General features: G+C 31.3%; 6 protein-coding genes across 6 annotated transcripts; 4 read left to right on the forward strand and 2 right to left on the reverse strand.

Annotated features, from left to right (window-relative positions):
* The first annotated feature begins 38,092 nt into the window (after positions 1 to 38,092).
* LOC148305526 (molybdenum cofactor sulfurase 3-like) lies at positions 38,093 to 43,903 on the forward strand. Its single transcript, XM_088266542.1, has 6 exons — positions 38,093 to 38,642; positions 40,089 to 40,941; positions 41,033 to 41,327; positions 41,984 to 42,569; positions 42,807 to 43,243; positions 43,522 to 43,903. Exons 1-6 carry the CDS (start codon positions 38,567 to 38,569, stop codon positions 43,711 to 43,713), a joined length of 2,439 nt encoding a protein of 812 aa, XP_088122668.1. The 5' UTR covers positions 38,093 to 38,566; the 3' UTR covers positions 43,714 to 43,903.
* A 1,285-nt stretch (positions 43,904 to 45,188) lies between these two features.
* Positions 45,189 to 47,202, reverse strand: LOC148305527 (migration and invasion enhancer 1-like). Its single transcript, XM_088266547.1, has 3 exons — positions 47,034 to 47,202; positions 46,676 to 46,773; positions 45,189 to 45,468 (listed from the first exon to the last, which is right to left on the reverse strand). The coding sequence occupies exons 1-3, from the start codon at positions 47,069 to 47,071 to the stop codon at positions 45,305 to 45,307; spliced, it is 300 nt and encodes a 99-aa protein (XP_088122673.1). The 5' UTR covers positions 47,072 to 47,202; the 3' UTR covers positions 45,189 to 45,304.
* A 290-nt stretch (positions 47,203 to 47,492) lies between these two features.
* On the forward strand, positions 47,493 to 51,434 carry LOC148305528 (uncharacterized). Its single transcript, XM_088266541.1, has 4 exons — positions 47,493 to 47,801; positions 47,886 to 48,055; positions 48,685 to 49,952; positions 50,849 to 51,434. Exons 1-4 carry the CDS (start codon positions 47,641 to 47,643, stop codon positions 51,221 to 51,223), a joined length of 1,974 nt encoding a protein of 657 aa, XP_088122667.1. The 5' UTR covers positions 47,493 to 47,640; the 3' UTR covers positions 51,224 to 51,434.
* A 1,316-nt stretch (positions 51,435 to 52,750) lies between these two features.
* LOC148305529 (ribulose-phosphate 3-epimerase-like) lies at positions 52,751 to 55,299 on the forward strand. Its single transcript, XM_088266537.1, has 4 exons — positions 52,751 to 53,057; positions 53,375 to 53,482; positions 54,020 to 54,241; positions 54,855 to 55,299. Exons 1-4 carry the CDS (start codon positions 52,821 to 52,823, stop codon positions 54,969 to 54,971), a joined length of 684 nt encoding a protein of 227 aa, XP_088122663.1. The 5' UTR covers positions 52,751 to 52,820; the 3' UTR covers positions 54,972 to 55,299.
* LOC148305530 (28S rRNA (uridine-N(3))-methyltransferase-like) lies at positions 55,288 to 59,020 on the reverse strand. The gene is made up of 3 exons (XM_088266536.1): positions 58,244 to 59,020; positions 56,688 to 56,960; positions 55,288 to 55,810 (listed from the first exon to the last, which is right to left on the reverse strand). The coding sequence occupies exons 1-3, from the start codon at positions 58,792 to 58,794 to the stop codon at positions 55,396 to 55,398; spliced, it is 1,239 nt and encodes a 412-aa protein (XP_088122662.1). The 5' UTR covers positions 58,795 to 59,020; the 3' UTR covers positions 55,288 to 55,395.
* An 803-nt stretch (positions 59,021 to 59,823) lies between these two features.
* LOC148305531 (bifunctional purine biosynthesis protein ATIC-like) lies at positions 59,824 to 71,817 on the forward strand. Its single transcript, XM_088266543.1, has 11 exons — positions 59,824 to 59,921; positions 60,527 to 60,625; positions 62,384 to 62,600; positions 63,924 to 64,199; positions 64,318 to 64,430; positions 65,117 to 65,340; positions 66,605 to 66,853; positions 67,631 to 67,852; positions 68,500 to 68,677; positions 69,140 to 69,300; positions 70,275 to 71,817. The coding sequence occupies exons 2-11, from the start codon at positions 60,613 to 60,615 to the stop codon at positions 70,392 to 70,394; spliced, it is 1,773 nt and encodes a 590-aa protein (XP_088122669.1). The 5' UTR covers positions 59,824 to 59,921; positions 60,527 to 60,612; the 3' UTR covers positions 70,395 to 71,817.
* Positions 71,818 to 144,179: the final 72,362 nt, after the last annotated feature.

The raw sequence follows: 144,179 nt of genomic DNA on the forward strand, positions 1-144,179 counted from the left end.
ATATTAATCATAGGATTAATAATAAGAGAGTAAATCTAAGAAGCAAAAAAATAGTAAAAAAAGTTCAATTAATGATCGAAATTTAGTTTAATATATAAATGTATTTAAATATATCGTAGTCAAACAGGAGAAAGTGACCAAGTGCATTTTTTTTACAAAAACGGGATCATTGACTATTTGATATCTTACTAGCTTAATATTTCCGTTGAAAATGTCCAAAGGATTTTAAACTTGGAATTATAATATATCAACTTGTTAAAAATTACTAGCTGCATTGATTTTTATTTTCTTACCAAGCTAAAGTGAATTAAATGACCCTCCTGAACATTTTACGTTTTGTTAGTTGGTCACTTTCTCCTGTACGACTACGATATATAAACGTACATATATCATTTTAATTCCAGCTTGACTATCTAGGGGGTGCAATTCTTTGTCAACCGTATTTTGTTTAAAACTTTTAAGTTTATATATCATTCCATAAAATAACAAAACAGAAGAAATAGGATATATGTATATAAAATTATTATAGGAATATTATTGTAGAATTTCGTAATTGGAACAGTATACGTACTTATTTTGTAATACTCGTAAATGTGTATACTTGATATTACTGTTCTGTTACACTCCCAAATAAAATACAAAATATAAATAAAAAAAATGAAAACAAAACTAGTACGTTTCGTGTAAAATTAAAATATACACCCTTATTACTCTCAGACCGCTAAATGAAATAAAATTCTTTTGAATTCTCAATTCCTTTATTTCTGAGCAAGATGTTTCTTCAGCCCTTTAAGGAAATGTCAACTTGTTTGCCTTTACACGGATTGTTTGCTTTTCCTCAAAACATTCTTGTAAAAAGCTCTTTCAGGGTAGGCCGGGTGAATGGTGATACGGCGTCACTTGTCGAGCTATGATTTCGCTATTCTGTAATTCCGAAGTACGTTCTTTAAAGCTCTAAGAACCTTTTTACCGCTCGTGATTTTGGTTATTACATATTATGGTACCTTTCATCTCCTCCATACCCTTCTGTGATCCGTGTAAGGGTACTACCATTCTCTTTGCATTATGCGACCTCATAGGTACTTACCATATGTATAATAAAAAACGTACCTACTACTGACGCATTCATTTTTTTTTATATTCATACCTATAACCTCTACACTGTGGTTTTTCCGCCTCCGTAGTGTAATGATCAGCACTCTCGGCTATCGTGCTGGATGTCCCGGGTTCGATTTCTAGAGGATCGGTCAAATAAATATAAGTGATTTTTTCACTCTAATATTAATTCAATATTACCCTGGACTAGTACCTGAAACACCTTTCCATCATATGTTTACGATCAAGATAAAACTGCGTTTATATGATGCAGTACCCTATGCAACATCGGGTACGAGGGTTTTAAGATACTGTGGTTAGTAACTTGGTGCATAGGACACTACAAAGTATTGACGCAATATTTTCCGACTTTAAGTATCAATCCAGGGTAATATTAAATAAATTTGACAGTAAAAAAAAAAGAGATATTATTTTTTAAATATTTTAAAAAGCAATGGAAAAAGTACTCAGTTGATTAACTTAAAGTTAGACAATTTTGTACAGTAAATAAGAAATATACGATTTCTTCAAAAAATGTTGTGTAACTTTTCAGTATTTGGTTTATAAAGTTTCGTGTTTTACGTTTTAGTCAAACAAATGGCATGTCGTAGAGATTTTGACGTAGTACATTTTATCATGTTCGCTTTTACATTCCCTCCATACGTTATATCCAATACTGTAATATTTTTATCAATTATACTACACACAATCGAAAAAATTGTTTATAGTGGAAATTTATGTAAGCTGAAATTATTATTTTTCATCTGTCATCCCTTACCATAACTCTTTGATGATGTCATTTAAGGTGAAATAAATAAATAATAAAAGTGATGGGCTTACTTTACATTTAATCATGACATTTAGTTCCACAAAAAATAATGCAAAAATCAAATAATAAAAAAATACAGATTCAAACATTTTATTGCCAAATTTTGTTGAATATTATATGTACTTTGAAAAATATCAAACTTTCATCTTGATATTTCACATGTTGAAATGGTATAACCAAACATTAAATAAAATAAAAATTATATGATTTAATGTATTTTAAAAATATTGAAAAAAAACACGTGAATGAAATTATTTTATAGAAAAGAATATATCGTAGTCGTACAAGAGAAAGTGACCAAATAACAAAATGAAAAATGTTCAGCAGGGCCATTTTAGTCACGTTTGCTTGGCAAGAAAATAAACATCAATGCAGTTAGTCATTTTTAACAAGTCAATATATTATACTTTCAAGCTTCAAATCGCTTTTCTATTTTTTCAGGGCAATATTAAGCTAGTAAGATATCAAATAGTCAATAATCACATTTTTGTAAAAAAAAATGCACTTGGTCACTTTCTAATGTATGACTACGATATGTTTCGATTAATACACATAATATACTACGTTTGAATGTATTTATGTAAGTAAAAATGTTTGGATGAAATTGCAAATAATTTCAACCCTTAAAAAAACATGTGTTGAAAAACCTTCTCTATTTGAAAACATTCCTCTCAATACAGTGCTTTATTTTTCCACAAAAAGTGTTTGTATTTTGTAACCTGTAGAATGTTGCATCTAAATTCAGTGTACGTTCCGAATGCAACAACCGAAGGGGGAAGACAAATTCTAGGGTAGTGGGAGATAAGGGTAGAAAGCTGTTACATCGAAGAAGATCATAAAGATGAACGGAATACGAAGTTTACCTGCTATGGCTTACTGAGCTGTAACGAATTGAACCATTGGGTGAATTAAGTTTCTTATTATTTTTCTTCTTGATGTAGATTTATTTTTAAGAGGAATTAGTCTCCTGCGATGTTGATTTTCTGATGTCAATCCAACTCTGTGTGGTCTGTCTAGGTGTCGTCTACCTTGGCGTTGACCGTACAGTGCTATGTAAGGAATCTGGATAGTTCCATTCTCCTCATATGCGCATACCGTTGTCTTCTTCGTTGTCTTCCCCACCTAATGACATCTTCGATCTCGCATATAAATTTTTATTAATTATTTTTCCAAAAAAATTGTTAAGAAGACGTTTATTCTATTTCGAGTGAAATTTTGATGTCCCTTGTACTTTGATATGTTTAATATAACTATAAAATCAAAGAATATGTGTTTTGTTCTTAAATGTTCCCAAAATTGCATCCAGATAGTGCATAGGGCACTGGACACGATCGATAAAATGTTAAGAAATTAGGTCTTTTTTTCGAGTGAAATTTTGGTGTCACTTATACGTACCTATACCTTGATATATTTAATATAACTAACCAATTACATACCATTCTCATATAAGTTAAAGGAAACAAAAAATACCTGTATTTTTCTTTAATGTCCTCGAATTCGCACCAATATGGTGCATAGGACACTGTTTATTATGATTATTACTTAATCATTAATTATATAATATGTAATCCAAGGATTATTCCTACGCTTTAAGTTCTTGGATTATAACGATGGCCTAAATAAAAGAACTAGTGGTAAATACATATTTTTTTGAAAAAATGCAGTAGCAGTTATACGTTGGAAAATAATAATAATAAAACACTTGTGTAACATGGATTCTGCACTGATTTTTTCAATCTCGCTCCAGATAATATTATTCGTTTCCGTTTATACAGTTTTATCCCTGTGAAAAGTAGATAAACTCGAATTAAAAATAGTTCGTAAAAAATCGTTTTCATCCTCCGTACTATGAAGTGAACACAAAATCGTATAATCAAATTATCAATATCACGGTTGACGGGTTTCTGGAAATATTTTATTCATGCACTCCTGGATACAGAGCACTGGATATCGCCATGATTATATTGTGAATGTGTGCGATGATGTTCGGAATAATGATATTATTATCAACTAGCGCCATCTCTCGGATGGATAGTGGAATTATAATTGGATCAGTGTACGTATAAAAGGGAAGAAGTACGTTCACTATGCAGATTGATTTAATAATATGGAAAAGGATTTCATACTCTAATGCACGACGAATTAATACCAAGTGACATCGAATTTCATCCCTCGGAAACTACAGGGTGGCCGGAAAATAATAAACCTTTTGAAATTTAAAAAACAAAAAATCCCGACACCATTAAAAAAATAAAATCCACAGAACCATAAATATTAATACAAAATATTTAGTGTAGATCTAGCAAATAAACACGTATCTATGAGAGAAAATGTGCTTGTGTGAAGTATGTAAGAAGGTGTGTGTGTGTGCGTGTGTGATGTTGATTCTTGTAGGAACATACATACAATGCAGAGAAGCATAGCTTTTAAAGATCCTGAGAGGACAATTTGCTCACCATTCGACTTTTCAACACAGATTTTCCGCAATTGAAAATGTCAACTTGGCCAAAACATGAGTTGTACTCACTAGCCATTCGAAACATAGGTGAACTCCGCGCGTAATTATTTCGAAGGACACGTACTCTGAATAAGGATTGTGACGTATGACGGGTACGGTAGCCAGGTACATTATATGTTATTTCGGAAGTCAAAACCGGACTATCGCTTGCCTGGAAACCGATCAAAATTATATTAAGTAATTATAAAATATAAGTTAAGTGGTTTTGTAATGAGGTTCACAGTGTATGTAGATTTAGTTTAAAATATGAAAAAAGATTTCACACACACAATGTTAGATGATTTAATAACAAGTGACACCAAATTTTACACTAGAAAACTACAGGATACCCGGAAAATATCAAACTTTTTTAAAAAAATTAAATGAAACTTTGTTTTAAAATCCCTTTATTTTTTGAGTTCGGAATAAAATAAAATATATTTTATAAATTCATCAAAATGTTGGGGCCTTTTCGTCGTTAACAAGATTTCTACGTTTTTTTTAAACTAGTCAACAAGAAAAAACAACTTGAGAGATATTAAACGAGCTTATGAACTTAATTATTTCCGTATAACTAATTGCAACCTGAATTAACGAATTTTAAAAGCTAAACGAATTTCCCCATAAAAAATAATGTAATATGGATAATCCACTATCGGCTCCAAGAAAATGATTTTTGTAACAGTATTTCACGATAAATTCCTTTGTTTAGTAAGGAATTTATTACAATAAAAACAAAAGTAATAACAACTATCAATTAAAACAAAATAGTTAATACAAAAATATTTTTCACTACTTTTTATACCTTCACTCGTTTTCTAAAGTAGGCATAGCAAATAAAACGCCACACCGATCTTTATTTAAAACAATCTTCGCCTCTTCCTCGTTCATGCATACTTATGATATATGGTATTATGAAAATAAAATAAATACAGTTAAGAATTCACATCGCAATTTTTCAAACACTAAAGAGTGACAAATATTTGAATTTAAAAAGTTTACATTCGAGATTCTTAAATGATATTTCAACTCCAAAATGCAATACTAAAGCAATTTCAACAAAACTTCAAATATTTGGGAATTCAATATTTCAATAAACTCCTTAAAGAAATAAAAAAATAGAAGATATAAAAATTCTTAAGAAAAAAATTAATGCCCATTGCATATAAATCTTGAAAAAATATTTTTTAAAAGACTATTATACCATTAATTATAAAAAACAATAAACCATGAGTGTAAGTCCCTCTCCAAGCACAAGAGCTCAGTCTCTTTTTTGGAGAGGCACAGCGAATCTAAAACTAAAAGTTTGCCATATGTATAAATGTTTTAAAAATGTATTATATTGTACTTAAAATGTAACTATATCAAATAAATAAAAGTAAAAAAATGAATAAAAGTCTGCGTAAGGATGAAGAAAGATACTTAATAGCCCTTAAGGCAAATCGGTTTAGAGTTTCATTAACATTATTTACAAACATTTTTTATTTATCCGCTATCGGAATTATGTTCTCCAAAATCGTAGCCTTGGGGTGTACAATCTATTGATGTTTTTTTCCCAAATGAAACGGTTTAAAAACCGGGGGAAAAATCAACGCACTTAATATCTTGCAATGAATTTGCAAAGCGTTTTTATTATTTATTTTTTCTTTCATTCAAAATAATCGAATTATTTTGAATGAAAGAAATACATTCGAATTTAATTCAAATGTATTTCAAACAAAAACAAAAAATAAACATTTATGTTATTATAAACGTGCTTAAAATCTAACTCACAGTTGCGAAGCCATTTAATTTTGTTTCTAACCTATTATTTTGTTAAATAAAATACTGGTTTTGATTGTGACGATTATTTTATGAGTATTTGTATTTTTAATATGAGAAAAATCCAAATATTTACATAAAGTTTAAAATCAGACTAAAGTTTTGTCGTCTCAGAAAAAATACATATTTTAAATATCCAACACATCACAATTTTTACATTTTTACATCTCAACATAGATACAGAAGAGTATGGAATTCTGGGTATTTACAGGGCTAACGATCTGTCATAGGCTGGCTAAGCAACAACCACACTACGCAATTTTTGAAAACTCGTACATATGTTACATATATCATAAATTTTATGACGCTTTATGTTTAAAGAGTTTACGGGATTCATCTTTGTTAGGTTTGAGAAAACTTTTTTTAGCAGAGACACTTTTATTTTAATGAATTGATTCGGCAGTCACTTTATGGCAAAATTTATCCATGTTTTATTTAAGTTTTTCTTAGTTAATACCACTTTTGTTTACAAGAGACCATTTTATTTAGAAGTAAGCAAGATCCTTACCGGATTATTTTACATATTAAGAAACGCCTGAAAACATGATTTTGCAGCTTATAATTTGATCAGATTTAATCGTTTTTCTTTGGTTTATTATGTATAACCTATTTTCATAGTTTTTATTTAAAAAAAGAACTAATTTTGTTATATAACTAGTTAAAGGTCGATAAGGACATCGAGGTCACATAAGGACATCATGTAGTTTCGTCGATGGTTAATCAATATAAACAGAATTTGACCTGTATAGGATAGAATTACGCTTGTTATTAGTTAGTATCTCGAGTTGCTGTGAAGCCAATCAATTACAGTACACCGTATGTTTCTTGACCTCGAAACACGTCAAAATTATTACATGATCTAATTTATCAGTTTATTAATAAAAAAATTAAATTAAAGTAATTCATGCACAAATATTAAAATATACAAGACACAATTTGAAGCAATTAATTACCTAATTTCACTTCAACCCCTTTAGTAAATTTAAGATTCAAATTTTAATCAATTGCGTTTGCATTTTTTTGCCGTGTTACGTCTTTACATATCGCTCACTCCTTTCAAGAACGTCATAAATCAAAAATCGTCGATTTTCAGTTGTGCACGTTTTCAGAATGCCCAGAAAATGTACTATATCCCAGCAAAAGAGATTTTTAACTTAATATTTACCCGCTGCATTGCAGAAAGTGTTGTTTTTGCATTTTGAAGAAAGGGTATTGTTTAAATATTTTTTTTTAAATATACTAAATATTTTTAAAATGGAAAAAAACCTTCAGGTTTTACCTAAAAAGTTCTGTCGAACAGTAAAAAGTTCAGTAACTAACTTGATATTTATTTTTAATACATTGTATTATATTTTTAAACTTTAAAAACGTTCTCCTGAAAAATCAGGTATTTTGATTTATGACGTTCTTGAAAGGAGTGAGCGATATGTCCTGTGTTGTATAACGTAAATATACAAATTGTAGAAACACACATCTTTTGGTAACAACTGATCGTTCTCACTCTGTTCACTTCAAACCAAACATCTCTTATCCGACTTGGATAAGAGTTAAAAGAAGAAGACGCTACTTACAAATTTACTCGCAAATAATACTGTTCCAGTATGCGAGTTCCTTGACTGAATTACAACCCACTTTATTTACAAGTACATCTACAAAAGCAGCCGAAAATACATCTTTATTTATCTGAAATATACCCCACCCCATCTTGATTAACTTACCAATATTCATGACCCTGAAACTTAACAAGGCAAAGGGTGTTAAATATTAATTTGTTAAATTAATTATTATTTCCATTACGAAACTCGAAGGTATAGCCAATATTTCGCTTTTCTAATAAAGGGAATACTAACTGTCTAACAAAATTCTAAGTAATATATTTTTTTCACTTTATCTCTAACCCCTTATCCGCACCCCAATGGTGCATAGGGCACTGCATCATATAAACGCAGTGTTATCTTGATCGTAAACACATGAAGGAAAGGTGATCAGCCCTCCGCTTCAGGTACCAGTCAAGGGTAATGTTGAATAAATATTAAAGTGAAAAAATCACTAATATTTATTTGACCCCCCTGGGAATCGAACCCAGGACCTCCAGAACGGTAGCCGAGCGTGCTGACCATTACACAACGGAGGTTTTCACTTTAAGACAATGATTTATTATTAATAAAAAGATTATCTTTGTGTGTACAAAAGTAACAACGGGAAAATGTCAAATAATGTATTATATAATAAATAAAGTATAAAATTAATGTCAAAACGGTACAAAAAATAATCCATATAATAATTGATAATTGATAAACAAAAAACATATTTATGATCATGAAAATGATTCCGTAATAAATTTTTATTAATACTTAAATTTATATTACTTTGACACATTAATACCTATTATTGTATAAAAAAATATTATGGTATTTATATTATTTTTTGACATCTCATCAAAGATGAAGAAGAATATGGAAGTCTGGGCATTTACGGGGCTGACGACCTTCATCGGCTGGTTTAAGTGATCACTTTACACACGTGTAACATTCACCAATTCTACCCATTATTGACAACCACAGTACTCAAATTCTTGGAAGTTCTTTATATATGAACCAATTTAGAAACCTTGTTCTTGAATCACTAGAATTTCACTAGAGACATCTATTGGTGAGATGTAAAGAAGCTTTTTATTAATCAGAAACTCTTATATTAGTATGTGAGGACCAAATCCTGGATTATAATCACACACATACTAATATAAGAGTTTCTGCTTAGTAAAAAGCTTCTTTACATCTCACCAATAGATGTCTCTAGTGAAGTTCTAGTGATTCAAGAACAAGGTTTCTAAATTGGTTCATATATAAAGAACTTCCAAGAATTTGAGTAGTGTGGTTGTCAATAATGGGTAGAATTGGTGAATGTTACACGTGTGTAAAGTGATCACTTAAACCAGCCGATGACGGTCGTCAGCCCCGTAAATGCCTAGACTTCCATATTCTTCTTCATCTTTGATGAGATGTCAAAAAATAATATGAAAATAACTCCTGTAATTGGAGATAATTCAGATTTTGTCAACAAGTATTTGGACACACTCAAAATGTTATACTATTTAATTACATCAAGTTGATAGTAGTTTATAATTAGTAGTAATATAAGTATACCTTTGTTTCGATATTAGTTATGTACCTTAGCTAAACTGTATTTTATATAGTAATAGAAAAATTACAAAGTTTTTTATTTTTATTTATTTTTGTTTGCCTCCATAGTGTCGTGGTTAGCATATTAAACTGGAGGTCCTGCGTTCGATTTCCAGGAGGGTTCAAATAAATATAATTGTTTTTTTCTCTAATATTTGTTTAATTTAACCCTGGATTGATACCTGAAGCGCAGGTCACCTTGCCTTCATAAAGCAAATGAGCAAATTAACATTGCGTCAATTTGATGCAGTACCCTATGCACCATTGGGTGCGTATAAGGGTCAGTATTAGTAGTATATTTTATTTTATATCATCAGACTAATGATGAAACCATATTACTAGTCAAACAAAAAAATGAAAAAAACTATTATTTTGTTGTTTTTTATATACAGTGTATGAAAACACAATCAATAAAGTTTACCACAGTTTAACCGAAATGTGGTAATGTTTATCGACTTGGGCTTATCTGAATTTAGTTTTTTCACGATTTTCAGAATAATTCGTTTAAATCAGAGGTTCCCAAACTCTTTTATCTCGTAGACCCCTTGCCTTACCTGATATTGATTTTCGTCAAATTCATTAACTTCAAATGTATTTTGAAAGCCGGTATATGTAGTGTTACTTACTTTGAACCACACATGTTAGGTTTTATACATTTATATTTTAAATTCAAATTAAAACATAGACTCCTTGCAAGTTGTCATAGACCCCTGGGGGTCGATATAGACCACTTTGGGAATCACTGGTTTAAACGAACAAAAAAAGTGGAGTGATTTATTTATAGATGCAAAGCCTTATTGAAAATAGTTTAGAATCCGGGTCACGTATTTCAAAATGTCTAAATGATGTAATGCTCGCTTCCTACCAGTAGTGTCTATTCCGCTACTAACTTCACATTGCTGACTCCTGAAACCGGCCGACGCTCAGCCGGAACAGCCTATATCAAGTGGATATACCTTCCATTATTAATTAGGAAAGCGGTAAAGATCGGTTTTCTAAAATTTAAACCGATTTTGAATTTCGAATGAACATTCTCGAAAGAGTTAATGGTAGTCGAGTCAATATCTACTTTCCGGGGGAAATTCATCCAATGAACTTTCTTCAAAGAGTTAATTGTAGTGGAATCAATATCTATTTTTTTATTATAATTTCCTCCAATGAATTATGATCTTTCTCCATAGAATTAATGGTAGTCAAATTAATTTCTACTTTGTTTGGAAATTTAATCCAATAAATAATAAAGTTTCTTCACAGAGTTAATAATAGTAGAATCAATATCTAGTTTTTGTTATAGTTTCATCCAATGAATTAAGAACTTTCTCCGTAGAATTAATGTTAGTCAAATCGTTTATTTGTGATTTCAACCCCATCATTTATTCATTTGACCTAAACATGATAAAAATGGATTTATAAGTGTGAATTTATGTTACTCTAAATGGTGCTTCAGAAAAAAATCTTTTTTTAAAATTATTTTACATGCCAAGAGACGACTAAAAATATCATTTTCAATTTGTGTGGAACTTATTTTAAAACAAGGTTTTTTTCAACATATTTCAGTTGTTTCCAAATTTGTAAACAAAAATTAAGACACTAAAAATATTTTTTTTGTAAATTTAACAACAAAAATATCATCGATTATAATTACTTTCCAGATTACCTTTTTTTTATACACCATGATTTTGATGGATACATTTGAATACTTCCTATTCTTTATTTATTTATGTTTGTGTCATAATAATGTAATAACATAATCCTAGGGCGTTGAAGCATGGTATTACAAATGTTTGTTTAGGATCGGAAAATATTTGTTTGCCCAAATTCTACAAACTTACCCATCGGACCATCCTTTTTTCAGAAATGTGGACAATGGAGGTACCTATGGTCCACAATAAAATATCATATCCTTGTAAACCTTTTATTTTACGTGAAATAAAATAATGGAAGCTGTTGTTGTAAGGCTTATCAATTATATGTTGTTTAGTAATAAAACTCGCTAATCCTCTATTACGGACCTTGTTAGCAAATATGCGAAAGGGACAACAACAAAATATTGCAATTTAAAACCACCTTTCGGTATTAGGGAAATTACCATATTTTATTTGAAATAAAGGCATTCTACATGCATATATTGTTTTTGGCGTAAATTAAAATTTTACGTTTCTTTTACTTTGTAGAATATGCAATTTTTCATCAGATCCGTTATTCTGTAAAAAAATTTCATTAATTTTTTAATACAATGAATTAAACAGTTTATAAATAGGGTTGATATTGATTCAACTTTATAAAATTAAAGAACTTTGTTTTAACTACTTTTTTATTATAAGTACACTTTGACCTACCGGTTTCGACAAGAACCTTGTCATCATCGGGGTTTATTAAATTCTAAAACATAAGATAGTAAAAATAACATTTAGGATTTTTTACGGAGTTTTTGGTAAGGAAATGTAATTTATTATTACTGTTTTAATGTTTTTAATGTTTTAGAATTTAATGAACCCTGGTGGTGACAAGGTTCTTGTCGGTACGTTAAAGTGTATTTATAATAAAAAAAAGTGGTTAAAACAAAGTTCTTTAATTTTATAAAGTTTATAAAATATGCCACAAAGTATCTGCTAAAAATATTTATGAAATTGATATTGATTACTTAAAATTGTTAAGCATATATTTTTTTTATAAGATTCTCTAATATATGTTTTGTAAAATTTAAATTATTTAATTATCAATTATTTGTTTTTTCTATCAGTGTGGATAAATGTGTTGAGCTTGTTGTGTCCTTCTCCATAGTTTAATGGTCAGCACGCTCAGCCGTTCTGGAGGTCCCGGATTAGATTCCCAGGGGGGGATAAAATAAATATAGGAGATTTTTTCACTTAAATATTTATTCAATATTACCCTGAACTGGTACCTGAAGCGGAGGGCTGATCACCTTTCCTTCATGTGTTAACGATCAAGATAACACTGCGTTTATATGATGCAGTGCTCTATGCACCATTTGGATGTGGAAAAGGGTTTGATTTGATTTTCGTTTGTGTCTTTCAATGCGATACTATTTTAGGGAGAAAGAAATCGACGGTTTTTGCCAAATAAATGTAGTAGTGAAAACAGTTGTCCAAACAATGTTTCCATAAGTCGCTCACTCCTTTCAAGAACGTCATAAATCAAAATACTTGATTTTTCAGGAGAACGTTTTTAAAGTTTAAAAATATAATACAATGTATTAAAAATTAATATCAAGACACTTATTGAACTTTTTACCGTGCAACAGATCTTTTTAGGTAAAACCTGAAGGTTTTTTCTCCATTTGAAAAATATTTATTATATTTCAAAAAAAAATAAACAATACCTTTTCTTCATAATGCAAAAACAACACTTTCTGCCCTGTAGCGGGTAAATATTAAGTTAAAAATATGCCACTTTTGCTGGGATATAGTACATTTTCTGGGCATTCCGAAAATATGCACAACTGAAAATTGACGAATTTTGATTTATGACGTTCTTGAAAGGAGTGAGCGAAGTGTGCTCTTCTGACGAGTATTTGCAGCAGATGTTAGTTGGGTAGTGATAAATTTACATGTGTTTACGAGAAAATCATAAATTTATTCCATTTCCAAGGCTTCTGAGGTGAAATACTGAATACATTTACAGAGGAATGTCGCCTCGTGAAAGCCATTAACTATTCACAATTTAGGAACATTAATAACGTAGATGTATTGATTTTCAATAAATATCGAAATTACAATCTTTCTTTCTTTAGGAAAAAATTCATTGAACAAATATCTTTTCAATGAAATGAAAGTTCCTATCATCATTAATTTTAAACATTCATCTCTAAGTTTAATATTTAAACGAAAGGTTTTGAAAAGAATCCCATTAAAATATATCATCCCATTTTTTTTAATGAAAAATAATATTGTTAGATCTTTTAATATTTCATATGACTAACAGTTATTTTCTATGAATATACATATACATATTTAAATATATATGTTTATATATATATATATATATATATATATATATATATATATATATATATATATATATATATATATATATATATATATATATATATATATATATATATATAAATATATATAAACATATATTTATATATATAAATAAATATATTTAATAAAAAAGCTTGTTTTCATCTCAACAACAGATGTCTCTAGTGAAGTTCTAATGATTCAAGAACAACGTTTCGAAATTGGTTCATATATATAGAACTTCCAAGAATTTGAATAGTGTGGTTGTCAATAATGGGTAGAATTGTTGAATGTTACACGTGTGTAAAGTGATCACTTAAACCAGTATATGACGGTCGTCAGCTCCGTAAATGCCCAGACTTCCATATTCAGCTTCATCTTTGATGAGATGTCCAAAATAATATAACTATTCCAATAGTAAAGTTTTCAAAGATTTCCCTCTGTGGAAACCAAACTATTTGAAATTTATATATGGCTAAGCGATATATCAAATCTTAAACAATATGCTGTCATTTATCTCCGATCAACTCGATATCTGACGGAATCGTTCATTTGACAACACTGTATCAATTACCGACGTCCCAAATGTCCAAAATTCCTCTCACGGTTCTCGATGTTCAAATAGCCTCCCTCCCGAACCCTGCTGATATACATAGGTAGAGGGTATTATTCCATACGCTCTGACAACCCCTCAACTCTCAATACACCCTAGGGTAGGACTGCAATTAGGATGACTTTGAATTTTAATTCCGTAAAAAAAGGAAAATAATTGTATTATTTTCCAATGATTTATCTTTATAATCAAGATTGAAAGCAATGTGATTTTTTATTTCATAACTTGAAATGCAAAAATTAATTTACCAAATTACTTATTATTTGATAGAATTATCGATTGATTTAAAAATTAGCATATTTCGCATAAGTTTATATTAAGTTATAAAAGTTTATATAAATAAAAGCATTTTTCTTTAAAATGGTTACAAATTGCAATGATAAGATTAATAGTTTTTTCAATTAATTATTCACAACCAAATACCTATTTTTTTAGTATTAAAGCACTTCTTTAAGTATTTTTTTCTATAAGTTTTACTATCAATCATTGGCTAGTTTAATTTATCACTTTTTACTGTGTAACACAGTGAAAGCCTTATTACTCAAATGTCCACAAAGGTTTTTTTATCATTCTCTCCTTTTATCATGTTGTTCTATAACTCTTCTTTTTCTATTCAGCTTATTATTTCCATCCTCCTCCAACACTACACTGAAATGAATACATCCACACACAAATATATGTATATATACTTAGTCGAGTAAACATATACATACATACATACATATCGCTCACTCCTTTCAATAACGTCATATATCAAAAATCGTAAGTTTTCATTTGTGCATGTTTTCAGAATGCCCAGAAAATGCACTATATCCCATCAAAAGCGACATATTTTAAACTTGATATTTATCCGCTACAGGGCAGAAAGTGTTGTTTTTGCATTTTGAAGAAAAAGTATTGTTTAATTATTTTTTTAAATATACCAAATATTTTTCAAATGGAAAAAAAACCTTCAGGTTTTACCTAAAAAGATCTGTTGCACAGTAAAAAGTTCAATAAGTGGCTTGATATTTATTTTTAATATTTTACATTATATATTTTTAAAACTTTAAAAACGATATCCTGAAAAATCTAGTTTTTTTATATATCGCTCACTCCTTTCAAGAACGTCATAAATCAAAAATTGTAAATATTCAGTTGTGCATGTTTTCGGAATGCCCAGAAAATGTACTATATCCCAGCAAAAGCGGCATATTTTTAACTTAACATTTAACCGCTACAGGGCAGAAAGTGTTGTTTTTGCATTTTGAAGAAAAGGCATTGTTTAATAATTTTTTTCAAAAAACTAAATATTTTCAAATGAGGAAAAAAACTTCAGATTTTACCTAAAAAGATCTGTTGCACAGTAAAAAGTTCAGTAAGTGGTTTGATATTTATTTTTAATACATTGTATTATTTTCTTATTATAAACTTTATTAATTCTGTATTATAAACTTTAAAAACGTTCTCCTGAAAAATCAAGTATTTTGATTTATGACGTTCTTGAAAGGAGTGAGCGATATGACGTTGAAAGGAGTGAGCGATATATGTACAAAGGCTAGAATAAATTTAAAAACATGAACAATCCAGTATTTTGTGTCAACGATAAAATATTGCGAAAAATATTGAACAAATATTTAACTTGCGATATTCAAACCAAACTTTGAAAAAAATGTTTATCCTACGCAAAATTTATTAAAATACATTTCAAAATGCCACAAGCATTTCAGGCATTCACTATTAACCCCGCACTTCAAATAAACCCCGTCGTATCGTGATTAATAATTTACAAATAAAATTAAATTAAAAAAGGACGTCAATCGTCTCACTGAATGAATAAATTTAGTACCTACGTTCGTTAGTTTCGGAGCTTATTTCAAGTAAACTGTTGACTGAAACATTATGTCACTAGCGCGGCGAGCTGTCATGGTCCAGTCAAAGGTATTACAACTGGTTGAAACAATCCTTTTCACGTCATGATATATATCGAGGATTCTACTACACGCCCCACTGACAAAACCTCCTGTCTACGTTATTTACAACATTTTGAGAGTGTCCAAATGCTTGTTCACAAATCTGGATTATCTCCACTTAGGAGTTATTTTTTACATTTTTGACATCTCAACATGGATGATGAAAAATATGGAAGTCTAAGTATTTACAGGGCTTACGTTATAGGGCAGGTTAAGTGATCATTTTAAACACGTGTAACATTTACCAATTCTACCCATGATTGATAACTCTGAAATAAGAAAAATCTGCGATGTTGAAGATGTTGTGCGATGGGGAAGAGAAAGAAGACGTTTCTGGAGAAATCATGTGGGAAGAGCGAGTTCGGATCGAGTGGTGAGGATAGCAGCGGACAGCAGCATAAGCAGGATCAGACCTCCAGGAAGACCACCTAAACGATGGAGGGATAGCTGGTCTTCCACCTTCCAGGAGCGGACCGGAGAATGACAGGACTAAAAAAAGAAAAAGAAGAAGATTGACAACCACACTACTAATTATTTTTTCACTGATTCTACATTTAATAGACATACATTCCTGATGAGACACAAGTTTACACTTAACTTACTGGAGTAACTGCGATATACATATCGACTTCACTTAGAAATTGAAGTTACCTTCACAAGAACTATGTTAAGAAAAAAAATCAAAGCATACACTTTTGTAGAAAAAATGGCAAGTTAAAAACCCTATGCGAAATCTAAGGGCCACACAACTCAAATTTTTGAACTCCTAGTTATATTGATCAAACTCGTAACTCAGTACATATAAGTGCACAATAGTTGGAATAGGGAAAACTTTTATTAAGCAAAGACCCTTTTTATTTGCATGCAAGGTCCGAATCTTGGATTAAATTCACACACTTGAGACCCGCCCGAAAAGTTTAATCAATATATCTAGGAAATTTAAAAAAATTGAGCAGTGTGGTTGTCAATCATGGGTTAAATTAGGGAATGTTACACGTGTATAAAGTGATCACTTAAATAATCCTATGATGATCGTAAACTCTGCAAATGCACCGACTTCTATATTCTTCTTCATCTATATAGAGATGTCAAAAATATCTTTGTTAACACTCTCCTTATCATTTATCGTTCACTTTGTGTAATACCACTTGAAAATACTAATTCGTGATAACCGGTTTCGGAATACTCATTCCATCATCAGGTGATCGTTATCAAAAATCACTTTGAGATGATGTCAAATCAGTTTCATGTCAGTTTTACTTAATAAATGCAACTATTTCTTTAATTCTATTTTAGACATGTTTCGATGCATCAAATAATATTGAATTCACCGAAATACTTCTCAAAATAGTTTTTTTTTAATATATATTGGAAAATCCTTTGCAGTAAATTACGATTACAAGTAAGTAAATCTTTAAAATACACAACTATGAACGATCTATATTCACAACCTGTCACTTCTTTTAACCTCTAACTTAAATTATATACCTTCCTGATTACTCCAGTAAAGTGGTAGCACGTTCAGCTTATATGCATAAGATAAGCGCCCAAACTATGGAAAGAATTACCTCTTTATATGGAAAACGCACCATCTCTTCAAGAAACCTTCAAGAACCGCCTGAACTTAACTTTTGAATTTAAAACCTAAATATTTTTTCAAAATTTATAAACAGGAGCTTTCTTATGTGCTGTCAGAAACTTTACCTACTAAACCATACAATTAGTTTAGTACGGTGGATATAACGTAAGTCCAAATACAATGAGATAGTAAAATGATTTCATTTACTCATAATTATATGTTTAATATGTTAAATGAAGATGTGTTCGCCTCCGTGGTGTAATGGTTAGAAAGTTTGGCTACCATGCTGGAGGTTCCGGGTTCGATTCCCGGGAGGGGGTAATGTTTATTTAATATTACCCTGGACTGGTCCCTGTAGCGCAGAAGTTATCACCTTGCCTTCAAGTAAGGAACGATCAACATAATAATAATAATAATAATAATAATAATAAGAACTCTTTATTCCAGCTTGACTAAGTGGTGGGTGCAATACTTAGTCAGCCATATATGTTTTACAAAAAAATTTTATACAACGAAATTAAAAATAATAAACAAATAAGAAAGTGAAAAAAAAATAATGATACTTAATAATAAATTTGGAGAGATGTATATAAAAATTAGCTCGCTGGCAAACGCAGCACTGTGCTCCAGTGCCGCCACATGTCCAGCCCCCATCTGTGCTCCACAAGCCGCTTTAATGAGGTTGGAGCTCTTCATCAGCCTCTCCCGGAAGCCTGCCACTCGGTGCCTTAACAGGCCATCCCAATGTGGTAGGCGTGCGTAATACTGCGTCATACTGCGTCAAAACGATGCAGTGCCCTATTCACTATTGGGTGAGGATAAGGGTTAGAAGAAGAAGAAGAAATACACACATGTACGTACCATTACATATTATGCGAGTTTAGACAAAAGTAAAGGCATTTTTAATCGTTCATGGAAACTCGAAAGCATTTGAAAAAATGCCAATAAAACATTTGCGTGTTAAGTGTTAATAATGAAAGAATTTAATTAGATGACGGAATAGTTCTTTTATTTTTATCAAGCGTTAAATAAGACAAACTGCCTTTGAGCTGAAAGCGATAATAAATACAAAGATCCTTCTCTCCTGATTAAATAAAACAATTCAACATGGAAAATCCATCTCCGTTACGATACAATGTCACTGAATACACATTTCCTCTACTTTTCCGAACGTAAAAAGTTCTCCCAACAACTCAAAATGAAAAAAGAAGTTAAATTCACAGGAAAACGTTAAAGATAGACGGATGGAGAGTGATAGCTCTCCCTTTAGAAACTGTACCAAGACTCTGTAACATGATACGCTCGCAGTAACTACGTATAAACTATACAATACTAGATGGGAATATAAAATATCCTTCATAAAAAGCGTTGGATAATCGCGGTGATTGATACAATTCTTTCATTCGACAAATGTAACCCTTTTTCCTTTTTCATCTAGGCTTTAAGAATAAGTTGACATGGTCTAGATGAGCCTTAGGGGTTCATCATTCTGCTATTCTGCAACACAAAGGGTAGATATTACAAGGAGTAGTTAACGTATGACACGCGCTCATTTCACTGAATAAACTACAACTCGGCCACGTATCTTAGACTTCAAATATGCAATCTTAATAAATCTCAATCCATTAATATGGAGCAAGAAAATAATTCCCTTAGCAATTTTTATATCTGATAATGAAAAAAACCACCTAACCATTAAACAATCACGCCGCTTCTCCGCAAGGAATAGAAAATTCGATGTGAGTGATGAATACAAAATATCACATATCGGTAGTGTAAGGCAGGGGTATATCTGTCTCAGACCAAATTTTACAGGAGAGCAAAAACTAACTTGCAAAATTAAATAACTCATTTGTTTGATGCATTTTTATTTGTACATATCTTACTAAAACTAAATAAGTATTGCAACTACAGCTATATCCTTTTGCTAGATAATGAAATGCACTATTTTAGACATTTTGTGAAACAGACTTAGAAAATGAAAATTTTGGCAGATATACCCCTTTGCCATTACACCACCGATATAATTATTCATAGTTGAGTGTGTATGAAGTCAAAACATAATGAATGTACAAAGAAACAAAAAAATTAATTTAAATGTAATTACTAGTAAAGTGACGTTCTATCTTCTTTGTCCATCCCTGCAAAGAATTAGTGTGATGGTTATTTATTTCCTTTTTTTAATTTGTACTTGTCCTTATCATATCGCTCACTCCTTTCAACAGCATCATATATCAAATACTTGATTTTTCAGGAGATCGTTTTTTAAGTTTAAAAATATAATAAAATGTATTAAAAATAAATATCAAGCCACTTATTAAACTTTTTACTGCGCAAAAGATCTTTTCAGGCAAAACCTGAATGTTTTTTCTCCATTTTAAAAATATTAAAAAAAAAAATTGAACCATACGTTTCCTTCAAAATGCAAAAACATCACTTTCTGTCCTGTAGCGTGTAAATATTAAGTAAAAAATATGCCGCTTTATGCCGGGATGTAGTACATTTTCTAGGCATTCCGAAAACATGCACAACTGAAAATTATCGATTTTTATATATGACGTCGTTGAAAGGAGTGAGTGATATATTTATACAATCATTTCAATTCGAAACTATTTTCATGTAAATGAATCGAATGTGTATGAAAACGTTTTATCTTATGCGCCATCAATTTATAAGATGTGACAAAAAAATCGAGAACTAAACAAATAGAAATATTAGTTATCATTCGCATTTTTTTTAAATACACATTTTATGTACACAATACATATGACTATTAACAGAGCTAAGAAACATAACTGATATGTGAGAAAAGAAATGGAAGAGAAAAAGTTAGTACCATTAATTAAGAAGTGAATAAAGAAAATATCAGGAATGAACAAAGTACACTCATACTCTCACATCCCTGTATATGTTGCATAAACTTCTACTAATACAAAATAGATACGAATCTTCTAAGATATGTTGATTCCAAATTCGTAACATGTTGACATTTTTATGAAAAAATATCAACTTACGTATTTTGTTCACAATATTTTGAGTGTGTCCAAACACTTAGTAATTATTCTCAATATTATTAATATTTCCTTAATTTATTACTTATTCTTTTAATTAACAACCAAATAAATTTTACTTTTAGTACATTATTTGATTCAACATCGGTTAAGAAAGATTCGTAAATATTCAATTCAAACCCCGCCCACTCCTTCATCCTACGAGTATATAAGCTGGTTCAATATTATGTTTAACCCTAGTGAATGTTTAACCTCGGCTCGTAAAGCATGCTTCTGCTGAAACTTCTAGTGCATGTTGGTCTTCAGGTTGACCAAAAATCCCATGTGTTAAACATTATGTGTAGTTTTAAGTGTGTAAATAGTGCTACGGTAGTGAAGGGTAGTATTGTTTGAATGCTGTGGTAGTGATTGTCCTGACGAAGAGATGGGTACGTCTCGAAACCGGTAGATATAAAAACCTCGGTGAGTGGTTGTATACTAATATTATTAACATTTTTGTAAAAAAATAAATAAGTAACTTATTAATTGGTCAAATTATAAGCTGCATAAAATTGACAATCACGTTTTCAGGCGATTCCCAGTATTTAAAAGTATATGTATGCAGGTTCGAAACTTGCATACCTATACATCCAAACAATATAAAAATCTGCTTAATATCTATAAGCTTTCTCGATCCAACCATTGATGGGTCCATTGAACTCACATGTACTGTTTCATGATAAAATAATATATGTTACATAGGAGTTCCAAAAATTTGAGTAGGGTGGATGTCAATCATGGGTAGAATGGTGGCACGTATATAGTGATCACTTAACCCGCCCATAACAGCTCATGAGCCTTATAAAAACCCAGACTTCCATATTTTTCTTTAACTGAGATGTTAAAAATGTATATATTTTTTGTTTCGTTGATTTTCGTAATAAAAAGTAAAATGTTGTTACATAAAAAATACCCAACTTTACTATGGTATACATACCCAGTAAAATTCAATGTATTTTTAATATAGGGCTGCATTTTTTTTAACAAAGTCAGATATGCAAAACAAAACGTAATATTTGAATGTATGAAAAGGGATTCCAAGAGTTTCGATAAATGCAGAAGTCAGCAAATTGAAATACCCAAACAGGGTGGTTTTGTTGGAGCCAGAGGTGAATAAAACATGTTTTACGATCGATGGATGAACATTTTAGAAATGTTATCCGCGTGCAAACTGTGTCTGCGGTGAGTCGGGCTTATTAATGTAAGGTCATATAGTATCATGTTGACATGTTTTACGACAAGTTGAAATCAATCGTTTTTATACGAAGAAGTTAATGAATTAATATTGATTTTATTACATAACGCTTTCATAACTCACTATCATTGTTTTCAGTTTAAGTTTTTCTCGTTAAATACAACTATTTCTTAAAAACCTTTGCGACACGTGTTTCGATGCAGTCCACATCATTTTTAAATATTATCAAATTATGGAGAATGTATTAAAACACCTGTCACGATAGATTTAAGGAAAACGTGGAATTTACCAAGTAAAACAAAATGAAAAATGAATAGATATTACCACAAAGTGACTGCGGAATCCATGATTGAAATCACTGTTTTTGTGTTTTAGTCAATTTTTATTGTGATTTTAAGTACTCCTTCTTGTTTGAGTATGTTAAATTTATATGTATACTTATGTATATACACATCATATTTTCCAATATTACAAGGAAAACGTGTACTTAAGTAGTTATCATTCATAAAAAAATTAATACATGATACATATCGCGCACTCCTTTCAAGAACGTCATAAATCAAAAAACTTGATTTTTCAGGAGAACGTTTTTAAAGTTTAAAAATATAATACAATGTATTAAAAATAAATATCAAGCCACTTATTGAACTTTTTTCTGAGCAACAGATATTTTTTGGTAAAACCTGAAGGTTTTTTCTCCATTTGAAAAATATTTAGTTTATTTAAAAAAATAATTAAACAATACCTTTTCTACAAAATTAAAAAACAACACTTTCTACCCTCTAGCGGGTAAATATTAAGTTAAAAATATGATTCTTTTTCTGGGGTATAGTACATTTTCTAGGCATTCTGAAAACATGCATAACTCAAAATTGACAGTTTTTGATTTATGACGTTCTTGAAAGGAGTGAGCGATATGTGAAAATTTAGTTGATGATATTGATATTTGAGGAAGTATGGTGTTAATTTAGATCATTTATTTTACATCTCACCAATAGATGTCTCTAGTGAAGTTCTAGTGATTCAAGAACAAGGTTTCTAAATTGGTTCATATATATATAGAACTTCCAAGAATTTGAGTAGTGTGGTTGTCAATAATGGGTAGAATTGGTGAATGTTACACGTGTGTAAAGTGATCACTTAAACCAGCCTATGACGGTCGTCAGCCCCGTAAATGCCCAGACTTCCATATTCTTCTTCATCTTTGACGAGATGTCAAAAAAATATATTAATGTAGATCATTCCCAATTATGTTTTTTTATCCCGTGCTGCCATCTCTCGTTGGCAAATAAACGTGAAAGTGAGATAGACAGTCTACCATACGTCCAAACTATTACATTTCTGTAGCGGATATGGTTTACTGCGATTGAATTGTTCCCAGACACAACTTTCCGGTCTAAAGGTAGATGAGTTTATTTCAATAAAAATGTATCATGCTAGATTTGAAAGTACTGCAAAAGTTTCCACGTCTCTGGGTCCGCTATAGACTGCGAGCAGCCCTCCCCTAGTTCTCTCTCCGTATGTAATATAGCCCGTAGGTAGTCAAGGTATCCCGTTGGCTTTCATAACGTATTCATAACCCCCGCATTGTTTGCAACTGTACGGATAATCGCAGCCATTCCCTACAGGAGATATTCCACTTACACCTGAAGACAGATAGGAAACGAAGGAGAATTTATAAACGTTTTATTACATTCCGAGTTATGTTACTTCTCTTCCGATGAATTTGAATATCAACTGTCCATATATCAGACTTCCTACAAACCCTAGCTAACGTTTTTATTAGTATGTTTTTGATTGGTAAAAATACTTATTTCATAGCAATAAGTTCGGCAATGTACATACTCGTATGCAGGGCTTTTTTTAAAACAAAAAAGGTCCCTGAACTCACTTAATGTCAAGCTTTTTACTGAAAAAAAAAAATCAAATATCATTTAAATATTCATTGCAAAATCATATTTTATCTTTTTGAACAGTATCATGAATTATATAAATATATATTATTTCGACAAATAAAAATACTTTGTGCTCTGATCCACTCACATTTTTATTAACCAACTAGTTTCGGCAACAACCTGTTGCCCTCTTCAGGGTTACATTTATTACTGTTGAAACTAGTTGGTTAATAAAAATTGTGAGTGGATCAGAACACAAAGTATTTTTATTTCTCGAAAAAATATATCAATATGATCCACAAAGTGAATGCTTTCAATATTCAAAACATATATAAATATAGATTATAATCACGTAAGCGCAAATATTTTTTCGACTAATTTATTTTGAAAATTTAGAAAAAAATACATCCGTGAAAAAAGGTGCCGGAACGCCGTTCCACCGCATTTCACGGAAAAAAAACTCTGCTCGTATGTTTATGTATGTACGAGTATATACATATTTATTAAAAATCTTCAATCTCCAAATCTTCAGTCTCCTTTAGTTATTCGCCGATTGCTTTGAAATTTTGACACAATGAGACAGGCGAGAACGTGTTTTTTTTTACCGTAGTACTATATGTTGAACTAAACAGCAACTCAGCCAACTCAGCAACTAAACATTGCTAATGGCGGACAGCATGCTTCTTGACAAATGATAAAATATAAGATATGTACAGGCATTGTGAAATTAAACATATTAGAAACTTAGAATTGAATGGTTTACACCCTCTTGTTTTTCCATTTAATAAAACTTGGCCGGGAAAGGCTAGTGTTATAGAAGATTAATATTAGAAAAAAATATCAATGAGATTGTCCGAATTGTATGAAGTATGAAGTCTTTAAAGACATGATTAATATTTTTAAATTTATACTTCGTTCAACACTTTGCCATTCACAAAGTTCGGACATTGTAATTATTTAATTCTCCTAATTATGAAAACTTTTCTAATTGGGAATTTATATCTTAATTTGAAAGTTGGTGTCAAGTAAACGAACAGATGACGGGATAAGTTTATTTCCCACCCTTACAGTACTTATATATTCTTATATTTATGCCCTTCCATTAACGCTCCATTTTATCCATTGTTGAGAAAATCTTCCACGCAATATAGGTTAGTTGTCTTTTACCCTCGTATAATATGTGCTGTATATATTTTGTTAAAATAACTTGTAAATAAAGCCAAGGACACTTAACGTTACATCTTAGTATACACAGGTTATTTGCCATACAGGTACAGGTATATATATATATATATATATATATATATATATATATATATATATATATATATATATATATATATATATATATATATATATATATATATATATATATATATATATATATATATATATATATATATATATATATATATACATATATATATATAAAAATATATATATATATATATATATATATATATATATATATATATATATATATATATATATATATATATATATATATATATATATATATATATATATATATATATATATATATATATATATATATATATATATATATATATATATATATATATATATATATATATATATATATATATATATATATATAAATTACAAATATTTCTTTAGATTTAAAATTTTGCTTACATTTATTATTGAAGAGACAGATTTAAGCTCCTTTTTCTTGATTTTACTTTTTCATCTTTTTTATGTTTTTAAGTTTTTTATTTCACTTTAAAAAAAATAATAATGATTTTTGTTTTCTGATAGTCAAGTATTTTTTGTATTGTATATCAACACTATTATTCTAGTTCTACTTATAATACCTATACCCTTATTATGACCTAAATTATATTGTATACCCACACACAGGCCAAGCCTTTGTGGGATATTTTTTTGTAATGCAAAAGAATTTAAAATAAACAATAAAAAAAAATTAAAATAATTATAAATATATATATATATATATATATATATATATATATATATATATATATTAATAATAATAATAATAACTCTTTATTCCAGCTTGAATAAGTGGTGGGTGCAATACTTAGTCAGCCATATATGTTTTGCAACATTTTTTTTATAAAATGAAATCAAAATTACAATAATTAAGAAATAAAAATAAAGGAAAGAATCCGTGAAAGAAAAACAATTAAAAATAAAGTTTTTTTTGTATGTATGTATATATATATATATATATATATATATATATATATATATATATATATATATATATATATATATATATATATATATATATATATATATATATATATATATATATAATATTTATACAAATATAATATTTATTTCTCCAATAGTAATTAGGAATATCAAATCGAATTGTATCAAACGGTTTTGAAAATTGCTCGCCTAAATACCGGTATCAAATTCATGGCATACTTGCAAAAACCGGAATCAGTCGCTTGAAGAAATAAATCGATAACGAATTATAATTTGATGAATATGTTGTCATTGTTCATTCGTTCGGAAATCCAAAGTGCTCCAAATGCTTGTTAATTTCATATTCAAACGACACATCGCACGTATTGACAATTTACCTATTAACTCCGCGTGGAAATGGCAGTTTCGATAGGCAGTATAAATAATACACGGGTGCTGTTCAATCACCCGAATGCGAAAAGACTCGCGAACTCGGCTACAGCTGTTTTCCGAAGTGAAAATATGTTCAATTTTTCAAAACGAATGTTGTTCGAAACGAATGCTACGAAAACACTGGAAAGAAGTTTATTAAAATGATATAAACGTGCGTACTGTTTCTTTAAGTAAGTTTTTTTTTAATATTTGTTAGGTGTCTTAGAAAATTTTCCTTGCCTATTATGTACTAGGATTTATAGCATATTTAGTTTATATCTATCAATCAAGATCCGTGACATAGCTTTTTTATTTGTCCAATTCGTTTTGTCACATTTTCCAAATAAGACATCAAATCCGATAGATCCAAAAGTAAGGTTATGAAAGACTAAGGTTTTATGTATGTATGTTGATGAAGTATGTTTTCTCGGAATTTTTCCATCCCTTTTAAATATAAAGAAAGGAGAGTGATTGCTGGGAAGAGTAAGTGGTGCACTGAAATCAGTTATAGCAACTAAAAGCCTATCAGGTAAAGCTAAACTGGCAGTAAACGACGGAGTCCTGGTACCAACCCTGATATATATAAGTGTAGCATAGACTTTCTTAGTCATTTTCTCGTTATCCATTTGCTCTAAGTGTCCATACCACCTTAAAGAACTTTTCTTATTTTTTTTAATTATTCCTAGTTCAGCCTTTCTAATATTTTCATTTTTAATTCAGTTATGCAACGATTTTTCACTTTTGTCTGAGAGAACGCATTCCGACAGCATTTACTCTGTTTATATGCTTCTTTTGTCATTTTTTTATGAAAGTAAAGGCATTAAAGGAAGCTTGTGTTTAATTTGTTTTTATAATGTTTCAACCATATTCCCCAATAATAAATAGGCATTCAGCGAAAAATCATTGCCTTTTACTGGTGGTGTAGTAATAATAGGATGGTAGTTGAATGTACATAGATAAATATAGGTATGGTTTGGGTTTTAATTGGATCAAAGTGCACAAAAACGTTTTGTGGCCTCACCTGCCCGGCTACTAAGTGAGGCGCCCTAAAAGGTTGGCCCCACAGCAGCTCGCCTCGGGCACCGGGGTAGCATAAGTACATCACGGATGTACTTATGCTATCCTGCGACAGGTACACGGTATGCATGCATACGTACAGGTCCAGTAATTGAGATGTCAACGACAGTAGCCCGGCAAACCGGCTTATCTGACCCACCGACTCGATACAAAGGGACGATGTTTTAAAATCTGCTACTTTATACGTCCGCCAGATGTCCGACGCGGGGAGAGATTTCAAATTGTACGTTAGATATCAAATATTTAATTTCGTGTTGCTAGTCACAAAGGAAAAATACCGGAGAACATGAAAATTTACAAATGCGAGGAGCATCACTGTAACTCTCCAGTACTAATTTGTAGGACCTTTCATCTCCGGTACTTATTATATTATATGTATATATATATATATATATATATATATATATATATATATATATATATATATATATATATATATATATATATATATATATATATATATATATATACGTTTTGGGTAAAGTTAAAATTGTTATAAATAAAGCATTCCCAGTTCGATTTTCGCCAATTCCAAAATGAATTCAAGAAAAAAATATTTTCAATTGGTCTGGGTGTTTGTGATGTATTTTTCACATTTACTTTCCCTATCCTACCTGCAGACAAGCCTCAAATAGAGGCTTGTCTGCTTAAAAACAAAAATATTAAAATAACTGATCATGTCAAGCTTTCCTTTTGTCCTCCTTTGCTTCTATTACCAACAATTACAATATTACACCTATTTTCACATGAAAATAATGCGTTATTATTTATTTTATCTTTTGTATAAGCCGATAATTTCTTTCGTAGATATGTACTTATCTGGGTAACAAATATTCATCAATCATTCATCAACAATGAAAGGCTTCGTTGTGAAAAAGTTTTTTTCATTTTCCGTATTAATCGCAATAATCATTAACAATGATGCATAATATGAGCATTTGTGATGGCGCATAGTTTAATCCTCCAATACACTGTTCCGTGTATTCAAAGTATTCATTTATGTAGGAATATTAAAAGTGTAATTGAACATTTTACGCAAGTAGAGCAAAACAAATAGTCCGACGGTAAAACACAAAATAATGCACGGAGCCTTCGGTGGGGATGCAAATCCGTTTTATGGAAATTGCATCGTAACCTGATTTTATAATGCTACTCGGAATATTTTAATATCCCTTCCATACGGTGACACAAAAGTGCAGTTATAAACTGGTGATAGACTGGTGACCATCAGTGGGGACTTATCGGCAAACTGGTATATTTATCTTGGTATAAAAGCAAACAATACTGCTACTGCATTGGATTTATTATATTGATAACACTCTCCTTATCATTCATCGTTCACCTTGTGTAATCCCACTTTTATAAACACTTATTCGTGACTATTGATATCTCAATATGGATTATTTACTGGGCTTACGACTCGTCTATAGGGTTTTTTAAGTGATCTCTTTGTACGTATGTAACATTCACCACTCTACCCTTGATTGACAATCACACTAGTCGAATTTTGGAACGTCTATACACTCCTATTCTTTTATTGACACGTTTTTTTCACATGTTAGTACTCGGTACCATCTATAGTTGAGTCTTTTTTGACCACGGACTGGGTTTTGTCGTTGCTGACATCATCAGACTAGCGGGAGACTAAACAAAATTATATATTGTAAACGCAACAAGGCAGGGGTTGAAAACCATGATTTTATAAAAAAATTGTAGTCAAAATTAATTATTAATAATAATTACATTTACAGTATCGAACAGATTAATTGAAACAAAACTTTTAGTTGTTGTATTTTCGTAAAAAAATGTAAAATCCTTTGTTTAACAGTTATATCATAAATAACATTTAATGTGATCTAATTAGGGCTCAATCAAAGATTTTACTCTTCTTGGCATCTATTATATAAGGTTTTGGCACGTGGATGCCATTTCTTCGTCTCGAAACCATGCCTGAATTATGGACCAAATGAGCTTTTCCACCGTAGTGCAATCAATTTTGGAAAGCCGATTCTTACAGATTGCCGATAGATTTTCAATAAGGTTAATGTCTGGCAAAATTCTTGACCAGTCTAACACAGTTCATTGTTTTTGTGTGAAAATTTTCATCATTTCTTTGGATTTGTGGCAGGGGGTTGAATCCTGCTGAAATATCCCATTACCATTTGATACTTCGTTTTTGTATCTCGGGTAGTATCTTTTCCAGTAGAATTGGGTGATACTTCTCGCTATTCATCATCTCAGTAACTGAAAGAAGCAGCCCTGGTCCATAATACGAGAAACACCCCCAAAACATTTTTTAGAGGGTGTTGAACATACGAAAAAAAAGTGTTGTTTCAATTAATCTGTTCGATACTATAAGTCATGGTAAGGTTTTTGGGTAAGATTTATAAAAAATTTATAGATATGAATTTTGTATGCAAATTTAAATAATATGTAATTGAATCTGGAACCGGTACTTGGTAACTCCTTCTACTGCACATTAGTATGGAGAAGTCCGGTGTTCTCTAAAATATAAAAAAGGCAGATATTTCTTATCAGCATTACATGTACGAGTATATATATATATATATATATATATATATATATATATATATATATATATATATATATATATATATATATATATATATATATATATATATATACATATATATATATATATATATATATATATATACATACATACATATTTTTCTATTACTTATGTACGTAAAGGAATAGAAAAAAGCTTTTCCGTGATTGTCTGCACATTCTAACAATATAACTGGCCCTTTAACGTTCCGTTAAAACCTCAAATACGGTTCTTAATTGAATTCTGGAGGCCGGACAATAAGTCCGGGTAGGGCCGAGAATCAATAGGAACAGAACCTACTGTATCACAACTCCCATCAGCGCTTTGTCAAGGCACGTAACATGATTAGAGCCTACACTATCGAGCCAAGAGCGCTTAAATTAATTGGGATACAATAAAATCGCCCCTGCTGAAGACAACAAACGTAAGATATTTCACGATAGAAGGGTGAGTACCTTAAATTAGTTTTGTTTTGGACAATCTTTTAGGTTTTTCAACCCTTATTTGCACCCAATGGTGCATAGGGCACTATATCATATAAACACAGTGTTATATTGATCGTAAACACATGAAAGAAAGGTGGTATACCCTCCGTATCTGGTACCAGTCCAGGGTAACGTTGAATAAAAATTAGAGTTAAAAAATCTTTTATACATATTTATTTTACAACCCCCCTCTCCTGGGAATCGAATTCGGGACCTCCAGCAGGGTAGCCAAGTGTACTGACATACCCAAAGAAATATGTGAATGAAAACGTATTTATATTTATGTTTTTTCTGTACCTTTTATAGATAAATTGAAGCGCCCTCGCCTTTAATGTAGTAATTTTACTTAAGTTTTACTTTATGAATTATTCAACATTATTATTACTTTTTTTCCGATTTCTGGAGATCGAAAAGTAAAGTCACGCTAAAGAAATCTACAAATCGACTTAGGCACAACACTAAACCCAAAACAAACTCTCAGTTAAGTCGAGGATTAGTGTAAATATCCTAATTTCTCAATGCCGCGTTGACTGCAGATTTATGTTACTGAACAGTGTTGCCTAAATACTTTTTTATTCAGAAATCAAGCAGCGTGAAATTCACAAAACAATCTCATTTACCCACGTTAACGGATACGCAACCTTAGGGAAATTTACTTCAAGTGCTTCTTTCCCGATGACTCGACAAATTCAATACATATCTCACCGCCAACACATACAATAAGCACTTAATCGTGAAGAGAACAATATCGTAATCAAGTTGAGGAAATGTATGCAAACGTTCGGAGGTAGTTTATACTAATTAAAAGGCTTCTACGTCAAAATGTAAGCGTATTTCTTGGGACAATATCTTGTAAACGTACCTACGTACTAATTTAAAGCTAATATTCCCAAAGTGCTCTTTTTACAGAGCTTGGTAGTATAGTTATGCATGCAGAAAGAAATTTTAAAATTATGTTACTTAAGACAGCGTCGCCATAGATTGTTTTACATTCCTATACACAGGACCAACCTGCCGACGGTTATGCCTGTAGGAAGAGCTACCGCTATGTTGAACAATATCTCATTGGATATTGATCTGTTCCGTGTGTCTGAAGGAGTTTTCTGAAGCGGGATTCTTTTACACCTTTAGCAATAGTATTCTTGCATATGTATTTTCAATTTTACTGTATTTTAATGTATACGCTTCAAATTTTTAGCTTGTAATGTGTATGTTAATTATAAATAAATAAATTGAATTGAATGTAATTGAATTGAATTAAATTGTTACAGGCATCTTTGTTTAACAAATTTTATTTGAGAAATAATAAAAACATACTGCGTTTCGAAATATTTGGATGGTACGATAAAATATTTATATATGTTGTATCATTCATAGTGAAATTTAAAAACATAAAAAATGTTAATCAGATAGAAGTAGCAATTTCTTTACAGTTAAGATAGGCGCCGTGGTGTTGTTGGGGTAGGCGCTCGACTGCGAAACTATCGTCACGGGTTCGATTCCCGCCAATTGCAAAATAAATTCATAATATTCTGTCCGCCTCCGTAGTGTAATGGTCAGCACGCTCGGCTACCTGTCTGGAGGTCCCGGGTTCGATTCCCAAGGGGGGTAAAATAAATATAAGTGATTTTTTCACAGTAATATTTATTCAATATCACCATGTACTGGTACCTGAAGCAGAGGGCTGATCACCTTTCCTTCATATGTAAACGATCAAGATAACACTGGGTTAATATGACACAGTGCCCTATGCACCATTGAGGTGCGGATAAGGGTTTTAAAAAAATAGCATTTATTTTTAACATGTCTGGGTGTTTGTGATGTATTCTTCACATTAACCTTCCCTATCCTTACTATCCTACCTGCAGACAAACTTTTAAAAGCAGAGGCTTTGCGGGTTTTTTAACAATATTTTTGTGTTTATTTTAAATATGGATTCTTCCTTTTACTCTTATCTGCTTCAAATGGTGTTTACGGCACTGCATCGTATATATAGAACCAAATTTATATTGATCATTAAATACAAGAAGGAAAGATGATCAGCTTTGCGTTTCAGATATAATTCCAGGAGAATATAAATGAATATAAGAGTGAAATATCGCCCTGAAATCAATATTTATGATTGATTGTAAATCAATATCAATATTTATTTTTACCCTCCTAGAAATCGAGCCTGGAACTTCCAGTATGGTAGCTTAATGCGCTCACCATTACACTTCGGAGGCGGACATAGATTTTAAGTAGGTATGTTAATTGGTAATTGGTATATTAATATGTAATTTATGTTTTTTTTAAATATCAATTTGTAATTTATGTTTTTTAAATGTTCAAGTACTATCTACCCTCTGATTGCAAACGGCTATATATGGTATCAAACGTTTTGATCAATATCACTAGTCCGTCTTTGGTCGGTCGGAAGATATTGCTTTTTAGCAATAAGCCCGCCAATGTACTTTTTATTTTCTGTACATGAAGTTTAAATAAATAAATAATATTATTCGGCACGTAGATGTTTTTTAATAACTGTAATACCATCATCATATTTGATCTTCTTCTTCCTGGCTCCATCCCAACTTATCGTAGACTTTGTAGACTATTAGGGTCAGCTCTCCTCGTCCTCAGGTTTTAGATCCTTCTATCATATACAACGTCACCTAGGCCATGCCTTCGAATTATATTATATTTCTGTAGTATTCGTGATTTTTTTGGTCTTCTTCTAGATGCCTTTCGAGGAAGATCCATGGTAATCGAATGATTTACAATATATTTTTGTTCTCTACGTCCTATGTGCCCATACCATCTCAATAGTCATTCCTTCACCTTACTATTGATGTCAGTTACACCCAGATATTAAAGTAGGTGCCGATTTTTGATATTCAATAAAAAATAAAACCCATTATAAAAGACACAGCTCATGGTTTTATGTAGAAATATTTATCATTGTTTCGAAATCTAAGATGAAATTATTTTGTTTCTCAATTCCCCAATGCAATTTCGGGAGGATTTGGGAATATTTTCAGGAGTGTAACCGGTTCACTTTGGGAATGTAGGCCTCACTTATAGAATCCAGCATAAATTTGCATTTCTATCGCAATATGCGATGGAAGCCTTTGTAGGTAAGAAAACGTCACTTGATCTTTTCCGTGTCGCCTCACTATGTTGATTTATCCTTGGTTGAATAATGTATCTTCTTCCTGTGCCGCGATGCCCGACTTGGTAAAAGCTCCTAAAAGCTTTCTCTAAAAGCAATTAATTGTATTGTGCTAACTTCATTTCACAACACTTTGCGCTTAGACGGGGAGCAAAGGTTGACAGGTGGGAGGCGCTGGGTATGGTGCCGTGTCGCTTAAAAATTGCGCTTTATTTTTATCTGGGCTTTGTTGGTTACCGGTAATTAATTGCGAAAGGTAACCTAGTCGGGCCATAAAATGAATATCTAAATGTGATTAATTCAACGAGAATTATAAAACGATATTTTCCCCGATATGTTATGGCGATGGATCTGATCTCTCTTTCGCAAGTTCCTTCATTGCTGATTTGAGATCCAAGGAACTGAACTATTTATTATCTCTAAACCTTCAAAACAGATTTTAGCAAACGAATAATAAAAATTCGATTTCTTCTATACATTTGGCTGGTAAGATAAAATATATTTACATATCGCTCACTCCTTTCAAGAACGTCAAAAATCAAGAAACTTGATTTTTCTGGAGAACGTTTTTAAAGTTTAAAAATATAATACAATGTATTAAAAATAATCATCAAGCCACTTATTGAACTTTTTAGTGTGCAACGGATCTTTTTAGGTGAAACCTGAAGGTTTTTTCTCCATTTGAAAAATATTTTGGATATTTAAAAAAATAATTAAACAATACCGTTTCTTCAAAATGCAAAAACAGCACTTTCTGCCCTATAGCGGGTAAATATTAAGTTTAATATATGCCTCTTTTGCTGGGATATAGTACATTTTTTGGGCATTCCGAACACATGCAAAAATGAAAATTGACGATTTTTGATTTATGACGTTCTTGAAAGGAGTGAGCGATATGTTATACCATTGTTCCGCCGCGTGTGTGCCGCGCCACACTGGTGTACCGTGGTGATCAGTTGAGCCGAGGAAAAGAGTCTAGTTTCGTGAAGATAACACAATTGCTCCAAATTTTAATCGCCTGTGCTCAGTTAAGCAAGATCACATTTTGCATTAAACATTATATGTAAAATATGTTTGCGCATTATATTTATTTTAAAAATATATCAATACTAAATAATAATAAAAAAACTTTCTTTGGTGAACGTCTGAAATTTCTTAATTTGGCAGGTGTACCTTGAACAGAAAAAGTTTGCGGAACACTGTGTTATACCAATTAGGAGAAAACCCGTAATAAAATTAAAACTAAAATAAAATTGTGAATCAATTGTTAATTACATTAATGTGATTGATTCAGCGAGAATAATAAAGCAATATTTTTCCCCGATATGTTACGTCACCACCGGCCGGTAGGAAAGAATGACGAAACTGGTTTTATAAAATAATCACCCAAGAAAATTTATCTCCGTGACCGTTTTCTTGTAATTAAGTATTTTTAATTACTTGTATACATCCGACGTTTCAATTACTGAATAATTTATTAATATTTTGTTCATAATTAATAGTACCTACCTATCGTCTAGACCAAGGATGGTGGACGAGTAACCCGCGTTAGAAATCATATGACCTGCTTGAATTTTTAGATGAGATTATTTTTATTTGAAGCTTTCATTTATTAAAAAAATTAAATGCCACCAAAAGGTTAGCTACTGCGCTTTTAAGCAATTATATTTATCAATGAATTTTACTAACATACACATATAGTATACAATCTTTACATGCATAATGCTTTTTACCAATTTAAAAAGAAATGTTCTTTTTACTCCTGTACTTTTAAGCAGGTTCATATTTTAATATTTCATTAGTGGTTCGTAATACATTATTAATATTTAAAAAAATACTTTCACCAGAAATCCGAAACTGTTTATCTTTCATTCGTGTGCTGAACAGCAAACATTCATTAGTTTTTACTATCGTAAGATGTGCGTGCCTTAATGAGGGTTAAGGGCTATATTTTTCTCGAATTTTCTTTCAAAACTGTTTTAACGCATTTAAATATATATATATATATATATATATATATATATATATATATATATATATATATATATATATATATATATATATATATATATATATATATATATATATATATATATATACTCAATTAACTAAATATTGTATTACACATTACACTATTGACTTGTTCTTTAAAAATAACACAAATGTACTCATTTGTTTTTTCCTTTTATTAAACAATATTTTTGTGTAAATTGAGATAGTGCTAAAAAATATTCCCTGTGTATTTGAAATATGGATTCTTCTTTTTCGTGTAGGTAATGGAATAACAAAGATTCATTACTTTTATACTGTCGTTAAATGAACTTTGATAAGGATTGAGAGCGATATTTTCTTAAATTATCTTAAAAAACCATTAACGCGTTTTAAAAAAATATATCAAAAATACTAAATATTGCATTACCCCATTGACTCTTTCTATAAAAATAGCACGGATATACTCGTGAGTATATTATTTGGTTGGAAATATTTTCACGGGTTATTGAGTGGGTAGCTTCTTACCCTACGTTCCGGAATTTCGGGTATTAGTCTTTTTTCACCCCGGATAGGGGAATCTCAGATTTCAAGAACCCGAAAATATTTGAGGGAATCTTGGGAGTGAGCACCCTCCGTATAATTCTTGTGGTCCAAATTGTTTCGGGCATTTTATTCGCACCCTCATGATTTGTTGTGGGTCAGAAAATTTGCTGTCTCATTCAAATACAGGTGTGACTATTACTTTTTTATTATATTCCTGTCGAATTTCAAATATACTATTGTAATATAAATATACTATTGTGATATTCAAATACACTATTGCACTATTGTAGAAATATGAAATTCCTAAACTAATTTATGTACTGGTTGACGTGATTGGCTTTAAATGATCGAATTAATCATCATTTTCCATTTCATCAAATGATGTTTTTTTTTTTAAGTTTATAGTTAGCTATTTACATTTCGCATAATTTTGCTTGTTTGCAACGATACCTTAAGTACTCACCTACTTTCATTAAGAAAAGGGTCGGATTGACACTTTTGTCAGTCGGGGACTGGTGTAAAACCCTTATCCGCACCCCAATGGTGCATAGGGCACTGCGTCATATAAACGCAGTATTATCTTGATCGTTTTACACATGAAGGAAAGGTGATCAGCCCTCCGCTTCAGGTACCAGTCCAGGGTAATATTGAATAAATATTACAGTGAAAAAATCACTAATATTTATTTGACCCCCCTGGGAATCGAACCCGGGACATCCAGAACTGTAGCTGAGCGTGCTGACCATTACACTACGGATGCGGACAGAGGCGGACAGAGGCGGACACTACGGGGACTGGTAGAAGAATAAATTCGTATTCCTAGTAGAATCCAACTGTTATGCTTTTAATATAACTTGGTAAATACAACTTAAATTAAAAACGGATAGATATTACCACAAAGTGACTTCCCAATCAATAAATGAAAGAATACAACTAGTTAATTTTATGATTTTTTTATAAAGATGTAAAAAATTATTAAAATTTTGGAATATTTCATTTATGTTTACTGCTAGACAAAAAAGAGTAAATCAATAATAAAGGCACTCCAATAATTAAATTTATTTATTTGTTTAAGTCGGGAATTTTCAGAGAGCCAGATGAAAAGTTATGCCCAGATCCAGCCCGCGTGTAGTATGTTGGTGACCACTGCCTTAGATTTACTGGCTAATATTTGTAATGACCGTTACGATCATTATTCTTTAGAATATTTATCAAATATATCAATTAAAATATTAATTCAATTTAACATTTCTTAAATATGAATTGCTAACCATTTGAAAATATTAAATTGTACACATGAACAATCAAAATATACTAGAAAGAGTAGGAATGTAGTGACCGAATGTAGAATGACCCATGTATGTATACATAGGTATATAATTTTATGAGAGCATATAAGATCGTTGAATAAAAAGAATAATTGGAAATTTATGTGATCTCGCAAAGGAAAATATGCCTTTTACCCTGTTGCCTAAATCTTATCGAAATCAGATAATATTTGTTTATGTGCTTTTGAGGGTCCACGAATTTTCCCAATCTACATAGTGTACCTATCTATGATATTTACGAACTCGAATTAAAATGTATCCATAATAAAATATTTATTTTTATAACGATACGACGATTTTACAAACCAGGGAGAAGATTTTTACAAACGAAGAAAAAGTGATTTTTTAATGAAATCGAATTCGTAACTTCCCCCTTGCTGTGCTAGAAACAAATGTACACTAATGTATTTCCTTTAAACGGTCTTAGTTGTATTCTTTCAAATTAAAACATCTTTTACACATTTTGCATAGGTTAGCCTATTAAATTTTCAATTAATCTCACTAAAATATATAAACCTGCCACCTGTCAATTATAATTTTTTTAAACCGAACTTTTAACGACCCATCTTTTCAAACTAAAGTTAAGTTCATTGAAGTTCCACAAAAAGGCGATAGATGTCAATCGCGCTTTTAAACAAACGTCAGATTTAAGTGCCGGGTAAATTTCAGTAAAACTTTAAAAAGTTAAAAACCACAAACTACAAAGAAGTTCGGCATCTTATTTCTTTGTTTTGAAAGAAGTTAACTCCATAAATAATACAACATATTAAAAATGGACCGTTTATAGCGCTGACCTAACTTTATTTCATTGGACAGAGTTCGAGTTCTTTACATTTTCTAATTGCAGTTCCATCTGTATAATTAATTAGTCTGTGATTCCATTTTCAGTATTATTATATGTACTTTTAGTGTGCATTCAGTTTATTAAAAGATTATTACCCGTCATTTTATAATATTATATATCCACATAACTGATAACTTTTGACACTGTTATGTTACACTCTCAACAAATTCTTAAGTAATGGAGATAGTATATTAATGATAAGATTCCCATCGATAAACCTCTGCACTCATTTTGAAAATAACATTTTACGACTTAAGTATATGTTTTCAAATGTGTACCTATTTTGAAAATGTTTATTCTGAGCGGGAAATCAAAGTTTTACAGAGTGAGTTTTCAAGGCTCCAAGGTTAGATATACAATTTATTTTTGCGTGTAATATATATAATTTCAAAAGTATGTCAATGCTTTACTTAGACCAGTTGTACAAAATGAAATTTCTGTAACTAAGTATTATCCTGCCTTTGTGCTGAATCAAACTAGCAGCAAATTGTCAGGATCAATTGTCACAATATGCCGTAGTTGTGTATTCTGCAATTTCAATAAAAAAATAACATTTTAATAGATTTATATTATCCACTGACACTTCGTGATGGAATTGCATTTTTAATTTATTATTAGATTAAAACCAATATTTTTAGCTTTTCCACTTTTTTATTTGACCAGCGACCGGGTTTCGTCGTTACCGACATCATCAGACTGGTGAGAGGCTTTACAAATTTGTATGTTATATATAAAAGAAGGCAGGAGTTGATAACCATGATTTGATATAATTTTATGAGAAATTAATTTAATTTATTAAATTAAATTAATTTCTCATAAAATTATATCAAATCATGGTTATCAACTCCTGCCTTCTTTTATATATAACATACAAATTTGTAAAGCCTCTCACCAGTCTGATGATGTCGGTAACGACGAAACCCGGTCGCTGGTCAAATAAAAAAGTGGAAAAGCTAAAAATATTGGTTTTAATCTAATAATAAATTAAATAACATTTTACTCACACTAAACCGCAAGTCGACTACATGTGTTAGTTCTTCTTCGCGGGTCACAATCTGTGCGATTAGTTTGCTTCATACAGTCAGTCTCCACCCGTCTCTTCAACTTGGCGTACCCGCTATACCACACGCTGGAGATAATTTGGTCCATACAGTTTAAATGGGATCGTCCTGTGATTTGTGTCTTTGCACATGCTCTCCGCAATCGTAAGAAGCAGGCCTGGGAGTTTTAAATTATAGCCTATCCATTGGACTTCCTGTTGTGTTGTTGCCCCCTGTTCTACCCGCCTGGTAGTCCACATTTCGCTTCCATTCAACCATATGCTCCAGACCAGTTTTAACTATGTTTTTTCTCATTTTTAAACGTAAATTATTAGATTTCACTTTTCTTGTTTTTACACTTATATTATTAACTGTCAATTATGACTGCTTAAAATTTCAGTGTGTGTATTTTTTTTATTAAACTGTGGAATGCGCAACTGCTGCAGCTAAAGGTGGCGATTGACCGAAGCATTTCGTCGTAACGTGTTATGTTACGATGCTAGCATTCAGGCAGTCAGTACACCGAGCCGAGCGCTTCATCTATAGTTTCGGATGCTCGGTGATGCTCGCCACGAGCGATGTTGCGACAAAATGCTCCGGTCAGTCTTCATCTTAAGAGTTGAGTGCTTCCGGCTGCTAATATGATTCCAGTCTTATTTGCCTTAATCCAAGCAATATATCAATGTAAATTATTATCAAAATATCAAAAGTGTTTACATTTTTGTTATCTAATTGAAGTTATTCTTAAACAGGTAAAACATATTTGGATCATGCCGGAGCAACATTGTATGCAGAGTCTCAAATAAAAAGTATATCAAACGATTTACTAAATAATGTGTACTCCAATCCACACACCAGTAAATACACCGCAGACTCCATTGATCAAGTGCGCTTCCAAGTATTGAATCATTTTAATACAAACAGCGATGAATATAGTCTTATTTTTACATCAGGAGCTACTGCAGCTTTGAAACTCGTTGCAGAATCTTTTGACTTTAAAATAAGTGATAATAGACTGTATAAAAATAATCCAGATGCAGAATCAGGATGTTTCGCTTATATGCAAGACAATCACACATCGGTTCTCGGAATGCGAGAAATCATCGCATCAAAATCTATGATGACTTTATGCATACCTCACGATGATTTGACAAATATAATGTCATTCTCTGAACCTAAAACCGTAAATGATGAAACATTTTTCGATGCTTCAGAATCAATAGAGAGAGCCTTATTTGTATATCCTGCACAGTGCAATTTCAGTGGATACAAATATCCTTTGCAATGGATTGAAAAAATTGACAATGGAATACTAAACGAATTTACTCAAAAAAAGACTCAGAAAACCTATTCCGACTGGGCAGTTCTTTTGGATGCCGCTTCCTTTGTCTCTACAAATGTGTTGGATCTGTCGACATACAAACCAGATTTCGTTTGCTTATCCTTTTACAAAATTTTCGGATACCCTACCGGATTAGGAGGTTTACTTGTCAAAAATACTAGAAGTCATTTACTAAGCCATAAATCGTATTACGGGGGTGGTACAGTTCAGATTGCATTGAGTGAGAGAAATTTTCATGTTAAACGGGATATTTTATACGAAAGGTCTGTTTTTAAATATTTTAATACTGCATAAGTACATACCCATGCGTAATATAAGAAAATGTTTAATTTTTTAAATATTACCTCATTACAGGTTTGAAGATGGAACTATCCCATTTTTATCTATAATGGCAATAAAACATGGATTCAATACATTGCATTCTTTAATCCCAACTGCAATCAATGGAAATATTATGGAAAAGATATCTTTGCACACATTCAATTTGGCTAAGTACTTCTACAAAAGACTAAAATCATTACGTCACTTTAACGGAGCACCTATATGCCATTGCTATGCTGATACTGTGTTCGATGACATTGAACGACAGGGAGGAATCGTTAATTTTAACCTAATGCGGTCCAATGGGGACTTCATTGGATATGCTGAGGTTTGTTCCCACTATATAAATAATTTTTTTGTTTTAAATCATTACTAATCAATTTTCAAACTAAAAAAAATCAGTACTTTTTATATATTAGCCTTTATTATCTTCAAAGTATAGATATAAATTTTGTCATAAAATGTCTTGAGAGTTTTTATCATTGGAAAGTATTCACTATTCAGTATGAGAGTTGCTCGCGAAAACCGCATGTAACACTAATTTCAGTTATATCTTTGCAACTATACTCATGGGCCTTATTTTGATATAGTTGTGAAGATGAAAACAACCATTACTAAATCATATATATGAAGTGTATAAGGGCGTTGACTGACCGGAGCATTTTGTCGTAACGTAACACGTTACGATGCAAGCATTCAGGCAGCCAGTACACCGAGCCGAGCGCTCCATCCATAGTTTCGGATGCTCGATGATGCTCGCCGCGAGCGATGTTACGACGTTATGTTACGACCAAATGCTCCGGTCAGTCTCCACCTTAAAGATGATCCCATTGTTGCAACATACATAATGCAATCAGAAATAAATTTGACCTCGCATGCGGTCTTCAAAAATGCTTAGCTTGGTAGTAAATTTATCATAATACAATAACATTGTTATTTAAACTGCTTGCAAGTTGACTATTCCTATATGTTTACCAATTTCAGGTTACTCACATGGCAGAATTATTTAATATTTACATTCGATCTGGTTGTTTCTGTAATCCTGGAGCATGTCAACGCTTTCTTAAGTTGTCCACTCAAGAACTTCTTATGCAATATAAATCTGGCCATATTTGTGGAGATAATAACGATCTAATCGACGGAGTTCCAACTGGTTCCCTTAGGGTATCCTTTGGATACATGTCTTTAAAAAAGGATGCCGATGCTATGATAGACATGATGATTCAATGTTTTTTGGATACTGATGCAACTATACCTGTTAACAAAACTTTTATGAAATCAGAATTATCAAATAACCCTTCAGATGCAATATCCAGTAATAATTATTTAAATGATTATTTTAAAGGCAAGGGAGTCCTTAGGGAGATTCACATTTATCCGTTGAAGTCATGTGCTGCTTTCAAGATATATGAAAATTGGCAATTAGGACCTAAAGGACTAAAATATGACCGTGAATGGATGATTGTAACAGAAAGCGGAGTCGCTCTAACGCAAAAACGTGATACGCGCATGTGTATTATTCAACCTACAATTAATTTGGAAAAAAATATTTTAATATTGTCATTTCCAGGTGAAAATAATGAATTATTTTATTAGAAATATGTTTTTATGTGTTCTTATAAGAAATTACCTATTTTATTAATTTTCTAAATCTTTCATTTTTGAAACAAAAAAAAAAGATTTAATTTTTTTAGACCATTCTTATTCTTTCCTGCAGCCATATTTACAAGAATTTCTTTAAATCAAGTCTTATCCATTCCAAGCTCTGAATAAATACATATTTCTCAACATATAAACTTACTTACAGGTGTGGAAGATATAGAAATACCACTGTCAATCAGAGATGGTTCCGCATCATCTCAAAATTCCCTGTGTCAATCTAAAGTATGTGGGGATAAAATTGACGGTTACAACTGTGGAGAGGAAGTAGCGAACTGGTTAACCAATGTTTTAGGCATCTCGGGACTGCAACTGATCAAACAAAGCGACTCAGAGATTCGAACTTACAAAAATAAATCTGAAAATGACACGCAAACACAAATATCTCTCACAAATAAAGCCCAATACCTTGCGATCAATTTAAGTAGTGTAAAATGGTTAGCTACTAAAATAGAAAATAATGAATTTGACGAAAGAATTGAAAATTTAACTGGCCGATTCAGAGGAAATTTAATAATAGAAACAAAAGAAGCGTTTGAAGAATTTTCTTGGAAAACAATGAAAATTGGAAACACAAGGTTTCAGGTAAGATTGTTTTTTGAAATAAAATTAGCGTGCTTAAAAAATGTTATAAAACGTTGAATAACAATTTATTGTGAGAATTTTGTTATTCAGATCAGATCATTTTAACTGACTCTCACTTGTCACTTATAAAATCTAAAATAAATGTTATAATAAAATGTCATCCTTAACATCCTTTGGTCTCCACTGTCAGGAGATAAGTTTTCAAATAAAAATAATAAATTGTTGAAATATATTTCAACAACAACTAAATGTGTTTCCTGAGCATTATTTTGTTTCAGATGATTGGACCCTGTACTCGATGTCAGATGATTTGTATCGATCAAGAAAGTGGAGAAAAAACTGTAGAGCCTCTTAGAACCATATCTAAACATTTCGAAGGAAAACTTAATTTTGGGAGCTATTTTTCTCAGGTGTTCGATAATGGTGAAAACCAAAAAATTGTCTGTGGTGACATAGTTTATGCCAAATAACCCATGATATATATTTTTTCTATTAAAAAATTCTTAGGTTTTTACAGGGAATAAACACCAATTTAAAACGAATTTATATTGAAGAAAAGTATTTTTGTATAGGTGCTATAAAATTGATTAAAACTTTAAGGCTTTACACTTTTTTATGCTTTACATTTTCGTTACATATTATATTACAATTTAACTGAGAACGTTTTCTGCACCCTTGAGGTAGTATTTTACGAAAATGGCGCTATATAAATTATCCAAATTTATTCTTATTATTTACATAATTACGGTTATGGGTTAAGACTATATACACCAAAGGGCACTTGATGTTTTAATCAGCACTTGTTTTAATCAGGTGGTTGTCTATTTTAGTATCACTTCCAAAGATTTTTTTTATATTAATTATGTTATTTTTACTTTTTTAAGTAGCACAATTTTTTACTTAATTTCTATTACTGGTGACAAAAATCCTTCAAACTTTACATGCAATAAACTCGACATTTTATGCAATATTTAGCATGGATTATGATATTATTTGCTTATTTATACAGTATAACGTATAAAACACAAAATGTTTGCATTATGAAGTAAAAATAACAATTTTTTTCAGTAATAGAAATATATACGAGTATCTATTTATTCTAAAGGTCCGCCTCCGTAGTGTAATGGTTAGCACACTTGGCTACCGTACTGGAGGTCTCGGATTCAATTCGCAGGGGAGGGGTCAAAATAAGTATAAGTGATTTTTTACAATATATGTGTTGCCTACTTTCAAAATCTGCCAGATCCAATTTTATAAGGTTTTTAAATAAATACTCTACCGGAGTGACAATTATATATTTTTTTGTTTAATATATTTATATACTTGAAAACCCTGCAAAAAACTACTTAAAAACAGTGTTGTATTTCAAATTCCTCCGTATTCATGAAACTTGTCTTCTGGCCCATATTGGCCAATCAGAGAGCAGGGATAGGTCAAGAATTAAGATGACGTCATTATCGGTTTGTGTATGGTGTTTTTTTTTAAATACTGAAAAAAATGGGAAAATTCTCTATTTCATAATATTTTTATCTAAAGATAGACAAATTGACTTACATGGATCTGGCGGATTTTGAAAGTAGGCGACACATATATTTAATATCACCCTGGACTGGTACCTGAAGCGGAGGAATGATCACCTTTCCTTCATATGTTAAGGTGGGGACTGACCGGAGCATTTCGTCGTAATATAACGTCGTATTGTTGCTCGCGGCGAGTATCTGACTTCGGATAGAGCGCTCGGAAAGCTGTACTGACTAATGAATGCTGGCATCGTAAAGTTACGACGAAATGACTCCGTTCAGTCCCCACCTTTAATATCAAGATAACACTGTTTATACAATGCAGTACCATATGTACCATTGGGCGCAGATAAGGGTTTAAATCAAAATATATTTATGTCTGTTGGAACATTTGTAGTTTATAAAATAAACAATTTTACTTTCATAAACATATTTTATTATTTTTTTACCTTACAATAATTGCATTTTACTAAATTGTTTTTACCATCCCATATGACTTAAATGAACAATTCAATGAACAACCAGTAATTTGTGTTTTATGCTATGACAAAACACAAGTTATTGGTTGTTCAGTTATAACGGGGGTTATAACTCCACTTTCTGAAGCGACCTTTGCTCTGGCAACGACTTCTTCAAAGTCAGGCAAGGCCATTGTCTGCAGTTTAGAATATACTTGAACATCATTAATGAACACTTCAAAAGATCCTGCAATAAAATTTTGAAATTGGTAATCAGGACAGGACATATCGCTCACTCCTTTCAGAAACGTCATAAATAAAAAATCGTCATTTTTCAGTTGTGCATGTTTTCGGAATGCCCAGAAAATATACTACATCCCAGCAAAATAGGCATATTTTTAACTTAATATTTACCCGCTACAGAGCAGAATGTATTGTTTTTGCATTTTGGAGAAAAGGTATTATTTAATTATTTTTTAAATATACTTAATATTTTTCAAATGGAGACAAAACCTTCAAGTTTTACCTAAAAAGATCTGTTGCACAGTAAAAAGTTCAGTAAGTGGCCTGATATTTATTTTTAATACATTGTATTATATTTTTAAACTTTAAAAACGTTCTGCTGAAAAATCAAGTTTTTTTAATTTATGACGTTCTTGAAAGGAGTGAGCGATATTAGCAAGTCTCTTATACACCATAATTAAATTACACATAAAATTCAAAACATACACATGCAGAATCATAAAAAAAAGCAAGATCGAAACTACAAAAACAAAGCCAACAAAACGTATTCGATCAGATGATGGATGCATATTAGACAATAATAATCTTCAATAAATAATTGAACTCTGTTCAATAAATAACGGTGACCCTGTGTTCAAGACCATTAACAAAAATGTGTAATTGAAACAGGCAAAAATAAAACACATAAACCAAATTATTTCATACAATTATTAAACAAACTGTTTATGAAATAGATTTTCTGTCAACCAATGATTTCCATTAAATTATAATAATATGAAACCATGTAAATATGTTATTTTCCTGGCAATGTTCTAGCCAACCTTGCAGGGTCTCTGTTGACAAAGTGATTTGTTGGGAAGAGGATATGGTCATCGATCATTTACGACCTATTATCGGCTGGCTTGAGTGATCACTTTATACATCCATATAATTTTTTGGAAGATCATTTTACCAGATTTCTTTATTATGTACAATATTAGATGTGAATAATAAAGAAATGGTTACAGATTTATTTGCGATGTAAATATTGTTGGTGGCTTGAATCAGACTAAAATTGTGTATGCCGTAGAAGTGTGCACCAATGACAATTTTTAGAGAATATACAACTGCAGTTCAATATAAAAGCCAAAAATTGTAACAGTATTTGAATATGTTGGTGCATTAAGTTTCTTTTTCTTAAATATTAACTATTTATTGCTCGTAATCCTTACCCTGTCTACCGCGATTGCATTCCACCTTGATATTAGGATTTGTTTCTCTTAATTTCCTAGCAAGTTTAAGACAATGGCCTCCGTAATCGCATACCCCGCTTAAAAACAATTAATGAAATTAATTTTTTTTTAAAGTGAAAGTAAATAAAGTAAAAAGATAAATCAATTATAATTTAAGAGGCCAGACATAAATCGTGAACAAAACATATTAATGCGATAAACATCATATTATTTATTTACGAAGGCAACGAATAACTTAGAGAACGGTTTGTTGACAAATTAATATCTAAGTAAACTGGCGCCAATATGAGGTTATAAGTTATATAAATAAAAGTTTTAAGAATTAGTACAAGCATACCAGAATTCAACTTTGACTTCTACCGGGTGTTCACTCATAATCACGAATCACGTCTAAAATCATCAAAACAATGGTTACATTATAAAAGTAGAAATAATTATTATTATAATCGTAATCAGCATTAATGCATAATCAAAAAATATATGCGTAATAATATTCTGTCAAAATGTTTCCAGAATAATTGGTATTTTTTTATACAACGCAGCAACCAGTGTACCCTACCTGTGACGTTCGACGATGCAAAGGCAAAACCACGTAATATACATCATTTATAGTAAAGAACCAAGTTTTCACACGACATAAATTTTGGGATACTGGATCACATAAGTTTTTTTCAATTATCCAGTACCCGATGAAAAAAAAAGCTTCAGAAACTTTCTGTACGTGTTTACATTGCAAATTCTGTTTCGTGCATATTAAGAATTACAAAGTTTTTTTTTAAAAATCATCTATGGAGTTGATTTCTTCTGTCAACTGTCAACTACCATACAACCTGCGGCGGCTGTCAAATGTCATCAATCGCAATAATCAGCCGTTGGTGCTGGTCGCAATTTCCCGGAACAGAACTATTGATATTTTCTACAATTAAACTATAAATAATTAAAATATGGACCCTGGAACTGAAATTCGTAAGGTTGATATTGGTCATATTTATGGCCTAATTCAAATTTTAGAGGCTTCCGATTCCTGGAAGAGACTCATGTCACGGATACCAAAAGAATTAGAAAGCAAAACATTCATCCCTAAATATACTACAGAAGATATGAAGTAATTTCACTTTTCTTATTTTATTTTAACAATAATATTTTATAAACAATACATATTTTAATACTTCTTAATGCTCAATTGCAGACTAATAGAATCCGAGAGTGTCAAACAAAAACGCTGCTGTTCTATAATCCTGTTTGATGAATGGGGCACATCAGGAAGAATCCGTCCTACACTTGCGAGCTTACGAAATATTCTTATTGAAGCAGAGTTATTTAGAGCTGCTGACTATGTGTCTGATAAATTATTAAAAGGTATTTTTATATTCATGTCTACATTCTTTACATAAAATTTATTCGCTTAGCAATTAAAGATTGGTTTATTACCATAGAAAATGTATATGTGTGTTTTTTTACACAGTTTGAAAATATCATCGCAATGTGAAGCAACTTCTAAAAATATTTCATTCAAATCTTGAATTTTCTTGACTTTTATTAACATACCAAGGACTCGAAAGATATTTCAACCCGTTCGGTCGATTGATGCTTAAGGACTGGAAGTGTATTTTTACCTTCTGCGCCGACCTAATTTCAAAATCAGAAAAGAATGAATTATTAAAAGTTTTTATATGAATATTATGTACCAATCTCTTTGTTAAGATCTAAACTATATGTAAACAATTATCGAATTCCATTGCCAGTGGTCCGCAGGGGTAAAATTCACCCATCCGAAATGTGATAATAATAATGAAAAGAAGTTTATTGTATATTGTTTTGATCTTTCATACATATTAAAATTTATAAATTGTGATTTGTATGGTTATTTTAGAATGAAAGAGCTCTTGACATTCACGTTAATAATTCAATTATGATACTCTCCTGCCTGTTGAAACCAAGTTTAACTGCTTATGTATTTATTCATTATTGTTTTAAAATCTTTTTAGTTTCACATCCTAAAAGGCCAGATACTGGACCAGCTGCTAGAGTGGATGTCTCTTTACCACGTATTCTTGCTAAGAAGGAAATAGACAAAATAAATGTTGAAAGCGTGTTGGAAAACATATCGTATCCTAATTTGACCACAGAAAATCTTCAAACGTATAACCAAAACATTGACATAAACTTGTCACCAGAAAAATCTACACAGCACTATAATAACTTTCTTACAAAATCAAGCACAAGTCCAAGTAATAGTATACATTCAATAAACAGTCTTCCTTCTGTATCGACAAATTCAACAAATGTCTCTTCTGGAGCAACTCAAACGGGAGAAAGTAATTCTAATAATATCACCGATAATTTCAGTAACAGCTTTGATATCCCTGCCATCAGTACATTATTAGATGATAATGTGAAAAATCCGAGAGAAGAGATGTCCTCACAAACTAGCGAGATCAAATCAACTTCTGCCGATAATGGCCTTATCAGTGATTCGTTAAAAAGCATTAGCCTCGAAGCTGTAAATATGAATGTTTCCAATATCTCATCGTTACCAAGTGAATATAACATACCAGACTTCAACATGATACAACATACTGAACAAGATATTCCAAACGTCAGCCTTTTACAACCATTTTCCGATTCTAAATCATCTATATCTTCAGAATTAAACATTCCAGAACTGAGCGCATTGCAAAACAGCTCTTCTAAAAGTACTATAAATGATAGTTTGCCAATCACTTGTACTTCTTTAAACACCACTCTCCCTCATTTCTCGTATAAAGAATTACAGAAGGTCACAAATAACTTCAGTGACTCCTACACTGATGAAGAACACCAAATATCAGCAGAGAAAATTGGAGACGGTGGTTTTGGGACAGTATACTTGACCACAGGTTTACTTGGTCATGCAGTTGCTGTAAAGAAATTAAAACTTCTGGGACCCGCTGGGCAATATCGTGAGCCGATCATATCCAGGCAGTTTAAAACAGAAGTTGAAATTCTCTCTAAATATAATCATGACAATATCCTTACGCTGTTAGGGTACTCGTGTGATGGACCAAGTTATTGTATGGTTTATGAGTATATAGATGGTGGTTCTTTGCGAGAAAACATTTCGAGAAATTCCAATCTACTTTCCCACATTAGAAATAATATAGCCCTTAAATCTGCCGAAGGAATTGAGTACTTGCATTATGGTTTCTCTACTCCCCTTATTCATAGAGATATCAAATCGGCAAATATTCTTCTCACATCATTAAACATTCCAAAGGTTAGTAAATAATAATCTTTATAGTCCGTTCAAAATAAGTAACAATAACTATGGAGACTTTTCTCTACCTTATAGTATATATCATCTAGTATTACTGGTCAGAACTTTTTTTTATCAATTTTTATCCCATTTACCTTCAATAACCATTACACTAAGACCTCACTTTGGATTGAGATACGTTCCAAAAAATCACGACGCAAATTTACAAAACGGGAAATTACCCTTTAGAAAATTTTAAAATGATTCTCTGAATAATAATAATAAAAAACAACGCAATTAAAAAAAAACAACGACGCACAGTAAAAATTCTGTAACAATGCAACTTTGAAAAAACGCAAAGTGAAACGACGCAAAGCGAGGTCTGAGTGTATTATCTTTTTATTTTAAACTTCATTTAAAATATACACTATAAATATTGTATCTGAATTTTTGTTTTGGTGTTTTGCAATATGGACTTAAAACTTAAAAGACTATAACTAACCAACATGTTATCGGAATTAGTGAAGTTTAGCCGGATAGGATGACATTTTTTTGTTGTAAATAAGGGTTTATGTTATAAAATAGGGTTTAAATCATTTATTAAACATGGAATACAATAAAAAAATTATTTCAAACATTAAAAAATGTATGCTCATCCACTTTAAAAAAATCTATGCTACCATCTCAAATTTTAAAGAGCCAAATTTGCATACTTATCATTAATATAATAATTAATAGTATTTTCTTGTATGTTATACTATGTTATATTCTATGTACGCTATACTCCTAACATGTTACCCTAGAAAGAAAAGGCTACATGTTCTACTGAATAAATTTTAAAAATAATACATATTACAAAAAGGATATTCATATAATATGTTCAATGTTATTTCATTTTGTTTTTTTTTCCATTACAGCTCTGTGATTTTGGACTTGTAAAACACCTTCCGAACCAAAGTGTTACATCAAATGTGATGGGAACATCAGCTTACATGGCTCCAGAAGCATTTAGAGGAGACGTTTCTGTTAAAATGGATGTCTTCAGTTTTGGAGTTGTTATTTTGGAACTGCTCACCGGCCTTCCCCCCTTAGACAATAATAGGAAAGGAACGGATATTGTAACACATGTGGAAGACATGTGTTCTGAGGTGATACAGCCACTGCTAGACAAATCTGCCGGTAGATGGGATACAGCAGAAGATTTGTTTTCTCTTGCAAAACATTGTCTCGAGGAAAAAAGAAAAAGACCACTTATATCAGATGTTGTAAAAAAATTGAAAGATTTTATATAATTTCTTGTGATGTCATAAAATAAATATTTTGTATAAATATTCAAAAATATATATTTCATTACTGTTTCTTATATGAAGATCTTTATAAAATTATTCCATAGTTATTATTTTATGTATTAGAGTTTATTATGTAAATTTTATACCCAAACAAATATATTTTGTATACTTTGGACAAAGAGATTTTATAAATATTAAAATGTATTTACAAAAATTATTGCTTATTATTCCTAAATAATTTTAACAAAGTCAATATTGCAAATGTTCAATCGTACCTCATTGAGGTGATTGGGGTGTACATGATTTGGAACATCTTTATGTGTGCTCTTTTTCAATTTGCCTCACAGGTTTTTTTCACTGTTCCCACATTCATTCCACATATCAAATCCATCTTAACACACCTATCTTAATTGTATTGTTAATGCTTATCTCAGCCGTGCATAGTTGTTTGGTTTTGTTTGCTTTAACATATTTCAGTGCACCATTTGCTCTATTCATGGCATTCAATCTTATTTCTATAACTTTATTAACCTTCATATTCAAAACAATCTACCTGCATAAATATTTTACCACTAACCACTATTTTACACCCAGACCGACATACATCTGTTTAAAAAGCACAACTTTGGATTTGTCATTATCATCAAAATAACTCATTCCTTGCATATATCAGATACTACTTTCATCAGCCACTGAGGATCTTCTTTACTGTCGTCATGAAGCACACCATCATCAGTATACAATATACATAATATAACAGTCAGATTGTAGAATTCAGCTCCTCCAATGTTTAAACCTTTTAGTTCTTTCATACAACTGTCCATGTATACATAAAACAGTGATGGTGACATTACGCATTCCTGTTTAGCATATGATATGAATGAGCCATTTACCCTTAATGCAAACAGTGCTATCCTTACACAAGGCTAATATTCCATGAACTAGTTTAGTGCTTACTTTATTCCAACGCTTCGTTCTGTCAACTCCATCATATGCTTTTTCCAAATCTGCTGGGCTCTTGTTGTTTTTAGCAAAAACTATAGTCATATTGCTCATAGCCAAAATTGATCTTTACATCCACTCTTCCATTTTTTGGTCGGAACATTTCACATTTTGACTTTTGTCATGACTCTTACTCTTTAAATTAGTTTTTTCCCAAACATCTTACCAACAGTTTCGACTGATATCTCTATTTTTATTGATAAAAAACATGTACTTGTCCACCTCCAAAGTGCAGTGGTCAGCGCATTTGGCTAACGTGCTGGAGGTCCCGGATTCGATTCTTAGGGGGGTCAAAACAAATATGAGTGATTTTCACTCTCATATTTATTTAAAATCACCCTGGACTGACGCAAAAAGCGCAGGGCTGATCAACTGCCTTCATGCAACTAACGATCAAGATAATACTGCCTCGCTACGATGCAGTTCCCTGCGCACCAATGGGTGCGGATAAGGGTAAAAAAATACACATTTAACTTTTTTTGTAAATACTTGGCAACACTTACGTGACATAGACGCAATATAATCTTTGCAGACGTTTACAGTGACATTATCTGTGGTGACATATATTTGAATTCGCAGCTCGCGAGTGGTGATAGCCATGGCCGGTTCCGTGAAATGTAGGATCGGGCCGTCAATCCTAAATGCCGACTTGTCACGGCTTTATGAAGAGTCACAAAAGTTGATGGACAGCGGAGCCGACTACTTACATTTGGATGTTATGGACGGCCACTTCGTCCCTAACCTAACTTTTGGCCATCCAGTCGTCAAGTGCCTGAGGTCAAAAATTAGAAATGCCTTCTTTGAAACACACATGATGGTTTCCGATCCTATGAAGGTGATTTATATTTCGTTAATTAAAATAGTTAATGTAATTTAATGCCAGAATTATTTAATTCACATTTATTTTGATTTAGTACTGGATAAAACTAATGTTTGTGGATGTTGAAATCAAACGAAGCGATCTCCAAACTTGTTCCGATTGTTTAATCCAATAGGATTTACCTGTTTGCTTCTTATGGATTTATTTTTGCATAAAATGGATTGAAATAATGAACCAGAAATTTTTTGAATACCCCAACAATTTTAAAGGGTTTAAACAACAATGTTTAATTGCTGTTGCAAGCTATTCTCATGTTTAAATATTTTTTATAGTGGATTGAGCCAATGGCTGATGCTGGAGTTGATCAATACACATTTCATATCGAACCAGTCAATGATATTGCCACAGTTTGCAGAAAAGTCAATGAAGCGGGAATGAAGGTAAATGTATTTTTTATTATCACTTCCCCTTTAGTTTGTTGTACCTCTTTAAAATTTATTTAATATTCAATCCCAAGGCAATTTATATAAGATATAGATTAATGTGAAGAATTTTATCTAAGGAATTATTTATTAATTGCAAAAATTATAGAAGGGGATGTCCCTATATTTTGTAATCAATACGTATGAAAAAAAAACAAAATATATTTTTATGGAACATTATTAACTCCCATCCATCAGAAACATGTTTGTTTTATGAAAATATTGTCTTCTTCTTCTTTTTAATGAGCCCTCTGATCTCCACTGCTGGATATAGGCCTCTTTCCCTTCTTTCCATTTCCTCCGGTTGGTTGCTGCTTGCAGCCAGTTTTTTTTATATAAATGACGTTGAAAGGACTGACCGATATGTCCCGCCCATTGCCATTTGAGTTTTGCCACACGATCCACGATATCTTCTACTTTGGTTCTTTTCCTGGTATTTTCATTGAAAAATGCTTTCATTTTACAGGGTAAATTACATTATACTTCTCTTTTTAGGTTGGTCTTGCATTAAAGCCAGGCACTCCGGTGACTTCGGTGGTGGAATACATTAATTTAGCCGATATGGTGCTCGTGATGACTGTCGAACCGGGGTTCGGAGGGCAGGCATTCATGTTTGACCAAATGGAGAAGGTTCGGTGGCTCAGGAATGAATACCCACTCCTAGACATTGAAGTTGATGGCGGAGTAGGATTATCAAACATTAGTGCGTGTGCCGAGGTAAGAATTTGTTTCTATTTCAGAAAGCAAACTAAAACTGTTCATACTTCATACGTCTTGCTTAAAAAATGCACATTTAGAAAGGTATTTTTTTTAACCCTTATCTAGACACAAAGGTGTATAGGGCACCGCACCGGATTCATGCAGTTTTAACTTGATATTTACTCACACGAAGGCAATATGATCTGTCATGCACTTTAACCACTTCTGTGGTCAACCTATTGGAAAAAATTTGGTCAAAAAAAGCCACCCTTTTTTTTCACTATTATGTTTGGGATTTGGATGACTGTTGGCATTGTACGTCGAATTGTCAGTAAAGTGAAAATTACGACACGTGTCACACAATCGCGTGCGATGCGTTCTCTAGACTGATGGGGGAATAACCCAAGCTGGATTCGGGTAAATCAATATAATAAGTTTCGTGTACGATGTGCCTGAACTGGATTCGGGCAAATCACTGTCAGCAAAATACCTATGCGAATTATATTCAGGCAAATCACACAAGGGGTTTAACCGATCCAGGATAGTGTAAAAAAATATTGAATGTGAAAAACTTCTATATTTTTGTGGTCAATGAAAAATAACTTTTAATATGGATTTTTTATGATTTCAGGCTGGTGCTAACATGATTGTGTCCGGTACAGCAATAACGGGCTCTCCAGATCCAAGATCAGTAATCGCCAATCTTAAAAATACAGTAGAAAGTTCCATCCACAAATGCAATGTTTAAGCCATCCATTTTTCGTTTTTCTTTTAGAAATTGGAGTGTACATTATCCTCATTTTTGATACTTTTCATTCCAATATGCCAAGGGTGTTTTTTTATAATTTTTTTATTGTATTAATAAGTAAAAATAAGTTTATAGTTTAAGAATACGAAAGGCTTAGCCTTGCAGTTTTCCAAATTGATCTTGAATTTAATATTATTTTTTATGGAAATATTTGTGAAGATTTGGCAATAATGCTCAGGTGATATTTTGAGGGTGTTTGTTTTATATTGTTATTTGTTAACTTTCCTTTTATACGTTAATAAATTAACAAATTCATATCTATGAAAAACTGGTGTTTCATTTGAATTAATCTTATACATATATAACATATTTTTTTATGGTAAAATACATAACATATTTTCATACATGCACAAAGTAAAAAATTTCAGTCAAATCTACTCAAATCATCTTGTTCTACAATAACTTTTTTTGATTTCGAGTCTTGGACTGTTTCAGCTTTACCCGCATTTGTAAAGTCACAACTCTGTGCGATTTTGTCAGTAAAAATAAACTCTTTGACTTTATTTTTCTGTTCGATTTTGTTTCGGAGAGCGGACATTGTTACTAAGATAGCTTCTTCCGTTCTGATGGTTCTGGATCCTTGTGTGGGAACAGAGTTGATATAGTGATCGAACAAAAGACTCGGATCATCGACAGCCAGCTGCTCGTCACTTTCGAGAGCAGCTTCGATACCCTGAAGACCACCAAACAATATCAAAGCATGGTCGTATTTGATTTGATTCTCTGAAATGCTATCTAAACTCGCTCCCTTGTCTGATGTTCCGATAGTAACATCATACCTGCAAAAAAAGATTTTTTATGACTAAAAGAAAGAAAGAAATGAATTTAGAGCTGAAAGCAGCTGTGACTAAGTATGTATCTCAATATGTACACTTGTGGCGGAGGAATACGACACTGTGATATAAAAACTCGTCACACATTACGACAAATGCTTAAATTTGCTAAGTAACTATGTAGAGAAGTACTTTAAGGTATGTTCTTTACAAATAAAAGGTTCATATTTATTTATATACACTACTTTTTTTATATCCCCATCGTATATACAGATAGCCAAGCAAGATAACCACTGAATCATATGAGTTACATTTCATAAACTCTTAGGTGCATTTCATAAACCCGATGGTGCATAGGGCACTTGCATCACATAAACGCAGTGTTATCTTAATCGTTATCACATGAAGGAAAGGTGATCAGCCCTCCGCTTAAGGTACCAATCTATGGTAATATTGGGTAAACATTAGGCTGAAAAAATCACTTATTTATTTGGCCCCCCCTCCATGGGAATCGAACCCGGGACCTCCAGCACGGTAGTCGAGCATGCAGACCATTACACTACAGAGGTGGACAAGTTATATAAGTTTTTTAAAGATTTGGCGTTTAATTTGTAGAACTCCATTTAAATTGATTTATTTAACGTTAAAACAAACACTGATTTTTTGAGTCGATAAAAACACATATTCGCCTAGTTATGGCATAAAACGAATGTTTGAAAATGTCATAACTAGGCGAAACAATTGTCACAAAATTTATATTTATGTGTTTTTTTTTAAAATACAACTTAGTAGACTCAAAAAATCAGTGTTTGATTTAACATTTAATACGTAAATTTTTATAAGTTTAGTATTATGAAATACGTGTTTAATACAATAAACTCACCCATCTTTGTATGGACATTTAGAGAAAACTTCACTCAAGGTGTTTGCAATTCTCACGACATAGCCCCAGTACACGCCTGTTTCGGCTCGGGGAGTGGACAAACTTTCCACTTTACCGCGTAACTTCTTACTCCCTGGTGGAGTGGGGAGCATTCTGACAGTCACGCGGATGTTTGGCGTTATCAATTTGTCAACCGACACGTCTTGCAGAAGACCAACATTGACCTGCGAACCTCTGCCAGGCTTCACATTCTTATTCATTGTTATTCCCTCTCTAAAAAACAAAGAAATTATTTAATGTAGAAATATTATAAAAGGAATTACAAATTAAAGGAGGAAGTATTTATAGTGCAGTTATTCAAGGTAGGAAATCAACAGGATTCTACCTACAAAGATACGATAGCAAAATACACAATTAGACATTTTTAAATCTTTATTTAGTATTGTGATCTTCAGTGGCGGTCTGTAAATTAGAACTGCAGCCTCCAATATAGAATAAACGTTCCTGTTTTATATTTTACTAATTGTCGTTCTTACATTTATCAACAATTAGCTGCATATTTTGAAAAGCTCCACTAAATTTCACCACAAATAGTGGAGATAGGAACATATATTTAGGATACAAGATTGTTGCTGTCTGCATAGGTTGCCAGCTGCACCGGATCTAGCATCCTGATTGATAATGAAAAGGAAATGTTTTTAATGTTGCTTAGTTTTGCTTTTCTATTTCAAATGTTTTTTACAGTATGCGTCATAAAGTTGTGTTATTTCAGTTAATGGCTATGCATAAGTTAAAAAGCTCTCAAAATGATGTCATGTGAGTATATGAAGATTAAATAAGCCCCATTTGAAGAGTGTTTGCTAAAAATACAGGGTTTAAATGTTTAGTTGCTTTTCTTCTTAAGCTTTGTTAAATTATGAATTGTCTAAGAAAGAAATTAATTGGGTCCTACCACCAATGGGTGGATCAAAAATGGCTACGATTGGAGATATCATTAGAAGAGAATTTGTGATGGCACTAATTCTCCCCTAGGCCTAGCTTCTCACTCATCAAGAACTTTCTCATTTTTATTGTGGTTTCTTGGCAAAGATCAGAAATTCGCAAAACATATTTAACACATTTTTTACGATGTGTACATATTTTTGCGTTTCAGAAACCTTTTATTGAGACGGTGTGCACGGTTTTGTGCATTTCAGTTACCTTCAACTTCATAAACAAAAAACGCATCTTAAATGTTTCATTTCTTGTCATGTTTGCTTTGATATGTAGCAGATAGGTGTCACTTTAATACAAAAATATTATCGATTCTTTTCTGTCACAATTCTTTCGACGCAATCTAATATCGCTTGAGTCAAATAACATTTATTTAACAAATTTCACCTTAGCCAATGTGTTGAAAAAAAGAAGAAAAAATCCATTTGTATCACCCAATAGAGGATGAACCCATGATTCTCTGTTTTTGTATTGATAAATGATAAAGCTGTCACCTTAAACGAAGACATGTTAAGGAAAATACTAGAGAAATATAGGTCAATAAGTATGAAGGTAGTAAGTACCTGAAATGGAAATCATTTTTCGCCCGTAAATGATGAGGTGCATCTAAAGGATTCAATATGCCAGCAAATTTTAAGTCTTCATGTATTGGAAAGAAAAACTTTCTTAAATACTGTGGACACTCCAAGTATTGTAATATTCTCGCCAACTGCACGCAACTTTTTCTTGATATTTTTGTTCCGTCAATGTCGTCGATTTTAGATTTCTTTGTATTAATTTTATCACCTATATCATCGTAGACAATTATTTCATCTACACTGAAGATGCAAGCTGCTCTTGCAATTTGTCCCGCCAAATACGATCGTAATTCTGGAGATTGTGCGTTTTCTAAAATAGAACCCGGCACCGCAATGCTGATTGTGGAAACATTAGGTATTTTGGCCTTTTCAGCCTCTTGTTTCGCTAGATCTTCTTCTTTTTTCTTCTGTTCTTCAGTTTTGGCAATTTTCTTTACAATTTTTTCCTCGTTCCATTTTCTTTTCAGGTTTTTTCTGTGCTGAGAATAATCTTTCCAAGATTTGAAGCCTTCCGGGATAGTTTTCGGCGTATTCATATCGTTTTATTCCGGGGGTTAAAGGAAGAGTGAATTACTCTATTAAGTTATTTTTCAACCAGCCGATTAAAACTTGTATCTTATCGGCTTAGTAGTAAATGACAATCGCAAAAAAAATTATTTAACACTAGTAAAGTATATTTTGATACCGAAAACATAAGATTATTTAAAAATAAGTCAGCAACGCGTGTCAAGAACTGATTTGTTTACACGTGCTCGGATTATTAAAATGATCATCTATGGAATGAAATGTCATCTGTCAAAATATTTTATAGCTGTATAATGTATAATTCTCTATAACCAATTATTTATTAGTGACCTATATATTTCGGCTTTTTATGATTCATCCCAGCCAGTGCGTTCCATTAAAACTTTGTTTTATTTTTTATTTATCCTATTAATAATGTCAGAATTATAAATAAAATGTATTCAATTTATGAGTAAGTAATTTACTACATTTTAACAAATTTATATAATTAAATTTATTTCAATTATTCAACATGTTGATTTTATTAAGGGGTGGGCAGAGAGAATACAACTCTACACCACTCCACTCGGTCTTCGAAAACATCATTTTTCCACATTCATGTTCTTATGCGTACTTACATATTCTCAATCTCCCTATGCTACTATTTCCAATAATATTTACTGATGGTTTTTTTTACCATTCTTTCCTCATATATTTTCTATACCTGTCCAACACACTTTTTTTCTTAAATTTTTTAAAGATAATTGTCATCTTAGCCGCACATTTTTTCCTTGTCATTATTTGAACAAATTGTATTTGTTTCCAGCACAAAAAAAAACATTTGTATTTTACACATGTATACAAACTTTTTATTTTATCTATTACTTTTATTTTGCGACCAAAAAATTGCTCTGAAATTTATGTTTGATAAGTGGCATGAAAAAAAAAAGTATGTGTGGTTATCTGCATTAATCTTATTTGTTTATGGTTTAATTAAAGGCAAGATTGGGCAAAATCTTTGAATATAAACGCATGCGCATGTCAATTTAGTAGTCTATGGTTAATTTTTTTTTTTTGAACAAATCCCAATTGTATGAGCTGATTGTTCGCCGTAGAACTATAATTATAATAAATTGGAAAACGCGCGTCTGCAGCAGGGGTAAGAGTTTATAACGCTTATTTCGTAGCTATTTAACTTAACCAAAAATATTATTAAAAATTTAATTTGAATTATATATATTTTTCTTATTTGTTATCCTTTTACAAGATTCTAACTGGAAAACGCAGTGTACATAATATTAATCAAAATCTTTACCATGTGTTCCTCATAATTATATCACATAATAAATCATGAAATACTGTTAATGTTTTGGCCAAAAATTACGTTGGCCTTTTATCAATTTTGAATTTTTTAGTTTTATTCATATTTTTGTTATGTTTTGACTACCCTCTTTTTTGCCATATATTTTACGAGTGATGTTTAAATTAAATTCTGATTTGTGTATAATGTAGGATACTTAAGTGGGTTTTGTCTCTTACTTACATTTTAAATAACTGTAAAATAAGTGCAGTTTTTATTCAAGCGAGATAAGGCAATGTCAATAATATTATTAATGGTGCTTCGTAAATATGTGCATAATTTACACTATAATCAGAACAACTCTTGGCATTTGATCTTTAATCTGTTTCGCCCTTTGATTATTCAAAACAAACAACTTTTCTACGTAAATAACATGTTTACAATAAATCATTACTTTATTGTAGAAGTTTCCAGTTCTTCACATTACTGCGGAGAGCGAGATACAACAGTCTACTGTTATTATTAAAATTAAAAATTATACAACAAGAATATGTCTACATTAGGTAAGATTCAAATTTTGTCTTCAATCTTAAGAAAGTATTCATTGTTCAGTCATCAATACATTTCACCACAATTTAATAGGTCCCAGGTTCAATATCTTACTTACTTACTTACTTATAACCCTTATCCGCACCTAATGGTGCATAGGGCACTGCATCAAATTGACGCAGTGTTATCTTGATCATTACTTACATGAAGACAAGGTGATCACTCTTGCGCTTCAGGAACCAGTCCAGGGTAATATTAAATAAATATTAGGTACAGTGTTAAATCACTAATATTTATTTTCACCCCCCTTCCCTGGGAATCGAACCCGGGACCTCCAGCACGGTAGCTAGATTCAATATCTAGTAAAGTCATATATTTTTAAAATATATTTTTATTATATTTATTATTTGCCTAAGAAAATTTTCCTTACCTATTATGTATAAGGATTTATAGCATATTCAGTTTACATATCGCTCACTCCTTTCAAGAACGTCATAAATCCAAAAACTTGATTTTTCAGGGGAACGTTTTTAAAGTTTTAAAATATAAAATAGTGTATTAAAAATAAATATCAAGCCTCTTATTGAACTTTTTACTGTGCAACAGATCTTTTTAGGTAAAACCTGAAGATTTTTTCTCCATTTGAAAAATATTTATTATATTTAAAAAAATAATTAAACAAAACATTTTCTACAAAATGCAAAAACAACATTTTCTGCCCTGTAGCGGGTAAATATTAAGTTAAAAATATGCCTCTTTTGCTGGGATATAGTACATTTTCTGGGCATTTTGAAAACATCCGCATCTGAAAATTGTCGATTTTTGATTTATGACGTTCTTGAAAGGAGTGAGCGATATCTAAAAAATGATTGTGAATGTGTACAATAAATAATTAATGAATAAGCTTGATCCCTAAAACCAATACAATACAATAGATACAATACCTTATATCAATCAAGATTTTTCACAAAGTTGATTTATTGATTTTTTTTAAAAATAAAGACTTAATTTGGAAAATTAATGTGGGAAACACAGTATGCAGCTGACAAAAATTGATGAGGCAATAGGGCATAAATATCTATCAGATTTAGTGGTATCTTGTTTAGAAAATATGACAAGTTAAGTCATATTTAAAATAATAAAACATCATTCCTATTTCGTACCTGAAATGAAGATCGTGTGTTAGACTACTCCGCTGGAAGACCCGGGTTTGATTCTTGGGAGAGTGAAAATTAATATTAATGATTTTTCACTCTAATATTTAATTCATATTACCCCGGATTGGTACCTGAAGCATAGGGCTAGTCACCTTGCCTTCGTGTGTTTAACAATCAAGATAACTCTTCTGTTTCTTAATAATGCAGTGGTTTATGCACCATTGGGTGCGAAAAGGATTAGAATGATAAGTTACTTCAGTGCTACCTAATTTTTTGGTAAAAAAATTAACTTTTTCACTCTAAATAAAATCATTTTTGTGTAAGTGTGGCAAAAATTATATAAAAAATGAACAACTGTTAATACATGGATATTATATTAAAAAATTACATCGTCCAATATTTTTTGTCCATGTGTTATGAAGATCATTTATTATTGTATGCTTTTTAAATTGCATTAAAAGACTGCTTATGAATATTGAAATAACAACATCATTTGACAAGTGATGGCTCTAGCATTAGTATGACGGATTTCAGATTCAAAATCAGTGGTTAAAAACCATCTTTATAATATCTGCCATCAAAACATTGCACCATGCGTTTTATTTTTGATTGCAGCATTATTAAGTGTCTCGGATAAGACGGGGCTGATTCCATTGGCGAAACACCTTGCGCAATGCGGTCTGAAGCTAGTAGCGAGTGGGGGGACGGCCACCTCCATTCGTCAAGCTGGACTAGCCGTGATGGATGTCTCGGACATCACCGGAGCTCCGGAGATGCTCGGCGGGAGGGTAAAGACCCTTCATCCTGCTGTTCATGCCGGTATCTTGTCAAGGTTCGGCAATATCCATTCAAACAAAAACTCAATGCTGTAATTTATCAAAGTGTTCGGTTTTGCTCTATAACTAATTAAGTAAATAAATAAAGTAAATTATGTCCTTACAAGGTACAGAACGAGAAGCTCTTACCACCAAGACAGGTCGTGAGCTACATGACTCATGTAGGTCTTGAGAGTGAGCTTTCATACAGAGGGAGGTCACAATATACCTAATATGGTCGCAGTGACATAAGAGATGCATGATCCCTTGACCTCATAAAAAGATTAAATTTTTAAAAAAATAAATCAAATTACTCGGTTTTGCTCTGTAACTAATTGTAAAGTAATTTTTTTTTTTAAGTAAAGATAAATATTTGTGTTCTTATTTACACAATTATTTCAATTTCATACTATTTCTGTGAGCCTAAGCGGCCCATTATTAGAAATAGGTATCAAATTGTGGTAGAATGGGTTCGAACCGAGAAACTCTGACTTAAGAGTCTGCGACACTAACCACGGGACCACAACCCTACATTGTATCTTTACAATGTACAGATCAAAAATAAATTTGTTGGATTACATTATTGAAAAGTGTACGATTGGTATCTTGGTATATGACTTTTTAACCTGAATGATAGAAATGGTTAGGCTAGATAGAATTGCGTAGCAACATTATGCCCCTGACCGCTAAATTGATGAATCAATGTTCTGGAAATTCTCGTACGATTAATATCTTCATTTGTTTTCGTATAATTTTTTAATCTGCATGATAAAAATTGGAGGCTAGAATTGTATAGCAACATCATGGCGCTGACTGCTAAATCAATGAATCAATGTTCTGGAAATTCTCCAGAGAATACCCTGCATGTCCCTGATAATTTGGTAAAAACACGGCAACACGAGATGTTCACAGTTTACAGAGCCAGGACAGATCTGCTATTGAATATGCTAATTAAAAGATGATTTACGTTTTGCGTAAGCTCCTTCTGGACATCAGTGTGTTTCATTTGACTGTCGCTAGACGTAGGTCAAAAATTTGCTTAACAAATGTAACAGACTGTTTAAATTATTAAAAAAAGCTTTATTGCAATCCTATTTATCTATTTTATTTTATAAATGTAAAATATTTTCTAAACTTAAGTAAAATACAATAATGAAATGTACATATACGCATTTAAATAAAATAAACACATTCTCCGACGAGCATTGTATATGCTAATTTATTCCACCTTAAATTATTAAAAAAGGGGTCACATAAAAAATATTACTGGCGCAACTACACATTAATATTAAATATGTAATTAATCATAATTTAAAAAAAAATAATGTTTCTTTTGTTAGGTTAATTCCTTCAGATCAGGAAGACATGAAAAGACAGAATTTTTCATTGATCAGTGTTGTGGTTTGCAATCTGTACCCTTTTGTGGACACTGTATCCAAACCAAATGTCACAGTTGACGATGCAGTGGAAAATATTGATATTGGCGGCGTCACTTTGCTCCGAGCTGCTGCTAAGAATCACGATAGAGTGACTGTCATCTGTGATCCCGATGATTATAAAAGGGTAATGGAAGAGATGAACAGTTCAGCTGACAAGCAAACATCTAAAGGAACCAGGTATGTGTGTTTTATAACATGTAACAATTATATAAATCAATTTATTACTTTGTGTTTGCATTACTTTTTTATGCTTTGCTTATGTATTTATTTTTGTTTTAATTTAACTTATTTCAAGGCAAGAACTGGCCCTAAAAGCTTTTACGCACACTTCTGAATATGATCTCGCCATATCAGATTATTTCCGGAAACAGTTTTCTGCCGGCAAATCACAACTTACTTTACGATATGGTAAGATTTTTTTTCATTATTATTTTGTTTATGCTTTCATTAATTAGTAACAGCAACCATGCTTTGATGTTTAATGGCTATCACTAGTTTATTAACACATTATTGTCAATTTTTTTTTTGTCCACCCCGACCCTAATTATACTCAGGCCGTTTTCTGCCCGACCCTCAGTTCACTAAGCACAAGTAACCGCAAACGTGATTCTGATCTGTGTAATTTTTTTTGCATCTCTCATCCTCTACCAAAAGTAAGCAAATAGAAAGCTTTTACGCTTCTCCCGCTCTCTACCAACAGTGTGCAAAAGATGCTTTTAAGCGTTTCCCGCGAACGATGTGTTAATATGTGTTTGCTTTTAAAAAGGTTTATATTAACTATGAAATACTGGTTTCTCTGTGTGATTTTTTTTTCAATTTTTTTTGTTTTAAGTCTTCATAGTCAGGTTCTTTAAAATCTAACAGATTTTCAATAACCCAACTGACACTGCTGACATTCCCAAAATATTATGAGAATGTCGGCAGTTAGAGAAACAAGTCTAAATAAAATTTCTATGCATGAGGTACCAAAAAGTTGTCAGAATCGAATAAAACTAAGTGTTTTCAATTCCAAAAAAAATCTACTGTAATTAAATTTGAATTTCTTTGATTTTACCCTTTTATTTCTCAATAACTGATGGCCATTTTGTTTTAAGGTATGAATCCCCATCAAACACCCGCCCAACTATTCACAACCTCCGCCCAGCTGCCTCTAGTTCCCCTGAACGGCTCTCCAGGGTTTATCAACCTGTGTGATGCCCTCAACGCTTGGCAACTGGTCAGCGAACTGAAGAAAGCCCTGGGACTCCCTGCGGCAGCCAGTTTCAAGCACGTCTCACCGGCTGGTGCTGCTGTTGGACTTCCACTGGACAAAATTCAGGTTAGACAGACCTTCAAATGCTAAATAATATCTTAGTTTAAATTTTACCAAATTATATACAATGGTTGAGTGAAAATGCGATGACTGACCATTCTCTGTAAATGTCTTTGCACTATTCCGTGTCTGTCTGCTGTGCTGGTCGGGGTTGTGGGCGTCTGTGTACCGGCCAACGTCGGGTTGAAATCGGATCTAGCTGACTAATTGAACTAAATATAATACAATCCCTTTCACTGCCTACACCGGGGTACTTCTAGAAAATTTGGTGACGGATTTACAAACTCGTATTTATTTAGATTGGCAGTGACAGGTATATTGAAAGCTTTTAAATGTAAATTTTCAGTAAAATTGGGATACAATTTTATATTGTTTCACATTTTCAATAAATTTCGCAACTTAGTTAAAAAAAAAATTGCTTTGCAAGAGCAGATCTGTCAGGAAGCCTAGATGCTTCTGTATCAGATCTGGGCATGCGGTGGGACAGCTTTCAATATAATATATATATTATCACAATTTAGTTTTGTGATTAATGCCGCATAAATGTAATGACTCTCAAAGACAAGCTTTGTGATACAATAAGATGGGATCTTATAACATTGTTTGTGGGAAATGCTTAAAAGCGTCTTTTACATAACGTCGGTAGAGTGCGGAAAACGCTAATAAACGTTCTATTAGCTAACTCTTGGTAGAGCGTGAGAAGTCTAAAAACATTGTACAGATCGGAATTGGTTTGCTGTTACTTCTGATAAGTATACGATTCTTATTAGTGTACTAATTTGGGTCGGGGTTGATGAAAAAACCGCCCGACAACAATGTGTCATCAATGATTTGAATAAAATGCGAGACAACATTTTGGGTGTGTCCAAATCGTTGCTCGAAAATTTGGATTTCTCGACTTCGGAGTTATTTTTACATTTCGAAGAAAGAAGTCTGGGTTTTCAAAAATTAAGAATGGAAGTCTGGGTTTTTAAAAATTAAGAATTTTTAAAAATCCAGACTTCCATATTGATTGACTTCTTCATTCACGTTGAGATATCAAAATGTAAAAATGTGTAATGTTCCCAGTTACAATACATCATTGCTGCATATGGAGTGACAGTTTGGTTAAAATGTTTATTAGATTTTCAGAAAATGCATTGAACCGCATATATGATTTATTTAATGTCCTGCGATGATATGTAGCTTGGTAGATGCACCGATGGAACGTTTATTATGTATAGTATCACTCATTTTCTGTATACCAGTATGTTTTCTTATTCTGTTACAGGCCTCTCTTTGCATGGTATCAGATCTAAGTGAACAACTGACTCCGTTGGCCACGGCCTACGCACGAGCTCGCGGGGCCGACAGAATGAGCTCGTTTGGTGACTTTGTGGCCCTCTCTGACAAGTGTGACGCTGTCACGGCCAAGATCCTCTCCCGAGAAGTGTCCGATGGAGTCATCGCTCCGGGATACACCGATGAGGCTCTCAGCATACTGAAGAAGAAGAAGGGAGGGAAATATTGTGTCCTGCAGGTTGGTTTTGTGATCTTAATCAATTCATGGATTATTTTTTTTACAAGTAGTTTTTCTTCGCTTCCATAGTGTGGTGGTTAGCACGCTAGGCTATCATGCTGAAGGTTCCGGTTTGATTCCCAGAGAGGGTCAAAATAAATATCAGTGATTTTTCAGTCTAATATATTTCAAAAGTTTAAAAATACACTGAAGTATTATTTTTCTTTAAACCCTCATTCACACCCAATATTGTATAGGGTACTATTACAAGCCTATACAGTGTTGACTTAATTACTGATTCATAAAAGTAAGACACTCTACGTACTGGTCTAGGGTAGTATCAAATACATAAATATAAATGTAAAAAAATCATTTATTTTTATCGCTCAGGGAATCAAACCTAGGACCTCCAGCATGTTAGCCAGATGCGCTGACCATTACACTCCGCCTCCGTAACCTTATTACTCCATTTATATTAAATTACTGCAGTTATCACAACACTGATAATACATATATAACTGCATAATTTTTTTTTAGATGATAACAGTTTATTGTATCAACATTCATATTCAATTTTTTACATCTCTTCATTTTTGTACTATAGGGCTCTCTGGATGGCCCTGTAAAGGTGGCTCTTTAATTTTGATAATAGCCATTTAATAATGATAATCTTACAATGAGTATCATATTGAATCTGTTAACTCTATTGTATTCTGTTATTGTAATGATAAATCTTGTGGCATAAAATAACAAATAATGTCATTTAATTTCTAAATTCTGTACAATTTTCATTTTCAGATGGATGCGAGCTATGTGCCAACTCCTATTGAGCGCAAAACTTTGTTTGGACTGACATTGGAACAAAAGCGCAATGATATAATGATAGACTCCTCGCTTTTCACCAAAGTCGTTACCAAGAACAAATCGATGCCAGAGTCAGCTCTACGCGACCTGATTATAGCAACTATTGCTCTTAAATATACACAGAGCAACTCCGTTTGTTATGCAAGAGATGGACAGGTATTTAAAAAAAATCAAGTTTAATATTTTAGTGTGCATTCTCAGGACTTCAATTGCTAACATATTTTATTATTAGACTCATTTTACAATTCTTTACAATCAACAGTGCATTTAATAAATTTAATATTTTTCACATTTAATTGAATATGATATTATCAGCCTCTGTAGTGTAATGGTCAGCACTCTTGGCTACCATACTGGAGGTCCCGGGTTTGATTCCCAGCGGGGGTGTCAAATAAATATAAATAAATAAATAAAGTGATTTTTTCACTGTTTTGAATATTGAAAGCATTAACTTTGTGGATCATATTGATATATTATTTTGAGAAATAAAAAGACATTGTTTTTTGATCCACTCACATTTTTATTAACAACCAACTAGTTTCGGCATCAACCTGTTGCCCTCTTCAGGGTTTAATTTATGACTAAACATATATATAAAAAAGATTTTTTCACTCACTATTTATTCAATATTACCCTGGACTGGTACCTGAAGCAGAGGGCAGCTTGGCAGGGCTTGGGCAGCTCTAAACAGCACCTTGACGGTCCTTTATTTTTGCATTTATCAATAAATGCAAAAAAACAATTTAATTGTTTTAGATGACAAATTTTACTCACTGATAAATTGTACTGTCGTTTCTTGCCAGGTCATAGGTATCGGGGCTGGTCAGCAATCCCGTATCCACTGCACCCGGCTGGCCGGAGCGAAGGTGACCAACTGGTGGCTGCGACAGCACCCCAGTGTGCAGGGTATGAAGTTCAAGCAGGGAGTCATGAGGGCCAACATGTCCAACGCTATAGACAACTACGTCAGCGGAACTGTCGGTACGTATAATTCTAAATCACTTTTGACAATGTTATGTGAAATAAAAGAATGTTAAAATCCAGAAAAGATTATCATGTATCAAAAGTAAGACGTAAAATATGTGTTAACTATTTCTTAGAGACTGTTTGCATTCAAAACTTCTCATTTGATAAATGAATATCAATTAGACAGATTTATGAAAATTTTGATGATTTGATTTACAGTAAAATATGTGATGTAACGTATTGTTATTTTGACCTTTATTTGTAATGCAATGTTTGATCAATGAGTACTGAGGCAAAAGGCAAAAATTTGCCCATCAGCCTTTTAAATTGTTTGAGCAGCATTGCAATGATGATAACACTATACGAATCAATATGAGTGCTCCATACGCCAATAAGCACAGATAAAGATGATTTTTTTTTTTGTTGTCTGCAGTAAAAAAAAATACAGTGTAGTTAAAAAAATAATATTATTTTCAGGTGTGGATATGCCAGTATCAGATTGGGAGGCTATGTATGAAGTAATACCACCCACTCTGATGGAAGAACAGAAAAATGAATGGATTTCCAAGTTGGATAAGGTTGCCCTGGCTTCAGACGCTTTCTTCCCATTTAGGGACAATATCGATCGAGCAGTTCAGGTACACAATATGATACAATACAATGCTTGATAACTTGTGTTCCCTCTAATTTGTGTATTTACTATTTTCCTGTGGTTAGGACACTATCTCCGATACCTTCCATAAAGTATGCCATATGTTTAACACATAGTTTGTGGAACACTCAATGAGGTATACAAAGATTATGATGAAAAAAAAGAGATATAAATAAGTGCAAGATATTTTGCAATAACACATTAAATTCCTTACACCTGCATGTTTTGAAGACAAAAGCTAAATATGACTGTCTTTTGACAACAATATATGGAAAAACTTGCAATCCATTAATTTAATTTTCATCCAGTAATTTGGTATAGATTTCTTTACAAGATAATGATCTTGTAAAGAAATCTATACCAAATTACTACATATGTGTCACTAAACCAAACAAATAAAATAATTTGAATAGTATACAGATAAAACATTATTTTTAATTAAACCATTTTATTTTTAACTAACCATGTCAATACAGACAAAAATTCAAAATTACATATAAATAATTTTAACGTATATATCCCGGCGCCTGTAGGGGTTGTCTCCATAGCGGAAAAAGTCCTTTATTGGGAAACAATCGCCCTATTTGTTCAACAATATTTTATAATAATTTGTATAAGTCAATGACTAAATGGCGGTTAGACGTCCACAACAGAGGCAAACAGATGAAACATGATACGATGTATATTTTATAAATTGGCCACATCTTCACTGCTGATAAAACCCTTGATGAAAACTTTATCAATAATTGTGAGATCCTTCTAAATTGAGTTACGTATAATAATATGTTACCTCTGAGAGTTTAGTATCTAGATATTTTATATATCTTAACAGAAACAATTTTAAACCCTGTGATTATCTAGACTTCCATATTCCCCTATTTGATTACAATCTCTTGAGGGTGGAACCCAAAATTTATCTGCGTATAAAGATTTGTTTGCAATGAAAACATTTTGTTTCAGTATGGTGTCCAGTACATTGGGAGTCCATCGGGATCAACCAATGATGAAGCAGTTATCAAGGCCTGCGACGAACATAATATCACCATGGCTCATACTAACATCAGATTGTTCCATCACTGATTTTATAAAGAAAATATCATTTAACTTCAAAACATTCTTAAATATTATGTTGAACTGCATGCACGTTATCTTGTTTTTGTAAAAATTCTATGAATTTTTTTTATTTCTTTAAATAAACTAAATACATACCGACAATCCAAATGTTAGTAAAATGTTAGGAGTTATTTGTCGGTAATTTAGGAAATTCAGAAATAATAATGAACAGCTACTTACTTGTCAAAGTATCATATTCTAACACTTAATTTTTTACTATGCGTTATTGAGTGAAATTTCAAATCAATATTATGGGAGACGAATCTCAGAAAAAAACTTTTTCAAATAGATATTGTTATTTTTTATACTGAAGAAAAATATATGACAAATATATTTTCAAAGCTCAGATTGATTAAAATATGTATTAGTTTTTAAAAGAACAAAAGAGGGTTAAGATGCATTATTTTATATAATTTTTCTTACAAAACGAATTTAAATTGAATGAATTTAAGTTGTGTATTGTAATAATAATTACATATAAAATATTGTAAGAGTTTAAAGCAGGAATTAACATAAATTTTGTTATAGAAATGAATTTATCCATTTACAAAAAACGAGATGAGTTATGGGAAATCCAATTTCTCCAATTCTCACAAAAGTTTTTATGGATCACATGGATATGAAAAAACATGCCAGGATTAAAATAATTTTAAAATGTAAAATTTTATCATCGTTTTGTCGACAATATACTAATTGAATGGCCAGGAAACCAAAGACAGTTAGATACATATTTCCTAAACATTTGTTAAAATATCTAACTGTCTTTGGCTTTAACAAAATTAATAAACCAATTCAATTCACTTGGAACTAGATTAAAATGTAATAAATTTTCTTTACTGAAAATTCTGAATAAAAACCAATTATGTAATTAGAATTCGCAATTTATAGAAAACCCACATACAGCGATAATAGAATCATTAACAATAAATCTCAACATTACGTATCCTACAAACTCGCTGTATTTCATAATTGAATACGTAGACTGTTACAGTACCATTTAACAATAACTGTAATAATTAACTAAACTCTTCTACTTGTGTCCTGTCAAGTCCCCCCAACTTTGGCGATCACTCTAGCAAAGGCTTTGCGGTCTTGCGCTGTCCTTAAAAACTCCTCCATCACTCTTATCTCGGTTCAGTCGCGAATGTTGCAAAGTGTCGCGATGTTTGCTTTCTGTCAGCTCTTCAGCATCCTTCTATCTTTCCCACAATGATTAAATGTATAAGTTGGTATTTCTCTCCACTAAATATGTGACCCAGATATGAGATCTTACGAACCTTGATATTGGAAAAAGAGTTTTCTGCCTGCTAACTAAACACTATACAGACAAATGGATTCAATACAGGTATGAATGTGTTCTGATTGATCAGTTAATTAAAAAAAGACAAAAGAAGCAAGCCACTTTAAAGATGGGTTAAATTATCTTTTATTGGGTATTGAAGTAAAAAAATCATTTAATTAGCTAACAATGATGAATGCTAAACTACCTTTAACACAAATGTGGGGAATATGTTAAGTAATAACACAATATAGGGCAAAAAAGAAAACTCCACTTTTGCTAAACTACTTAATCCACTCGAATTACGATTTTGACTAAAATATTAAAATTAAAATCTTACATACATCTAGTTGTGTATATGATACATATATACTTTTATTTGGAGCTAAGCCTCTCAATAGTCTGAGGTCGGTAACGACGGAACCCGGTCATTGGTGAAATAAAATAAATGCAGAAAAAGTTAAATAGTTTACAAAACTTAAATTTTATAAAAAGAAGTTTCTTATACAGAGTATTTTTAGATATGTGAATACAATTCATAAAACTGATAATTTGTGATAAATTTAAGCCATATCATTTTTACTGGAGTCAAGTTTAAAACTATTAAAAATAATGATGCTATATAACTTTTTCCACACACAGGCCATGCCTCTGTGAGATATTTTTTTTGTATTTATATCATATATATTTTTTTTACTTGTTTTTATATTATGTTGTGAAATGCAAAAGAATTTAAAATAAAGAAAAAAAATCTAAAAAGTTTTAGCTGAATCTAATCTTGATTTAAAAAATTCTTCTAAAATTATTTAAATAATCTGATTATTGCATTTAAAATATAATTTAATTTAAGGACAAAGTTTTAAGAAGCTTTTAAAATATACTCGTACAAGTTTTCTCAAGTTTCTACTTTGCATGCATTAAGCATATAAAGATAAATGGAATGAATTATTCTAATGCCAATGTCATGCAAAAACTGTTAATATATTCTTGTTTATATTTTGTTTGAATTTTGGTGTTGTCTAAACCAGTGGTTAACAACTGTTTTTTTTTTTAAAAAGGGTCGGATTGATTTTTTAAATCTGCCAGATGATAAAAAAATAATTTTCCAAATATTGAACGTTTTTCCTTTAGGACTACTGCCTCCTACCAAATCAATTCAGATTGATAACGAAATAACAATATTTTATAAAATAAGTATACATAAATATATATTTACATGCAGAAATCGGAAATTTATGGAGGGGCAGATGAAAATCTTTGCCCAGTTGGATCCGGCCCGCAGGCCATATGTTGATAACTACTGTTCTAAACAAAATAACATTAAATTAAATGTAATAAAAATTCAGATTTCATTTAATACAAACCATGCTTTTACATAGTTTGTGCTTGTTTGTTGAATAACTCATACTCAGTGTGGGTTATTCAAATCAAAATATATACATGTACAAATGGCCTATCATACACAAATATTTTAATAAATAAAATTATATACTATTGAATTTTGTTTTATTTTTGTTATATTTATGACTTAACTAACTAACCATCACGCGGGGGTAGGTCGAGAGAATAGAATGATACACTACTCTGCCTTTGAAAACATTCTTCGCCTCTTCCACATTCATGCATCTCCTCATACAATGGATTCCTCCCTATTCTTTCCTGTATAGGAGTGGTGTTCTTCCTCCTGAGCTATGTCATCTGCATATGCATCACAAATGGATTTGTATTTTCACCTGTTTAAAACATCTACAGTTCTGGAAAATAGTTGTCCTTACATTAATAAACTCACAAGTGGTTTTTACAATTATTTAATTTGTATTTTTAAACTACCATGTTATTCCATTAAGTGAATGTCAAATCATTAAAAAATAAATTTAAAATAAAATTATTAACTAAATTACTGGGATTAAAAAAAACAATGACGAACGCAGTCCCCATTCGTCATGTTAAATGACAATATCCCTGCCTATTTGTGAAATATTTAATGAATTTGATTTTCTATAGCCAATTAAATTATCATTTTACTTTACCCATGACTATATTTTTAATTTATTATAGTTTTTTTACACATTTACCTCAAAATTGGAGGTTACGATATATACTAAATCGAAAAAAATACATTTTTACCCAAATTATTATTTGAATTATAGTGTGACCACATAATAACTGAATTATTTACCGTTATTTTTTATTTCTGAAATTAAACATAAATTTTATAGCTTTATTATCTCTTCTTCTTCTTCTTTTTAATGGCTTCTCACCATTCTTGAGTGTTCTAGCCAGTATTGAGTTATCTTTTTTTCTCAATACATCAAACATTATCAGCTTCTTCTTCTTCTTTCCATGTTCGCTCCTTAGGTGGAGCATATGGCCAACACGAGTCGTCTCCAAGTCACTCTGTCACGCACCATCTCCTTGGCAACCATGTCCACCTTCTTCTCTTCAGGACTTCCAGTATGAGGGGCTGTTGAGTTATTCTCCTCACATCGTCATTCCTGACGAAGTCATACCACTTTATGCCCAGTATTCGCCTCAGGCATCTATTTTCAAAACTTGCTAGTTTCTTGCTTTGAGCTTTGGTGAGGTGCCACGACTCACATCCGTACAGCAACACTGTTAGGATGCAGGCGTTAAAGGGACGACACTTGGTTTTTGTCGAGTAAAGCAGTGAGTCCCAGACATTGCGCATTTTATTGAATATAGCTCTTGCTGTTCCGAGCGGTACATTCATTCAGCCATAGACCAAAATGAAAGATATGATCTGATTATGGAATGACAGGTTGCGAATACATTAGACATAAATGACCATTTACTCTGCACAGAGCAGTGGTTCTCAAACACTTTTGGTCCACGGACCCCTTTTCATAGTCAAAACATGCCTTCGAACCCTGAGTGGAAAAATATTATACTTAAATGAATTATAAAAAAATTACATATTTAACTTTAATATCTTGAATGGTAAGTAAATAATAGTAACGTAAAAATAAAATATATACAAAACATTTTGTTGAAGAAGTATTTTCTGCCCGTTCGGTGTCGTACTCCAGATTAAAAATAATACAGGAGGCGCAAAATTGATCACTATCAGAAGATTATATATTCTTTGCAATTGGCGTCGTACGTCAGTAATATTTGACATTTGTGAACTATACAGCTGCAGTATATGTTACAAAAAGATTTAGGGTGGTGCAAAATAAATAATCGAATTAAGTTTTTTTATTAAATAAAAAAAAGGATTACAGTAAGATTAACACCTCCTCTGCGATGGTGGGTCTGGTCAGACCCACCATCGCGGAAAATTATTGATTACGTAATAGGTAATTTGTTTACGTCGTTTTCCTTGAGTGTAATCGTTCTTCAAAAAATTACCTACAAATTGAGATACAAACGAAAATTATTGGACCAGATTCAAATGAGTTATTTAAAAAAAAGAACAAATAAAATATCAAAAATCATATTGAGTAAGGTCAGTTGTTCGCTATCAATGTGTTAGTGTGCCGTCTGCCGTGATTTTGAAATCCCAAAAAAAAAAAACATACATTGTCAATCTTTGGCGATTGTTTCCGTTTATTGTTTTTTTTTTATATTTGTTTTTAACTGATTTATTTGTTTACTTGTATGACGGATTAAATATCATATATATAGACTATAAGGTAAATCTACATTTAAAAAATATTAATATTACAAAACGCAGACCTTCACAATAAACTGTTTTATATTTGAACGATTTCTAGTTTTATTTTTTTTAAATCTTTTCGACACTTTACCACAATGGCAGGAAAAAAATAATTATCTCATGACGAGATTGAACGACTTTTGGACAGTTCTAAAAGTGAAAGAAAAGTGAGAGAATAGTGCAGATGACAGTGATTTAGAATTCAAAAACCTTAGATTCAGAATTTGAAAGTGCAACGGAAAACGTGGTTTTATAAGAAATGTCAGTAAGTGATAAAAACATCAATTTCAACAAGAAAAGTACCGATTGTCCTCTTATTTTTGGGTAATAATTTATTGGTCAATAATAAAAATAAATATCATACCTATTATGTCTAACGAACTTGTATATAAAATTTTTATAATAATTATTTTTATTTGGTTTCGTACAAAATTGTATTCATAATTTCTAAAACCCGCAAAATGTTTATGTAAGAAATGGCGAACTTTAAATGAATATTTACACCATTTTGGGCAATTCCGTATATATTTTTCAATGAAAATTTAAATATTTTCACTGTATTTAAAATGAATTTTAATTGCATTATGGACAAAAATTTATCTTGAAATATTAACTCAAAATCCTAGAATCATTTTGTGGTTTTTGGAGCTAACTGCCACGTTTTATATTTGAAGATAATTACTTAGTTGCATTTTGTTAATAATTCTATCTGTTATGATGTTGACTTAAAATATAGTTATAAAATTAAAAACACAAATTATTTGAATTCAGTAAAAATAAAAATGTTTACAATCACTGCTTTATTGCCAACCATGCTACATGCGCGTGTGACATGCTCCGCGGTAGTAGCGAGTATATAAATTAGTTAGTCTGTGGTAGTGAGCCGCAGCGCGCTGTCGCGTTTGGATGTAAAATTATGCGCTTGGATAATTTAATTTCAAAACTATCAAAAACTTGAAAATTCTCATACAAAACTTATGACACATTATCTTATTGCTATGTAGGCTATTTTGAATAATATATAAAATATAAAAACCCGACGAAAAACGCCTAAAAGGCGATTTCTGTACTGGGTCAGATCAGACCCACCACCGCTGGGCGCGTTTTGTTTGAGGCCATCGCGCTTTAGGTGTTAAGTAGTGGAAATCTTTACTTGGACTTTTACATTATTTCTGTTAAGTGGAAAAGACGATATCCGTCAACTGGCTGCTGCCTGGGTTGATACACATTTGTGCCCGTTTTATCACAAATGTGAAATATGATTGACGTACGAAGCCATTTGCAAAAATCACAACATCTTCCGATAGGCTGATTAATTTTGTGCCACCTGTGAAGAGTGAGCAAGATGGTATTATTACCGTTTAAGAAACTCATTTTAAAATAAGCTAATAATTTATTTATTGTCATTTATTATAACGTCCATGTCAAGAAAAATGTGTCACAATTTATTTTACGTATAAAACCTTGCACGGAACCCCTGAAATATTTCGGTAACCCCGGGGGGTCCGTAAGGACCACTTCGGGAACCACTGGTATAGAGATAGGGCGATTGTCCACTATCCGGAATTTGACCGTCCGGCAGTCCGGTTTTGAAAAATGAAAGCGACTACGACAGTTTAGAGTGATCGAATTTACGCGCAACGTGCTCACGCACCGATCAACAGCACTGATCCGAAAAAAGATGGATAAAAGCACAAGCCAATCCAAGCCAACCGTCGTTTTAAAAATCTAACTGACGTGGCGGACGGTAAAATTACATGGAATTTTACCGTCCGGCACGTCAGTTAGCATTTTAAAACAACGATTGGCTTGTGCTTTTGTCCATCTTTCTTCGGATCGGTGCTCTTGATCGGTGCGTGAACACGTTGCGCGTAAATTCGATCACGCTAAACTGTCGTAGTCGTTTGCATTTTTCAAAACCGGACTGCCGGACGGTGAAATCCCGTGTAGTGGACAAACGCCCATAGAGTATAGAGAATCGGCCGTTGTGCATTGTAACGCCCTTGAGGTAGTATTTTACGAAAACGGCGCTATATAAGTTATCCAAATGTATTATTATTATAACGTCATTTTATCATCAATTTATTAATGAATGAATAATTTATGCGTTTTTCACGTAAACACTTCACATCGATGTTTGTTGAATAAATCTCCCATAATTGGAGGTTCCTGATTTGAATACCGTCCAAGTGAAATTTTCCAAATTTTCCACTTGGATGGTCTGTCGTCGCTTAGTATGACACTGATTTAACTTGACAATTCTGTTAACAACGTCAGTATTTTATATTTACAGCAAGCGGAGGGGCGGAGATGTTTAAATTACTCCCCTAGCCTTTGAGATAATAATAATGATTCGTCATTTTCAAACCCTTATCCGTACCCGATAGTGCAAAGGGCACTGCACCATATAAACGCGGTATTGTCTTGATCGTTGTTAACACATGAAGGAAGGGTGATCAGTCCTCCGCTTCAGTTACCAGTCCAGGGTAATATTGAATAAATACTAGAGTGGAAAATCACTTATATTCATTTGACCCCCCCTGGGAATCGAACGTGGGACCTCCAGTACGGTAACCGAGCGTGCTGACAAATTACAGAATAATAAAAATAATAACTTTTTTTTTCATTGTATGCTATACTTATAGCATATATGCTATATGAACCTTAGAGGCGTGCACTTCAACTCAAGATTTTATAAATAAAATAGCAAAAATAAAAATTACTATTATTATTTTATTTGTTTATTTTAACTGTAAAAGGGTTTCATAAAGGTCCCTTCTAAATAAAATGCTTACTCAACTCGACTAGAGATGCTGCTGAAAACTCACATATGAAAGAACGTGTTAATCATTTTTATTCTGTTTGGGTAATTAAAGGTTTAAAAAAATTGAAAACCATGTTTTTAGGCGTCTCCTAGTAAGTATGTGAAGTAATTTGGAAAGAATTTGTACACATTCAAAAATAAGGGTCTGTGCTAAACAAAGAACTTACTCAATTCATCCATAGATGTTGCCGAGAACTCATGTAGAACAAATCAATTAATACGAGTTCAAAAAAATTTAGTAGTGTGGTTGTCAATCATGGAAAATGGTGGATGTTACAAGTGTACAAAGTGATCACTTATACCAGTCTATAACAGGTCGTAAGTCCCGTAAATGCCCAGACATTCATATTCTTCATCTATGTTGAGATATTGAGACATGTTAAGGAGGGTCTTAATAATCTCTTCCACTGGGCGTCCATTGAGGACCTCATCCACCCTGCTGTGGCTCTAATGTCATTAATTTGTGATCATCTGAACCAATCCTTTGTTTTCGATACAAACACTTTTGGCTGCATAAAAATATAAATACAATATGACATCATAAAAAGCGTTACCATCAAAAATACAAAGTCTACCTAATACAAAGCTTCATTTTCGCTGATTTTAATAGGCAGTGTCCTTGAGGTGACATGTTGAATCGTAAAAAATACCTCTAAGCGTAGATTATATTATTATTCATTTGTTGATTTTGGCGCCTACGATGGCGCTCAGGGCTGTCGACTTGTTTTGGCTCGCCCTCTTCGTTTTATTTACTGACAACCCTACATGTAGTAACGTTCATTTCATACATTTTATTTCTAGACCGTTCACGCTTGACACAGTGCTTATGGTAATTTTTTTAAAGTGGGAATTGCATTTATTATTTATCTTGCTTTTTATGTTTCTTCTAGTTAATTAAATATGTTTTTATTTGAATCTGTGTTGGGAACAGGAGGGATAGTCTAGTGTAGGCCAATCAGGAACTTCTCAGCATTTGCTCATTGCTGGGAGGAAACCACGTAAACCTCCTCAGGAGAAGGCGGACTGTTGACTGTCATCAGCAGACCTTCCGTTCCACTAGAAGAGGGTTCGGCATTTTGTGTCCTACTTTGGTTTATGTTACCAATTTCATGTCATGTCATGTATGATACTACCTCTCGTGACAGTTCCTTATGTACAGTTGCTTATGGTAATACCTCCATTATTAATTTATTGGTAGTACATTTTTATAAATAAAAAAGTTAGTTAAAGGCTTCAAGGACAATAATAGCTGGTTAAAAAGCTTTTTTGATTATTGGTTAAGGCCCAGTATTCATTAAGTCGCAACTTATTTTTCTCTAAATCCAGGTAACATTTTACGTAGATTGATTTTTCTTAAAACAGCGTTTTTGCATTGAAGAAATAATTTTTCCGTTGAAACAATTAAATGGTTTTGAAAGGAAAAGAGTTATTAAAAGGTAAGGAGTTAAAAAAAAATATAAATAAGGATATATATTTTTTTAAATATATTCTTAAAAACAAAAAAAAAACAACGTACATTCTTCAAACAAATCAGGTGTAAACAGACATGTGACCTCTCCGGTGGTCTCCGGTGGAATGAATTCCGTGTTTGCGATTGTCCCCTTAAGAAAGTTTATTTTTTAATTTTATTTTCCACATTTAATATGATTTAATAAATGTAGACCTTTTAAGAAATACTTTTTTTCTTCTTCTTAATTTCAGTTAATTATTATTATTGCTGTTTTTTGTTGCTTCTATCTCTATCTCCTATCATATCTTTTGTTTATTGTTATTACATTGTATTTTGTTTGTAAGAGCTAAAATCTTGATATTTTTTAATTTATGATCTTGGAGGTTTTATAAAAATAGAGTTCAATCGAGTTTCCTTTTAAAAATACCATATATGATGAATGTGATTTGTTTCTGCGCTTTAATATATCGTATTCACACAGGAGAAAGTGATCAAGTGCATTTCATACAAAAACGTGATCGTTGACTATTTGATATCTTACTAGCTTAATATTGCCATGAAAAAAATCACAAAGGATTTAAAACTTGGAAGTATAATATATTGACTTGTTAAAAATGACTTACTGCCTTGATATTTATTTTCTTGTTATGCAAAAGTGACTTAACTGGCCCTCCTGAACATTTCACATTTTGTTAGTTAGTCACTTTCTCCTGTACGACTACGATATATTTATCTGAGTTCGGTTTTATAAACTGAGATTTTTTTCGTTTGTCTTTGCAATCTTATAATAAAAATTGTAAAAAATTCACTTAAAATAAAATGCTTCAAAATTAAGGTGCATCTTATAGTCCGTAGCGTCATTTAATGCCAAATACAGTCATATTATAAATGTATAGGTGAGTTGTAATTTGTGTTTGTACTGCTCATCGCTTATCTGTGTTTATCTGTGAGTGGGAGGGAGACACGTACCGTTAGTTGATTTCCCGCGCAGCGAATACGGTTTGGGCGGGATTTGATCAGCTGTTTCCTCCCCTCCCCTCGCCTTCCCCTAGCCCCACCCGCCCAGCATAACCTGACCCAACGGGTCACATTTTATCTGCGCGGTATCATTTTGCGGTAATGGGTTAGCGTTATTTATTGTCACCAATTTGTATATTTTAGCTTAGCCATAAATAGGTGATGCTTTCCAATGATTTTGTGCATTTTGCGAGTTTAGATTTAGAACATGTTGCAATGAATAAATTGATAACATATTTTGTATATTAAAAGCATTGTTAACTATGTGGTATGGTAATATAACACTCTCCTTATCATTTCACAGTTCACTTTGTGTAATACCACTTTAAAAAACACTGATTCGTGACTACTATTTCGAAATAATCATTCCATCATCAGGCCAATGTAGATTAAAATGAAATCGTTACGGTCTGACATTGATACAATTTTATTTTTATTTTTGTGTTAATATCAGACCGTAAAAATTTAATTTCAATCTACATTGACCTGATGATGGAATGATTATTCTGAACCGGTAGTCATGAAGTAGTGTTTTTTTAAAGTGGTATTACACAAACTGAACGATACCATACCGCAAAGTTAAAAATGCTTTTAATGTGCAAAATATTTTTTATATTATTAAATAGAACGCAATATATTAATAGATTGGAAAATTGTATTTGTTGCGATTCCTAAAATTCAACAAAATTTCATATTTTTAACAGCCTTATTTTTAAACAGATTTTTAAGACGGTATAACTTTAAAATTTATAAAGTTTATAATAAAAACAAATAAAAGCCTTACATCGAATGCTGAACTGGCAGTTCACAACGGAGTCCCGATACCAACCCTAATGTATGGAAGTGAAGCACGGAGTTGACAATAGAAGGATAGCAATAGACTGAATGTAGTCGAAATGCGAATATAAGAAAAGAATCCAAGGCTGCGTAATCTTCATCGATAAAATTAATTAAGGTGTATTAAGATGGTTTGGGCATGTAAATCGAACGAACAGTAAAATAAATTTATAGGGCGAATGCAGTTGAAAATAGAAGCAGAGGAAGACGAGGAAAATTTGGCATGATCAAATTTTTCAAATAATTAGACGTGGTCAGGTCAGGAGAGGAATAATCGGTGGGTGTGTGCATAAATGGCAAGAAGATGCATAAATGTGGAAGTGGCGAAAATTGTTTGCAAAGATTGTTTGTTATTTTATGATCTACCGATTAATATAACACTATATCGCTAACATCCAATGCCCAATAAGCACCATTAAAGAATGAAAATAAATAGGAATGAGGAATAAGAAGTCATATAAAATTGTTTTATGGAAAAGATATATTTCGATATTTCGAAAGTAATGTTTTTTATAAAATAAAAAAAAAAGACTTTTTAAATTTTTTTGCGCCATATTGCAGCAATTTGCATAAAATTAAAATATGATTATTTTTTTTTCTCCCTACCGCACACCGCATCTGAGAACCAGTCTATTTTGCAACACCCACATACTTAAAAATAGTTCTCGTTAACAAAGAAGGCTAGGTAAACTAACGTTAAGGCTGCCTTAAAAAGTTCTACTGGTCTTAAATTGAGAAAATATTTTTTACCGAATCGAATTGAATTGACATTTAGATAAATACTGTAAAGATAGCCAAGCAAGATAACCACATAACTACATAAGTTTCATTTCATTTAAACCTTTATTCACACTCAATGGTGCATAGGGTACGGTATCAAATAAACGCGGTGAAATCTTGATTGCTATCACATGGTGGAAGGGTGATCAGCCCTCCGCTTCAGGCACCAGTCCAGGGTAATATTGAATAAATATTGAGAAAAATCGTTAATATTCATTTAACCCCCCTGGGAATCGAACCCGGGACCTCTAGGACGGTACTCGAGCGTTCTGACAATAAGACAACGGAGGTGGACAGTATATGTACCTATCTATTTATCTACAGATCTAGATCAACAATTTTTTTTAATATAATGTTTCCATTTTTTCATAGTAACCCCTTTTAATTTAAAATATTCATTCATTCAAACCATTATCCGCACCCCAATGGTGCATAGGGTACTGCATCATATAAACGCAGTATTATCTTGATCGTTAACACATGAAGGAAAGGTGATCAGCCCTCTGCTTCAGGTACCAGTCCAGGGTAATATTGAATAAATATTGGAGTGAAAAAACCACTAACATTTATTTGATCCTCCCTGGTAATCGAAGCCGGGACCTCCAGTACGGTAGTCGAGCGTGATGACTATCATGCTATGGACGCCTCCTATTTAACATTTAATAAACTTTATTTATTTATTACGTTTTAAATTAATAATTTTTGGTGGACATTACAGCTTGCCTTGGTCGTTTTGTAAATATAGCCCTCTATTAGTTATTCAATATTTTTAGAGTACAAAGAGATTTTATCAACATCATACAAGTGAGCAAGTACCTACGTATTCTTGTTAATCTATTTTAAGTCTATTCTCTATAAAAAGGTTTCCCGCTCTCGAGAATGTTAAGGGCACCTTCGTTTAATTTTAGAACATTGTTTGATTTGAGATTCTGAATACGAAATTACGTTCTATTAATGGAAAATAAACTGGGTAAAGAAGTTAAATTGCGATATTTATCAATCTAGTGCTTTTTTTGAATTCTGTAATATTCAATCTATACTTATTTTTACACATAAATGTTGAATAGCTTATTTTAAACTTTGTCTTTTTGTAATTAAGAGTCAATATATCACTACTTAAACCTACTGCAGTAAACTGTGCACTATCATTAGTGAGGATAATAAATAAGGAACATGCAGTAATTTAGCACTATCTGAATCCAACAGTGTATATTATAAAATTATTTTTATTTATTTTATTTAATTTAATATAGTTAAATTTTTTATGCAAATAATACAATTTCTGTATATTTCTAGTTAATACAATCTTATAATTTTAGTTGCGCAGAGCCTCTCCAAAAAAGACTGATGCTTGGAGAGGGATTTTTTTTACTATTTTGTTTTATGATTACATTATTTCAGTTTTCATCACATAAAGTTGTCAATTTTTTTTTTATTCAATGCTCTATCCGAACACATGAAGTTCCTACTCAAAATACCAAAGTTGGATCTACATATTTTGTCTAATTCATCTGCATCGAGTTTCTTAGAAATTGTAACCAACACCAATAAATGAACTATGTGATAAATCTTGATTGATGTATGATATTGAATCCATTGTATCTATTGTACTGTATTGTTTCTATTGTATTGTTCTTAGACATCAACCTTATTCGTTTATTATAAACTATACTCGATTACTATAATTTTTAAAACATTTATACTAAATATGCTTTAAACCCTTTTATATAATAGGCAAGGAGAATTTTCTAAGACAACTAATAAATATAATAAAAACAACAACAATGTATGTAGGTCTAAAATTTTTAATGATTGTTTTTTACCACTTCAGTATAATATTTACTTATAACGACTGGTTTCAGAAGCTACAGATGCTTCCAACTACGGGTTTGAATATAAACTAAATATTCAACCCGTAGTAGGAAGCATCTGTAGCTTCCAAAACTAGCCGTAACAATAGAATACATAAGTATTGAAAAACATGTGTTTTCATTTACAATTTAATAATGTCTTACTTATGCAAAGTAAATGCCAAAACAATTAAACAAAACAAATAAAAATATGTAGGTCTTGTGAATAATTTTTCACAGTTTTCTGTCACGTTCTATGACAAAGAAAAAAGGGCGAAAAAGAGAGAAAGCACCTTTTATAAAAAAAAGTATCTAGAAAAATAAGATTGACTGATAAGAAATAAATGATAGATGGATTTTTTCAGTCCAGTGTTCTATAGTTCATTTTTTAAATTAAATTTTCAAGTAATAAATATAATTGAAAAAAAATTAACACCAATGTATGTAGATCTTGTTGATAATTTTTTCCAGTTCCATGACACGTTTTATGACCAAGAAAAAAGAGCGGAACGGGTTATATGAAATACCTTTTATAAAAAAAAGTATCAGGAAAACAGAAGAAAATGACAGTAAGAAAAAATGATAGATGGATTTTTTCAATTTAGTCCCGATGTTCCATAGTTCATTTTTTGAATTCGAACTTCCAGTCGCTATAGCAGCGGCGGGCGGCGTGGCGGGAGCTCGTCCCAGGTGGGAGGGCCAGGTAGCCAATGGCAGGCCGCCGTCGGGCGGGCGAGGGGCGCGCGCGAGGGGGACGCGCCGGCCGGCTGCGCTGGCTTTTTCCGAGAGAATGTTTTCCGCACCGGTCCGTCGCCCTGTTGTTTGTTGTCATCCGCTGTCAAAATTGCGCGCGTGCTCCGATTTTCCGAATTCAAAAACCGAACTAGCCGAGATCTATGGATAAACTGTCATCCCTAGTACCTACTTGAAACTATTGTAATAATATCTTGTGATTATATGTGCTTTTATAAAATCTACTAATTTACGTCCGATTATGAAACATTTTTTGTGCTAATAAACAAAACGAACTCATGTAGGTATGCATATTTTTTTTCTGTTGATAAACATACGCGATTTACAACAAAAACAAATAATGCAGTTTTTAACGCAGGTAGGTAGGAACTTTATTGAGAGTGCCTAAATATTTGTACATAAATTTAACGTCGTTAACAAATTCAAATTATTTTAAATTTCAAATACGTTTTAACTGTAATAAAATCATTTGTTTTTACTAGCATAACATTTTAAACTGAAAATAAGACGTAAGATATATTGTGATGTGTAAATTGCAAGTGTTTTACGATATTTTTGTAATAATATGTGATTTGTGAAGTGTGTGTATGTGGTTTAGGATAATTTAAAATGCAAAACAATCAGGAGGACTGTGATAATTCAGCGGAAATGCCGCCAACACGCGCCAGGAGGAAGCAGGCCAAACCGCAGAGAAAAACAGGTAACTTGTCATTCTGACAGATCTGTCATTCGCGACGCGGCTTTTGACACTGACTTTTCACTGTGCCGCACGTAGTTCATTTTTCTGGTGGCGGTTTGACAGGAGCTTTGAATTTTTTGACGTTTGGAAGCCACGTGGTTTGGTCGTCGGATTTTCCGACCTGCGTAATAAGTTACTATCCACGTGATAAAGAAAAAGGAAGGATATACCTTATTGACTTTTCTGAAAGGTTTTCTTAGATACAAACAATTCTATACTACATATAATTAATTAATCATCTATATATCCATTTTATAAAAATATTTTTTCCTTGAAGGTTTTTTTCTTTGCCTTCTATGGATACCTTAAATCGAATTGAATAATTGTACATTACACTTATAAACACATTTGATAACTGCTGTGTTATCTTCATTTATAAATAATACGTTACAATAATATGAATGCTTAAACGTACAGTATAGGAACCTTATGTTTACTTTAAAAAAATAAACAGTTATATTTTACCACAAAATTGTAGTTTAATATGCTTATTTATGTATACGTTTTCGAGTATACATATATATATATATATATATATATATATATATATATATATATATATATATATATATATATATATATATATATATATATATATATATATATATATATATATATATATATATATATATATATATATATATATATATATATATATATATATATATATATATATATATATATATATATATATATATATATATATATATATAGTTCGCCTCCGTAGTGTAATGGTCGGCATGCTCGGCTACCGTTCTGGAGGTCCCGGGTTCGATTCCCAGGGGGGTTTAATAAATATAAGTGATTTTTTCACTCTAATATTTATTCAATATTACACTGGACTGGTACCTGAAGTGGAGGGCTGTTCACCTTTCCTTCATGTGTAATCGATCGAGATAACACTGCGTTTATATGTAGCAGTGCCCTATGCACCATTGGGGTGCGGTAAGGGATTTATTATTTTACTATTTTATATAAATATATATATATATATATATATATATATATATATATATATATATATATATATATATATATATATATATATATATATATATAAATATATATATTTATATATATATATATATATATATATATATATATATATATATATATATATATATATATATATATATATATATATATATATATATATATAAATATAAATAAATATATATAACATATTCGATAGTTTTATTCCTATTACATTCGGTAAGTGTAGATAAATACATAAAGGATATTATTATCTAAAACAATTAATGCATCAGGTAGAAATCGTTTTTTATTTATATATACAATCTTACAATAAATAGCACACAATACTTACAACATTTTGAGTGTGTCCAAATACTTGTTCACAAAATCTGGATTATCTCCAATTACATGAGTTATTTTCATATTCTTTTTTGACACCCCATCAAAGATGAAGAAGAATATGGAAGTCTGGGCATTTACGGGGCTGACGACCGTCAAAGGCTGGTTTAAGTAATCACTTTACACACGTGTAACATTCACCAATTCTACCCATTATTGACAACCACACTACTTAAATTCTTGGAAGCTCTATATATATATATATATATATATATATATATATATATATATATATATATATATATATATATATATATATATATATATATATATATATATATATATATATATATATATATATATATATATATATATATATATATATATATATATATATATATATATATATATATATATATATATATATATATATATATATATATATATATATATATATATATATATATATATATATATATATATATATATATATATATATATATATATATATATATATATATATATATGTATATGAACCAATTTAGAAACCTTGTTCTTGAATCACTAGAACTTCACTAGAGACATCGCAATACTTACGTTAAACTGACAAATAAATGAAATGCAATTACTCGTTTCGTAACGTTGATTCTAACAATTTTCACGTGGGTGTTGAGTAGCGTATGGGTCCTTAACAATAATTAAAATTAATAAGGCAAAATCGGTACCTAGTTAACTGAAAACGCGATGCATCCCTGTTAAAAATAAATTCAGTTCATATGACAACGCAGGCGATACAGTTTAAAAATGGAGTCATTTTTAAATAGCCCACCAGACGATTGTTTGTCTCCTTCTCGCTTTAAACATTAGATTAATGGCTCTCTTTCCCTCCCCAACATCTGGAAGCTATCGTGGTCAGGGTCGACGGGTCGCACGTTGTTTTTATTTTATTTGATTTATTTTCTCATACCATATAAAGGGAGTTATGATAATTACATGAAGATTTAAGTTGTAGGGCGGATCTCCGAGAACATGACTTATTTTTAAAGGATTGATAAACAGTCAAATACGTTTTACTGACCGTTTTTAGGAAATATGATAGGAAGGAGAAAAAATGCTAATTATTTACATATCGCTCACTCCGTTCAACAGCGTCATAAATGAAAAATCGTCAATTTTCAGTTGTGCATGTTTTCGGAATGCCCAGAAAATGTACTATATCCTAGCAAAAGCGGCATATTTTTAACTTAATATTTACTCGCTACAGGGCAAAAAGTGTTGTTTTTGCATTTTGAAGAAAAGTTATTGTTTAATTATTTTTTTTAAAAATATCCTAAATATTTTTCAAATGGAGAAAAAACATATAGGTTTTACCTCAAAAGATCTGTTGCAAACTAAAATGTTAAAACATGTCATTATATTTTTAAACTTTAAAAACGATCTCCTGAAAAATCAAGTTTTTTGATTTATGACGGTGAGTCAAATAATTTTTAATAATAATTGGTGTGTTTTTTGCACTAGTTGTGACTTGAGTTTTACGGGTATATACACATAAATAACTTCAAATGTGTTTGATTTAAATATAATCATTGATATACATTATGAATGTGGAAAAGTCATAAAAGATAACCTCTGGGATATCAGTTATATAGTAGATAGAGTCTTATTGATGCATTTTTGTTATCTGCAATAAGAAATAACGTAATGAAAATATTTGGGTTACATAAAAACTAACTAAACATAAACTAACTTGTATGTATATGTATATATATATATATATATATATATATATATATATATATATATATATATATATATATATATATATATATATATATATATATATATATATATATATATATATATATATATAAATATATATATATATATATATATATTTATATATATATATATATATATATATATATATATATATATATATATATATATATATATATATATATATATATATATATATATATATTTATATATATATATATATTTATATATATATATATATATATATATATATATATATATATATATATATATATATATATATATATATATATATATATATATATATATATATATTATTTTATAGCATATTTAACCGATTTTCTTAAATTCTAAATATTTAAAAACATCTGTTATTATAAATTAATGAAATAAAATGAGATGAATGTGTTAAATTTTCTCTCCGTAATTACATGTATCATTATGATACAATTTTCATAATATAATATCGCCTAATGGGCGCATTACATTTTTGTACTTATTTTTTATATAAAATAAACACCGAGATTTGACGTAATTGTTTTTTTAAACACCGCTTTTGTGTTGAAAAAATAAGCTTATTATGAAATAAATATATGGTTTTCAAAAGAAAAGAGCTTTTGAAAGGTAATGAGTTACAAAAAATTGTAAAAATATATTTTTTAACACATGTTTTAAAAACCAAAAAAAAATATCCATTTAAAAAAATGGGCACGACCCGACGACCGGCCCTATGTATGTATTGCCGGAAGCCAACTGAGTATTATTTTGTGAGTTTGGTCTTAAGTACTTTTTTCTATTTTTTAAACGTTTGTACTTCTTCCTTACTCATTTTGCATTTTGTTAATGACTAATTTGATTTTTTACATTTCACGTGAGTTGAAGATATGTAAATTTTAGCAATATTTTAATGAAAAAAAGTAAATAATTATATAAAAAAAGGGATCATTTGGTTGTTAGTAAATTAATTGTCTGCAAGCATTGGTTGTTAGTAAATTAATTATATGTCAGAATGATTAAATTGCCATCTCGTCAAAATATTATATTTTATTTTTAAAGATTAAAGGAATCATTGAACTCTACGATATTATATTACACACATTTGTATATATTTTTATTAATATGTGCATATTATATGTATTCGGTTGACCGGAGACAGTCGAAAATAAAGTAATGTAATTAAAATTTATGTATCTTTTTTTTCTGAATGGTATATTTATCAACACGTACCGTTTTATCCAGACATTTCTAGTATCTGCGTTGATATCAATGTTGCCTCATCGCGCAAATAAATTTGTGTGATTTAAAGCATTCAATAATATCGCTACTTTGAAATCAAACTGCAAAAGATTTACTGCACAGTATTTGTTTTAGTTAATAACACATTTTTAGATTATATGCACACTTCCATAGAAGTGTGCATAAAATCTAAAAATGTATGTTTTTTTTTGTGTATTTTATTGCATTCTATCGTCTTTATTTTATTTGTCAAATTAATTAAAGATATATGGGAAAGACGCTAATTTTTTTATCACGCTTTATCACGTTATTGAATGGGTAATATATGTTTATAAAAAAAATAAACAAAAAAAAGATTTAAAAAATCGAGATAATGATATTATAGTATTTAACGTATGTACATATAGGATGTAATCAATTATAGTAAAGCTTTGAATAGGTGTTTTATGGTACATATATTAATTTATGGACACTACGAATTAAAGAAAAATATATATACATATGTATATATATATATTTCATGTAGGTACATACGTATTTGGAAAAACTATTATGTAAATTTTATACATAGATTTGGCATTCCCTTTTTTCACCTAGCTTCGGAAGCCACAGATGCTTCCATCTACGGGTTTGAATATAAACCGTTTTTTTTTATCAAACCCGTAGACGGAAGCATCTGTAGCTTCCGAAATTAGTCGTTAAAATATAATACTCAAGTGGTAAAAAACAAATGCTTTATTTAAAATTTGATCATGTCTTACCACAAAGTGAATGCCGAAACAATAAATAACATACCTATATTCATGCAAATTATTTCAGTGCTTTGTCTAATTTCAAGTACTGATGAATTAGTTTAATTTTGCATATAAACATTATAAAAGTTTTGATGACCTTCTCTGTATACATTTTAGGAATATTGTCCAGTAAAAAGTTTTGCCTTACCATAGAAGGAATGAAATGCCAGACGCCCCCACGCGAATTAACAGCATACCTACTCGAATACTTGGCATTCGAATAAACTTTGTTTACGCCTAAACGACTTCGATGCAGTCTACTACCTTGTCGTGCTTTTAAACTAGACTGCTTTAGACCTTCCGTTTCTCTTCCGACATCCTGCATTCTTCTCCGCTGCTGTTAGTGGTCTCTGCAGGTATTTTTAGAAAGCATTTGCAACGCGGAATGGCGTTTCTCCTACCGTTTGTGTAGTTTTTACGATTATAGCCACAAATTTAAATTCTTCCCCTCGACACACCTGGGATCGTTAGGCTCTGAAATGTTCTAGATACTAGCACATTCCTTTAATGGCGTCTGAAATTGTATATATTTATAGTGTACTATTTGTATGGAAACATCGCCCTGATCACTGATCGACTGATCAGTCGAACATTAAAGAAAGCATTACGACTGTAACAGACTCGTGCCAAACCAGCTACAAACAGTAAAGACGTCCATCATCAAAATGTTCGAGAATTTCAACGAGTTATATTTTTTTTCATTAAATTTTCCGCTCCATTTTTACACCGTTTCCTATTTTCTTATGAAGCTTGGGAGGGTAATTAACCTTTTATTGCCGTCGTGAGGTATTTTTACATCCGTGAAATAAAATAGAGTTGAATTTATTTTACTTGTGGGTTTTATTCACAGGTGGCGTGGAGAGAGAAAATGGTCAAATTTGTATCGCGTGGGTCAGGCGATATTCGATGTGTTTTTGTGTTTGCCGAATTCCGGGATAAGATTATTGGGGAGGTGAAGACGTAATAATATATTAAACAAGTCGTAAAATGTCGAATGAAAATCAAATAACACGACTGGACTTTATGGTGGCTACGTAATTTGTTTTATATTGTATTTTTGTGAGATGTCCGCATTGAATGTCAATAAATAAATATAATTAACTAAGCTAACTAACCCGTAGAGGAAAAAACGTCACACCAATCTATCTTTGCAAACAATATCACCTCTTCCACATACACACATTTCCTCAGTAGCTAAACACGCTAACCATTACACCACCGAGGCGGACAAAATAAAACAAATACAAATGCAAGCGAAATTAATTACATTGAAAATTACAATTTAAGAGGACTTTGAATTTTTAATTGACGAAGGATTATTAATGGCTTTAATTGAAAAAAATAATAATGGGGCTGTAATGTCAAGGAAGTAGTTAAACTAATTCATTAATTTAATTTATCGCCTGAAGGAAAAATGTTATTAATTTATCTTTAGAATTACTTCAAAATAAATGTTTGTTAAAAAAAACACTAACCATTAATTTTGAATTATGTAACTTGTACAGGGTAGCACAAAATTAATCGCATTATCGGAAGATGTTATAATTTTTGCAAATGGCGTCGTACGTCAATCATATTTCACATTTGTGAACTAGACAGCTGCAGTATACAAACAGATTGATAAAACGGGCACAAATGTGTATCAATAGTGGTGGCAGCCACTTGAAAATATCATCTTTTTCACCACACAATTTTTTTTTTTATTTAAGTCAAAATAAAGATTTCCGCTGCTCTAAATATATTTTTTTTTGTTAAATAAAAAAAAAAATTTTTCAACGTTATTAGATTTTGCGCCACCTTAATCTGTTTGTATACTACAGCTGTCTAGTTCGCAAATGTAAACTGTCAAATGTGTCGGGTTGTGGTCCCATGGTTAGTGTCGCGGACTCTCGAGTCAGAGTTTCTTGGTTCGAACCCACTCTACCACAAATGATACCTATTTTTAAAAATGAGGCTCTTAGGCTCACGGAAATAGTTTAAAATGAAGTATTTTTGTAGTTAATAAAAACATTTATTTATTTGAGAGATCGCATTTCCACTGCATTCAGTCTACTTTCATCCTTTGCCAACTCCACGTTTCACTTCATGTTTCGATCAAGTATGCCAAATACTTGAAAGTGGTCAGGTAAGGAGTCGAAACAATCGGCGGATATGTACGAGGAGATGCATGAACGTGGAAGAGGCGAAGAATGTTTGCAAGGACAGAGTGGTGTGGCGTTCTATTCTCTCTGCTCACCCCTGCGGGGAAGCGGCGCTATGGTTAGTTAGTTAGTTAGTTATATTTCTTTAAAACAAATATGATCGACGTATGACGTCAAGAATTTTAACATTTACCGAAAGGGTGATAAATTTTGCGCCACCATGTACACAACACAAAACTTTCAAACTTGCGCCATTACTTAAGCTTTAATTGATGTTAATGCAGGGTTTATTTACAAATCCCGGCTTGAAATGCTTCCACGGTATAAAAAGATGGGAGATTCGCGGAATAGACTAATTTACGACCTGACCTGCTATGATCAACATTTGGACGCACCTGTTGGAACTTTAACACGTGTTCTGATTTACAAGCCTTTTAATAATAAAAAAATGCGTATTCTGGTAGATTTATGGTTGAAATTGAGATAACAATAGTGAAATAGCGGTTTTTAAATGAAAAGTTACGATTACATCTGATCCAAAATTAATTTATGAGGCCGACGAACTGTCTACTGTCTAGTTAAAATAAGCACAACAAACTTAATAACTAACCATACATAATAGAACGCCACACCTCTGTTTTATACACATTTTTCGCCTCTTCCATATTTATGCATCTCCTCATATTTAAGTTTTGTACGGATATTTCTTGGTGGAACTGCATTTAATGTAATAAAATAACAACTATATAGTTTTTTCCACATGCATTTTATTTGACCAGTGACCGGATTTTGTCGATTTTGTCATAGTCTGGTTAAAGTGATCACATGTCATATTCACTATTCTGCCAATGATTGACAATCACACTGCTCAAATTTTGGAACACACGTTCTTCTATATGTGAGTTAGGTATGCTTTTTATGTAGCAGAGACCCTTATGTAATGTGTGTAAGATTTTCCCGAATTATTTTACATACGAGGAGACGCCTGAAAATATGGTATAATTTTTTTATTAACCCTAAATTTTGACCGGTTATTTTATTCACAACATTTTGAATGACTCCAAATACTTGATATCTCAATATAAAATAACGCCTAAGTGGAGAAACCCGCCTTTGAACAAGTATTTGGACACCCTCAAAATGTCAAGATATTAGGTAAATATTTGGTTCGTTTGTTTGTCAAGGTAATTAGGTAAATATAAGGTCTGTCTTGCTGTGGTAATATATTTTTTCTTTCATTGGTGCATATGGGAAACCACAAATTTGTTAAGATGTTTTGATTAAACCTGTGCTACGTACGCTTATCAACAAGTACTTATTTCATCGTTCACAAATTTACAATTTTAAATTGACAATATTATGTCCTTACTGGGTTTCACATGCCAAGAGCTTTTTTAAATACATGTTTAATATTATTTACCCGCTATAGGGCAGAAAGTGTTGTTTTTGCATTTTGAAGAAAATGTATTGTTTAATTATGTTTTTAAATATACTAAATATTTTTCAAATGAAGAAAAAACCTTCAGGTTTTACCTGAAAAAAAAACTGTCGCACAGTAAAAAGTTCAATAAGTGGCTCGATATTTATTTGAATACATTTCATTATATTCTTAAACTTTAAAAACGATCTCCTGAAGTATCAAGTTTTTTTACACATGACGCTGTTGAAAAGAGTGAGCGATATTTTGTTTGATGTGTTCTGCGTTTTTGATATTGAGGCCATATATATGAATGTTATCATGCGGTGTGTTATTCGTGATTTGTAAGTCGCTTAGTTGGAGGTGTTTTTCTGTAATGTTTATGAGTAATTTTTGAATAAAGGTACGTGTCAGGATTTTTTTACATACTTTCATTTAAATCCATATATTTAAAATATATTTTAATAGTGTCTATATTAATTAATCAATTCATTTTCCAAAAAAATATGATAGACTAAATTACCACTATTGCAAATATAATTTAATTTACCTGTTTGTAAATCAAATCCCTTTTAATTCGCTATTTTGAATATCTAACAATGTTAACAACGTGAAGAATTCGTATGATTTATTGACTTCGTTTTTACTTTATGGAAAAAAACATGATGATTTAAATGTACGAGTTAAAATAAAAAACACTTGTTTTAGACCAGTTTTGAGTTTCTTCATCGAAATATGACTAGTTTCGAGAGCTACAGATGTTCTCATCAACTGGTAAAAAGACAAAAAAAATGTTTTTATCTGTAGATGAGAAAAATATTAGTGATTTTACACTCTAATATTTATTCAATATTACCTTGGACTGGTCCTGAAGCGCAGGAATGATGCCTTGCCTTCATGTAAGTAACGATCAAAATAACACTGCGTCAATACGGTGTAGTACCTTATGCACCATTGGGTGCGGATAAGAGTTTAAAGAAGAAGAAGAAGAGGTGAGAACATTTTTAGTTCATGGAACTAGTCATTTTTACATTAATAAACTCAAAAGTGGTCTTATAGAAAGGATTTAAAAAAATATTTAAACGTAAATTTGATTTGCAACTGGGCTCAATTCTGCGTGCGATTTCTGTGTACGAATTTTACAAACGCTTTTTAGACGCGTAGTGTAAAGGCAAAGGGGTATATCTGTCAAATTTTTAATTTTTTTAGCTTGTACCACAAAATGTCTAAAATAGTGTAATACATAATCTGGCAAAAGAATGAAGTTGTAGTTGCAATACTTATTTAGTTTTCTTAAGATATGTACATATAAAAATACATAAAATAAATGAGTTATTTAATTTCACAAGTTTTTTTTTGCTCTCCTGTATAATTTGGTCTGAGACAGATATGCCCGTTTGCCTTTACTTTACCGATGTTCGCATGCAAGAGTAGACGAGTAAGATATGTAGCAAGGTATGGCAATGTGTGCAGGTAAATCTTCCCACACTCAGATTGAGGATAGGACACGGCGGTAGTCTGATTACGCGACCACTTAACCACTTGCCTCGATTGATTGGGCCTTGGAATAGCGTCGGGTCACCTGTGCGCTGCACGGCTCAAGACCTACACGTCACAATACTTATGAATATTGACGGCTGTACAAGTTCAATTTTTTTTAATGAAATTGATTTTTTTATTTTTGATATACCTTCATATCGCTCACTCCTTTCAAGAACGTCACAAATCAAAAAACTTGATTTTTCAGGAGAACGTTTTTAATGTTTAAAAATATAACACAATGGATTAAAAACTTTTTACTGTGCAACAGATCTTTTTAGGTAAAACCTGAAGGTTTTTTCTCCATTTGAAAAATATTTAGTAAATTTAAAAAAGTAATTAAACAACACCTTTTCTTCAAAATGCAAAAACAACATTTTCTGCCCTGTAGCGGGTAAATATAAAGTAAAAAATATGCCTCTTTTGCTGGGATATAGTACATTTCCTGGGCATTCCGAAAACATACACAACTGAAAATTGACGATTTTTAATTTATGACGTTCTTGAAAGGAGTGAGCGATATACATATTTTTTACTAAAGGCCGCTTTTTTCCAATTCAATTTAATTTATTAAATGATTGAAATATACACGACAAACTTATATTTAAGGCGTATATATTAATAACACGTGGAACATGGACATGGAACAGTTCAATATCCATCGTTATCAATAAATTCTTATTTTTACCTTATTCCGCATCTAATGGTACATAGGGGACAGCATCGTTTTAACGCAGTTTTAATATTGATCATTACTCACAGGAAGGCGTGTTGATCAATCATGCGCTTCATTTACTTAGCCATTGTAATATCAAATAAATACTTAAGTGAAAAAAAATATACAAAAAATGCAATGGTAATATTAGGATATTATATATAAAATCAATATGTAAAATCGAAGTAGTAAAGAAAGAACAGTAAATCAAAATTATGAGGTGAATTGAGATGGAAATTAGAGCAGAAGAAGACCGTGATAAACGCAGAATGGACCAAGTATTTCAAAAACTTGAAAGAGGTCAGATCAGGAGTCGGAATAACCGGTAGGAATGTATGAATAAATGCATTAATATGGAAGAGGCGAAGATTGTTTGCAAAGACAGTTACGTGTGGCGTGATGGTAAGTTAGTTTAAAAAAATATTTTGACCCCTCTGGGAATCAAACCCGAGACCTCCAGTACGGTAGCTAAACGTGCAAAACATTTTACCGTAGAGACGGGCAAAAGTTATTTTATTTTATAACAATGAATTAACACGTATAATAATGAATTTTTATTTCTGTCGTGTTCATCTTAATGGACAAAAGAAATATTATTATATTATAGTCTCAGACCGGAGTCGCTACAGAATTTCAAGCATTTCCGGTAACTCTCGCATACAAGTACCACCTCTAAACTCGGGGCATCATCACATTCTCTGTTCGGATATTTATTTTTATTTTTTATTTTTATTTATAAAAATAAAAATACTAATATTTTGCTCACTCCTTTCAAGAACGTCATAAATCAAAAATCGCCAATTTTCAGTTGTGCATGTATTCGGAATGCTCAGAAAATTTACTATATCTCAGCAAAAGAGACATATTTTTAACTTAATATTTACCCGCTACAGGGCAAAAGTGTTGTTTTTCCATTTGAAAGAAAAGGTATTATTAAATTGTTTTTTTAAATATACTAAATATTTTTTAAATGGAAGAAAAAACCTTGAGATTTTACCTGAAAAGATCTGTTGCTCAGTAAAAACTTCAATAAGTGACTTGATATTTATTTTGAATACATTGTATTTTATTTTTAAACTTTAAAAACCTTCTCTTGAAAAATCAGGTTTTTTGATTTATGACGTTCTATATGAACCGAGCTAGAATAACTACAAATATCATATACAGGGTGGCACAAAGTTAATCACATTATCGGAAGTTTTTTTATAATTTTGGCAAATTACGTCTTTGTGAACTAGACAGCTGCAGTATACAAACAAGGTGGCGCAAAATTAATCGTACGATTTTGTTATATATATACATAAATATAGGAAACTAGTAATAAAAGACTCACAATACCATATAATCTGTACTCGTCTCCATGGGACGTTGATGAAAGTAATTTCATGATCTTGTCGTGTATTTTTTAGCTTATTATGATACTAAAAAGGCTGACTAATTGGTATTGTTCATTTTCTATTCAATTGATAAATTTAATAATGGTTCTTATGATTTGAAAGACCCCCCGGTACTTCCTAATTTTCCTCTTATTCAGCCAAGCCAGCGTTGTAGTGAGGGTGGTATGGTAGGGTGAAAGATGCAAGAGAAGGGGGTTCTGTTCCTGCCCGTGACATTCTTTACCTTCTACACTCGCGGAAAGGTAGATTCATAACTTCAATTCAGTGGCGGCGAATAATTTTTTCTGCGTTTGAAAAAAATTAAATGTACGTATTTGTTAAAATAAAATAAAATATATGTATAATATTTTTAAAAAATCTTCTAACCCTTACACGCAGTCAATGGTGCATAGGGCACTGCGTCGTATTGACGCAGTGTTATCATGATCGTTACTTACTTGAAGGCAAGGTGATCATTCTTGCACTTCAGGGAGCAGTCCAGGTTGTTAAACCACAAATATTTATGTTCAACCCGCCTGGGAATCAAACCCGGGACCTCCAGCACCTTAGCTAAACACGCTAACCACGGAGAAAGATAGTTGTCTAAGATACGATCTCGTATATGTAAAATTGAGTTGTTCTTTATTTTCCGTTATTTGAAGATAAATATTTTGAAGATAACATTTTGAGTGTGTTTAAAAATACCTGTTCACAAAATAAAAAAAAATTAAAAATTATTTAAAAATAATAATAATAAAAAATATTTTCATTTGAATTCAAACGAACATTTTTTTCTGTGAAAAATATGGAAACCTTTTTTCTTTCTTCTCAAAAAAATGTCTGACAGCTGTTGTTAAAATATTCAATAATATTTTCTATAATTTTATAAAATACATGACTGAGAAAACGATGAAACATAAATATTAATATAAAACTTAAAAAAATTAAAATTTTGCTGAGCAATTTAAAAACATTATATTAATTATTATATTAACATATTTACACATCACCTGTTGTTCTCGGCTGTATTCCATGAAATAATTTGGAAAATAACTTGTAAAATACAAAATGTTTCGTGATCAGCCTTTGTGAAAACCACTAAACTACCTTCGAGTGTTTTTGAAATAATGCATTTTACATTCGGTGCGGTGATTTCATAACGTTATATAGTATGCAATTTGTAGATTAAAGTAAACCTACCTTGCAAACTTGTGGTTTTAGACAAATAACATTGTTTTACATTATATATTTTTTAAATAACGGCGCGTTAATGATATTATATTAAATGTAAAAGAAAAAGATAAATAAAAAGTTAAATGAAAAAGAAAAAAATGTAAAACACACATTTTTTACTTACCTAAGAATTACTTACCTCATCCCTAGTATTTTCCACAAATAATTATCAATTTGCGCTTGAAAACTATTTTGACATCCTTATTTTGGATATTTAACCATTTTAACAGTTGAGAAAACAGTTGAATCTCATTTCGTTTACTTAAAATTCAATTTTGTTCTTAATTCAAGTGATAAAAAATGCGTTTTGTTTGATGAACGCATGAATAATTTGTGCCTACCCAAGTTAAGGGGTAAAGGTACCTATCTAGTCATATTCAAATCTATCAAACAGGAAACTTTTTTGTAATTATATTTAAAAAAATAATTTTTAATAAAAAAGAGAAATATTTGTGTTTTTATTATATACACAAATGTTTCAATTTCATACTATTTCTGTGAGCCAAAGCGGCTCATTATTAGAAGTAGGTATCAAATTGTAGTAGAGTGGGTTCGAACCGAGAAACTCTGATTTAAGAGTCCGCCACACTAATCACGGGACCAAAACCCGACTTAATTTGGAACAAAAACCTAGCAAATTAACGAAGTGAGATTCTACTGTTTCAAAACATCGAAATGATGTAAGAAATCTGTCAGTTCGTGAAAATAGTACCAAACTAACTATCACACCGCTTTTCTGCAGGGGTAGGCAAAGAGAATAGAACGCCACACCACTCTGTCTTTGCCAACATTCTTCGCCTCTTTCACGTTTATGCATCTCCTCATCCATACCTACCGATTTTTTCGATTCCTAACCTTTCCGCTTTCAAGTATTTGACATACCTGATCATGCCAAGTTTTTCTCGGTTCTTTTGCCCACTTTCCAACTACATTTGCCTCAAAAAATTGGTTTTACCGTTCTTGTAATTTTTAACTTCATGTCCAAACCATCTCAACACACCTTTGTTAATTTTATCGATATTGCTTATCTCAGATTTGCATTCCTTCCTTATTTCACCATTCGAACATCTATCATAAATTACACATATTTCTGATTGTATTCCCGATTTTGCTCCAGTTTTTTACACATCCACCATCAAAATGCACACAATAACTCTTATAAGTTTCATCGCAATCGGTTGAATAGTAAAGGAGTCTATAGCGCATAATCATACATACGAACCTACAAACAAATATATGTATATTCATTTTTATATATGTAGACGGAGGATGTGCTATACCTGTATCTTAGTTTTTTTGTTCAAAAGGTCTCTCGTGTTGACCTTATTTGTTATTCAAATTGATTGGGTATTTGAAAATAGTACAATTGTAAACAGCCGGCTGTAAAGCAACCTACGGCTGCAGCCGTAGGTTGCTTTATGTTTTATTTTTAAATATTTCCAAACAATATTATTCAGGTCTATTAGAAAATTGTGTTCACTCAATTCCCTTTAAAAATTTTGGTTATAGCGTTTCTGTCACTATATACTCGTATATAAATATGAAATAAAATAACAGTTTTAAAGTTTTTTCCCCACATATGTTTTATTTGAGTATTGACTGGGTTTTGTCGTTACCGACATCATCAGACTTGTAGGAGGCTAGAAAAATCCTATGTTTTATACACAATATGGTAGGCGTTAAAAACTATGATGTAAAATAATAATTTGTTTCTAAATGAATTAAAATTTAATGAATTTGAGTAGTGTTTTATAATAAAAATTACATATAAGTTATGTCAAAGGTTTTGAGAATTATTTTATAAAATTATATCTTTGAAATTAGTGGCGAATTTAGATAATTATTGGGTGAATCTGCAACCGTTGAAGCCGAACTAAATATATGCGTAACTAGGTTATTTATTTTAAGTCTTATTATAGTCTTCACATTATTTGTTATTAAAATTGCTTGGGTTTATTGGAATATCAAAATTTAGCACAGTTATAGTTTGTTTTAGTAAACTCGTATTTATGTTTATTATCCTCGTATTTTTTTAAAATGAAAAATATATATAGTTCTATTTTTATACAATTTCTGTACATTTCTACTTAATACAATATTATAATTTGAGTTGCACTGAGCCTCTCAAAAAAGAGAGATCTTGTCCTTGGAGAGATATCAAAAATGTATTTTTGTTTTAAAGATATCAAAAATAAAGTTGGACAGGTATATAAGAAAATTGTAACTTATCAATTATTAATTGGATTTATTTTGCCTTTAGCATTTCTATCACTAAATAAATCATATATTATATGTTACTCGGTTATTTGTTCAACAGATCTGTCATCTTCACGTTATTTGTTATTTGAATTGCTTGAGTAATTTGAATACCTAAATTTAACACAGTCATATTTACTTTGTCTAATTTTTAAATATTTTTTAAAGAGCTAAAAAATAAAGTAGTTTAGGTTTATTAGAAGATTCTACCCATTCTCTTTTAAATTTATAGTAATAGCATTTCTATCAGTAAATATAGATGTAACTCGGTATTTTGTTAAAAGGGTCTATCGTCATTATGATATTTGCCATTAATATTGCTCGAGTATATCTGAATATTAAAATTTAAAGTCACAATTTTTTGGCTTATATTTTTTAAAATATACCTACTCTTAAGAGATGAAAACTTCAGTAGTACAGGTATATCAGAAAATTCTACCCACTTTCTTTCCAATTTTTAGTTATAGCGTTTCCATGGCGTGAGGTCAAAGAGGTTTACCGTTTAATGGCGCGGGATTTTCCGGAAATCTCCTACAATGTCCTCTGCACGGGGATTTCCAGGTTAACGTCGCCCCGGATAAGCGCGCTTCCGGTCGAGGGGTGCCGGATAAGCGAGCCTTCCGGTCACGACGGATATCAGGGGTCGCCGACCCTCGGTCCGCTGGACCAGCACCCCTGCTCTGTTTACTATCGATAAACATCTACAAAATAGTTGTACTAAATAAACGTTGGAACAGTTGTATTTCTTGCTGTCAAGGAAATCAGATACCTATACTCGAATCTCGTCGGAGTGACACCCAGATCTGGGATGTGATATTACTCTTGTGTGTGTCTAGATTAACGCCTCTTCTGGCAGATATATCGAGAATGCAATATAAAAGACCAAATATGATAAAAAGAAATAAAAAAAAAAAAAAGAAAAATACATAGAACCGAGGAGAGTTGTCTATGAATAGGTGTTCTGTTTTTTTAAAAATATATTTTTAATAAGAATAACCCGTAAAGCCTTTACTTTAAGAGGCTTGTCTGCGCCTTAAGCAATCAATATACATATATGCATTTGTGCAAAATTCACTATTTTGCCCACTTTTAAACATCCATAATGCATTTATATGGATATTTAATAATGGGCATTTCATATTAGGAGGAACCATAGATGTTTCATATCAAGTTGAAATACCTTTAAATTGACATCTCATCTGTAGGGTGAATTATCCAGTTTTTAATATAATAAATAACATTAATACTGCTTGAATTATATACTTAACCAATTTAATTACTATTTAAAACCATTCAATTGTTTATATCATGATTTTAACGAGGTGGCGAGTGTTTTTGCTCATAATTTTCACTCATGAATTACATGATATATATTAACTATAAATATAAAGAGAAAACCTACTTACAAGCAGGTATAGGCAATATTTTTTTAAAAGTTCAAGCTTAAGTGGAGTCCTGATAAGCGGTGTTGCATAAAACGAAACAAATAAACTTTTTTTTCTTTTAAAATAATAACCCGCAATGCGTCTGTAAGATGCTTGTGTGCAGGTAGGATAGTAGAGATAGGGAAGGTTAATATGAAAAATACATCGCAAACAGCCGGACCAATTGAAAATAAATAATTTCTTGAATTCATTTTGAAATTCGCGGAAATAGAGCCCGCGACGCCAGTTTCGCAGTCGAGAAACTAATCAACTACGCCACGGCGCCTGTCCTAACTTACTTGAAGCTAGAGTTACTTGGACGTTAATTGATTGAAATAAATTATGGTCCAGCCCATATAGAAAGTATTCACTGAGTACGCACAACATACAATATCCTTCCTTCCCAGACTATCGCGTATCTCAGTCACACCTGTTGAATGGTGTTAATATAATGAGGTGATAACATTCCTGCCACCTCAGATTACTGTTGCCGACAGCACAAAGCCATTGCGAGTGAAGTTATCTCGGATATGTAATTGTCCTGAACAAAGAATATAGCTCGAATCTGTTATAAGATGATAACAGGTCCCACGTAATTTGTTGATACTTAGTACTGATAACGTAAATATTTAGAGGTATGACTAACAGGGAATGGCTACTTTTTCGGTTACCCGGTTGGGAATGTATTCGCTACATTTTCTTGGTTTATATTTCTATCCTTAAGTGAAAAACATACAAGGAACTAGAAATACTGATTGGCATGATTAGCTTCAAAGGATCGATTTAAAAAACCGAATTCGTCGTTTGATTCGGTTTTTTAATTAGATATTCCATGTCTTAAATATATCGTAATATAAAAATATTAATTAAAAGGATTTTTGTCTTATCTTGGTTATGTAATTGAAGCTTTTGTGCTGTAGAGAGACATTTATATGTCTCTTTTTGTTAAAAATGGATAGGTATTACCGCAGATCGACTGCCGAATTAATTAATGAAAAATTAATACAATTACGAGCTTAATAACCCTCAAACTGATCTTTTAGGGGGTGGCATATAACGCTTACTATTCTATATTTACAGATTTACTTGCTACATAAGTTTGTACCACAGTTGTTTCGAGTAATGACGTACGCTTTCAAGTATTGTATTTCATAAACTTGAACATGTCAGGGAGGGTATTTATATATTTGATGGCTTAGCTTATAAGCCGCAAGACGGAAAATTTTCCCTTTTTACGAATTTCTTAAAATATTCATTAAAAAATATTTTAATTAGGAAAAGAGTTAACGCTTTATGTACATGATGGTATATGTTACTTACATCATATACTACATACTGTACCTGGTCATGCTTTGCTGTGGGTCAATCTAGTAAAATGTAAAATAAATAAAAAAGAAAGCACACATCTCTAAAATGTTTAATTTTACAATGCTTGTAAGCAATGAAAATATTATCTATGAAACAACAGTGTAGTCGAAAACATTAAAAATGCAAGGGACATCAGCTGTCAAGAAACACGCTATTCCCCATTAGGAATATTTAGTAATGCGCGTATTGCTATTACTTTCAACAGATGGAACTGCCATGGCGGTTAAAAACTGTATTTTACTGTCACAGGTATAAACACCTGTCATAGGTGTCACACGCGTATTTATTGGTGCGTTAAAATTTCAAGACAATCGTGAAATAATTTTAGAGGTTTAAGATTTTGCAGAAATGAACATTTATACTGATTTAGTGTAACATTATTTATAATGATTTAGTATTTCAGATTTTTCTACATAATAAAAAAATAATCGTATATGGCCCTTTTGGAATTGACAAATAATATTTTTTGTTTAATTTGTTTGGTATTATTAAATAATTTATAATTGTATAAATAATGCTTATAATTTCCGACGAACATAAAAATGAGTTAATAAGATTGAGAAAATGATTTCAAGAAAGTACATGTAGCTTTACTACTCTATTATCTTATAACAATTATAAAAGTTTATTAAATAAAACATCCTTGTTTTAACCACTTTTTATTGGTACACTTTTTCCAACCGGTTTCGACAAGAACTCTGTCATCATCAGGGTTTATGTACTAATTCTAATACATTGAAATACTCATTGTAAGGTTATGGATACTTACCTTTCCCTTACCATACCAAAAACTTCCAAGCACTCCGTACACCATATGACAATGTGATGCAAAAAATTGATTTAAAAATCGGGAAAAAACTCTAAATATTGCTTTCATTGAGCATTGCGCAGCAAATACGTCCACTCCGGACGAAAACTTATCTTTTGTAACTTTTAAGTGGTTAAAACAAAGTTGTTTTATTTTATAAAGTTTATAAAATGTGCCACAAAGTATCTGCAAAAAACATTCAAGAAATTATAAAAGTATTTTTATTATAAATCGTAACAGAAATAGTATTTCTGGATTCAAATAAAAAGCTTTTCTGTCGCGAGCCTTAAAACCATTAACAGGGACTAAGGTATAGATAAGTGTTTAAAAAAAACTTTTAATAAACAATCAACTCTTCATTACGGATAGTCTGGTTTCTTTAACATAATCAACCCCTATCCTTATTCCATAATAACATATCGAATCAAACAAATTTGTTTATTATTACTTTCGCAAAAGTTGTAGTCTAGCTACCGGAAAGTTCCGAGATATCCTCTGCTCCCGACAGAACTATCTCGGCTGATGCTGTCAATAATTCTATTACCAGAGATGAACTGCCTCATCCCAGACTCCCCGCTGACGGTATCTTCAGATTGCATCCCTAGCTCGATCGGCTGCCACCTACTCGGATGTCGAATGCGTGCTAACCCTAAATGCCGTAACTTACATTCTTTGCATTAAAAAAAAGGAAATAAATATATAAAAATTATAGTTTTGAAATAAACTCCATTGGTGGAATTGCATTTTATAGTGACTGGTATAAAATAAAAACTTATTTTGACCAGTAAATGGATTTTGTCGTTACATACATCATTAGACCAAAATCATAAACATACTGTATATACCACCATTTATATATATATATATATATATATATATATATATATATATATATATATATATATATATATATATATATATATATATATATATATATATATATATATATATATATATATATATATATATATATATATATATATATATATATATATATATATATATATATATATATATATATATATATATATATATATATATATACATATATAAACATTTATTTTAACAATTTATTTAATTTATACACAAACTTATTAAATCAATTATTTATTTTTTTCATTTATATTTTTTTATACCAGGGAATGGTAATCGGTGATACAACGTTTTAATCAAAGCGTATAAACAAGTTTTAAAATTTGAGTAGTGTGGTTGGCAAACATGGGTAGAATTGTTATACGTGTATAAAATATTCCTTAATTATGTCATTAGCCCTGCAAATACTTAGACTTCGATATTCATCTTCACCTACGTTGAAATGTTACATTAAAATAATTATTTAGTTTTTCTTTTAAAGAAATAATAAATATTCCGGTTACTATGTTTTTCCAGGAGGGTTTGAATGTATGTGATTATTGATACTTCTTGAATATGCTATCGTGAAAATACGTAGATACTTTCTTATACACCATACACTTGCCCCCGCCTGGTTTTCAAATGAAAGTATTCACATTCAATAACAGGTTGAAATAGAAACTTAGAGGGTGTAAATATGAAAGTCGATGTAAAGATACGTATTTCAATACCATTGAATGTAAAAGAAGATTGAATATTCTTGATGTTTCATTATGTATCTGAGAGATTACACGCAAAGGTTATTTATTAGTTTACAAAAAGTTTTTCATGACCCTTTTTTAAAAAGTTTTTAATGTAATAAAAATGTCAGGTTAAATAAGAAGGAAACACCTGTTTAGGACCGCTTTTGAGTCTTTTAATGGAAACACGATTACTTTCGAGAACCATGGATGTTTTCGTCAACAGGTGAAGATGAAAACTGAGTTTGTATTCTCATATTTTTATGAGAAAATTTGTAGTTCACTAAACTAGTCGTGTTTAAATTATTAAACTATAAAGTGTTTTATTTTAAATTTGAATTGATATTTTAATACTTATGTTATTAAAAAGGAATAATACCGAATCCATGGAAAAATAGCATTGATAACAGTCATACAATAACATATCTAATTTCCTGTACATTGTTTTATAAACATTGAATAAACGATAATTTTTTAAAAGGTGTCAACTTGATATGAAACATATCGCTCACTCCTTTCAAGAACGTCATAAATAAAAAAAAACTCGATTTTTCAGGAGAACGTTTTTAAAGTTTAAAAATATAATACAATTTATTAAAAATAAATATCAAGCCACTTGTAGAACTTTTTACTTTGCAAAAGATCTTTCAAGGTAAAACCTGAAAGTTTTTTCTCCATTTGAAAAATATTTATTATATTTAAAAAAAAAATTAAACATTAACTTTTCTTCAAAATGCAACACTTTCTGCCCTGTGGCGGGTAAATATTAAGTTAAAAATGTGCCTCTTTTGCTGGGATACAGTACATTTTTTGGGCATTCCGAAAACATACACAACTGAAAATTGACGAATTTTGATTTATGACGTTCTTGAAAGGAGTGAGCGATATGTTAATCGTAGACTTCCCATCTTAAATAAAAAAGAAAAAAGAACGACGCATGTTTCATATCGAGGTGAGACAAGTTTAAAAAAAAAATCATCTCATCCGTAGGGTAAAAAATCTAGTATCCGATATAATACATCATATCAATATTGTTAAATAAATACCTTACAAAAACCATGTGTGGAGTTCCTTCGTCATGACGTCACGTCTGATGACGCCCTCTCAGGTAGTGCAGTGGCGCCAAACCTCCCCCTATTTTCCTATCCGTAACAACCCTCCCGTCATCTCCGTCACCCCCACCCCTGTCCCTGGACGTCCGCAGCCCTGATTACTTAGGAGACCAAAGCCTAAACAGTCGCCGCTTGACACAGTACACTGAATAAATGGAAAGGGTGAATATATTTTCCGAGAAAAATAAAACATACTTACTTGCGTTACGAACGATTATATTGTACTTGTTTTAAATTCTAGGTTTACTACAAGAGATAATTTGTCAATAATTTAGATAAATTATTTACTAATGTCCGCCTCCGTAGTGTAATGGTCAGCACGCTCGGCTACCGTTCTGGAGGTCCCGGGTTCGATTCCCAGGGGGGTCAAAAAATATAAGTGATTTTTTCACTCTAATATTTATTCGATATCACCCTGGACTGGTACCTGAAGCGGAGGGCTCAATACCTTTCCTTCATGTGTAAACGATCAAGATAATACTGCGTTTATATGAAACAGTGCCCTATGCACCATTGGGGTGCAGATAAGGGTTTTATTATTAATGTATGTTTATGAAAAGTAATAATATTTTGACCTGATAAAAATATAAGTCAAAACCATCGTTGTGAAATTTGTGAAGAAAATTGTTTTTTTTTTACATTGGGATATATTTTTCAAATATTTGTTTTATTTCGATTGGCTCCTAGGATGATAAATATTAATATTTTTATTTTTTATTTTCAGTTCAATACATTTTTACGGGTTTTTCATCTTTCATATCAGATTCTAGATTATTCACCCTACGGATGATATATCAATATAAATTGCCAGGTAAGCCCTGAGATGCTCAGACTTCTATCAACTTTTGCATAAAATTGTAGCTTTTTTTTATTTGAGGAAACAGTTTTTTTTATATTTAATTTTATCCTATATATTATTTTTTTTAAATATTAAAGTAAATGAGATGTTTCAAATTGAGTGTTATTGACAATCTGTGGATAATTTTATTGATTTCCACTTGTTGCGAAGCGACCACATTCAGTCGTCGAAAAATCTATGCGTCAAACGAGTACGATATTTTGATTTCACGCATTTCACACGATAAAAGATTTACATAAATATTTACTTTCAAAGGATGATGAAATTTGGAGATAAACATCTTTCAATTTTGAATATTTTTTTTCATTCCAAGCACTCAATAAATCAGAAGACTTGAGTTGTGTCAGGTAATATCATTTCAGAATAAGATTATTGGATGTACCGCATACAAATAATTATAAAAATAATATATTTTTTTTAAAATTCAAGGTATTTTTTGGATTCAACAAAACTTTGATTCTTGATCGAGCGTGCTTGCTTTGAATTATTTTTAAATATTTTTAATTACAAAATTTTGTCAACAATTATTAGGCTGTCTTTAATCATATCACCCTTTTTTTTAGTTATATTTTTGGTTGTTAGGGTTTGAATTTTTATTTGAAATAATAATGATATTGAACCTTGAATTGAATCGTTATAAAAGCGTGATCATTACAATATAACTTAAAATATGGGAACAATTGATTTGTGAACATTAATTTGCGAAGTATTAAATTAGGGATCCGATATATTTACTATCAGAAAAAACTAATCTAACTCAACTTGAATACACACACACAAACATGCGAATGTGAGGTTTGTGGGTTAGATTTCTTATTGGGTTACCATTTTTATCAATATATCGATGCACTATACTTCGCTTGGTGCGATGAGGGGTTAAAAAATACTGAGTAAAATAAGAAACTTTTGGTTAACATCATTTTCCTCCCCTTTCTCACGTTAACACCTTCACTAACAAATAACCCTCGGATATAATTTTAGTGTCCGTAATTCGATAACCCTCTCATTGTCAGACAATCAGGTTTAATTACCTTCCTTTTAGCCTGCACACTTGGCTATACAAAGTGGTAATCAGGTTAATGTATACAGGCTGCACGAGGCTCCGATACACCAGACGCCTTCCCCCGAGAGTTACGAGTGAGGCCGTCGCGACGCCTGGGGTGGCGACGCTTTTCTATAAGAGCCCCTTGGTCACTTCGATATTTCCGCAATGTAAATAAATGGAAACCCCATTTAAAACATCGCACCAGTTTTTATTACAGTCTAATAAATTGTAATTAAAGCAAAATGTTATGTTTCAAAATATGAACCAAAGTTATTTATTTTAATATTAATTTTATTTTAATTAAATGAAATTAATTTAAACACGAACTTAACACTCCTAATATTAAAAAAATTACATATTATTAGCATCCTTACTTATAACCCTTATCCGCACCCAATGGTGCATAGGGCACTGCATCGAATTGTCGCAGTTTTATCTTGATCATTACTTACATGAAGGCAAGGTGATCACTCTTGCGTTTCAGGAACCAGTCCAGGGTAATATTAAATAAATATTACAGTGTAAAATCACTAATATATATTTCCACCCCCCCTGGGAATCGAACCTGAGACCTTCAGCAAGGTAGCTAAACATGCTGACCATTACACCACGGTGGCGGACAGCAGCCTTTCTTTAGCTGAAATCATATAGTAAAAAAAACATACAGTAAAAGCTAAATTAGTAGGTTACAATGGAGTCCTGATACCAACTACATGAAGTGAAGTGTGGAGTTGGCAAAAACATAATGAAAGTATTAGTTTGAATGTAATCGAAATGCTCAGAAATCTCTCAGACAAATATGCGGCCAAATAATGAATGATAGATGCTCGAATGGTGAATTTAGGTAAGAAAACAAAGTTGAGATAAGCATTATCGATATAATTAAGGATGAAGAATTGAGATGGTTTGCTCATGTGGGACGAATGAGTGAGGATAGAAAAGTGAAACAAATTTATGAGGCGAATGCAGTTTAAAATAGGAGCAAAGAAAACCAAGGAAAACAAATAAGGCTTACAAAATAAATATTGAAAAGTAAAAAGATATTCTTCCTTTAAGCAGGCAGCACACAAATAGTTGCGATTTGTGTGCTTTGCTGTGGGGTGTTTTCCTCCATTATGTGAGAATAATTCTTAAACGCATATCACTCACTCCTTTCAACAACGTCATAAATAAATAAAAAACTTGATTTTGCAAGAGATCGTTTTTAAATTTTAAAAATATAATTAAACGTATTAAAAATAAATATCAAGCCACTTATTGAACTTTTTACTATGCAACAGATCTTTTTAGGTAAAACCTGAATGTTTTTTCTCCATTTGAAAAAAATATAGTATATTTAAAAAATAATTAAACAATACATTTTCTTCAAAATGCAAACACAACACTTTCTGCCCTGAAGCGGGTAAATATTAAATTAAAAATATGCCGCTTTTGCTAGTATATATTACATTTTCTGGGCATTCTGAAAACATGCACAACTGAAAATTGACGATTTTTTAAATGTGACGTTGATAAAAGGAGTGAGCGATATGCAAGAATAATTTTAGCATATAGTTGTTTAACTGTCGTACGTTGTAATTTGTTCAATATTTCCCCTGTGGGGGTTCGTCTCATTCGGTAGTAACATCTTTGTAAAAGAAACGTTTGAACGAAGTCGTAAACCATTTATCGCTGAAGATTTGCATGCGAATTGCCGTTACATTGTACCTTAGCAAAGTGACCCGAATTGAGCTATTTCGAACGCATATAATAGTAACCACTCCAACAGTACTTACAGTGTAGATCTTCGCACGTGCTTCTGAATACGCGTGTAGTGAAATCTTAATAGTCTCATCTCATTATTTATACACACCTGTTCTAGTTCTAACCCATCACTGTCCGATTTTCCTGCATTATTCACATACAATTTCATGTGCCTATAAAATAACCTACAATGTAGGTATATGTATAATTTTATGAACATTGATAATTTATTGCGATTGATTTCGGAAACTACAGATGCTCACATCTTCTTTCTTTAAAACCTTATCCGCACCTCAATGGTGCATAGGGTACCGCATCATATAAACGCAGTGTTATCTTGATCGTTAACACATGAAGGAAAGGTGATCAGCTCTCCGCTGCAGGTACCAGTCCTGGGTAATATTGAATAAACGTTAGAGTGAAAAAATCACATACATTATTTGACCCCCCCCTGGGAATCGAACCCGAGACCTCCAGAACAGTAGCCGAATGTGCTGACCATTACATTACGGAGGCGGATGCTTCCATCTACAGGTATAAATATTAGTATACATATTTCCTTCCATTTTATTTTTTTAAATGTATATAATGTTAAAGAAGGGTGAACAACATTGTATATAGCGCATTGGCTAGCAAGTTTGAGGTACCGTGTTTGATTCCCAGGGGGGTCAAAATAAATACGTCTGATTTTTCGCTGTACTTTTTTTCAACTTAAACATTGCATGATAAAAAGAGATAGATGTTCGTCAGGTACTTGTATAAATAAGACCGCCCTATGATTAGTACGTCGTATGCCTGAGAAAGCGGTCAAGTCAGCAGTTAATAAAGTTGGATGAATGTGGAAGAGGATAATTATGATTACAAAGATAGAGTTCTGTGGCGTTCTATTATCTCTGCCTACCTCTGCGGAGAAGCGATGTAATGGTAATTAAATTCATTACTTATAAGGGTAAACGACAATAATAAACGAATTATATTACAACACACAGGTCGTCGATTGTTAAAATGTAAAGGAACGGGTTATATATATTTTTTTGCCGGTATTTACCAGATATCCGCCTCCGTAATGTAATGGTCAGCACGTTCGGTTACCGTACTGGAGGTACCGTGTTCGATACCAAGGAGGGTAAAATAAATATAAGTGATATTTCACTCTAATATTTGTGCGACGATGTTTCATTTGTGCGATAACGATGAAAATAATATTGCGCTTATATGATGCAGTGCCCTATGCACCATCGGCTGCGGAAGAGGGTTTGAAGAAGAAGAATGCACTAGATATGTTGGGCTTTGCAGGGTTAAGATGATGCAGTGCCCAATGCACCATCGAGTGCGGATGAGGGTTTTTTAGAAGAATAATGTACCGGATATGTTGGGCTTTGTACGTTTAAGATGATACAGTGCCCTATGCACCATCGGGTGAGGATGAGGTTTTGTAGAATAATAATGTACCGGATATGTTGAGCTTTGCAGGGTTAAGATGATGCAGTTCCCTATGCACCATCGGGTTTTGTAGAAGAATAATATACTGGATATGTTGGGCTTTGTAGGTTTAAGATGATGCAGTTCCCTTTGCACCATCGGGTTTTGAAGAAGAAGAATAATGTATCAGATATGTTGGGTTTTCCAGGGTTAAGATGATGTGTGATGTCTATCTAAAATGGCCGCCGTGTCCATGCCTCACTTGCCTTCGTTTTGCGATGTGAACGCACAAGCGCGATTCACACCTTCTGGGACCTGATGAATTTATAGTTTCGGGTGCAGATGCAATTAGCAGCATCGTGTCCGGGCAAGGTGGGACGCGAGATGCAAGGATGGCAGGATGACCGGGGACGGGTAATTAATGAACGCTCAGAGGTAGTTGGCGGTGCGTGGCGGCGAGATAGATCAAAGAAGCGCTATATGGATGTCATTATGCCGAGCGTCCAATTTTACCTCGTGCTCCAAAGGATGAACGAAAATTTTGTTTTAAAAATACACTCTGTATACAAGGTGTACATTTGAAATCTACGTTTAGCCTACAAAGTATGTACATATTATTTTTTGACATCTCATCAAAGATGATGGAGAATATGGAAGTCTGGGCATTCATTATATTCATACTTACAACATTTTGAGTGTGTCCAAATGTACATATTATTTTTTGACATCTCGTCAAAGATGAAGGAGAATATGGAAGTCTGGGCATTCATTATATTCATACTTACAACATTTTGAGTGTGTCCAAATGTACATATTATTTTTTGACATCTCGTCAAAGATGAAGGAGAATATGGAAGTCTGGGCATTCATTATATTCATACTAACAACATTTTGAGTGTGTCCAAATGTACACATTATTTTTTGACATCTCATCAAAGATGAGGAAGAATATGGAAGTCTGGGCATTCATTATATTCATACTTACAACATTTTGAGTGTGTCCAAATGTACATATTATTTTTTGACATCTCGTCAAAGATGAGGGAGAATATGGAAGTCTGGGCATTCATTATATTCATACTTACAACATTTTGAGTGTGTCCAAATGTACATATTATTTTTTGACATCTCATCTAAGTTTAGGGAGAATATGGAAGTCTGGGCATTCAAAATGTTGTAAGTATGAAATATAATATTCATACTTACAACATTTTGAGTGTGTCCAAATGTACATATTATTTTTTGACATCTCATCAAAGATGAAGAAGAATATGTAAGTCTGGGCATTCATTACATACATACTTATAACATTTTGAGTGTGTCCAAATACTTGTTTACAAATCTGGATTATCTCCAATTATAGGAGTTATTTTACACATTATTTTTTGACATCTCATCAAAGATGAAGAATAATATGGAAGTCGGTAGAATTGGTGAATGTTACACAGTGTAAAGTGATCACTTAACCAGCATACGACAGGTCGTAAGTCCTGGAAATACACGGATTTCCATATTGTTTTTCATCTTTGTTTATATCAAAATAAAAAAAATAGGATTAAAAAAAACGTCGCGATCAAATACACCAGCAAACTTCTTTAAAAAAATATTTTTTAACTTTAATTTTTATATTTGTTAGTTGCCTTAGAGTATTTTCCTTGCCTGTGTTATGTATATTTAATACAATATTATTATTTTCATTATTTTAATCGTAATTATTTATGGTCTTTACTCTTTTATATTACCTTCTCAAAAATCTTATTTGAAATACAAATATTTTTTATATGTACAGCATTTTGAGTGTGTCCAAATACTTCTTTACAAAATCTGGATTATCTCCAATAACAGGAGTTATTTTCATTTTATTTTTTGACATCTCATCAAAGATGAAGAAGAATATGGAAGTCTGGGCATTTACGGGGCTGACGACCATTATAGACTGGTTTAAGTCATCACTTTACACACGTGTAACATTCACCAATTCTACCCATTATTGACAACCACACTACTCAAATTCTTAGAAGTTCTATATATATGAACCAATTTAGAAACCTTGTTCTTGAATCACTAGAACTTCACTAGAGACATCTATTGGTGAGATGTAAAGAAGCTTTTTATCAAGCAGAAACTCTTATATTAGTATGTGAGGTCCGAATCCTGGATTATAATCACACACATGAGAAACGCCAGATAATACCATTTTCATTTTTATTATTTCAGCTTATAATTTGACCAGATAATAATAATACGTATTTCTATTGATGGTTTTGTTCCAATATAGTCGTACTTTTTAATGCTATTTCATGCAAGTTATTCAATATTTTCAGTTCATTATGAATTTCAGCATCGTCATATCCAGCGCAGCCCTAGCGTATTTATATTCGCGCAATAAATCCAAACTAATAGTCCTGTAAGCCCGTAAAGGTGGACACTGTACTGCTCTATGCTACTCGTTAATCATATTATCACACGAGGTTTCGATGTTAATTCGCTGCACATCTGCATACCTTTATACCTGCAAGTATTTTGGAAATGAGCAAACTGACCGTTAATGTTTGCCGGCGTAAATTATGTTTTGAAAAGGGCAATTGGATTTCGTCTGATTAAATTCGTTTCGTTTATTATTTTTGCTGACATTATATTATTTGAGATAAGTTGATGGAAAAATTTCGGATTACCTAGATTTTCTATTTTTATCTAAGGTAAAATCGGATCACTTTGAATCTTGCCTTCTCCCTTAAATTATCCAGTGAGAAATATTGTGAATATATGGGAAGTATTAAAAAAATGTAGAGTTGTTTTTTTTCTTTTCTTATAACACTCTCATGGTAACACAATACTCTGCTTATCATTAATTGTTCACTTTGTAATTATAATATCACTTGAAATGAAATTACTCAATGTGAACGATGAATGATAAGGAAAGTATTATATTATCATACCACAAAGTTAACGATGCTTTGGATGTACAAAATACTCTTCTTACTTATTGTTCAGTTTATGAAATACCTACTACTTAAAAACTCTACTTCACGACTATTGGTTTTGGAATAACCATTTCCTCATCAGGTTATCTAATGTCTTGATGAGAGAATGATTATTCTGTAACTACTCCACGACTACCTGAGTCATGGAGTAGAGTTTTATAGTAATACGCAAAGTGAACCAATAATAATATGGAGAGTGTTGAATTACTATACCACAAAGTTAATAAATCTTTCCAAAAAAAGTTATACGTATTGGTTACGTTATTTCTCGTTATAATAAATTATTTCAATAAAATCGGTCGAATTTCGGTAAATTTTGTCATTAATGTAAACAATAAAACTTAAATTATAATTTCAAACTGATAATAGGAAACTCTTGAATAGTTTATAATATTTAAAAATTCTGTTTTTGTTTATTTAAGTATATAAATGTAACAATAAAAGTATTAAAATAATGTAACAGCTATATTCAATTAAAAAAAAAATATTATGAAAAACGTGGATACAGATTCAATAACAAAATATGTTAAATGTAAAAACTACGGCCCAATTACGGACAAGCCGAATTTGTCAAATCAAAAAAATTGCATGATTTTTTTGGGTAATTGTCTCTACACAGTTCCGATATAGCGAAACTCCTCGACTATTAGAATTTTTCTCTCCTATTGTCAATAATGTATCGTTCGAGATGTTGTCGTAAACGATTTAGTCGACATATGGAATGGTCGATATATTAAGTGTACGAGGCACCAACCAACCATTCTGTACTCGATCACGTCCGATTTCGACCGTACGGGAAACTAATTTTCCAAAGCATTGACGTTGAAAATGGGGGAGGCATACCTAGACTGGAAGGTACAAGGGATAGGAAATGAGAAGAAATGGCAGGAACGAGAGGTAACTGAAAACGATCCATCAATGTCACAATAAATCAATCACGAACGTATATCATATTAAAAAAAGAAACTTATTCGATACATGCATAAATCCTGCCTGAGGAGCAATATTTCTCAGTTGCAATATTTTTTTCCTATGAACACCATATGTAAGAGTTAATAAACCAAATATACATACTTATGTTAGTAATCGAATCATTGATATATTAGTGTTTTTAATTTACATTTTTTTTATTACAAAGAATGGATTTTTTTATGGAAGGATAAAAGATTTCCTTAACATGAAATCTAAAAAAAATTATAATGATCAATAAATTAAACTCATTTAATATAACGTTGTGTAGCAAGCATTAGTGTGTTTGGGTAGCAAGCATGAGATTTTGGATTTTATTCCACGGGGTTTAAATATATATATATATATATATATATATATATATATATATATATATATATATATATATATATATATATATATATTTTTTTTTTTTTTTTTTTTTTTTTTGAATACTAGTTTTTATTTTAAATTGACTTTGACTGGGTCTGTAGCTGACAGCTAATCACCATCCTTTCATAAGTGTCATTGAGTGTAAACGAGGACAAAAAAGAGGAATGATAAAAGTACAACACTTATTGATAATGTATATAACATATAACATAGAATTATAATAATTGTTAATCAATTATTTATTTATATATGCAAATAAAAAATGAAAATTTAGAAAACCAGTGATATGATGATATGGACGAATAATGCGCATTGCAAATCATCATTATACATAATTTAATGCCAATTATTGCAATATTTAAAATCACAATAATAAATATTATTATTGCCATAAATTGATTCGGCAGTCGCTGGCGTGGTAATATCTATCCATATTTAATTTAAAATTGACTTGTAAACACTATTATTTACTTAGTAAATACCACTTTCGTAAACGACGTTTAAATATAAAGTACTCGTAGAATGCATTGAAATACGTATCAAAAATATTTTAAGAAAAAGTGATAAATTTGCATTTGGTTAAAATGAAAAGATTTAAATTTACCACGCAAAACATTACTTACATTTGATTTTATTCTAATAATTGTATGCATGCTTACCAAGACACCCAAATTTAAGTGAAATGCTTAACTCAAATTTAATGAAGTTATAAAATTTTAACGATTTTAAGAACATTTAGTTTGAATAGCTTTACTACTAGTAGGAGTAGTAGTAAATTTAATAAGTTGATTTATTATATTTTCACAACGTTTTTTCTACCTGTTTTGTAAATAACGACTTTCGCAGAACATTTCTCAAGTCACCTCACTACATCTGCCATAATTCATAATCAGGACACGAAAAACAAATATATTCCCAAACATTTTTTCAGGAAAACACGTGAAAACAACAATAAATAATTCCCACGATCTGAAAAGAAGACCGTGTTCTCAAATAAAATAATATCCCCTTTGTTGAAAAGCTCCCCGTGAAACTGGGGAGAGTATTAATCAAGTCGCTGTCTTCTCGATTTCTAAGGAGTGGAATAGTGCACTGGAAGATATATGATAATAGGCTGGTAAAAACACAATATCTTAATTCCAACGGCCTTTTTATGTGGACCTTCACCTATCCGGGGCGCCTTTGTCGCGACCGGTCAGGTATTCTTATGGGAGATATTTATGGTATTTACGACTGAATGAACTGAAAAGGAAAAAGTGGAACTGCTTGAACGTTACAGGAAAACGCCTTTAAATGGTTCTCAACTTAAATTTTTAAATTTTTAATATTTTTTTATTAATTTGATCGTAATTATAGTATTTCTTATCTTATATATTCAATCAAACCCTTATCCGCACCCCAATGGTGCATAGGGTACTGCATCATATAAATGCAGTGTTATCTTGATCGTTAACACATGAAGGAAAGGTGATCAGCCCTCCGCTTCCGGCACCAGTTCAAGGTAATATTGAATAAATATAAGAGTGAAAAAATCACTTTTATTTATTTGACTCCCCCTGGGAATTGAACCAGGGACCTCCAGTACGGTAGCCGAGCGTGCTGACCATTACGCTACGGAGGCGGATAAAAAATCTTATATATACCTATATGTAATATAATTAACTTTACATATATCTTCTTTTTTTCCTGGCTCTGTCCCAACTTATCGTCTTTGTAGACTGTTGAAGTCAGTTCTCCTCGTCCTCAGGTTGTAGGTTCTTCTATCATAAAAATGTCATCTAGGCCATGCCTTCAAAAGATGTTGGTTTCCATGAATTTTTTGGTCTTCCTCTAGATGTCTTTTGAGGATTATCCTTGTGGATTGCCTGGTTTACAATATGATCAGGTTCTCTGCGTACTATGTGCCCATACCATCTCAATTCTGCCAATAAGCAAATTGTCCACTGTAAACAATGCTTTGTTTTGCGTGAGTTGCTGTTACGTTCAACAGATTGCGCTGCCACTATAGTAAAAAAATAATGTTAAAAAAATACCTTTCACAGGTAAAAACAATGCGTTATCGAAAACAATATTGAACAATATGAAAATTTGGAAAAAATATAATGAATGAATATTTTCGTTTCTATTCATAAAGATCGTGGCAGTTTCAACGATGTAGATTTCGAGTCAAAGGTAAATTACTATATTGTCACAATTATACTACAACTTGATTCCTATTTTTAAACTCAGGCATAAGTGAAAATGACATCAATTTATATTATTTATTGATTCGGCATTAACTTTATGGAATGACATGTTGATATTTTTTTTATAATCAAACAATTGTATAACCACTTCGATATAGTTTTACTTTCCACCTGTAGATGAAAACGTCTGTTAGTTTTCGAAACTAGTTGTGTGTATTGAAATAAAACTCATTAAGTGATTATACAAGTGTTTTATTATAATAAAAATAATCGACATCACCTTACACTTCTCTCAACATGCATATTTTTGTTTTTAAATATAAGAATGTAAATATTTATATAATATTCTCAATTTTATTAATATTTAAAGCATTCACTTTGTGGTTAGTCATTTTTACGTATTAATTTTTTTACAAAAATGTTAATAATATTAGTATATAACCACAATACCACCCTTAAGTTTTGAGTGTGTAAATGGTGCAATGGTGGTGAAGGGTGGTATTGTTTGCATGCTGTAGTAGTGATTGTCCTGACGAAGAGACGAGTACGTCTTGAAACCGAAAGACATAATCTCGGTGAGTCGTTATATACTAATATTATTTACATTTCTGTAAAAAAAAAATAATGTAAATATTTCTCCCTTAATAATTTTTTTTTTGGTAGATACCTTTATAAACGGTTTGACTATAGTTGCGGCTCCATCGGGAAACGCCTTTATGTAAGCGAAGAATACGGACTTGGCGTCTCCCTTAAGGTAAAGGCGACTTTCCGAGAAAAACACTAAACATCGCACAAATACTCGTAAATACGGCCATAGGAGCACACGTGGCCGACGCAGAAGGGACGGGATTCGATTCTTAGAAAACATCCAAGAGCCCATTCATTTCGCCAAGTCCACATTGAGCTGTAAACGCATGGAAAAAAAAGTATGGAAAATCGTGTTTTCCAGCTGTCTTATAAAGTTTCAAAGGAACGGGTAAATCTGTTAGATCTGAGCCTATTTGTCACCGCACAAAACCAAACTTGTAATGATTTATTTGAGTTGTCCGACAGTCCAGAGGGATTTGTGTATTACTAACACATTTCAGCTGAAAAAGAAACTACGTATTTAGAATATTAGAAGAATGAACGAATGCCCTGAAGAAGATCAATAAAGCTAACAATTGATTTTAATATAGAAGAATATAAAAACATAGTTTGAGCGATCATTTTACACGCGTTGTTAATTTTGAATATTAAATTTTAATTTATTCTGAAAAGGTGTTGAACTAGTTTTACACGATGGAGGCAATAGTTGATTCAAATTTGGTTTGGGAATATGGGACTTGTGCGCTGTTTGAGGTCAGTACTAGTGTGCTTAGGACTATGGAGGTAAATAAGATTTATATTCCTTTGGTACGTGAAATGAGGACACTGACTATGACTAGAGTCCTTTCTCATTATTCCCGGTCCCAGTAGAACTATCATGTTTTGTGATTATAATTTTTATTTTTATTTATTTACTTAAAATACTTAAATATTTAAAAAAAAATTATACTTCAATCAATCAGTAGATGGATGCATTTATTGCTAATATATATCTTACATCAATTTCTTCTCAATATCTGTAACTCAACGGTAGTATTTACATATATGCAACTTCGATTCGAATAGAAAGTATGTTTGACTAAATTAAGTTGTAGTTTAAACCTAAATCCAGTAACAATCTGTTCTTCCTAGTTTTTTATTTAAGTTTTGAAGTTTTAAAAATTAATAGATATTGCCAAAAAAGCGATTAATCAATTATTAAAAATCAGATTTTTTACGACGTTTTATTAAAACTTGTTTAAAATAGGGAAAAATATATAAACGATTATAATTTGAGTTTTTATACAAATATATATATTAATAATAATAAAACCCTTATCCGCACCCCAATGGTGCATAGGGCACTGCGTCATATAAACGCAGTGTTATCTTGATCGTTTACACATGAAGGAAAGGTGATCAGCCCTCCGCTTCAGGTACCAGTCCAGGGTAATATTGAATAAATAGGACAGTGAAAGAATCACTTATATTTATTTTACCCCCCTTGGGAATCGAACCCGGGACCACCAGAACGGTAGCCGAGCGTGCTGACCAATACACTACGGAGGCGGACAAAATATATTTGTACATATAAACCTTTGTCAATACCGCAGACAAAAATGCGGCCAAAAGATGTATGTACGTATGATATGATCGTAATATAAGGAACAAATGCAAGGCTGAGATAAGCATTATTGATAAAATTATGAAAGTTGTGTTAAGATAGTTTGGGCATGTGGAAGAAATGAGTGAAAAAAGAACAGTTAAACAAATGAGGAGGTGCATGAATGTAGAAGAGAAAAAAAATTTTGTATGCATTACTGGGAGATGCTTTCATATATTATGTACGATATACGAGTATGTATAATATAAACAAAAGTTGTAAAGTCTGAAAACTCATATAGTGAAGAAAGTGGCTTACCAATGATTTCATACAATTTCGTTTATATTACTTCCATATGCCTTAAGAAAATTTTCGCTTTGATAAAACATTTTTAGGTGAAAAAGTCAAAGGACATTATGCGAAAGAGCGACGATAAAATTTGTCCACATTCAATAAACCCGAACAAAAAGAGAAAGGAAAATGAGAAAAATGTCCGCTAACCTCTATTGTGGGGCGGGGTGGTTTCCGCCCTTCCGGTCAGGGGTACACCTGCTCACCGCTCACCGCTCACTGCTCACTGCTCACATGGGAAGGTGAGTGGACCACCACACTCTACTCGGTGATCAGAAAGTACCAGCCAAGAAAACACTTGAAAAATTACGACAGTTTAGAAATATTTTAATACTGATATTGTTCAATGTATAACATTTTGGGTGTGTCCAAATCCTTCTTCACAAATGTGGATAATCTCCCATTACAGGAAATGTATTAAATGTTATTTTTTGGCATCTCAACATAGATGAAGAAGAATATGGAAGTCTGGGGATTTACGGGGCTAAAATTATATAAAATTTATTATTTTTTTTATTTATTGAAAAACCAATAAAATATTTAACGAAAATAGCATTAAAAAAATATTTATAACATTTCAAAAAGAGGTTTTTACTTAAGTAATCAAAAAATAAAATTTAAACTGTCATGTACCTACATAAAAGTAAAAGTAAATAATAAACTAACATAACATGATTTTATCAAATAATAGAAATTTCCTTTTTCAAATGAAAATGAAAATGAAAATACAATTCATTATAATTTATATCACGACACTTCAATGCAAGGGTAGGCAGAGAGAATAGAACGCCACATTACTCTGTCTTTGCAAAAAATTTTCGCCTCTTCCACAACTCCTCGTATATACATATATTTGTCGATTTTTCCTACTCCTTACTTGATCACTTTCAAGTATTTGAAACCATGCCAAGTCTTCCTCGGTCTTTCTAAGATTATACATATACATGGTTATGAAAGAAAATTAACTCCTGAGTGGGCAAAATAAAAGCCAGATTTTATTACAAAGATTTAGATACACTCAAAATATTGTATGTAAAGCACATTAACCTTAGTTATTTCAAAGTTATAATATCTAAGAGAAAATGAAATGGTGATTTAAAAGTTTTTTTTTTTGTAGTTAGAAAAGTAAAAACATTTTTCAGGCTGCCTGTACAATCAAATCATTGCGCATTACAGCAGTGGGACTTTTCAGGACCTTTATGGGCAGTTCGCAATTCAGGCTGTAAGCTGACTTCGGGGAGTCAGGGGTGGAAAGGTGCTTTATGCGTCCAGCACAACAAGAGGGTTGAGAAATTTAAGCTCTCAATTTACTAGACAAGTACGTACACCTATACGCGTGTGAGGGGATGAGCTCTGAGCCGAGTGTGAAAATTGCAAATCGCTTTACATCACTTTAATGCTCAGGAGATGAGAGTTGGATGGTGAAATTTTATTTTTTGACCAGCAAGTATTCATCATATGTACATGTATGTATTCTTTATAAACCTAGATGTTATAATAAAAAAATATATAATGAATGAGGATTGCGTATTTCTATCTTACGTTTGTGTTACGTAAATGACATATTTGCTATTTGTCCGCCTCCGTAGTGTAATGGTCAGCACGCTTGGCTACCGTATTGGAGGTCCTGGGTTCGATTCCCAGAGGGGTCAAATAAATATGAGTGATTTTTTCACTCTAATATTTATTCAATACTACCCTGGACTGGTTCACCTTTCCGGAGGGCGGTTCACCTTTCCTTCACGTGTTAATTATCAAGATAACACTACGTTGATATTCTGGAATGCCCTATGCACCATCGGGTGTGGGTGATGGTTTGAAGAAGAAGACGAAATGATGTATTTAAAAAATATATTTAAATTATCTTATTTTCATCAATCACTCGATCGGTCACTTTGTTAAAGATATATAAAAAATGAAGGACTGTTTGTTAAAAATCTTAAATCTTCTAAAATTATTCATCAATTGATTGTTTTAAAAATTTAACATAACGTTGCAATAAAATAAGCACGTGTTTTTATGTAATATATAAAAAGGAAACAGATGACAGGTAATTTCATTTATTTATTTGTTTGTTGAAAAACAGCCTTTTTACAGTGATGGCAGTTATCTTTTGAATGTAACAGCAACAAACGCATTTCTTAACATTACTCACGTCTGACAGCATGCTTTTTGAAAGCTGTTGTCAATTAGCGTTTTCAATCTTGCCAATTGCATTTTTGTTTAAAAGATTTTTAATATTTTTTCATCACTTCATTGTGAAATGATACATAAACATGCACCTCTAAAGAAATATACTGTAAGACATCTTCTTGGGATTTTTTCCCTCTCTTTTATAAATTATGTTTTTGATTTTTTCGATCCATAATTCTGTTTTTCAAAAACGAGTCTTTCTATTTTTTTCGTTTTATAAAACAACACTTTTATTTTATTTTTTATTTTTATTTTTGTACATAAATCATTGAAAATAACTTATTTTCAATAAGAAAAATATATTAATTACATAATTTTTTAATCACACAATTATACATCGCGGACATTTTAACCCAATGTAGAAAAAAAGGTAATATTTTTAATCTTCAAGTTTAATTATACCTTGTGATGGTGTAGTTTTAAATTGAATTAAAACCTGTTTTGTTCAATGCTTAAAATTCATTTAGGTTATCTCGAGAATATAATGTACATATTAACGTTTTAACATACGCAGTAGAAAGAAAAACAAAAAAATAATTAAATTTATATTGTAAACCATCGTAAAAATATAGAAATATTTTTTTTCATTTGTAAAAGTTTAAGGTACCTAGTTTTGTTGACAGTAATATCATGCATAAAATTAGGAATGTGAAACCGATTAAAAGTTATGAGAGTCGGTTATAAAATTATCTTATTATAAAAAAATATTTCTATATTTTTACGATGGTTGACACCATCGTAAAAATATAGAAATATTTTTTTTCATTTGTAAAAGTTTAAGGTACCTAGTTTTGTTGACAGTAATATCATGCATAAAATTAGGAATGTGAAACCGATTAAAAGTTATGAGAGTCGGTTATAAAATTATCTACCCTATTCTGGGTGACGTATTTGCATATGAATGATAAAGGCTTTGCCAATCTACCACCTACCTTTGAGGGTGGAAGGTTAAGTGGGTGTCGCACCGTGTAAGGGATGATAATGTTTCCGGACGTATCAACACGGCACCATCGCGACACTAGCTAGAGGAAACACTCAAATTCTGTAGTATAACTACATTCCATGCATTTCAAAATGTGCTTACGTACACATATAAATACACAAACATATATATTTATGGCCATAATGTAACATAATATCTCCACCAAAATAGTTTTTAGACGAGGGTAGGTAAACCTGTTTTGTTCCATACTTGAAATTCATTGAGGTTATCTCGAAAATATACATATAAACGTTTTAAAATAGGCATTAAAATAAATTATAAGAAATGATATATAAGAATGTACATAAACGCAATAAAAAAGTTATTAATGAGTAGGCATATAGCTTTTAAAAACTTATACTAATATTAATATTAATAAAAGCCACCGAAAAATATTAATTCATTATTGTTATTTTGATTTATCAACGCTCTGTTGCTGTTCCCAGAATTATAAAAATTAAACAAGCGTAGTTATAAAATAAAGTTTGAACTATAAATAAAAAATAAAGTTTGGATATTGTTTTTGTATACGAGTACCTAAATGAAAACATGACAAAGTTTATGGAAAGTAGTGATACATTGAAACATAATTCGATACATAGTAAATACAGAGAAATAATAAGAAATAGTATGAAATATAAACGAAACAAAGTAAGTAAAATATTAACATTTTTAATAGTTTCATTACATAAATTAAAAAAAAAAGTATTATTGTTCACCGAGTTACAGTGATCAATGAGTAACTATGAAATATTGATACAGAATATTATCTGAGAGAATAAAAATGTATCTTCTTTTTTTTTAAATAATTTTTATTTATTTATTTGAAAATTTAACAAAACATTAACATAAATACATTTACAAATAATGACTAACAAATAAAACAGGTAATTGTAACATTCCAATTACAAAATATCGCTAATGTTAAATGAGTTAAAAGTAAACAGCAAAATAAAATAAAGCAAAAGTTAAGAAGATTAAAAAGCAGACTTAATTTAGAGCCACAGTAAAAATAAAAATAATAAAATAAAACAGAAACAGTTATAAGATGTACAAGTTGGGAAGAGCAATAACGTAAAAATAAGTGTTTATTAACATGTAAAAAAAAACAGTAAACACATAAAACAGAAAACATACGCAACAGATACGTAGCTATTCATATGTTGATACGTAGTATCAATACATTGATACGTCGCATCAATACATAAATATCTCCTAAGTGAACAAACCCAGCGCTGATTATGTAAAATAATGATGTTTAATCACGAAACGCCTAGATAAATAAGAGTTAGTATGCAGAGGAGTGTAGTGCGGAAATTAGAATGTGGGGAAGTGGAGAAGACGGGGAACCGTTTCCCTATCCTATCCCACCTGAGTTGTCCGCCGGGAGTGGGAATTGCTCTCTGAGATTAAATTAAACTTTACACCTACATCTACCCCTCGCCCCCACGCCGGACGGTGAACGACGCCGCCGCTGACCGACGCCGATGCCAAACGATCGTGAGGCGTCCCGACGCTATTCGCTCTGCGTTGCAACGTAAATTGTCCGATTCGATCTTTAGTAAAATTGTTTTACTGTATTTTTTTCAAGTAGTTATATTATACTACTCGTATTCTTTTATCTTATTTTAGACAGTTTTGAGGATAAATTAATAAAGTCCAATCATGATCAACTAATTTAATCCCCAAAACGGTTATATTACACTATTTTATGTAGATAGAATACGTAGCAAAAAGAATTGGAAAAAATAAAAAAATAACATTTTATACATTAATTGATTCGGCAGTCACTTAATGGTAATATCTATCCATTTTTAATTTATGTTTTACTTGGTTAAACCACTATTATCTACTGGGAATCAAACTTTAGACCTTCAGTACGGTATACAAAAGTTTTTTCATTACCTTTAGTACACCGTGTAATGAAACAGATTTTTTTTTTTTACCTTTGAAAATAGAGTCCGCGACTCCAGTTTTAGAGTCAAAAGTCTAACTTACTATTTTACGTGTAATGTAAAAATTACAGTTGTGTAATGTTAAAATTATTTATTATGTGTTACGAAATTCTCGTTTTTTTGGATTCTTAAATAATAAAAAAAAATCTGTGTTTTCTAAACGATTTCCTACATTAATTATTCAATTATCCATAAAACAATAAACGTATTTATGTCAGTACTTACTATTGATATACTAAAACCCAAATAAAAATGAACATATCTACGTAAAGTACTCAGTGTTAGTACGGAAAAAATAAAAATCCTACGTGTTTTTGCGAATGTGTTGAAATAAAAGTAGAAAGAAAAACTTTGTTTTGAAATCAATTAGATCGCAACGACGTAATGTATAACCATTACTGTTACTAGCAAAGTCTGCATAGAGAAAAACTACCACATTCCAATTATCGTGGTGATCAACGGCGGAGGGAGCCGCCATAGGAGATGGCCGTAAGGGGGTTGAAGGGTGGTTCTTACATCAGGGGTACTTATAACACTAGGAATAGTGCGACAAAAAAATATTTTTAAAAATTACTTGTTGAATTAGATTTAAAAAATATGTATTTATAGATTCGGTGTTAAATTTGTAGGCGTGAAATTCTCTATTTTAATTTATTTATTACATTTTAAAATCTTGCCTAGAGTCTATTAAACTGTATTTTATTATTAAGCACACATAAAATATCGCCTTATTATGGCATTTTCAAACAACTGTGAAGATTTTTACTTTTTACACATTTTTGGTTCCTATTTTCAAATCCTTGTTTTCATAAATCTCGGTTTCTCCATGGAATTATTTATACATTTTAAAATCAAATGTAAAAATAACTCTCAAGTGGAAAAACCCAGATTTGTGAACAAGGATTTGGATAAATGTACACCCAAAATGTTGTGAATAAAAATAAGTGTTCAAATAATAAACTACATAAAAATTTAAACTCATATCTTCAAACGTCTCCCAGTATGTAAAATAATCCATGACGGTTCATATTTGAGTTCACGGGAACCATCATTGGTTAGTTTGAGAAAACTTTTATTTTGCAAAGAACCTTTTATGTATATAAATAGATTTTAGATTTAGGTACTAATAAACTAATCTAAACATATTTTAAAATAACATTAAGGAGTAAACATCCTTAATTATACTAAGTTCATAATTTTGATCAATAAAATATTTTATTTAAATAAAAATGTTTTTTATCTCTGGAGGGGAAATGGTGGACAGGGGTCATTGCTAGATTAATTTGATATACAGAAGGGATGGTCAAGAGGTGGGCTTAGTCGCCTGTCCGGGATGTTCCAGGGATATCAAACCGGGAACAGGGACCTCTGATGGATAAGACAGGTACGGTGTATCGTTATCTTAATAACATATCTCAGTCTGACATCCATTTCATATTTTTGCGATACACGTGGAGAGTTTTTTATATCTCGGAACAAAATAGAGTTATTTAGAGAATGAAAAGACGTATTTTTGCTTTATGGAAATGAAATGACATTTTTTTATGAGCATTCAGTTTATTTTTGGACAAATTACAAACAGCAGAAGATTTTTATTTTCAAGATCAAAGAAACCCATAAATATCTAAATCGGTAGAGAGAGACAAATATTAATGTTTATTAAAAACAATATGCATTATGTTTTTAAAATAAGAGAATATGCAATTCTCACTTTGAACTATGTTATATACCGAAACAGATTAAAATGTCGAAAAAGTGAAACGAATAATTGATAAATTATTGTTTAATCAATATCTGGTAGATGAAAATAACCCACATAAATTGAAATCGCTTTTTTAAAGGGATGATCCAGCCAATCAGCATTTTATCTTAGCTGTAAAAACTGCTTAAAAACATTATCTTAATTAAACTTAATAAAACTGGATGATTACCACCACGTTCAACATAAGCATTCTACTAAAATTACTGCATATGACCATGAATGCTGTGTAAGAAAAATATAAATCTTACTTTTGTATTATAAATTATAAAAAGCAACTCGATTCCATAGAACAACTAAGTGATCGAAAATGGAGTGTAAAATACAAACATTGATGGCGTATGAGAATACTAAATCATTTATCAGAATAAACGCATTTTCCATAGTTTGGCGAAGATATGTTATATCTCATAATCTGTTTCTTTCAAGCCTTAAAATTTCCCACGACGAATCAACAAGGGTACCTAGTCATGTTGTCGGCTAGAGAGAATTTAGTAATGATTTCGACAGATCTTTAACATTTCTTTTGAAAAATTTGCTATAATTATTGTTGGAGAAAACTATTAGTTTCATTAATTGATTCGACACTTTGTCGTCACTTTGTGGTAAAATCCATCCATTTTTAATTAATGTATTACTTAATAATTCCCAGTTTTTCTTATAATCTACTGTGACACGTGTTTCGATGCATTCCGCATAATTTTTAAACACAGATTACAAGAAAAAGTGGTATTTACTTAGTAATACATTAATAAAAAAAAACTATTAGACATGATATATAATATTAAAGAATATTTATACTCTAGGAAAATAACTATTAATTGTTTAAAAAAACAAATGGAATATCAGAAAAACAGAGATTTAAAAAATATCTTAGTATGTAACAGCTAATTTAAAAGAAAGAGCTTGAAGTACACATCTCTATAATTTATTAAAAATGGTTTATATTGCGTTTTTAAGTAAGTCAAGCTGTTTTTTATAAGTTAAGAAAAGTCTAAAGTATTCTTGAACTATACAACGTTTGTAAAGAGAAAAAAAGTGTGGTAAAAGGAAATATTCTCAGTTCTAAGGTTGAAAAGAGTATGGTGCCAAAATTTATTCCAATTTTTTTTAGTAGATTCCAATAGTACTTGAAAATTAGTATTTTTAGAGAAACATAGAAACAATACTTTGTTTTCATTTTTCTAACCGGTACCTTTAACAGTATAACATTGTGAAAATATAAAAAAGAGACATTTTAACGACTTCACCGTTATTTTTATTTTCAGTTTCATCACAGGCATATTACATATAAAACAATATAATCAAACATTACGTTATTACTTCTGCCTGAAAAGTTTTTTTCAGGTACCTATTTGCGTCAAGTCTCCAGTAAATAGTAAATATATCTCACAAGCGTTACAGTTAATCAGTCTTATCCCCGTACAGTTCTCTGCTCCCCCGACAGATAGAAGATAACAGAGGATTACGGGGATACCTTTGCAGGACCAGTTTTTATCTCCTCCGCCTCCTGCTGTCCTAATCTACCACCGGGGACAGGATGCTGGGACCCTTTTTTGTTCTGGGAGGACCTTCGTCCTTCACGTGGTATTGCGTCTAATTTGATGCGATGTTATAGGATATATGGGACAAGCTACACCTTGTGTACTTCTGAATATTCATTGTACTATTCATTTTCTAAAAATCCTTGCAGCATTTTATTTATAGTTCGTGATTTTTTTTTAAGATATCTATTTATTTTTCTTTCTTCTTAAAATCATCGATTCAGGGGTAGACAGAGAGAATATAACATAACACCACGTTGTCTTTACAATGGACCAAATAAGCATAATCGAAAAAAAAGGAAAAATGTGTTGATATGGTTTGGACATATGGAACGAATGAGCGAAGAAATAATGATCTTTGCAAATATTCATCCCCTCTTTCACATTCAAGCATACCCACCGTCTCCTGATCTGACTACTTTCAAGTATTTGAAACACTTGGTTATGCCAAGTCTCCTTTGCTCCTATTGCAACTTTATTCGCCTTAATAGTAATTATATACGTAGGTATGTATATATAGGTACACACACACACACACACACACACACACGCACACACACACACACACACATACACACACACACACATACACACACACACACACACACACACACACACACACACACACACACAATGTGTATTGTACTAACAGACTCCCAATTAGTGATATGTGATTCTGCAATTACTCTCGCATATCCTCGTCATAAGCGGGAAGGCCCAAATTTGTAGACATCTGCAATTTTCCCGGAAGTCGTGTCATTCCACGGAGAGTCATTACAATAAAACGAGCATTATTGCGACTTTTCCACGTGCTTGAGTTATGTAGTGTAGGGGCCGGTCCCCGCCTAAAAGGCAGTTGATATACACCGGTCATTTGTTATTTTGACCTGTATTTGTTACCTTGTCAAGCGTGCGGCGGCCATGTTGTTTCGGACAAGCACCGCGGGAAAATAATTTCTGTCAAGCTGAAAACGAGCGCTCCGTCAGTAAATCAGAAATCTGCTATGCGATATCACGTCCGATCGCGGAAAACTACTAAGCATTGAAAATTACATCGACTAAACTTCGGTAACAATACTGTCAATATGTTTTCAATACTGCATTCGTCTTTGTTCTCTTAGAAATATATAATACATATATCACAGAGATTAATCAATTTATGGGAAGAGAATCTAATAGTTGTTGGCAGTGTAACATTTTTCATTCTTACACTCTCCATATCATTCATCGTTTATTTTGTGTTATACCACTTTAAAGTAGTATTACAGAAAGTTAATACTTAATGATTAGAAGAGTGCTATATTACCATACCACAAAGTTAAGAATGCTTTTAATATACAAAATATTTTTAACATTCTGTCCATGTTTAATGTAAGCCCTGATAATACCCAGACTTCCATATTCTTCTTCATCTATGTTGAGATGTTAATATGTAAAAATAACCCTTTATAAAAAGCAGGTGTTTTAATAAAAGCAGGTCTCTAAGAAAAAGCAAGTGTTTGCATAAAAAAATAGTTTTCTTATACAATACTTGCTACCGATGGTTGGTTGGAAGATATTGATTTTTTGTAATAAGCCCGCCAATGTACTTATTTATTTTCTATTCATGAAGGTTAAATAAATAAATAAATAAAATAGATATGAAAATGATTTATAAACACTTAATATTTGGCGATTGATTGTGGCAAGTGTAGAAATCCAAATTTGTGAACAAGGATTTGGACACACAAAACGTTGTGAACAAAATACATTTAAAAGGGCAATTTCTAAAATAACATTTAAGCAAACACCCTTTTACAAACAAACTTGTACATGAAGCGACGTATGAATTATATAAAAAAATACATGAGTTCCAAAAAAATTAGAAGTGTGGTTGTCAATCATGGGTATAATGGTAAATATTATACTTGTAAACAGTTATAACTTAATCGAGCCTATGACAGACTGTAAGACCTGTAAATATCCAGACTTCCATATTCTTCTTCATCTTTACTGAGATTTCAAAACGTAATAAATTATTGTTTAATTTTTTTTTTTGAACATTTGTCACTACTTGAAATCAATGACTCGACCACTGTAATGCACAAGAACGCACTGATTCTCACCAAATCTTGCTTTCTTTGGCACCTAGGAGAATGATTCGTAATTTGTACACGATCACCAGTGGCGTCCACAGTGTGTTCAATTTAATATTCTCAGACAGCCGACATTATTTTTAGTGTTATTTACGGCCCGGGTCCTGTGCGAATTCATATTAGTTTTTGCATTAACACGGTTTCCAGCGCGGGCGGTGTTGCCATTATAATGATTTCCCAATAAATTAGGGCTGCGTAGGTACCGTTGCACAAATGATAATTATTGTTATTACTGCATTTTGCCCGTTGTTTGTGCTATTATTGCACCGCGTTTTGCATATTTTATTGCCTATTTAGCTGCATGCTTATCAGACTGTATTACTAAACAGACAAATGTCAACATCCAAGTGTTGGAAAACCTATCTTTGTATATATCTTATCTGGCTATTAAAATTGAAAAAAACTTTTAAGACCTACTACTACTTTGTACGACGAAAAATATACAATGAATTGAAAGTCATATTGTGGCAATTTATTTTCAAGAATATTAATTGACCTTTAATGAAAACTAGTTTACAAAAGCAACATTTTGAGTGTGTCCAAATCCTTATTCGCAAAGCTGGGTTTCTCCATTAAGTTATTTATTTTGACATTTCAATAAAGGTAAAGAAGAATGTGGAAGTCATGGTATTTACAGGCTTAAATAATCACTTATTACACGTGTAACATTCACCATTCTACCCATGCTTGACAATCACATTATTACAAATTTTGGAAGAGCACAACTTTACTCAACTCAACCATAGGTCTTGCCGAGAACTCACGTTGGAATGAACGTAGCAATCAAAGGATATGTATACAAGTTCCAAAAAAAATAGTAGTGTGGTTGTCAATAATGGGTGAATGTTACTCGTTTATAAAGTGTTCACCTTAAGCATCCTGTGACTGGTCTTAATCTTTGTAAATACCCACACTTCCAAATTTTTTATCTTCGATGTTGAGATGTCGATAGAATTTTATATGACTCTGAATGACGTAAGTTAACCTATAAAAAAAATCAAAATAACTACGATTTTCATTATCATATGGTAAAGTCGATTGTGTTTCTTATACGTGTGTTTACTACGTTATAATGTCCAAATCGTAAACAGTGGGTTTTGGACCAAAATAGCAGATCTAATTTTAATTACATTCAACCTATGACAGGTGACACTAATTGTTTATTTGGCAGAAACACAATCATAATAATGATAATGAAACTCGTCGTTAAACTAATACTAGCTCGTTAAATCAGGTATTACTTGAACTATTTTCAGGAAAAAATTGACCTTTGGTAAGTGTCGCAGACTCTGAATCTAGAGTTTACATCGCTCACTCCTTTCAAGAACGTCATAAATAAAAAAACGTGATTTTTCAGGTGAACGTTTTTAAAGTTTAAAAATATAATACAATGTATTAAAAATAAATATCAAGCCACTTATTGAACTTTTTACTGTGCAACAGATCTTTTTAGGTAAAACCTGAAGGTTTTTTCTCCGTTTGAAAAATATTTAGTGTATTTAAAAAAATAATAATACACTACCTTTTCTTCAAAATGTAAAAACAACACTTTCTGCCCTGTAGCGGGTAAATATTAAGTTAAAAATATGCCTCTTTTGCTGGGATAAAGTGCATTTTCTGGGCATTCCGAAAACATGCACAAGTTAAAATTGACGATTTTTGATTTATGACATTCTTGAAAGGAGTGAACGATATGTTTAAGATCACTCTATCATAATTTTATTGATGTTTTTATTAACGGACCTACAAAAAAGTAAAATTTTAATAAATGTGTACAAAATAAGAATTTAGATCTTTTCCATTCAAAAAATCTTATTATAAAGTCCTCAAGTTTAATTACAAATGACATATTTTACGAGTGTCAATTTGTACTTCGGTTGATTGCTTTTATACAGCGCAACAATAAAAATTGCTACAAAAAAATCACTTAATTCTAGTCAGCCCTTAGCTGTTGACGCGTTAAATTGTTGTAATGTAAAAATAGAGATATTTTAAATAACATGTAATTTAAGTTTAAATATTTGTATTTAAATACAAAAATATGTACTAAAAAATTAAATGAATAAATCTTATTTTAAAATTAAATTGAATATTTAAAAAAAAAATTATGTATTGTTTATTACAGAAGTATTGAATTGATAAAAAAACAACACCTTTATTTTAAAATACTGTCATTTATTTCACACATTTGGCCACGTCAATTAATAAAAGATATATAGTATTACAGACACTATATTATTTTTGTCGTTGATATAATATATGAAAATAGTCAAGTCAGAAGTCGGAATAATCGGCGTGTATGTATGAAAAGATGTATGAATGTGAAATAGGCGAATATTGTGTGCAAAGACAGTTTGGTGTGGCATTCTATTCTCTCTGCCTACTCCTGCGTAGAAGCGGCGTAACGGTTCGTTAGTCATTTAGTTTTACGTTACAATATATGGTATCTTATTTTTTTTATGAAATGCAAACATATTATTTAAATAAATAAAAAAACTCAGGTGCTACATTTGTTTGAATTCAATTACAGTAATGCACTCTCAAATATATCCTTTATAAATAATCTCTGGATAAGGAAAATCCACCATCTGACGGATGCAGACTTGCAAGCGGGAAGGTAAAGGAAGAAGGGATGTAGGCGCAGTATTCATTCGCTTAAGTAAAGAAAGCTCGTAAAGCTTTTTTTATTTCCTTTCCAAAGACATATTTAAGGCTTTGTGTGCACGCTCGTCTGCATAGCTCTGGAGTGATCGGGGAAGGCAATCCACTTATTCCATCCCTTTACCTGCCTAACAGGCGAATTTTCCACTTAGGGGTAGAATGGGGAAGCTGGGATCTTATGCGAGACTTGTAAACTGTAGTGCAAAGATTTTCAACCCGGTTATAGCTTTATTTTCGGAATGGAATTGTTTGCGTAGCACAAACTGCAGTATTGTCATAATGAAACATATGATTTGAGGAATTTTCAAGACTTATCACTTCGTTATATATTATCTTGATTCATTATTTACAAGCGTTTCAACATTTTTGTGAATTATCAAAAAATGCAGATACGACTTTTTTTCCAGAATATTTGGTTAAATATTTAACGCGTGTTAATAAATATATCGCTCATTCATTACACTCAAAATGTGAGTTTTATTTCTGACATAAATAAAACGCCACAATGACATACATTTGTTTAAACTTTAAATTAAAGAGAACACTCATTATGCAAAGGATTATGGTTAACATGGACAAAAATATTTAGCAAATTTAATTTTAAAATCGACTATAAAAACAAAAGTACCTAATTATATCGTTATGGGTATGAAATCAACAATACTCCAATGATTTATGTATTAACTTGCTAACTTTTGATTTATTTATATCTACTATTTGTTGAAATCTTTTAAAACACATGTTTCGATGGTTTCAAAATTATTATCAACACGACTGTCACAATTTATTTTTATCATGTAGCTTAGATTAATTTCACTATTATTTTTACTTCATCTTTTATAATTATTTTTTTAATACTTTCTAACACATTTTTATTATTTCTTTTTTAAAGAATATGTATTTAATCTGTGCTTTTACTTGTTGCTGTTAATTATTATGTTCTCATCTGATCAATGAAAAACATTTAAACGTATTATATTGCATTGCATTTCATTTCATGTTATGTGTTTTTTATTGTTTGCGAACCATAAATAAATATTCACGTTAAACAAGTAAAGATAAATTTAACAAGTTAATTGTTATTAGTAAAAATTTTATAAGTTCTCGCAATCTATACTTTAATAAATGAATAGTAATGTTACGCATTCATTGCGAAATTCATTATAAGCGAGACAAGTCATGGAGCGTATTGGAAAATCGAATTTTTAATTTGAAATCGAAAATTATTTTTGTAGGTGTTTTACTGAAATACAGCTTCCGCAGAGAAGTTTCCGCACGTTAGTAAATATCTAGACTTTTCTAATTTATGCAGAAAGGTATCTCCGATATTTGGATCGCAGCCAATGTCAATGTTAACACTTGGTTACCGACTGTTCATTCCAATTCGCATCATCCTTTTTTGCATTTGCATATTTCGCATGTAATTTATTTTTTCTCTTTTAACCTTAATTCGTATCGACTAGCAAGTCAGCTGGAAAATTTATTTTATTTTAGCTCGAAAGATTGTGATTTAAAATGATGCGATGGATTTTTTATTCGATTGTTTTTCAATCGACAATTTGTCTATTATTTTTGAACGCTTGTCTACTATTTTCTGAGAATATTTCTCGTGTCAAAAAAAGTACGCCATTTTATATTGTTTGATAAAGTGTTGGTTGAATTAAAAAATATCACGAAACCATTCAGAAATAAATCAATCATGATTCCATACCGCACAATTTATTTTTCTTAATTTAAATCTTACTTCTGTGTTTTTTAAAAACATTTAACTTTTTTGTATAATGTATAAAATTATTCAATTTTCCGATAGACTTTTCAAGGCGTTGTTATTTTTAAAGTCTGATTAAATGTAAAAGAAAGAAAATAAAAACACACATTTCAAATTATTTTATATTTTTAACTAAAATTTTACTTAAACATCACTATTTCTTGAAATCCACTGTGACACGTGTTTCGATGCATTTTGCATAATTTTTAAAAACCGTATGTGAAGCTAATTTCAAACTGAAAAATTTGGTCGTACAGTAGATTTTAAGAAATAGTGGTATTTACCTATTTAGTAAAACTTTAATTAAAAATGGATAGGTTTTACCACAAAGTGATTGCCGAATCAATTAATGAAAATATTTTATTTTATTATGCATTGATTATGCAGCAATGAAAATTAAAAAAAAATCTATTAAACAATATAATAAGCTGTTAGCATATTTGCTTTAATCTTTGTTCACCGCATTACTTTAAAAAAATTTTTTTAGACCCATATATTTAGGCTATCAATTATTATTAGTCGACTCTCAGTGGAGTTATGGATAAGCATATAATATTACCATTAACAATTATAAAACCTACCAACTTAGTTCTGGGTACAATTTTTAAACACCATGAAATAATCGCCTCGAAAGGGTTAAATAATTAATAATAAAATTCTTGGTTTTTTCCTGAAATTTTCAAACATTTTCATTTGTTATTTGAACCTCCAGTGTAATATTTCGAGCAAAACAATATGTCATTTTGCGAAATTACATTCGTTGACACATAAATACCTTACCACGACAAAAATATACTACAAAATATTTTATTTGTACACTGATTAATTTATTTTCACTCCACGATAAATTAAGATGTGTATATACAGACTTGGTTACAACGTACAGGATTTAGAATTGAGATCATTGCTTAAAGCTTAAAGTGAGATGTTTGTGACACCAGTAACAACGCGAATAAATAAAAATTACGCAATATCAAAGAAGATTGCATGCATTTTTTAAACCACAATATTTTGAGTGTGTTTAAATCTTTGTTCACAAATCTGGGTTTGTCCACATAGGTGTTATTTACATTATCTCAATAAGGATAAAGGAGAGAATGAAAGTCTGGATATTAACAAGTTAACGACCTGTTATAGGCTGGTTTGAGTGATCACTTCATGCATGTGTAACATTTATTATTTTACCCATGATTGACAACCACACTACTCAAATACTAATCAATTATCTTGTTGAAACATTCTAAGTCATATCGCTCACTCCTTTCAAGAACGTCATAAATCAAAAAACTTGATTTTTCAGGAGAACGTTTTTAAAGTTGAAAAATATAATACAATGTATTAAAAATAAATTACTAGCTACTTATCGAACTTTTTACTGTGTAACAGATCTTTTTAGGTAAAACCTGAAGGTTTTTTCTCCATAAGAAAAACATCCAATATATTTAAAAAAATTATTGAACAAAACCTTTTCTTCAAATGCAAAAACAACATTTTCTGCCCTGTAGCGGGTAAATATAAAGTTAAAATATATCTCTTTTGCTGAGATGTAGAACATTTTCTGGGCATTACGAAAACATGCACAACTGAAAATTGACGATTTTTGATTTATGACGCTATTGAAAGCGATATGTGTTATTTGTCTCATGAAATAACTAAATGGTGATCCATTAAAAATATCTTATTTATTTGCAAATGGGTGCGTCCGCCCATTTTTGAATATGTAAACTTTAAATAAATCTATAAAGTCTTTAATTCTTTCTGGGTTTACTTTCTTGTAAAAAGTATTACAAGTATTATTCTTCCAATACTTATCCGCACCCAAAGGTGCATATGGCACTGTAACGTATCAAGGGAGTGTTATATTGATCGTGAATCGCATGAAGGTTAGGTGATCAGTTCTTGACTACAGTCCATGATAATATAAAATAAATATCAGGGAAAAAAGATTAGTATTTATTTTGATTCCCCGGGGAATTGAACCCAGGACATCCAGTCTATAGCTAAACCGCTTACCACTACTTTATGGAGGCGGATAAAACATTGCAATGTAACTTTATATTATGGGAATTTATCGGATTCAAAAATACGCTTTACCATGTTGCATAAACGTATGTTTATGGGTTTTTGCATTTTTCGGTCAAATTTAGTTCAATGACCTCATTATTATGATTTTATTCGCTTGTATGAAGTAAGTCCGGATGAAGATACTTTACGATTTAGCTGACGTGATATGTCCCTATGAAGTGGCTTAGAGTAGTGCTTATTAACTTTATATAATATTATACATATCGCTCACTCCTTTCAAGAACGTCATAAATCAAAAATCGTCAATTTTCAGTTGTGCATGTTTTCGGAATGCCCAGAAAATGTACTATATCCCAGCAAAAGCGACATATCTTTAACTTAATATTTACCCACTACAGGAAAGAAAGTGTTGTTTTTGCATTTTGAAGAAAAGGTATTGTTTAATTATTTTTTTTTAATATGCTTAATATTTTTCAAATAGAGAAAAAACATTCAGGTTTTGCCTAAAAAGATCCCGTGTACAAGAAAAAGTTCAATAAGTGGCTTGATATTTATTTTCAACAAATTTCATTATATTTTTAAACTTTAAAAACGATCTCCTAAAAAATCAAGTTTTTTTATTTACGACGTTGTTGAAAGGAGTGAGCGATATATAATGTATGAGAGTAAGTGTTAAGGAATTAATATCGCTTTTTAAGACAGGTACCTACTCATACTTTAATTATATTTGTGAAAATATGTTTATTTTTCCATGTATGATTTTCAGTTCTCGTCTTTTGTGTATTGAAACAATAGTAGGTGTGCTGCTACTAAAGGTGGAGTCTTCGTGTATATATATAAAGATAACGTACAAATATAAACGTGTGTTGTACATTTGTGTAGGAGTCATTCAATAGCAAATGTTGGCGCCCAGCCGCCTTGCCAAGCCGATAGAGTTATAAAATAAAAATATATATTTAATGGTATTCCATTTCTACGTGAAATAATAAGACCGAATTTAATAATAGCTCCTTCATAGTTGTACAGGTAAATCAACTTTGTTGAAATAACGATTTTTACCGGTTTAGCTTATTAGACAAAATTATGGATAAATGAATTGAATGAAAACGGTTAATGAATACTTCAATTCGTTTATAATGAATGTAGTTTTATATGTGATATGTGTAACAGATATTAATAGTATGGTAATTCAGATGGTATGAGTAGGTACAAAGGACGCAGAGAACTTGGACATATTGTGAACCAGACAGTCGCTATGGATTTTCTACGAAAAATATCGAGAGGCAGACCAAATAATTCTTGGATGCTACATAAGGATAACAAGATTGGAAGGCATGGCCTTGTTGTTGTCTGAATGGTCACGTTGTCTATGATAGAAGGATCTAAAACCTGAGGACAAGGAGAGCTGACAGTCTACAAAGACGATAAGTTGGGATGTAGTCAGGAAGAAGAAGATATATATATATATATATATATATATATATATATATATATATATATATATATATATATATATGTAAACATATGGGTATCATGAATGAGGTTCAGTGGAATAAGTGATTTGAGTCAATTTATTAAAGCAAGAGTTTTGGACGGACCATTAAAAAACTATAAATTGTTTCCTTGGATGATGAAGTGTTTTGGCAATTATTGCGTATACGAATGCCAGTGCAATGTTATGTCGCAATTTTATATTTATTATGAATTGAATATTATATGTATTCAATTCATAATAACTGTAGATCTTCAACATATCTTTGGATCATATAAATATGAATTTTGATGTCAGCAGATTCAAGATGAGTATAATAAATTATTTCAAAATGTAGGTTTTGTAACCAATAACTTTCAGGACTACAAACCACAAATATTGCTACAATTTCAAATGATTGCATTAAGTTTAATGTGTTTCTTACATAAAATAAATTTTATATAATAAATTTAAAAGTTTTATGTTTACATTTTAACATTTTTTCGTTTATTTGGTATTGCTTCTTAATATTAGTTTTGTGTCGGGTCATGGTCCCGTGGTAAGTGTCTCAGACTCGAAAGTTACGAGTTTAAGGTTCAAGATATGCTAGTATAATTCTGAATAACGAGCCGCTTGGGCTAACAAAAAATACTTCATTGCAGTATTAAGAACATTAGTGTTTCTCTTAAAAAAAAAACGCGAATTGAAATTGAATTTGGCGTGGAAGATAAACAGTATTAATTAAAGAAAATATTGTAAACTTAAATGGTACAGAAACGCAAATTTATTTGACAGTATCAAAATATGTTTAAAAAATAATGATTAAAATAACATCTGTACTCTCATCTGATTCAAATTTATATCTGATTTTTCTCATAAATCCGTCATATTGAATGGTTAAAGAATATATTTTTGGACATGTTTAAAATACATATATACATATTTGAAAGAGTATTAATTTAAAGTAAATATCTAATCTAGCTGTCCCAACCACGCATTACTGTGGTTCAGTCTTGTTAAATAAAAAATTAAGATAAAAGCACACGAAATACGCGTGTATTTTAATGCAACGTTGTGTCAAAATTTCTAAAATTATTTTTAACAGACGAATATTTTTATTTTTGTAGCTATAGAAAAACCTTTGCGTATTTAAATGCCACAATATCACAAAATTTCAATAGCATCTGTAAAAAGTTTCAGGACATTTAAGATTTTTAATAAAGGAATATGTAAATTTTTATTAACATTGAATATTTATTATTAATATGATCATGGTGGTTAATTAACTTAATTTTAGATTTAATAAAATGTAAAAATATATATAAATATATATATATATATATATATATATATATATATATATATATATATATATATATATATATATATATATATATATATATATATATATATATATATATATATATATATATATATATATATATATATATATATATATATATATATATATATATATATATATATATATATATATATATATATATATATATTTATATACATATATACATATCTATGTATATGTATATACTTATATACGACTGCATGATGAAAGTTTTTTCCTACGGTTAACTTTTTTATTCACCTTTCTGCCCACGACATTGAAATAAAATTTCAGTATTGGATATAAAAATATTAAACACATATAAATTTCAAGCAATGTATAAACATAAACTCATACCTATTTAGAGACACTGATTTGAGTCGGATAGACGATATTGAATTTAGGCATTGGCGAACTCGTTGAGTCAGAAGTCATTGCGTCCGACTTACCTCGTGCAAAATAAATAAACCAAAAATGTTTATCTTCTTGTCACGTATGCTCTCCGGGTGGTATTTTATATTTGAAGAGTGTAATTTTATAACACTTTTCTTTCCCAAACATCAAGGTGAGTTGATACAATTAAGATATCAGAAGTTGTAATCGTATACTACAAAGAGAAATACCGGCCCTTTGTGTGTGGCAAATTATCGGGTGACGCACACACTTTTCAGCTTAAGATAAAACCAACATATAATTCAAAGGAATTTGAGACTTTTTAAAAATTGTGCATGGTAATTGAACTTTGGACATTGGAACCTAACAATTACTTTTTAAAATGACAATGTTGAATAATCCTTCCCTTCCTAACATTTTGAGTTTGTCCAAATACTTGTTCATAAGATAAGGGCAAGACTGCCTCACTTGTCTCCATATAAATAACAATCAACTTAAAATTGCATCAATTTGACGCAGTTTCCTATAGACCGTTAGGTACGGATGAAGATAAATAGAATATGTCGTTAACGTTTGACATGTGATTTTAAGCAAATGGTTAGAAGAGGTAATATCATTTGGTCAAGCGTACATTCAGTCGAATGTCCGAGAGCCATCTTCCCTAGTGTTTGATTTAACCCTGATTACACTAAGTATCCCGACAATATCTTACTTGAATAATATTAGCAATGGACAGCGTACGTTCATTAATATTGATTGGGGGGTATTAAGTAGGAAGTAATAGGACACGGAGGATCGATGGAGATTAGGAAAGGCTTAGGAGTTTGGCTTGTTCCGCTTCCTATTGGCTTCCTAGTGACTAAGGTTAATCATTATAACTATCCCCTAGTCATCAGGTTAACTGCTGCAAGTTTAGCGGGGATTAGGGGAGGTTTCAATACAGCGTCATTGGGGACATAAACAACGGGCACGTAAATTGTTGCGAATCATAAAAGGCAAGTTTTATTTTATTTTTTAGATTGGTATTGCATTTATTTTTTGCCTTGTTTATTATGTATAAAGTTTATACATCATTAAGAGGATTTTTATATTATTTATTGATTCGGCATTAACTTTGTGGAATGACATGATTATTTTATTAAAATTAAACACTTGAATAATCCACTTAATCGAGTTTTATTTTTATTTACGACTAGTTTCAAAAAAGACAATTGTTTTCATCTTCTGGTACAAATTAAAACAAAAACCAATAATTAATTTAATAGATTTATATTATCCACTGACACTTCGTGATGGAATTGCATTTTAATATATTATTAGATTAAAACCAATATATTTAGCTTTTCCACTTTATTTTTATTTGACCAGCGACCGGGTTTCGTCGTTACCGACATCATCAGACTGGTCCAGTCTGATGATGTCGGTAACGACGAAACCCGGTCGCTGGTCAAATAAAAATAAAGTGGGAAAGCTAAAAATATTGGTTTTAATCTAATAATATATTAATAATTAATTTGTACCAGAAGATGAAAACAATTGTCGTTTTCGAAACTAGTCGTAAATAAAAATAAAACTCGATTAAGTGGATTATTCAAGTGTTTAATTTTAATAAAAAAGAGGATTTTTGTTTCTTCTTAACAATTTTTTTTATTTGAATCTGTGTTGGGAACAGGAGGGATAATCTAGTGTGGGCCGAACAGCATGATCAACATTGAGAAAATGCTGAGAAGTTCCTGATAAAATAGACAGATTACAGGGGAATGTACTGACTATTTTAAGAGGGAATGCTGATTTAAAACAAAAACATGAAGCTATTTCTTTTGAAAGGCATTAATGGCATAAAACAATGTACATATTCAAAACTTAATTGATGTTTTAATATTTGCTTTTGATAATTCGACTCTAATAACAAGTTTCAACGACAAGTCTAAAATGGCTAATTGACGATAAAGGGTGATATCATGTCAATTTATGGTCGCTCGATTCATAAGTAAATATAAACCAACTAATTAACTTACTCACGCCGCATATCCATGGGGTAAGGCAGAGAGAACAGAACGCCACACCAATCAGTCTTAGCATTTTTTTAAAATAATGCTTATCTCAGAATTGCATTT

The sequence above is a fragment of the Brachycentrus maculatus genome, unplaced genomic scaffold (assembly GCF_059751285.1).
Source record: "Brachycentrus maculatus isolate JH-2025_06_01 unplaced genomic scaffold, ASM5975128v1 h1tg000270l, whole genome shotgun sequence".
In the NCBI taxonomy this organism is placed as follows: Eukaryota; Metazoa; Arthropoda; class Insecta; order Trichoptera; family Brachycentridae; genus Brachycentrus; species Brachycentrus maculatus.

Coding starts and splice junctions, on each gene's coding strand:
- LOC148305528 (XM_088266541.1), top strand. CDS start 47,641: ATGGACCCTGGAACTGAAATTCGTAAGGTTGATATTGGTCATATTTAT. Junction 47,802..47,885: donor TATACTACAGAAGATATGAA/GTAATTTCACTT, acceptor GCTCAATTGCAG/ACTAATAGAATCCGAGAGTG. Junction 49,953..50,848: donor CATCATTAAACATTCCAAAG/GTTAGTAAATAA, acceptor TTTCCATTACAG/CTCTGTGATTTTGGACTTGT.
- LOC148305530 (XM_088266536.1), bottom strand. CDS start 58,794: ATGAATACGCCGAAAACTATCCCGGAAGGCTTCAAATCTTGGAAAGAT. Junction 56,961..58,243: donor AAAAATGATTTCCATTTCAG/GTACTTACTACC, acceptor TTTGTTTTTTAG/AGAGGGAATAACAATGAATA. Junction 55,811..56,687: donor AAATGTCCATACAAAGATGG/GTGAGTTTATTG, acceptor CTTTTTTTGCAG/GTATGATGTTACTATCGGAA.
- LOC148305531 (XM_088266543.1), top strand. Junction 64,200..64,317: donor CAAACATCTAAAGGAACCAG/GTATGTGTGTTT, acceptor ACTTATTTCAAG/GCAAGAACTGGCCCTAAAAG. Junction 69,301..70,274: donor ATATCGATCGAGCAGTTCAG/GTACACAATATG, acceptor ATTTTGTTTCAG/TATGGTGTCCAGTACATTGG.
- LOC148305529 (XM_088266537.1), top strand. CDS start 52,821: ATGGCCGGTTCCGTGAAATGTAGGATCGGGCCGTCAATCCTAAATGCC. Junction 53,058..53,374: donor TGGTTTCCGATCCTATGAAG/GTGATTTATATT, acceptor TATTTTTTATAG/TGGATTGAGCCAATGGCTGA. Junction 54,242..54,854: donor ACATTAGTGCGTGTGCCGAG/GTAAGAATTTGT, acceptor TTATGATTTCAG/GCTGGTGCTAACATGATTGT.
- LOC148305527 (XM_088266547.1), bottom strand. CDS start 47,071: ATGAGTGAACACCCGGTAGAAGTCAAAGTTGAATTCTG. Junction 46,774..47,033: donor GAAGTCAAAGTTGAATTCTG/GTATGCTTGTAC, acceptor ATTGTTTTTAAG/CGGGGTATGCGATTACGGAG. Junction 45,469..46,675: donor ATGCAATCGCGGTAGACAGG/GTAAGGATTACG, acceptor ATTTTATTGCAG/GATCTTTTGAAGTGTTCATT.
- LOC148305526 (XM_088266542.1), top strand. CDS start 38,567: ATGTGTACCTATTTTGAAAATGTTTATTCTGAGCGGGAAATCAAAGTT. Junction 38,643..40,088: donor TGAGTTTTCAAGGCTCCAAG/GTTAGATATACA, acceptor ATTCTTAAACAG/GTAAAACATATTTGGATCAT. Junction 42,570..42,806: donor TTTAATATTGTCATTTCCAG/GTGAAAATAATG, acceptor ACTTACTTACAG/GTGTGGAAGATATAGAAATA.